Source organism: Vipera ursinii (genome assembly GCF_947247035.1).
Source record: "Vipera ursinii genome assembly, chromosome: 1".
Classification (NCBI taxonomy): domain Eukaryota; kingdom Metazoa; phylum Chordata; class Lepidosauria; order Squamata; family Viperidae; genus Vipera; species Vipera ursinii.
The window spans coordinates 78,937,670-79,081,848 of record NC_139512.1 but is presented as its reverse complement, the minus strand read 5'-3'; the positions used below and the strand labels follow the sequence as shown (position 1 = coordinate 79,081,848).

General features: G+C 38.3%; 2 protein-coding genes across 3 annotated transcripts; both read left to right on the top strand.

Annotated features, from left to right (window-relative positions):
* The first annotated feature begins 50,582 nt into the window (after positions 1 to 50,582).
* Positions 50,583 to 72,538, top strand: API5 (apoptosis inhibitor 5). Its single transcript, XM_083362603.1, has 14 exons — positions 50,583 to 50,729; positions 53,299 to 53,460; positions 53,854 to 53,947; positions 55,865 to 55,930; positions 56,515 to 56,666; positions 59,497 to 59,703; positions 61,612 to 61,716; positions 62,121 to 62,210; positions 65,742 to 65,923; positions 67,705 to 67,798; positions 68,640 to 68,696; positions 68,987 to 69,063; positions 69,907 to 70,043; positions 70,628 to 72,538. The coding sequence occupies exons 1-14, from the start codon at positions 50,661 to 50,663 to the stop codon at positions 70,705 to 70,707; spliced, it is 1,572 nt and encodes a 523-aa protein (XP_083218729.1). The 5' UTR covers positions 50,583 to 50,660; the 3' UTR covers positions 70,708 to 72,538.
* Positions 72,539 to 74,159: 1,621 nt separating this feature from the next.
* TTC17 (tetratricopeptide repeat domain 17) lies at positions 74,160 to 129,534 on the top strand. Of its 2 annotated transcripts, XM_083352315.1 has the most exons (25): positions 74,160 to 74,345; positions 82,605 to 82,694; positions 83,382 to 83,551; positions 83,831 to 83,942; positions 85,853 to 85,984; positions 86,527 to 86,636; positions 90,376 to 90,520; positions 90,795 to 90,934; positions 91,274 to 91,434; positions 91,983 to 92,095; positions 94,130 to 94,276; positions 94,674 to 94,789; positions 95,176 to 95,350; positions 96,324 to 96,401; positions 100,694 to 100,918; positions 101,601 to 101,787; positions 106,704 to 106,874; positions 109,368 to 109,630; positions 112,122 to 112,287; positions 114,248 to 114,368; positions 116,532 to 116,691; positions 117,113 to 117,196; positions 125,671 to 125,790; positions 126,508 to 126,651; positions 128,493 to 129,534. In XM_083352315.1, the coding sequence occupies exons 1-25, from the start codon at positions 74,184 to 74,186 to the stop codon at positions 128,622 to 128,624; spliced, it is 3,624 nt and encodes a 1,207-aa protein (XP_083208441.1). In that variant the 5' UTR covers positions 74,160 to 74,183; the 3' UTR covers positions 128,625 to 129,534. The 2 variants fall into 2 exon arrangements, with proteins under 2 accessions (XP_083208441.1, XP_083208442.1); XM_083352316.1 differs by lacking the exons at positions 125,671 to 125,790; positions 126,508 to 126,651; positions 128,493 to 129,534 and adding an exon at positions 117,734 to 118,872.
* Positions 129,535 to 144,179: the final 14,645 nt, after the last annotated feature.

The following is a 144,179-nucleotide window of genomic DNA, read 5'->3' as shown; positions in this document are numbered from 1 at the left end:
GTATGGAAACTTCCATCCCTGTTTCTTCAAAGTGGATGTAGAGGAAAATCCAGGAGACTCCAAGCCCGCTGTGAATCCTGTTTGTTCAGTAGAGGTAACTCATGTGATGTTTAATCCAGATTAGACAGTTAATTTTATAATACAGTTTGAAGGTCACGATTGTCAGATCAGATCACCTCATTATTTTAAATCTTAAGCTTAATCTTAAGTTTTTTATTAGGCCATATGAAGTTTGTCATTTGCTAGTCAGCTAAAGAAGGCTAAGCAGCAGAGATCAGCACAGTTTTTCAAGAAGAGGAATTAGTGCCTCCTATTTCTTGCTGCAATCACATCTTTGATTTGACATGTGGACTGGTTCCATGTGGAATTCTTTGGCATAGCTTTAGACTCTTCTGACATTCCTGTCCCTAAACTCTTTGAGACAGCAGCTTTCTTTCACTGGCATAATTTACAAGGCAAGCAACATCTCTTTGAACTCTCAAAGACTTTGTCTAAATTACCAGCTCTTAGCTATCTCTCAGCTACTGCTGGAAGATTTACAACATGTTAATAAATGATCTCCCATTTGTAATTGCCTTACCTTTTGTTTGCATCAATGTGAGGCTTGCATAGGAGACAAAGATTCAGGAATTAATCATAAGGGATTGAGATTGTCTTAGATGACAATTAAATTTAATTTTCTCATTTTATACGGATCAGTAGAGAGGGTTTGTGAAGGGGAGCTCACCTATGGGGTTGGGTATGATGCTTACAGCACTAACTTTCTCATGTTATAGTCCCTTACTGAATATCATTTTTTTAAAAGATGGCAGTGTCCCATATTGTCATAAACTTTCCATAGCTATAAATTCATGTATTTGTCTACAAGAGTTACACTGCCAAGCTAATTCCAATTTGGAAAAGGATCTGAAAATAGTGTGGACTAAGGAAATGGAAAAATCTATTTCATTTCCACTTAGTTTAGATGAAGCAATGCAGCTTTAGCATACTGTCTATACAAAAAAATGTTTTAGTTGAAATAGGCAGTTTTCAGCTTTCAGTTGGGTTTTCAGCTTTTAATCAGATCGCCCTAGTGGACGATCACTTGACTATAAGCCAGCAGTGTTCAGCAGCAACCAAAAAAGCTAATACAATCCTGGGTTGTATAAACAGAGGCATAGAATCAAGATCATGCAAAGTTCTAGTACCACTTTACAAAGCCCTAGTAGGACCACACCTGGAATGCTGCAGCCAATTTTGGTCACCGTATCACAAAAAAGATGTTGAGAGTTTGGAAAAATTCAGAGAAGAGCAACTAAGATGTTCAAAGGCCTGGAGGCTAAAACATACAAAGAACAGCTGCAGGACTTGGGTTTGGCTAGTCTAAAGAAAAGAAGAAATAGGGGAGATAGAAAAGCAGTGTTCCAGTATCTGAGGGGCTGTCACAAGGCAGAGGGGTTCAATTTGTTCACCAGAGCACCAGAGAGAAGGACAAGAAACAAAGGTTGAAAACTGGTCAAGGAGAGAAGCAACCTGGAATTAAGGGGAAACTTCCTGACAGTGAGGACAATCAACCAGTGGAACAGCTTGCCTCCAGAAATTGTGGACACTACATCACTGGAGTTTTTTAAGAAGAGACTAGACAATTGCCTGTCTGAGATGGTATGGGTTCTCCTGCTTGAGCAGGGGGCTGGAGTAGAAGACCTCCAAGGTCATTTACAGTTCTATTCTGTTCTGTTCTAATTTCTAGCATCTAAGAATCTCTAACTAAAGCTTCCAATGAAAAACCCAGCACTAAACATAATACTATGGTTATGTTTGATAGCAAATATTTTGAAACTAGGGCTAGCTCAACTGAAAAACTTTGTATCTTCAAAGACCTTTTTATCAGGATATTGTCTTAAGGAAATATATGTGTGTGTGTGTGTGTGTGTGTATACACACACACACACACACACACACACACATATATATATATATATATATATATATATATATATATATATATATATATATATATATATATATATATATATATATATATATATATATATATATACAGCCTTTTTAAACAGAAAAAAGATGGTCTAGACTAAAAAGTGGACAATGCTTATCCAAAAAGGAAAATGATTCCGTTTCTTTCTGGTACCTTGTAGTTTCTGTCTTTCCAAAAGCTCCTACTGAGTCACATTGTACTGCTTATCCTAGATTTTGACTGAATCTTTCAGCACTCTATTTAGTGATGCCATAGGAGTTGTGGCTTTACCAATCTTTGTTTCTGAAATTACTGCACACTTGCCCCTGTGTTTCCTTCTTGGGCCTCCAAACTTGTCTTACAGTTAAGGAATGGCAAAGCCACACAGAGTGACTTAATTTAACCTTAATTGCTAAAGGCAAGTGGTGATTGGCAAGAAACTCTAACAGCAATGTTGCTTACAGATATAGATTGCTCATTTCAGATCCCAGCAGACTGGAGCAGATTCATTACTATCACATTACGTAAAAACAGAGATAATGCTTCATCAAAGAGCCATCCAGTAAGCCTATGAGTATTGTAAATAAATACAAGATAGTATTTTTCACAGAAAAGCAAGCTGAATTCAAAGAAGGGTGATCAACATTTGATCAATGCCTGGTTCTCCATTATTCTCCATCATTCTGAGCATTTTTCTCTCTCCTCTTCAATTCCTACTCAAAAAGAGATAAAACGAAGATGCACATTGATACCTTGCCTTTTTCCATTTCTGCTACGTATCACATTATTTTTTATTTATTTTATTTATTTTAATCCCATTTATATCCCGCCCTTCTCCGAAGACTCAGGGCGGCTTACAATCTAAGCACAAATTAAATGTGCTTAGCAATAGCCTTCATTCTATGTATATGCCTGCTTATTAGGGCTTCGGGGGCCCCCCAAGCGGCATTATTACAAAGTCAGCTTAATTGCCCCCAACAATCTGGGTCCTCATTTTACCTACCTGGGAAGGATGGAAGTCTGAGTCAACCTTGAGCCTGGTGGGATGCGAACCTGCAATAATTGCAGGCAGCTGGTGTTACTTAGGGAGGCATTAGCCCGCTGCTCCACCAAGGCTCTTATCAGCTTTATCAAAACCACAATTTCACTTTGTATGTGGTCCAATACATCTCTTTCAGTTCTTTGGTATATTGATGAGAGCGCTGTCTTCTCTCAATCTCAGGTGACTACTAACATCTACTAAAAAGAGGAAAGCCTAGTCATCAAGCATAACAAAGCAAAAGGTGTTATATTCTGCAGAAGATCTGCTATCTGATTCCTGGAAAACTGGTGCTTGGACTGATACATTCAATATATTCAAACATCCAGATGTCTGCTTTTACATTTTAGCAGTTCAGAACAAACAGTTACGGAGTACTTGTGAATTAATAATACTTCACTGCTGTTCTACATTATACAAATCATAATAGTAATAAAAATATATTAATTAAAGTTTCTGAGCCTTTTGATTATTGCACCCAGAACTGATCTGCAATTACTATAATTTGATTTTTCCTGATTAGGTCCAATCCCAAAGTTTACAAATTCTACTGGGAATCCTCAGTGGGTTCCCAATGCCTTGGAACCCCATTTAATTTCCATAGAGCAAATATGTAGTTTTGCCACTGAAATTTGGGGTTAAATTAATTTCCATTCAGAACTTTCTTGCTTTCTTGACTTAACAGGATAATTTCATATTATCATGGATGACAGATGTTAATTTATACCAAACATTGTGCAGCATATCTGCTCATAATCTCACTTCAACTACTTTTAAGAGACCCTTGCTTAAGTTGGCAGCCCTTTGTAATAAGTCAAATCAGGAAACAGACTCGCAAAAATACTAGATGCTAATTTTCTAGTAATGCTACTAATATTTTATTTTATTGATATGTAACAAAATCTTTAATACCCAACAACATTTCCCATCCTCCCTTTTATACTAAGGAGACTTTAGGTAAAGGCTGTTTGTTTGTTTCTAATCTTTTCCTGACTTTAAATCATATTTTGGTAATGGTTATATTCCTTTTCTATATACATTGAAACATATTTATGCTTTTTAGGTCAGCTGCCATTTACTATGCTAATAATTTGTGCCCAATTCACAAGATAACCCTTCCTTTGGACAGATTTGTCATTTGGTCATCATCACAGATTTAATTACATTCCTTGGCAAGAGACCTTTGCCTGTGCCTAAAGTGAGAAGTTGAATGGATTATACACACACACACACACATACACACAAAAGTGTGACTTTTGAACACTGAAACTGAAAACTATGCTTGTTGAAAAAATATTATTCTTATTCTTTTCCAGCTAAGACATGACCAACTTTGTTGTGCAACTATCATAAATATTTCACTGAGAACATTTCCTACTAAGAAACAAAAAACTTTCACCCAGCAAATATACTGTATGCAACTATATACACAGCATAATGTTCATACTGCTTGTTAAATAATTATGTTTATTTTTTCATAATTATTTATGCTTTAAAATTTGCTATAATTGAAAATTGATACCCCAAGGCTTTCTTTCTGCCTCAGCATTGCCTAGCTTTTTGTAAAATGTGTACTCTGTCAAATATTAGTCTACTGACATTAATAAATATACAGAATAACAGAGTTGGAAGGGAGTATTCTAGTCCAACCCCCTGCTCAAGCAGGAAACCGTATACAATTTCAGAAAAAAATGGTACCTTTGCAGTTGCCCTCAGGGGGCTGGGTAGGTATGGCCTGGGTGGGCGTGGCCTACTGGGTGGGTGTGGCTAGAATGCATATGGCCTACTGGGTGGGGGTGGCCAGCTCTACATCATTCGCATCAAGGGTGCCTAGGGGGGCCTGGGCAGGAGTGGGACAGATCTGAGAGTCTCTGGCAGGAGGAGGGTCTCTGGGCCAGGGCCAAGGCAGAGGGGGCCGTTCCCTCACTGTTTCCAAGATGGCTTCGCAGGCCTCATGAAACCTCTTCGCGGGCCGGATCTGGCCCCCGGGCCTTGTGTTTGACATGTCTGCTCTATTGCAATGGTACAATTATTGTACTACTGCTTTCCAAAAGCAGAGTTAAACATGAGTATGGTCCTAAATTAAAAAAAAACTGCTTTTGTGGTTGTCCAAAATGTATCAATAGAATTATGACTGCAACTTTTGGGACCAGTAATAGCTCTTGGGACCATTTTTATTTTTTAAAAAAATAGTTTCTAGTAGAGGAAACACAATGCAAATTCAATTGGAATGAAAGAGAAACGTTTGTATTCATGGTTCAAGTAAGATAGTAGATCAACAATTAAAAATAAAGAATCTCCAATTATCGTTGATAGCCTTTAAAATATTGTTTGAATTAATGTTCTTAGTTTCCATTTCATGAAAGATGGAAACATTTTAAATGCTGAAGTCCCAAAGTGATAAAATCAAATCTTAAATAAATCTGTTGGAGGAATCATTAGTATTTGGTATCTACTGCACATATAAGAATGAGTCATTACTTTTAAGTTAATATTAAGTTGATTTTAAGTTAATATTAAGTTAATCAACAAGAAGTTGATTGAAAAAGTTGTAGCAGGCAAGCAAAAATCCTCAAAGGCAATAAAGAGAGTTTGCAGAGACTAAAGGAAAGGTAATGAGGTCAGTTTCATCATTATCAACAAGAAGTAATTCCACAGATAATGTGGCCCTTTTTACCCCTAAAGCTGCAGGTAGAATGTATCCAGTGCCTAACTGTTCTCTAGTGAATCTTTATAAAAGCCTGATAGCATATTAGAATATTTAAGCCCTATATTTACCAGCCTCTCTCACATAAATGAATCACAAAAGCCCAATTTTGCATTAGCAAATGGAGAGGAAAGCCCTTTTCTTTCTCCATATGATGAAGCCTGCATATTAGCTTTTTCTGTAGGAAAATAATTGCTATTTACATTTTCATCCAGACATTTTTAATTAGATTTTTTTTTAAAAAAATGTTGAACATACAGCTACTACATTTTTTATCCTTTTCTCAATTTCTCTTTGAATAATTGCTTGGAGATTACAAGTTAACAGAAAATATCATGCACTGATAGAATGCCAGGAGAAAATTATCTAGTTCTGACCATCTTCCTAGCACTGTGGTTTGAAAAGCTGTTTACTGAAGTTTGCCTTTCCATTCCATTATTGATTAGTGAGATAAGGACATTGGATATAAACAAATCCTCTCTTTTATTCTTACATATGGAATTGGAGAAGCCTTTTGACCTGTGAAGTCAAGAACTGTTCTGAATGGTTCACAGACTTTTATAACTCAGTGGTAAACTGTGAAGCTTTATGGATTTTTTTGTAAACACAAGTCATTTCTATTTGCTGTCAGATTAACCACATTTGAATTCAACTAAGTTTGAGGGTTTGTGGAAATTTTCAATCGGTATTTGGACAGTTACATGCAAGACAATAAGTCTGCATTGTCAAATGATAAAAATCCAAACATAAATGAAGTGCACACCAGTTATTACTAAGCAGTGCGGAAAAAGGTTCCTGATTGGGATACTTTAACCATCTTGTTTTGAGTATTAAGATCAGAAAACCTTTCTACTATTACACTTTAACTCTACTTAACCCTATCTAGGTATCTGAAACTATAGCCTTTGGAGATATTATGGAGCTGCACATACTACAGTAGATCTGCGTCTTCCAATTTCATGCTGAGGCTATGCTCATAATTTCTATTTATAACTGTAATGACACTCAGCAGAATGCAGAATACAACATCATCCTTCAGAATATCTTAATTCCCAGTCATTGCAGAAAGGCCCAGAGTAGATGGGTGGGACCAACAGGCCCAAATCTCCTCAATAAATGCAGTTTAAGAGCTTGTTAGGGCTGAAATGAAAAGATGTTCTTAAAATAGGACATATGTCTCTACTTCTGTGGGCATGAAAGAGATAGGTCCAGTTCTCTATTTACATAATCCTATAAGACCTAAAGAAACTGTGTTTGAATATCTCAGGGTCTGCCACAAAGAAGAGGGAGTCAAGCTATTTTCCAAAGCACCTGAAGGCAGGACAAGAAGCAATGGATGGAAACTAATCAAGGAGAGAAGCAACCTAGAACTAAGGAGAAACTTCCTGACAGTTAGAACAATGAACCGGAAACAACCTGCCTCCAGAAGTGGTGAATGCTCCAACACTGGAAGTTTTTAAGAAGAGACTGGACAGCCATTTGTCCGAAATAGTATAGGGTTCCCTGCCTGAGCAGGGAGTTGGACTAGATGACCTCCAAGATCCCTTCCAACTTTATTATTGTTGTTGTTGTTGTTGTTGTTACCTTTCCAACTAAACAAAGAAACAAAAAATCTTAACAATAGCAGAATGAAACTGACTCAAGGCTGTGGAAATCCAGCTTCAAGTAATTGTTTAATACCGATAATCTTCAATTTATGACCACAACAGAGCCTGAAATTTCAGTCATACATTGCTGGGGTCATAATTCGAGGGACCACATGACTAGACTCCATTTTACAACCATTTTTTCAATGTTCATAAAGTGAGTCACCATAGTCATTAAGTGAATCACATGGTTGTTAAATGAATCCAGTATATCTAATTGATGCGAAAATCATGGTCAAAACATCACAAATTGCAGTCATGTGACCACAGGGTGCTACACACAGTGATCAATGTGAGCTGGTTGCCAAGTTCTTGAAATGTAGTGATGTAACCACAGGAAGGTAGAGAAGCCATAACTTCAAGAATGCATCATAAGTAGCTTTTATAAAGTCTGACATAACAGTTGTTAAGAACTATCTTTTCACAAGTAAACCTATCCAGTTTTTTCCTTTGACAGTTTAGTCCCAAAATTCTGATACCATATTACAGCCCCCAGAATTTCTCATTCCACATTTTAAAAATCCTATAAAAGATCTTTCCTTTCCAGTGTTTTATTCCCCTTCTTTTGTAAGCTGAAGTTCATCAATTGTTGTTTCAATAAAGTGTGATCAGCCTCTTCAGAGTTGCATTTCTTTTTTTTTTCCAATCCACAGTGAAATTTTGCAAATGCCCAAAAAAGGCAACTGATCTGACAAACTTCCTATTATCATATGACAATCTTTCATGTGCAGTAGTTTATGAATCCAATGCCTTTCCCCCCCTTTACTTCTAAAAACTTTTGGAGAGGAAACCAATAAAATGAATGTGCGCTATGATGGTTTTTTACCAAAGCAATTTGCTGCATAGTTTTATATTGTGGTGCTTTTGTAGCCTTATATATCATATATTGCATTGAGAAGCCTAGTAAAAAATAAAAAAGATAATGACCAAATATTTACTGCCACCAAAAAAACTATCCAGACTTAAAGGAATCAAGCTTCACTTGAGGTAAGGGAGCCTTTTTCTTTTTATGTTGGCATATGAAGTCCAGATAAACAACACCTGAAAAAACAGCAATCTGACAACGCATCAATTCATTTTCTCACAAAATCATTTCCAATTTATATTTAATTCTGATGACATTACTGTAATGTATTGGGCTTGAGTGTAACACCAAGTGGTAAGCTGGAGCTAGCTAACGGCTCCCAGGGCCTCAGACACCCTGTCTCCAGTGCTGCTATTGGCCGTCCCTAGGTGGCAATAGGTTGCTTTAAACCTATTGGCCGCCGCCTAGGGGCCAAGCTATAAATTGCTGCAGCTGCAGCTCAGTTCTCCAGTTCAGATCCTGTAAGAAATAAACCATGCTCTTTGCTGAACTCACCCAGTACACAACAATTACCTAGACTATTAACTACACTGTTATTATCTACTCCAATGATATTACCTAATTGGATAATGAAACATCTTCAAGCAGCCAACCATGCTTGGAGAGTACTCAAAAAAAAACCACCCTGATTGATAAAGTGACCCAATTCCTATGTGACTGATATAGCTTAGGGACAAAAAGTGCAAAACAGAACAGTTCCTTCTATCCTTCTTTATCACAGAAAGCAGCATAGTTTGAAAATACTTTTTTTACATCTTTCAGTCTACTTGGACAGACCTCTGAAAAGACAGGCAGCTGTCTCTGATCAATTTTCAAGTAATAGTTCTCTACCTCCTAGGACCCACTCAGAAGCATTTACTAAAGCCAATAAATATATTCTGACACATTTGCAATGTTACAAAATGAGCAGGACTGGAACAGACCCAAACCCTATTTTCAGCTTTCTCAGAAACCTATTTTTAAAAGCTGTTTAGATTTGGTTGAAAAAACCCAGAAGAAACCAGAAAAACTTTTATTTTAGAGAATCTCAACTTCAGTATCGGAACTGCTTCCATCAAAATTGTTTTCTGACAGGGAATCAGTAGAGTGCATATAAATATAATTGTTATATTCTATAAAAAGAAAGTCAAATAATTGTCTGATGCTTTTGACATACCGGTATACAAAAAAAACCCCTGCTTTTTTTGGTTTGTAAAAATACTGATGAACAATAATAATGCTTGGTATTCTCAAGATGCATTTCAGATAAACTACAGCAGCAAAATGGATTAGCCTTATTATCCCATATCATGGAATGAGATCTGAAGAGAGAGGCTGTGTTTCAGATGTGGTTTTTATAACCTAATCACCTTGCCTTATTTCACTGAATTGTAAATAGAGTTCAGTTAATATTCTGCTTGTATTCCACAAAAGCTTCACATTTTCTTACCCTGAAAAATATCCATGAAAGAATAGACACACAATGTCTTTTGCACTATAGAACTAGCACTGTTCACCAGAAAGCACCTTGAAATATTTTAAGTCTACCTCAAATGATCCTTGCCTGCAGCCTCTCTCAAATTAAAGAGTTAAGTTTGAGCATGGAAGTCGGGACTGGACCTCACACCAGCAACTAGTGAGACTGCTGCTTTAATTTTGTCCAGATCTGTCCCCCAGGTCTTCAAAGCAGAAGCGTCCCTAGTTCAAGAGCCAAAGATCTGAGATGAGAAGAAAATAGGAGAATTTCTCAGAATTATTTTCAAGCAGATGAGTATCCTGGCCTGGCTTAGGAAAAGAGTGGTACGTCCTGCATTAAAAAAAAAATCTCTGGTTGAGATTGAGAAATATTAAAATAATTTCTGTATTATCCATGCCTTGTTAACCTTATTCTAGATTATGTTATTGATTTTCAGGATGAACATGTTCCCTACCTTTTCTGAACTTGCACTGTAAAACTCCAACTTCACTATTCAAATCTTGGATTGTGTTGGTAGCTGCTCTTACTTCCAGTATCCACACTGAATAAAAATCCTGATTATGACTTCAGACAATATGTAAACAATGGCTTCTACATGTGTAATAATGAGTAGCTTGTGACCAACACTTTAATTTAGCAGCTAAAGTGAGTTGACATAAAATCTGAAATTCTAAACCCTTATTAAGTTTCAGGGCTGTAGCAACAGAATTGTTCCCAACCCTTACCAATCATGTTGATTATTTCCAGAAAATTGCCCTTCATGACAAGCCCAGCACACTTGTATTTGGAGGTTGTTGAAAAAAAACATTAGAAATATGCAGAAGGAAACAGGGAAGTACAGGAAAAAAGAATTCATCAGACTCATTTGCTCTGGCATATTTTCCTTCAGAACTTCTAAATTAGGTTGATTATGTAACATTATAGGGATGGGAAAATATTAATTTGCTTGTACTTGTTGCAAGGAGGATCAGGAATCACTTCATTAAATATTCAGTTTTCTATCCTTTCTCTCTTTCCTTTCTATTTGTCATTTCTGACTATAGTTTGTATTATCTTTGGTAAGGTAAAATCGTTTAATTAAAAGTATTTTTAAAAGAAAGAAAAGTTGAACGATTCATGTTTCGCAGGGGTGTCAAACTGCCAGCCCGCGGGCCGGATGCGTTGCAATGAAACCGCACCCACCCCATTGCCGGCAATGGGGAAAAAGCTCCGATACGTCGCGCGACATCACGTGACGTTGCGAGTTTGACACGTCTTTTTCTGTGTGACATCTGAATTTGCCGTTATCACATGATTATTTAAAAGATAACATTTTCAAAACCAGGAAAACAACCATAGTTCTCTGGAAAGACCAAGGTATATTCCATTGTCATTGGAAATATTAAATCCCAGTTCAGGTCTCCAGCCTGCCTTAATCATTTATCCATATTGAAGACTGTTTCAAAACTCTTTTCTGCCCTTGGTTCTGTTACTTTTTACATCAAATCAAGTTAGGTTTCCTAGTTTCTGAACTCCCTGGATTCAATCTGATTATTTAGACATCCTAAATCAAATTAAAGCCTTTTGTATGGTCAATGTCCAGATGTGGGTACAATCTGGTAACAATATTATAAGGGGAAAGGGGAGTAGGATAAAGGAATTTTATCCTGAGCTGAACAATTTACAGAAAAGAAAGGAGATGAGAGAAAGAAAAGTAAAAATAGCTGGTAAGAACTAGAATACCAGGCCACATATAAAGTATGTAAAGCAGAAAAAAATTGTAACAAATGTTTGACTGTTATGTACATGCAATGCTATATTGCTGCACAACAGTCTGATATTATTAAAATATTTAGCAATTAAAAATGTGATGAAATATAGGCATTCACTAAAATAAGAAAGTTCTACCTGGAATATTTTGATGTGATTGTTTAATACAAATTTAGTTGTTTATTATAATTATAATTTAGGGATATATAAGAGGAAAGAAAGAGAAGGGAAACAAAAATAAAATAGTCCAAGGATATTGAGCTATCAGATTAAGTTGCTAAACTAGTACCTAGTTTTAACTGCTGCAGTGATAAATTTAGATAGCTAAATTAGATAACTAGTAGGTGATGTCCATAAGTTGCACATGAAAGGAAGTAGTGATGACCAGCTGGCCTATCAAATAGGACAAAATCTACCACAACCCTTACTCTTCATACTGGCATGATCCTGTTCCAACTCCTTGCAACTATTGCTGCAGCAGTTACAGGCCCCCAACACCAGAATACAATCTCTTTGGCTCACAAATATGGTGAAAATCCAAGCAAAAGTGGTCCCTCATTTAATGCGAATTATGCATCTTCAGACCAAATTACTCCTCCATTGACCAAGCCCATGTGGCCTTTAATTAGACCAAAGATGGAGGGAGTTAATTCAAAAAAACTCAAAGTTTGACATTTAAGCAAATAGTGTAGTGTGCCTGAGAGTTAGCTTTGAGCAGTTGGACAAGTAAGTGATTGCCAAATGTGAAATAAATCATCTACAATTGGATAATTTTTTGGTATAGGAATATGCTACTGGATTTTAGCTATTAGCTTGGGATTTGAGCTGGAATGATAACAATTTAATTGACCAGCACCCAGAGATTATGCCAGCATTAATTTAGCAGTGATGGAAGTATTGTAGAATTGCAAAAAAACATGGGCAGAAACGGAAGACTCCACTATTCTTGTTTCCATCCTCCTTCATCTGATGTTTCAGAGGTTCAATTTATGCAGCTGGGTGGGCTCCATTATCTGCTTGGGAAAAGGTATAGACGACATACTGACCTAAGACCTAACAGCTACAATTCAGCTGCCCATTCCTCTATTTAATTTTTAGATGTTCAGGTCTCTGAGACCTTGAGAACTTTCCCAACAAGCCACATTTGAAAAATTTAGCACAAAAGCCAGCTATGTACTTTTGAGCCAGTCAATCTTTCTCATCCCAACTGACTTCACAGAGTGGTTGTTACAATGTTGCAGGGGAAATGGAAGGAGGAAGAAGTATTAGGTATGTTTGCCACCTTGAGTTATTTGTAAAAATAATGAAGGTAGGATGAAAAAATATAAAAATCTAAAAAACCAAATGCAGCATTTAGTTGATGGTTGAGAAGGAGTGATGGTGGTTTTAACATGTTGGTGCATGCAAAATGGCCACATTCTTCTATGAAATAAATCACATGTAGGCCAAATCAACTTTTTCAATATTGTCAGTCACCAGAGACATTTTCAGTTTACTGAGTACATAAGTACCATTTTTCACAAGCTTCACATTAAACTGACATGTTTCTTCTTGCATACATCTTCTTATGGTCTTGCAAAGTTCAATGAACTTCAGTTTATTAGTGAAAATTCCTGTATTCTTCTTTGTCCATCATTTTGCTTTAAATCTATAGTTTCTTCAGAGATTTTTGACTGTACCAAGTTTTTTTTTTGACGATGCTATAGATGTAGCAGATTCAAGGATGTTTTTGACTATTTGTTAATTTTGGTCCATAATGTTCATCTTCCAAATCTTGCAATTGAGCAAAGATAATAATAATAATAATAATAATAATAATAATAATAATAATAATAATAATAATAATAATAATAATAATAATAATAATGTTGGAAGGGATCTTGGAGGTCATCTACTCCAACCCCCTGCTCAGGCAGGAAACCCTATACCATTTCAGACAAATGGTTGTCCAGTCTCTTCTTAAAAACTTCCAGTGTTGGAGCATTCACCGCTTCTGGAGGCAGGTTGTTCCACTGGTTAATTGTTCTAACTGTCAGGAAGTTTCTCCTTAGTTCTAGGCTGATTCTCTCCTTGACTAGTTTCCATCCGTTGCTTCTTGTCCTGCCTTCAGGTGCTTTGGAGAATAGCTTGACTCCCTTTTCTTTGTGGCAGCCCCTGAGATATTGGAACATTTGACAGAATAATCTCAAAATCACTGTTCTCTAACAATTTATCCCTCTTTTTTTATTTTTCATGTAGTCTTTATTATTTTCATATGTTCTTTTTAACAGTATCTTCACTTTAGCTCATACCATTCTAGGATCACTTCCAGCGTTAAAACGATTGATGACAGTACAATTGCAGAATATGGTTTTATCACTTGACGTGATGTACTCAATATCACTTTTGTACCCAGATGGAATCTTTCATGTCCATTTTCTGCTAGCTTTTTTCTTGTAAAATGAGTTCATGATGTAAAGTTCCTGTCTTTCCGCAAAATCTACTAGTCTGCTGCCTCTGTTATCTTGTTCACCATTTTCTTACAGGCCAGTTGTGGTTTTTTTCCAGGTATTATTCTTCCTATTCTTGCACTAAAGTCACCCATTAGTATTTTGTATTAGAATTTTTCTTTGTCTTTAAGGTGGGATACATCATTGTAAAATTCTTTGACCTCATCATTACTATAGTTTATTGTTGGCACTTAAGCTTGGATGATTTGAAGCTTGTATTGTTCAACACAGCCCCACTCCCCTCCATCGCACTCTGCAGCTGCGCTCTCTAGATGTTAGTAAAGTGTCTTTTCTAGCAGAAGCTCACACGAAGTGAGGAGGTGGCAGACTCTCGTCATCAAAGGAACAAAGATGACCATCCCTTAGCCCCAATAGTCATTGCGTGACAAGGTTTAACAGCCCCAGGCAGTCATAGCAGCAATAGTCAATGATTTCACAGCGACCGTTTGGAAGCAAGTAGGGTGAGGAAAAACCCCACTCCAGGCAGCGATAGGAACATGAACGAAGGTAGTCAGCATTCTGCAATAACAGCTCAGCCCTCAAAGGCAATTCCCCACAATGTCTATAACTTGCACAAGTAACAATAATCAAAGTTCAGATAGCCGCTAGTCTCCAAGGCAGTAACGACCAGCCTCTCCTTCTCTTCTGTCATCGCTCACAGTCTCAAATCTTGTCAATGTCAAAACCCCTCCCCTCTTTCCTTTATTGTTAAAATCTGAATTTAGCAACCCCGGCAACTTTCTCTCCCCTTACGCTCTCTCTTGCCTCCACTCAGGATATCCCCCCGCCCCGTGAAAGAAAGCAGTAAAATTCCACCTTCTCACTCTCACTCTCTCCTTCCCTCTCCTTCACAGAAAGGGATCAGCTAAAATCCCTGTTCGACTTCACCTGGTCTCTCTCCAACCAACAGCCAGAGCAACCAGCCCCACCCCCTTTCTTTCCTCCTTTTTCTTTCCTTCCACCTGATCCATGCCCACTGCACCGAAAGCCAGCAACAGCTGTCCAAGCTTCCCTCTCCCCGGGCAGGCTCCTGCAAAGCCTTTCAGCCAGCCCTGCTATACCTGTATAGATGCATAAATATAATTTTACATTTTTGAATTCAAGATCAGTGTATTACAATTGTGACATTTTGGATACCAGAGGTAAGCAAAATGCCATAGAACAGTTAGTTTTTAATTTAGAAGCAGACTGGGCATTTATGATCTCATTTTTCAGAGTTTCCCAAGTTTCTTTGGTTATTTTTTCCCTTGAGATTTCCATCCATGAAATCCTTCCCAAGCTCTAAGTCTGTTGAAATCAGCTCTCTTATAGTCCAAGACACTAATCTGACTTTGTTATATTGCTTGTTCTTTCATCATTTTAACATTTTGTCCAGAATGCTATTATTTCCACTACTGAAGTTAAAAGAAAACAAAAACAATCAGTATTGACTTTTTACCACCTTGGTTGTTCTCTAATTTACTATGTCTAACATTCAAGAACACGCTGTTCTTACAACTGTACATTTGCTATAAGAAAATCCCCAAAACCTATAGACAGTGGTAAAATACTTTATGTCACTAATCTAGAACGATCTGTAACAATTGCTTTGGCAGAGAGCGATAAGTGGCTTTACCAACACCCTTTTATTTTCATAGCATTTTTGTGGTAGAAGCAAATTCTATTAATTGAGAAATTTGATTCCAAAAAGACATTCCAGTTCACAATTTTTGCTGCCCAGAACTTCATCTGTTGTGCTTGCAAATTCATAGCCTAATAAGCTAGAGAGCATGAACAAACAATTTATTCTCTGAACCATGGCTTCTGAGGATTGATATCATTTTAAGCTGCCTGCCATTTTAAGCTTACGTCTCTTGAGTTCTCAACCTTAGTTGGCTGTGGATTCATACTTATATATGGTACTCTGGTGCCAAGGCTATTCCATGGTGTAATGAAAACTGAATAAAGCTCAATCCTGATCTGTATCTGATCAGCAGATTTCAGGGTTTCTCTTATATAATGTTTTTATCCCAGTATGAAATCTTACTTGCAGGCCTCTGCATAACTTCCAAATTATTTGCAAGCAATCTTTCCATGTTTTCTCTCAAAATATTCCGATTCAATTAAGTTGGTAATCAACTTATTCTGGCTGTAGGCCACAGGGCTAAAATTCAATACCCTTTCTGCAATTTGGTAAAAATAAACATTAATATTTAGATATTAAAAAGTAAAGGTAAAGGTTCCCCCGCACATGCGTGCTAGTCGTTTCCAACTCTAGGGGCCGGTGCTCATCTCTGTTTCAAAGCCAAAGAGCCAGCGCTTGTCCGAGGACGTCTCCGTGGTCATGTGGCCGGCATGACTAGACGCCAAAGGCGCACGGAACACTGTTACCTTCCCACTGTAGTGGTCCCTATTTTTCTACTTGCATTTTTACGTGCTTTCAAACTGCTAGGTTGGCAGAAGCTGGGACGAGTAACAGGCGCTTACTCTGTTACGCGGCACTCAGGATTCGACCTGCCAAACTGCCGACCTTCTGATTGACAAGCTCAGCGTCCTAACCCACTGAGCCACCGCGTCCCTATTTAGATATTAATATACTATAAATACATTCCTTCAGATGAAATGCCAATCTAATAAATGCTCTAGAAGTAACAGCAGTAAACTATAGTTTTCTTGCCTGGTTTTCTATGGAGAGTATTTATATACTATCTTATATGAAATGAGAATACTTTAATTTTCCAATCTATGTTACTTCATTGTTTTCTGATATGCACAGGTAGAGAGGTTTCACAATATCTTCAAAGGCTTTTTTGAAAGTCTTTGCAATCCTACTTTTTGTTTACCTGCCTAAAAATCTGAGCTTTGCAAATTCTCAGGGCTCTTTTCCTTGGTTTCTGTAAAGGTCTGTTGTTATTGTCCAGCAGGGAGCCTCAGGTGGGATCCAGGGCCGAGACATCGGCTGCTTAAACAAGTGGAACGGCTATCATTAATCTTTGCTTGTGAGGCTCATAACAAGAAAATGAAGCAAGTAGGGAATCTGCTCTCAATAAAAGAAGCGTCCTTCAGCCTTACAGAGTTTCATGTCCAGTCTTTAATCAATATATATTGTTCTCATAGATCAAAACAGTAGTGGTTGAAGAATTGCTCAGAGACCTGTGCAGACTGGACAAAGAAGCATTTCCCACTCATAGAGTGATCAAATCACTCACAAGGCTCTACAAACAAAAACAAAAAAGCAAAGATGGGCCAGGGGTGACATTTCATGCTAAAAATTGGGCTTGGGTGGTAAAAACATTGAAAGTAATAGTATAACCTCTGTGTGTAACTGTGAGTCTTCACATATGCCTCTAAATATATTTCTATACATATATAATAAATCAAACCAATATTGTAGTTGTTTACAATCCTTGGAAAATTCACATAGGGCAAAAATATGGATTCCCTAAATCCCACAGGTTTTTTTCACAGATTTACAGTAATACAAAAGAGATTATATATGGGAGAGAATAGTTTTTCTGATGCTCTGTTTTCCTGTAAAGGCATCAGTTGGAATGCCAAACGGAAAGCAAGATTATTTGGAGCCCTGCATGTTGTGGAAACTCCTCCCTAGAGATCTTATCTACGGTAATTTGAAGAAAACAGGAAACATGTAAGTGTTCCAGTAAAATCACATGATATCCATGATAAAAAAAATCAGTACTGGTTACTAATTGCTTTTCAAGAAATTAAGGACCTGATACTAGCTTTTAAAGCCCTAAATGGTTTAGGTCCAGATGCTAAGGTTTGCAGAAAAGGTTGTTCTGAAAGTGACTGTATTCAGAAACCCATTTATCAATGGAGATGGTTCTCCTATATCAGTCCCAAACTTTGAAATGCAAAGAATTGTGTTTTGTCTCCACTGCCTCTGCTTTTGCAGGAGCATCCAAAGTATACAGTACCTTCTTTTTATTTTGTTACCTCAATACTGTTAAATATTTTTAAAATATGCATATTGTATTTTTGAGTATGATTGGGTTTGGCCATCTTGGATGGTTGACTAAAAACCAGGACGATTTATTATTTCTGTGATTACATTTTTAGCCTTTGCTCTAGATCAGGGCTGTCAAACTCACAACATCACGTGACATGTCACGACGTATAGCGACTTTTTTGCCATTGCCAGCAGTGGGGTGGGCACAGTTTGTCTATGATGCATCTGGCCCATGGGTTGGCAGTTTGACACCACTGCTCTAGATTTATTTATTTATTTATTTATTTATTTTTGGGACTTATATGCCGCCCTATCTCCCGAAGGACTCAGGGCGGCTAACAACAATAAAAACAACAATACAAAAGTTAAAAGGAATTAAATAAACAGCCCCAATAAATAAGCTAAACTAAACAATTAAAAATTAAAAAACATTTTAAAAAACCCTGTCGTCAATCCAGGTCAGCCTGATGAAAAAGGAAAGTTTTAAGGCCGCAGCGAAAGGAACGGAGATCCGGGGCCATCCAGAGCTCAAGGGGGAGTTGGTTCCACAGGGCTGGCACTCCCACAGAGAAGGCCCTCCCCCTGGGGGTCACCAGCCGACATTGTCTAGCCGACGGCACCCTGAGGAGGCCCTCTCTGTGTGAGCGCACTGGGCGATGTGAAGTCGTTCCCGGCAGCAGACGGTCCTGCAAATATCCCGGGCCTAGGCCATGTAGGGCTTTAAAGGTAAGTACCAGCACCTTAAAGATACTCAAAGCAACATAGCATCTTCCCTAAGTTTACCTTCATTTCAATAACTGTGAGGGAGATTGGGTGCAGAGTAAGTAGCTCTGTACCCAATCACTGAATTCAATGGTTGAACTTCCCCAATTCAATTCCAACAGTTAAAGAATGTCACTATGCTGATGCTTTATTTAAAACAAAGAATGAATCTGGGACAAGACAACGAGATAAGAAGGATATAAATAAATAGTAAGCATAGCTACTGATATGTATGCTCATTAAAGGCTTTGGTTTATAGCTTGGTCTAAGCCTTGGCATATCTTGGCCTAAACTGAAAAGGTCTTTGGCTTATAATTGGCCTAACTCTTAGCTTATCTTGGCCTAAACTTGGTCTAGCTCTGACTTTAAACCCAGCAATTCTTAAATGTTATGCCTCCTATATATCCATAATTATAATACTGTGACTTTGTTCACAGAATATGTTGCCCTTAGGTTAAGCAAATATGCACGTTTTATTCATGATTTCTATTATTTCTATTAGTTTTTAGTGCATTAGCTTGGACTATGTTATGTCCCACCCAGAATCTATTAGGATTAAGGTGTGCTTTAAATATTATGAAATAAAATAAAAAAATAAATACCATATGCTTGAATTTAGATTAGCTATTTAAGTATGCATGGCAATGTAAGGGACCAGTTTAGGTAACTGTGGATAGAATAAAATAACTACAGTAGTCTTTTAAATGAATAGTATATCTAGAACTGAAAATATGGTATAATTAGATAATATATCTTCATTGGCCAATTATACATTACCTCATGTATTGCTAGACTGGGTGCTGAGTAGATTCCCAGGAAAGTCACAGCTTTTATCTAGAGTTCATACATATGTTAAAAGGCAATTCTAGCAAATTCCATTAAAACAGAGGATAAGGAATAATAAAATTTCAATATATTAGGTTCTTGTATTTCACACATTATCATTTGTATTCTTTTCCTCTTTGTTACCCTGCACAGTCTTCTGAACAAACTATTTTGATGGAGTCACTGTGGGGATCTGTAAGAAAGACAATGAGCATAATCGGAGAAACCTGAAACAGCAATTGTATCTTTTGTAATTGCCACAATCAGGTAGAAGATAAATCTCACTTCTTCTCCCTCTTTAAACCAAATCATAGAGGAGTTTTCTAAGGCTGGGAAATATTGACTTCCCCATCTGTCCCCTGCTGACTTCCTCTGAGGGAGTCTAATCTAGAATTACAGTATAGGGTAAATATATGCTTTTAGAGGGCACAGTCGAAAAGATCAGCTGGGTTTACAAGTATGCACAGGGAAGTATTAATAAAATCCTATGAATTCTGACCCTTTTGTGGGATTTAGAGAAAGTGGAATCTGTGTAAGTGCTTTTACACTCCTGTTTGTATATTGTGGTGCCAAATATGTGACCCTGGGAAATGTTGATGTAGTGGTGTCCCCAGTTACAGTACTGCTTCAGAAGTAGGCATTACACCAGGGGTCCCCAACTCCTGGGCCATGGACCAGTACCAGGCCGCAGCACGCCAGCAACCAATCAGCACAAACAAGCAAAGCCCCATCCATGGGATGCAGGCAACACACAAAACCATGCACCCTCCAGTCTGTGGAAAAACCTTTATCCACGGAATCGGTCCCTGGTGCCCAACAGGTTGAGGACCTCTGCATTACACCACCATACAAACATCAAGGATGAAAGAATGCTACTCCTATAAAATATATTTTATATTTTATTTTATACAGAAAGAGCTGTGGAGGCGCAGTGGTTAGAAAACAGTATTGCAGGCTAACTGAGCTCACTGCCAAGAGTTCAATCCTCAAGGTTGCCTCAGACTTCCATCCCTCCGAGGTTGGTAAAATGAGGAGCCAGATTGGTGGGAGAAATATGCTGACTTGGTAAATCGCTTAGAAAGTACTATAAAACACTATGAAGCAATATATAAGTCTAAGTGGTATTGCTATTGCTATTGTTCCATCTAGTTTACAAGTGCACTCAGTTAAGCTATACAGACTCTGTATCTTTCATTCCTGACAATATATTTGTCTACTTCAAAAGACTGTGATTTTATATATGGATCAATGCCTTTTGGTACCAAATGTAACAACTCTTCTAATATTCTGATTCATAACATTTCTCAATTTGGTCCAATGCCTTTGGGTTCCTCTTCCCTTTCACAAATCCAAATCTCCCTCATTTCTAATATAAAAAAAAACAGATCACAAGCTGGATCATCCATTACCATAATCCTTTAATTAAAATTTTAAAATGCAGTACAAAATCTCCTGTGAATATAGTGATGATGATGACCCAGTTCATTAATCAAAGAAAGTAAACCTTCCAGTCATAATAAGTTTTGCCTTCTATTGTCTTCGTTCACACATTTTGTTGGAAAGTATGACAGCTCCTTTCTCTTTTCAGGGTGAGGCTTCTTGTAGCCAGAGTAGCAATATTAACCAAGTCATTTTGGAACCAGCCTTCAGATATCAAAGTAGTGCGAGTTTCATGGTAACAGATTTCTCTGATAAGTAATGCAGATACCATTTTACTTCAAAAGAGGTTACAGCAACAGGCACTTGAATCCCCCAGAGGGCAAAAGTAATTCTGGTTGCATTACCAAGACAGATAATATAGTGAAATCAGTTCACACAGGAAAGAATGGGTCCCCAAAGGGTTGGCTAAACCAATTTTCAATCCAGTCCAATCTCTATGTTTCCCTAGTGTATTCTATTTTTTCCCGAAACAAAATAGTGTATGGCAAGCTCTTTGCTTCTTGACTGAATGGGCATCACTTGTCCTACCTCAACATCTTGTTCTTATGTCTTTGTGACCTGCAGACTTTGCAATTCAAGACCTTCTGGTTAACCAGCACTAAATTAAGTACAGCACTGTCTTCTGTATTTTCAGCTTGATAGCTGGAACACTGTGAAGATTACAACCCTGTTTTTTTTTCTCCAAAACTTACTTGCAGTTTATCCCTATGCAGGGCTTTTTTTCTCATAGAATGCTCAGAACGGTATTCCGGCACCTTTTTCTGATGGATTTTTTCAACTTTTGCACAAGCTGTGCTACTCCCTCTATTGGCTTTCAAAAGCCAATAGAAATTGCTGCTGAGCGGGCCAAAAGACCCGGCCAACAAACATTGCACATGCAAGTTGTTGTGTTCACGGCAGGTTCCCGGTAAGAAGGAGGACAGCAGGCTTCAACTCAAACAGCTGTTTATTTGCCTCACAGGAACGAACAAGCAAGTGACACTTCCCCCCTTATATAGGGACGCCAGCGGGTCTCTAGCCAATCCCCGTCCTAGGATACTTCCTGCCATTTCAGGTCCTTCCAATCTGCGCAGACCATGTGCGCAGCTGTCAAACTCAGCTGTCAACTGTAGCCGCATGTGGAGCTGTCATCGGAAACTGCGTGTGAGGCTGTCAGCTGTCAAAAGGGAGCTGTCACGCGTTTCTTATATAGAACAGTGTTAACATACACTACATCCCTTCCCCCCCAACAAGTAACAGTAACAGTTAACTATTTACATTGTTTGTGTTCAGACGGTCATTTGGCCTGTGATGAAGTCAGTTGCCGCTTCGTCAGAACTCTGGGTGCGCTGGGCGAATCGGAGCCACCAGTAGAGCTCCGATCAGGCAGGCACGAAATGCTTGTTTAGCTTGTCCATCAGCTCTGCATATGGAACGGCACTAACTGGGTCCGGATTGCAGAGGCCAGCCGCGACATCGTATACGGCCGTGCCGCTGAGGCAAAGTAGAGCCGCAACTTTCATGCGGTCATCAGTTATTCTGTTGAACAAGAGGTAGCCTTCTACTTGACCCAGTTGTGACTCCCATCGCTCTGGGTATTTCAGGTCGAACTCCTTGATTTGTCCAACCGCTGCCATGCTGTCTCGGTACTTACTGCTTCACGGTTAGTTCGGGGATTAGTTCCCCTTAGTGACTCTGCTTAGTGACTAGTCAGCTCGTGACTTCGCTCGTTTCCCGTGAAGCAGTACCACCTTCATCGCCAGTTGTTTTGTTTGTGGTGGGTTCCCGGTAAGAAGGAGGACAGCAGGCTTCAACGTTACCTGGGAAGAGTTTGACTCTGTGACCCCTGATGAAGTGGACAGGATTATGGGGAGGCTGAGCTCCTCCACATGTTTGTTGGACCCGTGCCCTTCCTGGCTGGTTTATGCAGCTAGGGAGAGGACACGAGGCTGGCTCCAGGCGGTTATATCTGCTTCCTTGAGTGAGGGCTATTTCCCCACCGTCTTGAAGGAGGCGGTGGTGAGACCTCTCCTCAAGAAGCCTGCCTTGGACCCAGCTGTTTTGAACAACTTTCGTCCAGTCTCCAACCTTCGCTTTCTTGCGAAGGTTGTTGAGAGTGTGGTGGCGCATCAGCTCCCTCTGGTCCTGGATGAAGCGGATTATCTGGACCCCTACCAATCGGGTTTCAGGCCCGGGTACAGCACGGAGACGGCATTGGTCGCTCTGGTGAATGATCTCTGGAGGGCTCGGGACAGGGGATATTCCTCTGTCCTAGTCCTATTAGACCTCTCGGCGGCTTTCGATACCATCGACCATGGTATCTTGCTGCGGTGTCTCAGGGGATTGGGAGTGGGAGGCACAGTTCTTCAGTGGTTCTCCTCCTATCTCCTGGGACGCTCGCAGTCGGTGTTGGCAGGGGGGCAGAGATCGGCCCCTAGGTCTCTCGTTTGTGGAGTTCCTCAGGGGTCGGTTCTCTCGCCTCTCCTGTTCAACATCTATATGAAACCGCTGGGTGAGATCATTCGTGGTTTTGGAGTTGGGTATCATCAATATGCCGATGATACCCAACTTTTCTTTTCAACCCAAAACCACCCCAGTGATGCCCTCGCTGTGATGTCCCGTTGCCTGGAGGTGGTTCGGGTCTGGATGGGGAGGAACAGACTTCAACTCAACCCTGACAAGACTGAGTGGCTGTGCATTCCGGAATCCCGGGACATTCAAAATGTTCCATCTCTTTCTATGGGGGGTGAGCTCTTACCCCCCTTGGATAGGGCTCGCAACTTGGGAGTCCTCCTAGATTCACGGCTTACCCTGGAAGATCATATAGTGGCCGTGACTAGGGGGGCTTTCGCCCAGGTTCGCCTGGTGCGCCAGTTGCGGCCCTATCTGGACCGGGATGCCCTGTGCACGGTCACTCATGCGCTCGTGACCTCTCGCCTTGACTACTGTAATGCTCTCTACATGGGGCTTCCCTTGAAGACCACTCGGAGGCTCCAACTGGTACAGAATGCGGCCGCGAGAGTTGTCTTGGGAGTTTCCCGGTACTCCCATGTTACACCTTTGCTCCGCGAGCTGCATTGGTTACCAGTTGTCTTCCGGGTGAGGTTCAAGGTCTTGGTTATGATCTTTAAGTCCTTACATGGCATGGGTCCAGGTTATCTCGGGGACCACCTGCTGCCGGCGTCAACTCCCCTCTGCCCTGTGCGTTCCCACAGAGAGGGCCTCCTCAGGGTGCCTCCAGTCAGGGAATGCCGACTGGCGGCCCCCAGGGGGAGAGCCTTCTCTGTGGGCGCTCCGGCATTATGGAACCAACTGCCGGTGGAGCTCCGGATGGCATCAGACCTCCGAACTTTCCGTCGTGGCCTGAAGACCCATTTATTTGAATTAGCTGGTCTGGCCTGACGGGAGATTTGGGTTTTAAATTGTTGTTTTAGAATTGTATTATTGTTTTTAACTGGGCATTGATTTAATCTTTTTTAACTTTTGTATTGTATTGTATTGCTATTTATATATGCCCTGTGAACCGCCCTGAGTCCCTAGGGAGAAGGGCGGTATACAAATTAAATAAAAACTAAAAAAACTAAAACTCAAACAGCTGTTTATTTGCCTCACAGGAACGAACAAGCAAGTGACACTTCCCCCCTTATATAGGGACGCCAGTGGGTCTCTAGCCAATCCCCGTCCTAGGATACTTCCCGCCATTTCGGGTCCTTCCAATCCGCGCGGACCATGTGCGCAGCTGTCAAACTCAGCTGTCAACTGTAGCCACGTGTGGAGCTGTCATCGGAAACTGTGTGTGCGGCTGTCAGCTGTCAAAAGGGAGCTGTCACGCATTTCTTATATAGAACAGTGTTAACATACACTACACAAGTTGTCTGCAACAAAGGCGAGTTGGCAGGAATTTTGCACCCCTCCCTGCTGTCCAAATACACCATCTCCTAGTTGTAAGTAAGAGTGGGCAGTGGGGAGCAGCACTTAATTCTGCCCTGCCGAAAGTTCTTCTCTCTGCTGCTGAATGAACTGGCATGAATAACAGTAGGTTTCCTTTCACTTTTTAAAAAATAAAGTATTTTCAAAAGGAAAGCCAATCCATAAGACAAGAGCATTTATAATTGCAGTTTGGTTGCCTTTGGGGGGCAGGATGGCACTTGCGCCTAATGCAGGGTTATCTTAAAACATATGCTTCAGTGTTGTGCTGCTTTTCCTCAGAAGTCCTAGCCTCTCCAAAGTGATGGATAACGTCTCAAATGGCTTCTAATGCCAAGTGTGCAGCTGGTTGATAAGCCTAGCCTTTCCTTCTTTCCTGTCAGGAAGACTACGGTTTGTAACATACATATCCATGTCTAACTTTGCTTTCTCTTTAAGGCAGTGAAGATAAAACAAAATGCAGGTATGCAGAAGGAGTGCAGCACTAATTTTTTTTCTGACAATTGCTTATCCAAAATGCCCCCCCATCAAAGAAGAGAAAAGAGCATAAAAAATATAGTGATAAGGCAGGGCACGCTGAAATCCAGAAAAAACTGGTTGGTTAAAAAAGCAGAAAGAGCAGTAACTATCTTGAAAGCTGGCTTTGAGAAAGGAGCAACAATCAGTATAGATGATATGAAGTGAAGTTTCCATTTCTTGCAAAGACTAAAAGTTTTATCTTTTACACGAATGGGCACGTTTCTGTCTTGCCTGGATCAACCTAAAAACTTTTATCAATCTCAGATCTCAATCTAGAACTTGAAGAGTTTCTTTGTGATAGAGAAGATTCTGTTAGCATAGACTTACAATAGTCGAATCCCGAGTGAGCGCCTGTTACTCGTCCCAGCTTCTGCCAACCTAGCAGTTCGAAAGCACGTAAAAATGCAAGTACAAAAATAGGGACCACTACGGTGGGAAGGTAACAGCGTTCCGTGCGCCTTTGGCGTCTAGTCATGCCGGCCACATGACCACGGAGACGTCCTCAGACAAGCGCTGGCTCTTCGGCTTTGAAACGGAGATGAGCACCGGCCCCTAGAGTCGGAAACGACTAGCACGCGTGTGCGGGGGAACCTTTACCTTTACCTTACAATAATATTAGAGCTAGTACTCTAAATGTGCTTCTTATCTGGACTACTTCACAAGATATCAGTGATGCAAGACTGAAAGGCCATCTCTGTCCCTTCACTTTTATATTCCAAGAAACTAGGGAGGCTCCTTCTGAGATGTTTGCCATTGTCCCGATTCTTTCTGTAGAGTCAGTACTTATCTGATTATCATCTAGTCTACAGCTCTTCTTTTTGTCTCCCAAGTTCATTCTCCTATACCACTACAGAGGTAGATTCAGAGTGAAATATTGTGAGGAACTGTAGCAGGGAAGATGGCTGCCAAAACAATCCTCGTCCCCATGACCTGCTCTGAAGATCCTCTCAAAATGAGTCATTTAGGCTTCAAAGTGCCAACATTCGCAAGGAGAGTCCCACAAGACAAGATAGCATCCCACAAGATGAGACAGCATTCACAACAGTGCAATCAAAGCTCCATTATTTTTGTACATGTGTTGAAAGACTGCTAAGAAGAGAGGCACCACAGTGACAATTAGCTTGTGGTTAAGCAGAGAATAAGCAGATGGATAAGGAAATGAGGAAGGCAGCTGTAGGGTGGGCAGATAAGCAAGAAACAATGGATTGGTGATGAAGTGAAGGCAGCAGAAGATGACAGTGAGTTATGTCCCAGTTAAAATCCTTTACATACTCTCCTTTGCCTTCAGCAACCATTACCTCTTAACACCAGATCAAATTCTTAAGTGAAATGCTCCAGTACTTTGCTCAAAAATAGAATATTAGGAACCAAATGGGAATTGTTCTTGGCCCTAAAGACAACAAAAACACAAAGCATCCATTAAATTTACATGTATTGTGTCTTTTATCAGAACTCCCAACATAAATATCTAAGCATATCCAAGATATTAAAAAATAGAACATCAGGCTCTATGCCTCAAATTTGATAAAAGTTACGCAGACACTTGACATGAAACAGTGAATAAAAAAAATTCTATGTCCTGGGATAAAGCCAGTTTAAGTGATTGATTGTTCTCTGCTAATTGCTTAGAAATAACCATATAAATACTCCAACATAAAAAGGAAGGAAGGAAGGAAGGAAGGAAGGAAGGAAGGAAGGAAGGAAGGAAGGAAGGAAGGAAGGAAGGAAGGAAGGAATCATTATTACCTCTGAAAAATGACAGTCACATTTTGTTGCAATGAAACATTTACCACTATTTTCACTCAGCTGGTTCACTCAACCATTTTTAAGCAGGGCAGGACAAGGCTCTGGAACAAACGTTATCAATTTAACTTCACTACGTCCCACTTGTACCCATAGGCTGGATCAGTTGGAAAGTCCAGTTATCCCTGGATAAGCAAAGGTCACTCAACCTGTAACAGCTGTGATAACAAAGACATCTTCCTCATAATTAAGGATGAAAATTCCAAAATGTATTTCAGTCAGAGAACATTGGTGAGAGCTGCCAAAATGGATTCCCACATGTGTTAGGCGAGCCTGAAAAAAAGAACTAGTTCTGACAGTTGCATATTGAGCAGGATAGTTAGAGAAGAAAAACAAAGATTTGAGGTTGAATAAATAAAAATCCTGCAATGGAGAAATTTATGTAACCAAGAAAATTCTCAAGAAAATTTGGCAGTTTTTTTTTACTAAGTCTCTCTGTGAATTTACATTTACAACACAAATCAAAGAGAATTGCTTATGAAAGTTCTATATGTGAAGAAAATTCATGAACAGAACCAAATGTTTAAACAAATATTTTAAAAAGAAAACCCACAGAAAACCTGATGGACTGAAATATAAAGCTAGACAATAAAAAGAAGTAGACACATATTCCTAACCACTACCATCATTTGGTTATTATTATTTATTTATTAAACAATATTACATGGCTACCCAACTGACACCAGTGACCCCAGGCAGCTTACAACATTAAAATTTACAACATAAAAGCCTATAACCTCCCTCAACCCCTCCATGGCAGCAGCAACAACACAATCAAATCAACTACTTGATCAGCTCCAACTCCAATCATAGTTCCCAGGTCTGCTGACAAAAAACACATCTTCAGGGCCTTTTGGAAAAGCAACAAGGTGGGGGCCAATCATACCTTGTGAATAATAATGTTCCACAGAGAAGAGCTCACCAGGCTCTTTTTCATGGTCTCCTCAGATTACAATCACTAATAGATGAGACCCAAGATGTACTCTGCTTTCCCTTTCCATGCTTTTCTACTGAAATGGGAAAAAAATTGTTTTTATCACATTTATATAGCTGTCCATTTCACATATGTAATACCTGGTAGTGTACAACAAAATACATCTTAGAATAACCATAAAAGCACAATAAACATGCATATAAGACAACAGGAACAAAACTCATACATAATAGAATCATTTCATTAGATTTATATCCCACCTTTATTCAGTGCAACTCAGTAGTGTAAATGTATGGTCCTACCTTTATTTATCAACAACCTAAGATATGCAGATGATACCACTCTAATGGCAGAAAGTGAAGAGGAACTAAAGAGCCTCTTGTTGCGAATAAAGAAGGAGAGTGCAAAAGTTGGGTTGAAACTAAACATTATGAAAACCAAGATCATGGCATCCGGCCCTCTCAATTCCTGGCAAATAGATGGGGAAGAAATGGAGGTAGTGACAGATTTTATTTTCCTGGGCTCCAAGATCACAGATGGAGACTGCAGCCAAGAAATTAAAAGACACTTGCTCCTGGGGAGGAAAGCCATGGCAAATCTAGACAGCACACTAAAAAGCAGAGACATCACCCTGTCAACAAAAGTGCGTATAGTCAAGGCTATGGTCTTCCCAGTTGCAATGTATGGCTGTGAAAGTTGGACCATAAGAAAGGCTGAGCACCAAAGAATTGAGACCTTTGAACTATGGTGCTGGAGAAGACGCCTGTGAGTCCCTTGGACTGCAAGGTAATCAAACTGCTCAGTCCTAGAGGAGATCAACCCTGACTGCTCTTTAGAAGGCCAGATCCTGAAGTTGAAACTCAAACACTTTGGCCACCTAATGGGAAGGAAGGACTCACTGGAGAAGAGCCTAATGCTGGGAAAGGTTGAGGGCAAGAGCTTGAGGGACGACAGAGAATGAGGTGGCTGGATGGAGTCACTGAAGCAGTAGGCATGAGCCTAAATGGACTCCAGAAGATGGTAGAGGACAGGAAGGCCTGGAAGAACGTTGTCCATGGGGTCATGATGTGTCAGACACGACTTCGCAAATAACAACAACCTTTATTTATTTTTCCCCCATTAACAACAATCCTGTGAGGTGGATTTAGCTGAGAAACAATGACTGGGCCAAAGTCACCCAGCTACCTTTCATGCCTACAGCAGGACTAGAGGTCAGTACCTTGGTTTCTAGCCAGGTGCCTCAAACCACCACAAAAGTTACCTTTTCTTTTTCCCTTGCAACACAAATATCATCTTACGGTAGTTGTATTTTTTTTAAATAGAGAATATATATGTAGGAGTACTGAAATATAAGCAATTAAGAGCAACTGTAAGATAAACCAGCAGAAGCAGTTAGGCCATCAGAGTTACAGAGACACTGATTGGCTTGAGGAAGTAATCAGACAGATTTTGTCAGGCGTGAACAAACAAATCTACATGTAAAGAGTACAATTAGCTACTTCATCACTAGATGTCTATGAAGATTCTCAGTCATCCAGGTCATAGATAGCCCAAAGTTGGTTTATCACAAGGTAACTGGTTTTCCTTGTTTTTCTTTGAAGATGTTTTGCTTGTCAACCAAGAAGCTTCTTCAGCTCTGACTGAATGGTAGGGAATGGAAAGATTTGTACTCCTTGCAGGCAATTGGTCATTTACATTCTTTTAGAGCAGAGGTGTCACACTGCTTGCCCATGGGCTGGATGCGTCACGTGGAAGCCATACTCACCCCTGCTCTGGCAAGGCACCAGAAAGTCACAATATGTTGAGACACTTCACATGATGCAGCGAATTTGACACCCCTGTTTTAGAGAGTCATTGAGGCCAACACTTCAGCCAACAAAACATACATGCACACTTCAAACCCACAAATACACTAAGGCACTTCATAAATCCATGGCACAGCATAGGAGAACATACTCATCAGGACAAGATTCAACAGTCCATTTGCATTTAAAACACAAAGGCCACTCTTTTGAAGACAGCAAAGTCCACATTTTGGACAGAGAAGACTGCTCGTTTGAAAGAGGGGTCAAAGAGGCCATCTGTGTCAAAATCGAATAGCCCTCTCTCAACAGAGGAGGAGGGATACAATATAATCTATCTCCAGTCTACAACACAATCTTTCAGCAGTTCCAAGAAGGTTCCACACCCATTTGCACTACTCAGGTGACCCTGACAACACAGATAAACCTCCAGGTGGCCTCAATGACTCTCTAAAAGAATGCAAATGACCAGCTGTCTACAAGGAGTATAAATCCTTCCATTACCCACCAGTCAATCAGAGCTGAAGAAGCTTCTTGGATGAGAAGTGAAATGTCTTCAAAGAAAAACAAGAAAGTCCAGTTGCCTCATGAAAAAGCACCTTTGGGACTACTTTATCACGCTTGCCTATTTCACAGGAATCTTCCCAGACTGGCAGTCTGCACCTGGGCCAGATTAGATAAAGTTCAACAGCATTCAATGGGATCAAAGCTTACCCTCTTGTGCCTACTTAAAGATTCCAGACTAATTCCCCACTTGACTTTTCCCCCTGGCTCTCTCCAACAGATTTATGATATCAGTGTTTCCGGGATGTTCCTATAAACCATATCTGTTTAAAAATCATTTTAGAATAATTATTGTCGTTATTGATGTATACTAGTCCTTGACTATTTCTCCAGAGAAGGACGAAAAAATTTCCTAGAACCAAAAAATGTTCTTCCTCAAATTCAAGAAAAATAAATAAATATATAATATGGAACTCTACCATTGGACCTTGTATAGTATTGTTAGTCTTATCATTGAAAAACAAACAATTCCCATGTCCCTTTCTCTTATTGGTCATCTTAATCTTCACAGAAGTTTGTTCTCTTTAATAATCTCTGGGTCTGCACACTTTTTTCTATCTCTAATTAACTAAAAATTGCCTTCATAACCAACTACCTAATCACACATCACAATGCACTTCTGAGCCGATGTGAAACTGACTACCTAGATTTAATTATATGGTAAAAAATGTCTCCTGCTGTACAATCTATTGAATTCAGCTTCATAAGGCATGCCCCTAGATTAAATGACACAATCAAAGTCATAGAACAAGGGCTTGGGTTTATAAATGCTAAGCTAGAATTGTATATTTTATAAGCTTCTTAATGGAGACCTCATCGTCCTCTGCTAGTTGTCATGTGAGGAACATCTGAAAATAGTATTTTCACCTTTGCTTTATTTTTTAGTTTAAAGGAGGGTGGGGAGAAGAGGGAGTGTGTGCATGTGTGACCTATCATTATCACACTCCATTCCTAAAGGAGTACCAAAGGCAATAATTGAAGCAAAGTACTAATGAGTGAATAGGAGGAAACAAAGACATAATGCTTTCACTGGCTTGCTAAACAAAATGTGAGGAATTGCTAATATATTTCAGACCTGCTGCCATGGAGAAAACCTTCAGTCACATTGCCAAAATCCATGTTTGAACAGAAAAGACTTGCTCAATCATTCTTATGTATTTGTTCATTTAATATCAACAAAGCTTCATTAAGGAAACAATGAATCATTGGCATTTGCTTCATCAAATGTTCTGTAAGAACATTCCCATTGCTTTTTAGAATGGAATTGTTATATGTTAAATCATACAACAAGGGCCAAAGCAGAATCAAGAATATGATGTCTACCCGATCTAACTTTCATCTGTATCCTAAATGCCATAGAAGACACATCAACCCAAAACAAACTAAAAAATAGAACAGTACTATTTTTAAAAAAATGCACATGAGGTCTTTTTGAACATTGGATCTTTTGCTCTTCTACTTGCCTTATATCTCTTTGTTCAATTTTGTTCTCCAAACTACCCTGTATGGGTTGTTTTTGCTTTAAAAAACATAACTGCTAGATTAAATGTGGGACAAAATAAGGTATATGTATTTCCCGTTTTTTTTATCAGAACATGCATTGCTTTTCTTATTTTGATTAGTTAAGGTAATTGCAAAATCTTTATGTACTTGTCACATTTACAAATAATCCTAAAATGGCATTTGTTTGTTGAACAATTCTGGCTTACACATAACACAAAGCCAAAACTTTAATAATAATAATAATAATAATAATAATAATAATAATAATAATAATAATAATAATAATAATAATAATAATAATGAGGAGGAGGAGGAGGAGGAGGAGGAGGAGGAGGAGGAGGAAGGGACCTTGGAGGTCATCTAGTCCAACCCCCTGCTCAGGCAGGAAACCCTATACCATTTCGGACAAATGGCTGTCCAGTCTCTTCTTAAAAACTTCCAGTGTTGGATGGAGCATTCACCACTTCTGGAGGCAGGTTGTTCCACCGGTTAGTTGTTCTAACTGTCAGGAAGTTTCTCCTTAGTTCTAGGTTGCTTCTCTCCTTGACTAGTTTCCATCCATTGCTTCTTGTCCTGCTCTCAGGTGCTCTGGAGAATAGCTTGGCTCCCTCTTCTTTGTGGCAGCCCCTGAGATATTGGAACACTGCTATCATGATATTGTGCATGATATTAAGCCAAAAACATCTGGCTTACAAAACAGTCTACGGTATTATGCTCAACCTGATTTGACTCTCCAGTAAATGAATTTAAGATTCTAGCCTAAACTCCAATCCACATGGTAAATTTAGAAATGCACATCAGCGTTCAGTTCAGTTTGTATCAATATAGGCAAAAAATCAAATTAATTAAGCATTTCATCCTCTCTATCAAACATGTCAAATCAAGAGAGGCTCATGAGTATACATGCACTGCTCTAGACAAATAGTAATGAAACAGTCTTGTCACTGCATCTGTATTCTATGTTGTTTTATGTACTTGAAAGTAAAAACTATTTAACATAAGTTACAATTGCCTGGATGGCATCAACTATAAATACATTAGGAGTAAGCATAACATATTGTGCTGCAGTGATAACATTGCATGTTGCTATATACTTTGGGGCTACTTTTCCCATGACAGCCTGAATCTGTTTTAGCATGGTAATTTTAATATACAGCATTTGTCTCAAAAACACCATGCAAACGTTTTTCCTCATTAGTCTTTTCAGTTCTAGTGATACACTCTTGCTAATTCCCAGCACCTACTGTTCAACCCAGCCAATCCAGTAATCATTTCCAGTGGCCACAGATTAATGATATTCAGTACATGAAAAGGAATCAGAGATAACCAAAAGATGGAACATTAAACAAGAATTGCCATAAGACTAGTTGAGAAAACCACGTGTTGCAAAGAAATGTATATCCTTCCAGTATACTTTATAATAAGGGTTTTATTTTCTCCAAAACTATTGGGAAGGATTGCCAAAGACAGTACTGTAAATGATGTAGTATAAAAAGTGTATTATCAGTTTTTCACATTTGCTACACAGCCCACCATGTGTTGTTGTAACACTGTCCTTAGGGCACCTGGTGGTTGAAGGAAAAGTCTTCATCATGGTTCAGTCCAAACCGGGGATAAACAACATGGCGACTAAAGTGTAGTGGGTTGTGGACCGCATGGCAATGAGGAGGCAAATGAGTACCGCATGTCAGCTCTTTATTTGTGGTAGGCGCGTACTGGACAAAGGGGGTTACCTGGACCCCTTATATGCTTAGCTAGATGATGCTCTGGCCAATCCGTCCATCCGTATCTCCCGCTGAAACCCTTTCAGCCAATCCAACCATAGCACAGCGCCCCCTGGTGGTACCTGCAGAGCTGCTGCTCACACCCCATATATAACAGTGACTACTTTAGAAAGAAGGTTGCAGTTTATTGAAGAGGAGAGCCAGAAATATGGCTCTAGAAGAAAGGAGGGGGGAAAGGGCTGAGCAAATTTAGGGAGTGGGTTTTTATATCCTCTTGAGCCTTTCGTTTGGAGTTGTTTCCTGTTCCTGTTTGAGGCTATTTTCTGTGTCATGTATTTTGACCTGTGTCCCTTTGGCATCTGTGAGCTAATCCTATTAAGTCCTGTCTTAGACTTTGGGTGGGGTATGTACTTAGATTTTAGGTGTCTTTGTCTTCTTAATCTTCTAGCTCAGGGCCTCCATCTGCATTTCTATAGAGTTGGTTTCTGCTTGGGGGAGGGAAACCTGGGGCTATTAAGAAAAACTGGGCATGCTTTTCTGCCTCTTTAAGATCCTTTGAGGAAATATATTTTTCTGCCCTTTTAATATTTCCTTCTCTGGGGGGCTGACTTCCCACACTTTATAATAAGGGTTTTATTTTCTCCAAAACTATTGGGAAAGATTGCCAAAGACAGTACTGTAAATGCTCTGGTATAAAAAGTGTATTATCAGTTTCTCACATTTACTACACAGCCCTTCATGTGTTGTTGTATGCTGTCCTTAGAGCATCTGGTGTCTGTACATATATATATATATATATATATATATATATATATATATATATATATATATATATATATATATATATATATATATATATATATATATATATACATTTACTACACAGCCCTTCATGTGTTGTTGTATGCTGTCTTTAGAGCATCTGGTATCTGTACATACATACATACATACATACATACATATATATATATATATATATATATATATATATATATATATATGTGTGTGTATGTACAGACACCAGATGCTCTAAGGACAGCATACAACAACACATGAAGGGCTGTGTAGTAAATGTATATATATGTGTGTGTGTGTGTGTGTGTGTGTGTGTGTGTGTGTGTGTGTGTGAAATGCTTAACTATTTAGATTACCTTGCTAGGCCCCAAACATGGGACAAATCTTTATTTCCTGTTTCAGCCTATCTTGAAGGCCATCGAACAGGCAGTAGTCACACTCCCTTGATTCCCCTTGAAAGACTTTATTATATACTGGTTGAGTCCCTACTGATAAACACAACTCCAGCAAAAAAAAATCTCTGAGCTCTGGCTGCATGTGGGTTGTGAGTGTAAAGATCCAGTGAGCAAAGAAACAGCCAAAGGCCAAAATGCTTGAGATATTTTTGCTACAGAAAAAACGCCATGCAAAAGTTTTTCTCATTAGTCTTTTCAGCTCTAGTGATGCACTCTTGCTAATCCCAGCACCTACTGTTCAACCCAGCCAATCCAGTAATCATTCCCAGTGGCCACAGATCAATGATATTCAGTACATGAAAGGGAATCAGAGATAACCAAAAGATGGAACACTAAACAAGAGTTGCCATAAAGCTTGTTAGGAAAAACACATACTGCAAGGAAATATATATCCTTCCAGTATACTGTATAATAAGGGCTTTATTTTCCCCAAAACTATTGGGAAAGACAGTACTGTAAGGGCTTAAGTTATATTTTAGCTGAAAGGAACAAATGGTTTGTGCATCATGGCTTCTACTGTTGTTATAAAAATGTTGTACCTTGTTTTCAATACATGAAGCCAAAGTCTAGTTGTTTTTAATATTTAGCTAACTAACATTCCCCACCATCTAGTCAGAGCTGAAGAAGCTTCTTAGGTGAGAAGCGAAACGTCTTCAAAGAAAAACAAGGAAGTCCAGTTGCCTCTTGGGGAAAAAAGCACCTTTGGGATTCAACTAACTACTGTCCCAAATGTAAACATCCTGCTTACAGGTATTCATATGTAGGGAGAATCCCCAAATCAGATTGTGAGGATAGTAGGGAAAAAGAGAAAAAGAAGTGGGTTTTATGTTACTAGTTACTGCCATCATTAGTGTTTCATTTTGGAACAAAACATAGTTGTATGCAAAAATCTAGGTACTCTGATCATTTTGTATTTTTACTGATCCCAGTAGAACAAAAACTTACTGCTACAATCTCTACACAGTACAGAGTTACACATATCTCACTACATGTTGTTTACAGCTTCAAAGTAAAAAGGAAGTAAGTGCAACAGATGCACATGTTAGAATAGCCTTGGGATCAATATTGTTATGCATCTTTTCCCCAACTATTTTTTACCAAAATCTTCCAGCTCAAAAATATTATTAAAGTTTCCTTTACCCCCCCCCCAAAAAAAATATTAGCCTAGTAATAATTGACACAAATATCTATTTCAAAAGATTATTTTTTTTGGGGGGGAATCATGAAATAATCATTCATGAGATTTTTTTTGGGGGGTGTAACAATATATTGAAGGATTCAGTTTTATCCAAAACTTTTGGCTTGCTACTTTTATATAACACATAACTGACCCATACATCAATATTCTGCATATATTCCATAAAGCTGAACACTACAGATATAGTACAGACATGCCTCCTTTTGCATTGAGATCTTGCTTAGCAGCAATTCTGAAACAAAACATATTGTGGCTGCAAAATCACTGCCAAATTACAGCAAGGTGATTTCTAACAAGGGAAAAAGCTTGTCGGTTGACAAGCAGCTACAAAGGATGCTGGGCTACCCAGTTCTTTCACATGCCGGTTCATTCCCACCCACTTTCCATTGAATTGGGCACTAATTGGACATTATCCTTTTAATTCCAAGATACTTTGTAATTCTGTATTGTTTCAAAGCACTTAGGAATCCTGTCTGTTACTGAATTTGCAACGTGCTTTGTATTCATTTTTAGGGACAGACAACAGAGAATCTGGTAAACATTCTATTGGCAGGGCTTTCACTCAGACTTGGCTGAAAAATTATAAGGGCTGCTCCATGCACTCAGAAGAATTATTACAAAACACACAGAATTTAGAATTTAGTGAGCCTACCTCCACTGTATATTAGAATTGAGTAGTATTTTGGATTCAATCAACCAAGAACCTACAGCACTGCAGCATTTTTCAGGCAAGCTTCCTGTACACCTGACTCTGGAAAAGGATGACTTAAGGTGTTGCAGAAAGATCCTAAGTTCATATTCCCTGAATCATACTCTCTGAAGCACCTTTTGAAGGCAACCTGAAGTGCTGTACAGCTGTAAAATAGTTTATTCCCCACTAAACTTACAGTGAATCAATTATCCAAATGCCAATCAGGTATGGCCAAAATGTTACCATCTATGTACAGGAATGAAAAATCAAACTCAGGAGGCCCTAAATTTAGCAGAAGTCCCCTCAAAAGGTCCATGAAGAAATCTATCGACAGCACACTCATTAAAAGCTATGCAGTGATAGCTCACCACATTCAGTGGCTATGAAATGCAAACTGGCATTAATTGGAGCATTTCACATTTCACAAAGCCAGAATTCAGAAGACATCAAATGCCACCTCTGGAAAGAAAATGAAGAAACAGAGGACCACCTAGTTAGCTGTTGCAAGAAGATGGTTGCATAGAGTGACTGCAAACAACAGCATGACAAAATAGCAACAGTGGTGCATTGGAGGTGTAAAGTCGCGTGCTTCACATAGAGACGGACACAGAGCTGGGGTAAAGATGAGTTTATTCTGAACAGAACGAACTGGGGAAACAGGGGAGCCTGGCATCTATTTGTACCTGCCCAGGTGGATGGCATCCAATCAGTTCAAACCTGGGCTTCCTGCCAGTGCAGGTGACAATGGGTGTAGATCCTGGCTTCCCACCAGGCTGACCATGCCTGGGGCTGTCAACAGCTTAACTCATTAGGCTTATCCTGAGTGAGCAGTTATTGCCCGGAGCTGTCCAACCCCTCTGCTGATCTGCACCATCAGCCTCCTGCTGTGCTGTCCTTTGTGTATGCTGGGAGGCATACACTGCAGGAGGAGCTGCAAGAAATACATTTGCCTGGAAGCAAAAACTGGTGGGACCACTAAATAGACAAAAAAATAAAAAGCGAAGAAGCTAAAGTGCTCTGGGACTTTAGAATTTAAACAGACAAGCACCTGCCACAAAATACCTCAGACTTAACAATTGTCAATAAGAAAAGCAAAAATGTCTGGATAGTGGACTTGGCAGTGCCTGGAGATAGCAAAAGAGAAGAGAAAGAACTGGGAGAAATTATAAAATACAGGGACCTGCAAATCAAAGTAGAATAACCATGGCAAAAGAAAGCTAATGTAGCACCTATCGTAATAGACAGCTGGGGTGCAATTTCGAAACAACTGGAGCATCATTTGAACACCATTGGCATTGATGAAATCACCATCAGTCCTTGCAAAAGGTAGCTTTACCTGGAACAGCTTACATCCTGCAATGATACCTTTAATCCTAACAAAGAACAACATCTGCCTAACCCAGGTCCTTGTAAAGGACTCAAGAGGTGGATAAAATTGCCAGTCTAAACATCTGGCTGACTCTGTAACCACCATAATAATAATAAAAAAAGAATGCTGTTCTTCCTCTATGATTGCTCTACTGAAGCTTAAAAGTCCCTCAGAGGAAACATTTCCTATCCCCAGTGCTTTTTTTGTAAAAGAAAAAGGTGCCGGAACTCACACGTCATACAACCCGCCTTGCCTACCCTACAAGGTTCCATCCAAAAAAGGTGCCGGAACTCCGTTCTGAACATTCTATGAGAAAAAAAAACCCTGCCTATCCCTATGTATACAGTACTGTGGCTAAGCCATACAGATGGCAGCCTTTCTTCGAGGCTTCCAAAAAGCCCTTAAAACCTGACTTTAAACCCAAATCTGTGAATAAAGTGTTGAGGTGTTTGGGGTTCTGCTTTATTTCAATGGATATTTTTAGTCCAGGCCATTTATTTTAATTTAGCATCATATTTTGAGTCTGTTGGAGTGGGCAGATATACTGCATGTAATTAAATAAATGTCCTGGACAGTCCAAGAGAGATTCAAAAGAGGCTTCTTATTTTGAAGCTAGTTAGATGTTAGGCCCAAATCAGAAAATTAAACTAAGAACATGCTTCTCGCAGCTGTAGTTTACACATCCAGAATGATGAGCAGAGGATAAGAAACAACATGACTCCCCGAGACCTCTTCTGCATTAACCACAACCAGTTAAAGCTGTTAAGTCCGAACTCGTTCCCAATCTTACCTGTTCCCCACACACACACACCTGATTTCTTATTTTTTCTGCTAATTGAACCTCTTCTGTTTTACTGCCCAGCTTTGCCAATTCCTCTTAAACAAGCAATGATGAGAGGAAGATAGAAGGGCATCAGAAAAACAAACCGTGAAGTAAAGATGATTCTGCAACTTTCCCCTTGCAATCCCTTCAGACCAAACACCAATTCGTAGAGGATCAGGATTATAAAATGCCAGGTTAGAACTGGTCTGATACCAACTCTGGTTTTAACTGCCCTGTAAACCGCCCTGAGTCCTACGGAAATAGGGCGGTATACAAATTCAATAAATAAATAAATAAATAAATAACATACACATATAGAACTGCAGACTCATCATTTAACTTAGTAAATTCATGTGAACCCAACTTGTGTAGTTTATGATATAGTGTGACATGCAGACTATAAAATTGTCTTGGAGTAACAACTGTATACAGTTTAAGATCACAATTAAGACCAGAATTTTTGGCGTTAAACAAGGCAATTATTAAGTTGAGTCAGGCTCAGTTTTATGGTCTTTTTTGCCATTGTTGTTAAGCAAATCACAGCAGTTGTTGACTGAATTGAGAAGTCCTAAAGGGAGTCCTTCTTTCTCCATTGATTTTGCTTGTCAGAGGAGAGCTGAGAAGGTCACAAAGGGCTTCATGTGACTCCAGACGCTGCAAACTTTATAAATATGTACTGATTATCAAGTGCCCAAAGTTTGAACATGTGACCATAGAGATGCTGTAATGGTTGTAAGTGTGAGGACTGGCAGGCCACTTTTTTCAATACCGTTGTAACTCTGAACAATCACTAAACATATGGTTGTAAGTCATGGATTATTTATTTATTTATTTATTTTATTGGATTTGTATACCACCCTATTCCCGTAGGACTCAGGGCGGTTTACAGGGCAGTTAAAACCATGAATACAAAAAATTAAAAACAAATAAAACAATTAAATTAAATTCAAGCCCCAAGAGTAAATCTAAAACCCAGTTAAATTAACAACCCCACAGTCTGGACCAAACAGATCGAAGAGCCAAGTTTTCAGGTCCCGGCGAAATGAGCGAAGGTCGGGGGCAGTCCTAAGTTCGGTGGGTAGTTGGTTCCATAGGGCAGGCGCACCCACAGAGAATGCCCTTCCCCTGGGAATAACCTGCCGGCATTCATTAACCGGCGGTACCCTGAGAAGGCCCTCCCTGTGGGGGCGCACAGGACGATGGGAAGATGATGCCGGCAGCAGGTGTTCCCTTAGATAGTCCGGACCCTGTAGTTATGAACAAATATAAATTAGAAAAAAGGCAATGATACTGTTGAGTACTGGGATTTTTGAGGCATTGACGAGGCGAAGGTGAAAGTAACAGAACATTTATTAGGTTAACACAGAAGCGGCTTTAACAGCCGCCTTGACATCTATTTATATGGACTGCCGATAGGCGGCAGCCAATGAAATTAAAGCAATTCTCCCACCCAAAAATACAAGCTTGCAAACTCGCAGACAGGTAATTAACTTTCAGACAACATAGCCATTATTCAATTATAATGGCCCATATAATTTACTTCAATACATAACGCATACTTTGTTGTTAAGGAAGAGTTGTAAATGCCACCAGGTACCACATTTAGGACTATGATGTCAATAAAAATTATTGTAAGTCTTATACTAAGGTGGCACATTATGCTTAACAAAATCAATCATACGAAAACAATAAGCTGCAATCATAGAATCAAAATTTAATCTAAGATTCTGTCTTTCCTTTCACACAGAATATTGTTGGGGAGCTGCCAGCAAGAGCAAAACAACAGATTGCCAAAACCTGCCCACTTAAAAAACATCACAGAGCTAATTGTTTTTGTAAAAACTGTCATATTATAATACAAAGAAAAGAAGAAGGAAAGATAACACATAGAAATACCCTCACATAACCTGTAGCAATTAGCTAATTGTTCTAAATTGTACAATCTAATGTTGTAAAGTTGTGTAAAACAACCATCATCAGTGCAGATCTGTTGATGTTCTGAATAGTTTCTTATGGTTCCCATTTGTTCCTCTTTCTGCCATAAGTCTATCTCCCCTGCCAAGGATCAATGATAATTATAATTATACTTTTTATAGGTTTTACATTTGCCATGCAGGTGTTATCCCCGGGAACCATCACCTCTCCTTTATATCCCCCTAGCAATTTGAATCAGATTTTTCATATTAAAGATATATTCCTTTCCCCAACTCATTCATCTCTGTAAATAAAGATCTGTTGGCTTCTTGATTGGGCACTTAATTAGAATTGCTAGAGGCGGTCACTACCTAGGAGATTAATTATCACAGAGGAAATTCAATCAATTGTTAGAGTGACAGAGGAGGAAAAATAAGTCAGAGTAGAGGAAGAGAACTGATATACCTTTAGTAACAGAAATATCAGGAAGACTCTTGAGCAGAAAAATTGCTGCATTATTTGCATGAAGAACAAAAGAGAGTCATAACATAAAACAGAAATAATTGTAAAGATTATTCAATGAGCACAACTACCAGCTTGTAAAAACCTTTCTCATTTTTTTGCTCTAGATATGTTGGACCATACAATTCCCAGACAGTATCATCATTTGTTCTGTTAATTGGGTATCATGAGACTTGAGGTTCATCAAATCTAGAAAGCATTAAGTTGGAAAGACAGCAGCATTTTAAATTGTGATTCTTTCTTCATTTCTTCGAAGGCCACCATACTATATTTATGCTAAATATTAAATGAATTATTGTTTCTAATAATGCTACTCATATTTAAGGATTATTGGTAGCCCATTACAAGATAGTCTTAGCTTCTTATTCATTCCAAGTTTGCATAATCTTTTTTCATGCTATAGATATGCATCAATTTCTGTTGAGAAAAAAACAGTGTTTTGTGAGTATGTGTATTGAATGTCATCTGCTGAGCAAAGAAGGAACAATGTATCAGTAAAGACTCCTATTTTAATCCAATACTTTTGTGAGCTCAATGCCCAAACTAGCTATTCTTGGAGAAAACTCAATGAACAGAAATCGGTTCAATGGATGAGCAAGCCAATAATTGATAGGTAAACATAAGCAAAATATTAAAAAGTTGACATATGAGTTTATGTTGTGCCTTCACACTGAATTTGGTCATATTCATACTATGAATAGCAAATCTACAGAAAAAGTTAACAGCAGTCATTGGAAGCACCAGAGAGAAAAGGAATAAAATTACAATGAGGCAAATTGGCATACCTAAAGCATATCTTAAGAGGGATGCGGTGGCTCAGTGGGTTAGGACACTGAGCTTGTCGATCAGATGGTTGGCAGTTTGGCGGGTCGAATCCCAAGTGCCGCGTAACAGAGTGGAGTGCCTGTTACTCGTCCCAGCTTCTGCCAACCTAGCAGTTAGAAAGCACGTAAAAATGCAAGTAGAAAAATAGGGACCACTACAGTGGGAAGGTAACAGCATTCCGTGCACCTCTGGTGTCTAGTCATGCTGGCCACATGACCACGGAGACATCCTTGGACAAGCGCTGGCTCTTCGGCTTTGAAACGGAGATGAGCACCGGCCCCTAGAGTTGGAAACGACTAGCACGCATGTGCGGGGGAACCTTTACCTTTACCTTTAAAGCAGATCATCAAGTTTTTGACACCTTGCTAGGTGACTGGTGGTACCCCAGATGTTGTCATATCCTAAAAGTGATACAATGGTTGAAAAGGTTAAAAAGCCTTGCTCTAGTGGTTGTTTGGATTTCTGCCCTACGTATCACAGTAATATTTCCTCAGTGCTGTTCCACAGCATTCAGCCAGAGAGAAATACAATATGAAGTTTTTAAAAGCAATACTGAGATGTGTACCCAGCTGGCATGCACCAAGTAGATGGGCTTCAGCTTCACAGAGCACTTTATCAGAATTTAAATTTCTAATTCAGTCTGTGTCTTGCTTACCAAAGTAAACAAATGCAATATTTAGGCAGTCGGATTTATGAAATTCCGCATTGGTGTACTGTACTGATGCTGGGATATAATTCTGGAACTAGGGAGAGTGTAGTATTAAACCAGATATATCCATACATTATTGGGTGACACCTGTGAAGCTATACCAATTCTTATGTATACTGCATGACAAACAAAATACCAAAGTGATATCAATATTAAAAAACTGAAAGTCTTTTAGAATGGTTTCAGATAGACAGATGTTCTCATGTGAGGCACTTACTCTACACTTTTGCCACCTTCAATCTTTAATCAATTTCAACCCTGTCCCGGACCGGCTTTGGAATCAATTTGATCAGCCTGGCTGATCACAGGATTGAATCCAGCAAAAGCTTTCCACAGAACCAGCCACCAGGGCTTTTAAAAGAAGGCTGGTACAAAAATCTTTGTTTGACTATTTATTCCATTCCCCATGCAAACATGCACTTTCTTCTTACTACCATTGTTTGTTGTTTCTCCACTGTGTTGTCCACCAACATCAACAGGCCAGGTAATCAGACAAATGTGAAATAACTTTTCACACTATGGGAATAACTTTTGCCATTATATATAAAAGATTTGTTTTGCTTTGAATGAAAAATATTGATCCATGATCCAATCATTTCAAATATTTTATTTTATTTTATTTTAATTCCATTTATATCCCGCCCTTCTCCGAAGACTCAGGGCGGCTTACAAACTTAGCAGTAGCCTTCATTCTATGTATATGCCTGCTTATTAGGGCTTTCACACACCTCCCAAGCGGCATTATTACAAAGTCAGCTTAATTGCCCCCAACAATCTGGGTCCTTATTTTACCTACCTCGGAAGGATGGAAGGCTGAGTCAACCTTGAGCCTGGTGGGATGCGAACCTGCACTAATTGCAGGCAGCTGGTGTTACTTAAGGAGGCATTAGCCCACTGCTCCACCAAGTCATATTTCAGATGCAGTCTCCTCCATGTGAGTGAGGTCTAGGCAATTTTCCTCATTATGCCCTCTTTAAAAGACAAAGACGTTTGTTAGCAGGACGCTTGGATCAAGTAATATTTTTCTTCTGTCTGAATAAAGGAAGGGGACCATCTCTGCCAGTTGCCCCTTTATTCAATGTGTCCTTAAATCTGCTTCAGAGAGTTGGAGAACATCTGAAATAGCAATGGAAGTGCTCCAGGGTGACAGAGATAGGTAGCTGAGTAATGAAACGTCTGCAAGAAAACAGCCAATCTCAGAGCACCAAGGACCCCTCATTTCAACCCTGAGCTAGAAACATCCTCCTTTGCCGGTAAGATCAATTTCTCTTCTGACAAAGATCTGATCCAAACAAGTTCATTGCACAAAATCCCAGGCTAATTAGTGTTTCTGTTTGTGCCGATGTTTCCTACACACCTTCTTTAGGCCACATAGCTGCTAATGCAAGCATCCTGGCATGGTTGCCCAAAAGACCAAGAAGCTAATGAAAATGGGAAAGAAAAAGCAGAGGTAGGAATAAAACTAAAAAGTGTCAGGTGGGAATAAAACTATTTATACAACCTCGATGTGTGTGTGCACATGTCTGCCTTCTGGTTTTGACTCCTGGAAACTGCCTGAACTAGTCCCTGCAGCTTTCTTGGCAAGGTTTTTGAAAGGGATTCCTAGGATTAAGAGAGAGTGACTGTCTTTGTGCCTATGGTGGCACTACATGTTCCTGATTTGTAGCTGGCACCTTAATCACTACATCAAACTGGCTCTCTTTATACAACCATTCTGAGAAATCTAAAACTAATAAACAGATATAAGAGAATCCAAACTTCTTTCCTCTGCCCTAGAATGTATTTAATGGAATGAACCAAAATGTTTAAAAATACTGAATCCATTTGAGAAATGTTGGATTTTTAAGCAACCAGGAGAGGAAACCTCTTATTGAATGAAAGGCAGTCACTCATACCAGAGAGGACATAGACGTTAAACTAACAATGTGGTTTCCTTGTTTGTGTGGTGTGTAAACTAATCCCCTGTGACTTATTCATTCAGTAGATCAAGAGAATTAAATCATGATTTCACCAGTTATAAAATGTCGGTCATACCAGAATTCCCACTGGTAATTTATTGTATCTAGAAGAGCCTCCCAACCACTATGCTGAAAAATGAGGGCAGGCTTTATACTGCTTCAACAATGGCTGGCTGATGCTAGAAGATCCTGTAAATCAGCAGTGAGGAAATGGCAGAGATCTTAACTAATGTGCTGGAAGAAATCATCAGACTTAATGGAGGTAGACTCGATTACACATTCATGGATTTCAGGCACAAAGAATCAGTCATGGCAGCCATTTTCGTCTTCCATTTTAGCCACGTAATGAAAAGCACAGTTCCTTTATGAAGCAGAGAAAAGAAGTAAAAGGAAACAAGGCAGTCATTTATAATAGGCAACAATAGAGAGTAATTTTTTGACAATGTGCAAAAAAAAAGAAATTACTAGAGAAGTGCCTGAGAGATCTATTTAAGTCACTAATTTTGATAAAACCCAGCATAAGAAGTAAGATAGTTCAATAAAGGACTTTTCTCTGATTAGAGAGAAACAGATGCAGCATATGTATCTGTACAACTTTGAAATTTCATTATGAATGCTTCAAGCCAAACAGTTCAAAAATACCCTGGGAATCCAGTATTATAAGCACTTTCACCGGCCATGAAATTGAAATGTTTTGCTCCTACTAGTGCCTTTTTCTTCTCCTATGACATAAATTGCAAGCTGCCATAGATTTCTACTGCCATCTTGTGGAAATTAAATATGGCTAGTAAATGTTTTGTTTATTAATGAGAAAACCCTTAAGTCAGCTTATGCTATTTAACTGACTCATTACAACTCTGAATTCATACCATAGATGCCTCATTTTGTTTCTCAGAGTCTTTAATATCATTGCTGCCAGGTCTGGTCTGGAGAAATCCAGATGATTACTAGGTGGAAATATTGTTTCTTTACCTCTTTGCTGCAATCAGGTGATTTCCACTAGCAGAATTTAAGCAGAGCTCCTAAACGTTTTGAATTTTGAAGTCATGGGCACTCTCACAAAATGACAGCCCCTGCAAGGCACGGCTGTCATAAAATATCATTTATTCCACAAGAAGGCAAATTGGTCCGGTTGCTTCCTCTTATTCCCTCTAAACCTTCAAGATCAGGGGTGTCAAACTCAATTTCATTGAGGGCTGCATCAGCTTTGTGGTTGCCCTCTGGGGGCCAGGTGGGTGTGGCTAGGATGGGTGTGGCTAGGATGGGCGTGGCCTACTGGGTGGGCACGGCCAGCTCGACATCACTTACTTCAGGGGTTCCTGGGTAGGACTGGGGCAGGGACCGGGGCGAATGCCGGGACATGGTCCCTCCCACCCTCCCTCCCTTCTATCCTCTGTTCCTTCCTTCTTCCCTCCCACTCTCCATTCCTTCCTCCCTGTTCCTTCCTTCCTCCCTCCCTTTTTCCCTCCAACCCTCCCTTCCTTCCTTCCTTTGCCTTCTGATTTCTTTCCTTCCCCCACACTCAGGAAGGGGTGATGGGAGGGGGAGGCATTGACAGCACTAATATGCTGCTGCTGGCCATTCCTATACTATGTGGGTGGGTGGGGCGGTCCCATTGAAAGGGTTGCCTCATGGCTACAAGGCTGGAGGTGCTGGTGGGGGGTGGGGGGTGCTGATCTGCAACCTAGTTGCGTCCATCAAAGCCGGAACACACTCAGCCTAAGATCCACTGGAACCAGCAAGGAGCTGCCCCGCCACCTCTGTCCTCCCCCCCCCCCGGGTGTGCGCACAGGAGACGGCCAGTGCCAGCATCCTGGCTGAAGTCAGCCTGCAGGGCAAGACAGCCAGCAGGGATGCCGGACTCTACTTGTGTGCACACCCAGGGGGTGGGGCGGGGCTGCCCCGTGGATTTAACGCTGAGCGCGTTCTGGCTTTGATGGATGCAACCAGGTTGTAGATCAGCACCCAGTCTGCCTGGGCCGGGCCGAGGTGCTCCAGGACAGTCCTTCGCTCTTTTCAGAGCAGGTCCCCGGGCCGGATGAAACCACATGTCGGGCCGTATCCGGCCCATGGGCCTTGTGTTTGACATCTCTGTTCAAGATCATTTAAGATAGCCATGCTGATGGGGGAATTTTGGAAACTGAAATCCACATTACCATAAAATTGCTAAGTTTGAGAAACATTGGTTTAAGGGGTTGGACTGGCACAAGGGAGATCCAAGTTCACGTTTATCTACACCTATGGAGTCCAATCATTCTTTCTGCCTAGTTTATTTCATAAGGCTGCTGTGAATGCTTTCTACCACTTGTTTTTTTCAGTGCTGCCATTGTTTTTATCATGTAAAAATGCCCCTGGATTCAGGAGCATTCCTGGAATTAATGATTGTGCTAGAGCAGGGGTGTCAAACTCAATTTCATTGAGGGCCGCATCAGCATTGTGGTTGCCCTCAGGGGGCCGAGTGGGTATGGCCAGGGTGGGCGTGGCCTACTGGGTAGGCGTGGCTAGAGTGCGTATGGCCTACTGGGTGGGTGTGGCCAGCTCTACATTGTTCACATCTAGGGTGCCTATGGGGGCCTGGGCAGGAGTGGGACAATATCTGAGGGTCTCTGGCAGAAGGAGGGTCTCCGGGCCAGGGCCAAAGCAGTGGGGACCATTCCCTCACTGTTTCCAGGATGGCTTCGTGGGCCACATGAAACTGGTTCAGATCCAGCCCCCGGGCCTTGCGTTTGACATGTCTGTGCTAGAGGTTGCTGTCTTGTTTAACTTCAGTCTCTTCATCTTTTTGTTTGAACTAAAAGAATCCAAAAAGAAATGGATTACTATTTCCAGGTGGAACACACATTTTGAGAGGCACCAAGGGAAGGATCACCTATATATTTGATGCCCCTAGATATCACACTGTAGTCTGTTCGGTGACAATGCCACATGCCCAATGAAACATAATTTTTCTTTATCTCATTTAGATTTTAGAAAATTGATTTAATTCATTTTCCCTGTTAATTGCTACTCAGTTGTGGCTTTGGAGAGAGCACCAGCTTCAAGATATATGTGTAACAGCATGCACACCCATGGGTTGTCATGTTGACCTCATTGTGATTTGCTACATGCAAATAACACATGGATGAAGCTGACAGGCAAATACTGTAAACTGCATATATCAATCAGAATAGAGCTGGAAAAGATCTTGGAGGTCTTCTAGTCCAGGACTCCCCAACCCCTGGGCCGTGGTCCACAACCAGGCCATGGCCTGTTTAAAACCAGGCCACAGGAGAGATGGGCAAGTGTGCCACATAAAGCTCCTCTCACGTGAGCAGCAGACAAGTATGCGCGCAAAACTCCATCTGTGTAAGCAGCTTCCGCTGTTGCGTGAAGCTCCATTTGTGCAAGTGGAAGACGCGCATTGTCACTTGCACAAATGGAGTGATGCACATGTGCCTGCCACTCACATGCACACACACCCACGCCAGGCCATTAAGCTGGAAAGGTTGAGGACCACTGTTCTAGTCCAGGGCTTTTCAACCAGTGGTACGGGTACCACCTATGGTACATTGGCACCTGGCAGGTGGTACGCAACCATCCTAGAAAAGTGGTAGCAGGGGAGGGGAATGAGCTGAACCAGTAGCAGCACCGCACAAGCCTGACTGAGAGATGGCTGGAGCTGCAGGGCTATCAGGGCTCAGCGGAAGCGCCAAGATCAGCACTTCTTTGGGGCTGTCAGGGCTCAGCAGAAGCCCCAGGATCAGCGCCAGGCTCCAGCTGGAGCTCAGCACTGATCCTGGCACTTCTTCTGAGCCCAAAAGAAGCGCCAATCAGCTGGAATGTTGCAGCATCTCCAGGGTCTTGTGATTTACATTCAGATGCTTGGCAACTTATTCATATTTATGACGGTCACAGTGTCCCAGGGTCAGGTGAAGTGACCAAAACCTGCTGCAACCACCCAGCAGACTGGGGGGGGAGAATAAAAACCAAACATCCCCACCCCACCCCCGCTGCCAATACTCAACAGAAATTATCACAATGAAAACCTCGTACAGGCTGTGGCTTGGGGGGCACTTTTTCCAGTGCCATTATAACTTTGAACAGTCACTAAGCAAACTGTTGTAAGTCGAGGACTACCTGTCCTTTATTTTTTTCCTTTTTTGTCAAGTTTTTGACACCTTGCTGGGAAACTGGTGGTACTCGGATGTTGCCATATCCTAAAAGTGGTAGAATGGGTGAAAAGGTTGAAAAGCCCTGTTCTAGTCCAACAACCAGCTCAAGCATACCATTTCAGACATGTGGCTGTCCAGTCTCAAAATCTCCAGTGATGAAGCACCTACAACTTCTGATGGCAAGCTGTTCCACTGACTAATTGTTCTCACTGTTAGGAAGTGTCTCCTTAATTCCCGGTTACTTCTCTCCTTGATTAGTTTCTAAACATTGTTTCTTGTCTTGCCTTCTGATGCTTTAGAAAATAAGTTGCTCCCCTTTTCTTTGTGGCAGCCCCTCAAATACTGGAATACTCCTATCATGTCATCCCTAGTCCTTGTATCATGTATCAGCTATCCTGAGGAAGTACATAGCACAGAACTTGTGCACACTGTCATCCCCCGGACACACTGTTTATTGCAAACACCACTGTGTGAACACTGTACATGTTTTCTGACCATCAACACAGCTAAGAAAGCACACAGACACAGGTAAATAATATAAACAATACATTTATTACAACTATACTACAATAAAAGTTATGCAAAGCGCTTAAAGTTTTTGCAGGAGAATACGAATACAACCCCAGCTACAGAAATTGTACTGAATTATGTACATTAAGATGATCCTATGATCGGGGTAACCAAAGCAAAAGAGATTTTATTTTCTTCTTCCTAGCGTTATTCCCGCGCTATGGCAGAGTCCCTTTAAAACAGAAGAACAAAAGACAATTCACCCAAAATGCAAACTGGGAATTTATCCCCCTTGAATAACAAACTCAATACCTTATAATATGTGAAATGTGTAGAAAGACACCATAACAATCCTACCAAACATCGAGAGGAGGGCGTGGGTTTTCTTGACTTCCCTTTTTAATCTTCTTGGCGGTCTTCCATCCAGAGATGGAAATAATGCAGTGTGATCTCTACGTGCATAAAAACTTAACGTGTAAATATATATATATATATATATATATATATATATATATATATATATATATATATATATATATATATATATATATATATATATATATATATATATATATATATATATATATATATATATATATATATATATATATGACGTGTATTAAATGAAAAGCGGCTTTTAACGTGAGTCGTTGACCCAACACAACCTATCAGGGCTCTTGTTGGAGCCGGCCAAAGTCCATCACGAATAACGCTACCGGAGGTCGTCTGCACCCCCATCCCAGCCATCCGCGATCACCCGCGTTACTACGAATCGATCGACCATGATCACGTGCCCCGCTTTCGGACGCTCTTTGGAGACGTCACTCGCGCAGCCCCCACCCCTCCACCACCACCACCAGCAGCAGCAGCGGTACGGCTGCATTGCCACCTCCTCAACGACAGGGGCCGCTGTCGGTCGGGATGCCCAAAGCCTTCGCCACCGGATGTTGCGTAGCTGTGCGCGGCCTGACTTGGCGGTATCGCTGGCTTGGGTTTTGCGGTGTGGAGGAGGAGGAGGAGGGAGGGAGGGTTGGTTGTGTTCGCCGCTTGCAGCAAGGGCGTCGGGGAGGAGGCGGCCAGAGGAGCAGACGCCGACGCGGCACGATGCCCACCGTGGAGGAGCTGTACCGTAATTACGGCATCCTAGCCGACGCTAAAGAGACCGCTCCCGAGGTGGGTTTCTCTCCCACCAGCCCCCCCTCCCCGCCAGTGGGCTTCGGGCTCTGGCCTAGCGGGGCAGAGAAGGGAAAGCGAAGCGAAGCGCTCGGCTCACCGTTTAGTTGTGGAGAGCGGTGGGGTTCGGCAGGGCCCAGGCGGTTTTTGGAAGCGTCCCCTCGGCCACAGAGACGCGAAAGAGACGAGCAGAGCGACCGAAGGCCGCGGGGAGTCGGTCCCTCTCCGGTCGTTTTGTTTTTTTCCCAATCCAGGTTTCATTGCCAGTTTATACGAAGGCCGGGCGCCTCGGGAGGCTTATTCCCAAGGGGAGCCCGGTGGAGGTTGCGGCTCTTGTTTTCTTCCCGCGCGCTCTCGCCAGTTGTGCCAGGTGGATAGGGTTCAACTTTTTTTAAAAAAAAAACAAAAAACAGCAGACGCTGCCAAATTTTGCATAAACGATGATTGGAGAGCCCTAAAAATCCTCTTTGCTTCTCCCGCCCCCCCCCCCCGTCCCCGTGCGAAATTTTGTGAGTGAGTGTATCCAGACGTAAAACAAAGCCTTGGGCTTCTGGGTTTGCCTTTAGTTCAGTCTGCAAACTGGAAGGTCACCTGTGCAATAGTAAAGTAGACCTCTATATTTCGGTCAGTTTCAACGTTTGCTTTTCTATATGTTAATTAAGACAGGTTAGGGAATGGAGTGCTTTTTCTGTCGTTGTGGATAATGTAAAATGCCTTGGTGGAGCAGTGGGCTAATGCCTCCTTAAGTAACACCAGCTGCCTGCAATTAGTGCAGGTTCGCATCCCACCAGGCTCAAGGTTGACTCAGCCTTCCATCCTTCCGAGGTAGGTAAAATGAGGACCCAGATTGTTGGGGGCAATTATTTATTTTATTTTATTTTTATTTTTTTATTACATTTATATCCCGCCCTTCTCCGAAGACTCAGGGCGGCTTACAAGCTTAGCTGACTTTGTAATAATGCCGCTTGCGGTGTGTGTGAAAGCCCTAATAAGCAGGCATATACATACAATGAAGGCTACTGCTAAGCTTGTAAGCCGCCCTGAGTCTTCGGAGAAGGGCGGGATATAAATGGAATTTAAAAAATGTAAAAAAATGTCAAATTTTAACACAAAGTGCTCGTGGTTTTGCTTTGAAACGTTTTATTTCTTAAAGTACATTGGGATATGACGGTAAGGTGACATTTTTTTAAAAAAAATCTGCCTCAAGAAATATTCAAGACTCCTTTTCTGTCTAGTACAAGCGGGCCAAACTGCTGGCCCGTGGGTTGGATGCGTCATGCCAAAACAGCGCCCACCCCATTGCCAGCAATGGGGGGGCGGAAAGTCACAACACATCAAGTGACATTGCGAGTTTGACACCCCTGGTCTAGCAGATTCTTGTGGCTTTAGGATTTCATTGTTGAATTAAATATCAAATCGATTTCCTTCAGCTTGCCATTACTTTTTTTGCACTGCAGTTGGGAGAAGCTGTTAATTTACAACTTCTGGAGAAGAGGACTAGTCAGTTGCAGCAAAAAATAGTGTCACTGAATCTAATATTGTCTTTAGGGAGTTACAGGCACACTGTTCTTACATGATTATGTGGTGTATATAACAAACATTTTCTATGTTAGATATACCTCGTAGGATACAACAGAAGTCCCATCTGTATTTCATTTCAGTCTTGTACTGAAATTTTCAGCATATTAGAAAGGAAAACTGCACTAGTGCATTTATATGGTAAGAAGACTAGATCCCCTCCCCACCCTGCACATTTAAAATGAATTGACCTCTTTAGATTTTCTAAATATATAGTAACTATGTGTTTTGTGTAATCTGCCCTTTTGGAAGAGAGAGATTCTCAAATTCAAGATCATTGGCTTTTGTGGTGAATAAAGTATAGTAGATTTTTTAAAAAACATAGAAACTATTAATTAGAGAAAATATGGTTAGGCACAAACACATCACAACTGTTGGTATGTCCTTAATTAAAGCAACAAGATCCAAGGAGAAATTTCAGAATTAATTTCCATGTTTATGCTGAATCACCTATGCATTTGGATTACTATACAGCCCTAGTGCTAAAATAGTTTCAGTCCTTTATGCTTGTGTTCAAAAACCAAAATGCATTAAGAATTGCAACAGTTATAAAAGATGCTTAGCCTTCTGAACTTCCAAAGAAAGGCCATTCTTAACTGTAAAAAAGCATTAGATATTTTCTGGTTGCTTGGTGCATATGGAAGATGATAAAAACCGTGCTTGTGAAAGATTGCAATAAATTGTTTCCATATGTATATTCATCATTTCATAGGCTAACACTTCAATGTGCTAGCTGAAGTGGGAGCTAGCATACTATACTTTTTGAGTACACTGTCAAAAACCATGTGTAGCAGTAGAGCACTCAGTCATTACAAAATGTGATACATTCAAAGTAATATGTCTTGAATGTTTAGTCAGAAATGGTGGGATAATGAATTGTTATAGATAATTTGCTTATGAGAAAATCATTTTCAGGCAAATGTAATTCTTTTAATTTTTCATTGCTTACTTTAAAAAGCTCTGCATTCCTAAATTCTCTCTTCTTTTCTAGCACAAAGATGCTTATCAAGTTATCTTGGATGGTGTCAAAGGGGGTCCTAAGGAGAAGAGATTAGCAGCACAGTTTATTCCAAAGTTCTTCAAACATTTCCCTGAGTTAGCAGATTCTGCTATAAATGCTCAGTTGGATCTTTGTGAGGATGAAGATGTTTCAGTAAGTGCCTTTTTCTTTACAAAAGGGAAAATGCTGTTGGAATGCGCATTGATACAGTACCTGAAAATTGCATTAATATTTTATGTGCCTATTTTGCCCATTCTCTACGTGTAGTTGCAAAATCTTTTTAGATTATGGTATAGCTGATTGTTAATAATAGTCCATTGTCTGTGCTATTATTTCTGCTGTTTTGCACAATTAAAATATGTACTACAATTGCTGAATTACATTGTAAACCTACTAATAGCATAATATGCTAGTTTTGATTCATTGAAATCCTAAATGCTCTTCATGCTGGATTTTATATTTTATATCGTAATGATCCTGACGTCAATCTTCTGTAATTGAAGATATATTGTCCAATTGTACCGTGTGTGTCTTTTTTGTTTATAGATCCGGCGCCAAGCAATCAAAGAATTACCTCAGTTTGCTATGGGTGATAACCTCCCTAGGGTAGCAGACATACTTACCCAGCTTCTGCAATCAGGTGAGAAAGATTATTGTATTAGTTTTAGTAGAAGGCACAGTTGAATATTCATTACTATAGCTTTCTTGCATCAGCTTTCTTACTGCTTACTGCTTTATTCTAATTATTTCACATTACTCCTGAGTATTATATTCTTACATTGAAAATATGGTATGAGTAATGATTGTTGTGATCTAAAAGATAGATGCTTATTTTGAGTCTTATTGCTAACACTACATAATGCAGAAGAAATGTTTGGGTAGAAGACACTTTGCTGCTTCAAATACTTTCTTAGGTATTACCTACACAATCTTATCTGGTCACTAAAAGTCAACACCAATTTAATAGCATATAATCAATGAAGGAGCATATTTGTACCTCAGGGTTGAAATGAGGGGTCCTTGGTGCTCTCTGAGCTTGCTTGTTTTTGCAAACGTTTCATTACCCTAACTAGGTAACATCATCAGTGCTAGTAAGGAGTGCTGTTTGCTGTCAGTTTATATTCTGATGTTCAGAATCTGATCAGCAGAGACCACAGTGGCAAAGTAGAAATGCAAGTCTACAGAAAAACCACCCATACCAACCAGGTGCTCAGCAACCCACAGACCCAGCAACCAAAGCAACAGCCCAGCCTCCCACAAGAGAAGCTGTGTAAGGACTTTATTTAAACGAGCCCAAACACACTGCGGCAGCCCAGAACAACAGAAAAGGGAAATGGAGCATCTATACAACACATTCCAACAAAATGGATACCCATGCAACTTCATCAAAAAGTCCCTGACCATTTAACCCAATACAGCACAATCAATACAAACTTACACTTCCATACATCAAGAATATCTCAGAAAACACATAGACTGCTACAACCACATGGAATCAGCATAGCACAAAAGCCCTTCAGAACATCCTAAGTAAACCCACAGACCCAGCAACCCCAGCAGAAAAAACGAGTCATCTACAACATACAATGTAAGAACTGCAATGACCACTATGTAGGACAAACAGGCAGAAGACTGGCAGAACGCATTCATGAACCCCAACTGGCTGTCAAAAGGCATGATGAAAATTCTTTAATTTTACAACATATAGACAGATTTAACCAAAGTTTTAATTGGGAAAATGTGACAATCCTAGATGAGGCCAAATCAAAAAATGCCAGGGAATTTCTAGAAGGCTGACACTCTTGACAAATCGGCCATCAACAGACACGTAGACATTAACAACATCTATACTATGAAAAAGAGACAATCAACTAGCCCAAAAGAAAAAAAGACTCCAGCACCTCTCCACCAGTAATCAGCACTCAGATCAGCATAGATTAATTCCAAGGTCAACTTCAAGTAAACAATTCCCCAATCAAGAAACTGCCAAAGAGCCATTAGTAAACAGCCCAACCAAAGAATCTTTAAGACCACACCCAGACAGGCAAGATATCAGAATATAAACTGACAGCAAACAGCACATCTTACTAGCACTGATGATGTTACCTAGTTAGGGTAATGAAATGTCTGCAAGAAAACAAGCAAGCTCAGAGAGTACCAAGCATATAAATAGTGCTGGAAAACAGTGCTTTAGATACTGCTTTGGAAGTGCACCACAAAAGCTAAAAATTGGCATTGATATCTGCCTATTTTTTAAATAATGATGCCTCCCAAGTTCAGTTGTATGTTTGTGTCTGGTGCAAAAATGAACCCATTTCTTTTGTTCTTATTGCTGTCATATAAGTATACTTGGTATTTATCTGTACATGCAAGTTTATTGTAAATATTTAGCCAGAGTCAGTTTTTACTGAATTTTGTATTTTTGCTGTCTTGGTTTCTTTATAAGGGTTTCGCCTGGAATAGTTTATTGTGTGAAATTCTGTATTTCCTGAATTTCCAGTATTTGGCACTATCTAGCTTAAAAGAAGTGCTGATCCTTTGTTTTCTTTATTTTTAGATGATTCTGCAGAATTCAACTTGGTTAACAATGCTTTACTTAGTATATTTAAGATGGATGCTAAAGGTAAAGGATGTATTTTATACTAAAATACTTAATGTTATCTTTTCAAATATTTTGAAATAAAGGATTGAGTGTATTTTGTCTTATTAAGTAGAATAATCAGAACAAGATTTTATGGCAATAACAATCACTTGCAACGATAAGAATTCAATGCTTGCACTTTGATAGTTATTTAGAAATATACAGATCAGTTAGAAAGTTATAAAATCGTTAAGCTATATTTTGTATATTATTTTAATGTACATTCTGGAAAATAATGGATTGCATTCATTTGGTATATCTCAGCAATATTTATTTATTTAAAATATTTGTATGGCTGCCCACTTCAACAAAGGTGACGGGTGTTTACAAGAAAATTTAACAAAATTATTCTATTTCTCCCTTATACCCTTTTTAGAATCTACTGGGCAGATTTAGGATAAAAGCAATGGGGCAGGAGAGCAGTTAAAAAAGGGAAGATTGCAAGGAAAAAAATAATATAAACAAGTGTCCTCTTAAATTGTTGGATGTAGCCTTAAATGTTTAACGAAAAGATCACTTCCTTTCAGTTATAAACAAACTAATAAATGTCTTTATCATTGTTTTAGGAACACTCGGTGGTTTGTTCAGTCAGATTCTTCAGGGAGAGGATATTGTGCGAGAAAGAGCCATTAAATTCCTCTCTACAAAACTCAAAACACTGCCTGAAGAGGTGCTAACAAAAGAAGTTGAGGAGCTAATACTAACAGAATCAAAGAAGGTGGATATATTGATCTAGTTAAATGATTACAAAAACTTTATAAACAGCATGAACTGTTGTACTGCATTTTGAGTAGAAAATAATTAAATTAACTATAGCCAGTCTCAAAAACCAGTTGGTGTTAATAATGATATTTTGGCATTTTCTTTACTGGATCATGACTCCCTGCCCTCAGTTACTCAAGGCCTGGTCATCTCTCATCTAGCTTGTTGCAGTGTGCTTTACATGGGGCTACCCTCGAAATCCATTCAGAAGCTTCAGCTGGTGCAAAGTGCTGCAGTGAGAGCAGTCTTTGGGGCCCTTAGGATGACCCACATTACATCTCTGTTCCATGAACTTCACTGGCTTTCATCTGCTTCTGAGTGCACTTCAGGTTATGTTGGTTATGACCTTTAAAGCCCTTAATGGCATAGGCCAGGGGTAAGCAACCTTGTCTCTTTTATGACTCGTGGACTTCAACTCCCAGAATTCCTGAGCCAGCCATGCTGAGGGGAAAGGGAGAGGTTTCCATGCTTAGCCATGCTGGCTCAGGAATTCTGGGAGTTGAAGTCCACGAGTCATAGAAGAGCCAAGGTTGCCTACCCCTGGCATAGGCCCAGGCTATATGATGAACCATCTCTTTCTGCTATGACAAGCCTGTCCTTGTGCTGACAGAAAGGGCCTACTTTGGATCCCGTCAGTCAAAGAACTCTGACTATCAGGATCCAGAAGTAGAGCCTTCTCTGCTGCAGCACCTGCCCTTTGGAATAGCTTATCCTCTAAGGCAGAAGTACTATGGCCCCTTTATGATTTGTGGACTTCAACTCACAGAATTCCTGAGCCAGCACTCTCCTTCTGCAAGAGCCTGAAGTCTGCCAGTTGGCCTGGGGATGAAATGGGGGACTTCCATACCAGAGGTATGGAGGTACTCCAACTCCCGCCGGCCCCTTGCTCTCTGCAGTCCACCATCCATCTTTTTGTTATCATATTCATACATACTAGTTGTGCTCTTTTTCACTGTTTATTTTATTCTATTTTACTTCTTTTTATGTTCTTTTCTTCTCTTTTATTGTTGTAAGCTGCCTAGAATAGCCCCATAGCAAGATAGATGGCAAATAAATTTAACAAATTTAGCATGAATAGTGTGATGTTTAAAAAATGTTGGGTACAGTGTAGGTGACAGATTTTTTCCCCAATGGAATAAATAAGCTTTCTCTTCTTTTGGTTTACCTTGCAGTTTCCATATGAAGTTGTTGCAAAATGGCATAATATAATTTAGTTAAGCTTATGTTGATTATTTTACCACATCAAAGATGTATAGTATGTTATCTAAAATTAATTTCCAACTGTATCAAAATAAGACCTGACAAGTTTTTATTACTGGTATTATAATTATACTTATAACTTGTTTCAAAGACAGAGTTGCAAGACTGCTCATTTCTATATATTTTTTTAAAAAAATACCCATTGTTTCTGATGTGCAAAATATTTCAATTTTATTATCTCCATTTTACTGTTGAATAACAGTCCAGACCTTGTTCTTATTGTAATGAGCATTCAGAGCCAAAACAAGAGGTCAGCACACTTCCAATAACGTGAAAATAACCTATTACAAGCTCTTAAAAGTTTACGATTCAAAACTGTTGGCACATTCTAGTTATTATAGTTTGTATAGTATTAGTTCTCATCTTAAAGGTATTACAGATTTCACATTGAGACATTGTGTCGATATTTTTTCTATTTTGCTTAACATCTATTCTGAAATAGAATTACTTGAATTTGTGTTACTTCTGTGAGAGGTTTAAGCTCTCACAGAATCATACATTCCTGTGCCCTAATTCATGTGAGATTAACAGAGTTCTTTGTAATACTAACATATTTTCCTCAGTTTGACTCCATGCAATTTTGAGTCTAGTTGATTCTCTCGATCACTAGCCTTTCATTGAAGGGCAAAATTGTTTTTATTCATCCTAATAAAAAATATTATTATTTTAATTTAATACAGTGTTTTCCCGAAAGTAAGATCTATCCCAAAAATAAGCCCTAGCTTGATTTTGGGGTGGGTGGGTGGGCTTAATATAAGCCCTATCCCAAAAACAAGCTCTAGTTTTGAGGCAAGGCACACACTTAAAAATCAAGCCAGGGCGAGGATAGGGGGTGTGGATCTGCCCCATGTGCCCCGCAGCCAGATCTGCATTTCTCAGTCACAGGCCTTTCCGGAATGCCTGTGCAGCCAAGAACCGAGCTATGGATTGAATCCACAGCTCGGTTCTTGGCTGCATAGGCCTTCCAAAAAGCCCTGACTACAAAATGCAGGCCGGAATGCAGCTGCAGAATAAAGCTGCTCTTTCGGCCCTAGAAGAAATGGACCTGCTGGACAGGGCTGTCAATACCAGAGGTAAGACATCCCCCCAAAATAAGACCTGGTGCCTTTTTTGGAGGCAAAACACAAACAAACACGTGTTATTTTCGGGGAAACACAGTAGTACTGTTAAACAGTATATCAGTAGAATTATCTGCCTAAAGGTAAGAACTTTGTTCACAGTATCTTTTGCAAATTGCTTTCTTGTGTTCAAATATACTGCTATTACCTGTAACCAGTGTAATCAGACATTCAGTATGATATAACAAATAGGAATATAATCAAAATTCAAATCTTTGCTTAGTTACTGAATGGATTTGGAAGAAATTAACATCATTATGCAAGAGCACTACTAGGCTAAATGAGCAGCTATTTAAATACTGTGTACATTGCAAGTAATTACAGAATCACTTATTGTGTAAAGGAATATGAAAACTTTTCCCTTCAATTGTAGTATCCTCTATTTCCTGTTTTCTTGCATTTCTTCAGGTGCTTGAGGATGTGACAGGTGAGGAGTTTGTCTTATTCATGAAAATACTATCTGGCTTAAAAAGCCTTCAAACAGTAAGTGGGAGACAACAACTAGTTGAACTAGTGGCTGAACAGGCTGACCTTGAACAAACCTTCAATCCATCGGACCCTGATTGTGTGGACAGACTATTGCAGTGCACTCGCCAAGCAGTTCCGCTGTTTTCTGTAAGTATTCATGTTAAGGAGTCTTGTGTCTTTCATGCCGAGTCAAAAAAATAAAAGTTTAACTGGCATGGTTAGAGTGAATGCAGGTAATCCTCACTTAACAATGACTTCTTCACTGGCTCTTCAAAGTTACTTATGACCATTCCTCAAAGTTGTGACTGTCACAGCATCCCAGGGATCACCATTTGGGTGCTGAGCAACTGGCTTGCAATTACAGCAGTCATAGTGTTCCACAGTCACAGTGATGGAATTTGCAACCTTCACTGCCAACTTCCAATAAGCAAAGTCAACTGGGAAAGCAGCAGGAGGTCACCAATGGCAGTCATGTAATGTGCATAATAACTGTGAGATTCATTTAACAACAGCAACTATAACTGTAAGTTGGTGTGGTCACATCATGTCATGCTTTGCAACCACATATCTTAGAGACAGAAAAACCTGTTGTTAAGTGAGGACTATCTGTATTCTATGATGCAGGCCATCATAGAAAATCATTTTTATCTCGATTTTGAACTCTCTTACTCCCCACCACTAAACCTGAGGCATTCAGAGGGGCTGACAGTAGAAAAACAATAAAAATTCAATCACAGTGCATTAAATAAGGATTTGTCACTGAAAGCTGTAAAAGGGTACCTGGGTCACAAAGTAGACCTTCTCTACTGAGTAAAAATAAATAAATACTGACTGAAAAGTAAAAAATATAATCAGAAAAAAAGATTCAAACTAGATTAAGATTGAAGAAGAACAAATAATAACTCCTGGGATGTCCATAACAGTAATTATCTTCTACTCTTGTGGCTACAGAACATTAATTCTGTAATATAGTAGCAATTCCTCCAGATGAATAATGCTGCTAGTCCTCAAATTATGACCCTAATGGAGCCTGCCATCATGGTGGTAACTCATAAAGTGGGTCATTCATGCCTGATTTTATTACCTTTTTGTTGCAGAGGTTAAATGGACACGACTGTTCTAAAGTAGCTGTTGCAGTCATTAAACACTCTGTTGGTTAAGTAAACCAAAGGTTCACTGAGCACAGTTTTGTCAAAAACAGGATGTAAATTCCAGTTTTCAGCAAAAAATGTCATAAAATGTGGTCATTTGACACTGCAGGTGGCCATAAATGCAACCTGGTTGGAAAGCGCTCAAAATTCAGTTTTGACCATGGAGGAGAATGGCCATCAGAATTTGGAATCTGGCTCATAAATATCCCCACAGTATGCGAGGATTACCAATAAATGCATTTCCATCAAAAATGCTAAATTGTGTAGTAATGTATCTATTCTTATAAATATTTTCCAGAGGGAAAAATCATTTTGAAGTGTTGCTGAAAAAAGTCTTAATATTGAATATTTCCATATTACCCATATTATTGTGCTTCCTCTTATTATTCATACAGTATTTAGATGCATTTTATTAATTGTACCTGAACTAAAAATGATTTATTCTACAGTATTTTTATTAAAAATAGTTTCAATTAAATTCCTTACTGTTTTATGGCATGTAGCTTACAACAGCTGAAAGAGAATTGATAATGTTCTTTTCTTTAAAGTTCAGCTTTCAACTTCAAATGGTGCTTTTCTCCTACTTTATCAAAGATTGAACTTTATTATAGATCTATTATTCAGTTTTATAGATGAGAATGAATTAAATGTCAGCCAACTCTACACCCTTCAAAATACTAACTTGCTTGATAAGTAGTTTTCTTGGTTGATTTTGGCCTAGAGGGCTGTTTAAGTGCAATAGTATTACAACTGTGCATAAACAGCACTGTGTAAAATGAGTTTCCAAAATTTTGAAGTGATTCATTCATCTGGAAAAATAAGACCAGGCTTACCTGGTAATAAAAAAATGTAACAACCATATTCATAATTTTGCAGTAATAATTGTTGTTCTGATTTGCCACAGAAAAATGTTCACTCTACAAGATTTGTGACTTACTTCTGTGAGCATGTGCTGCCAAATTTGAGTTCTCTGACCACTCCAGTTGAAGGCCTTGATATCCAATTAGAGGTAAGCTAATCTAAATATGGCTGACATGGCTAGAACTACAGTTATTCAGTATATAACAAATGAAGAAATGTATCATTATAGTAACAAATGCCTTTAAAGATTTATTATCTTCAAAATCTTTCCAATAATTACATTTAATTTTGCACATTGTAGTGCAAGATAATAAGCAAATTACTTCTTCCTAAAGTTTTCAGTCTAGAAAAATAATCTAAAGTATACTGCATTCAGTAAGCAGGCATAATTTTTTATCAATCAGTGTTTTTAACAGTTTCACTTATTTCATTTATGTCATAATCAAGTGAGCAAGATTTATTTTTCAGACCTACTTCTGTTTAACGTTGTCATCGTACTAAGTTTTAAATCTTCATTTTTACTTCATTTTCTAAACAGATTTTTTTTTTCAGGTACTAAAATTACTTGCTGAGATGAGTTCCTTTTGTGGGGACATGGAGAAGTTAGAATCAAATCTAAAGAAACTTTTTGATAAATTACTGGTAAGAGTATTCATAATCTTAGAGACATTGTAAATGTTCATAATTAAACTTAAATTTCTGATCATTATAGAAACTTCAGGAATTAAAACAGTTCTAAAGGTGCTAACTGGACGATCAATTTTAAACTGTGTGTCTTATACCTAATTATTTTAGTGGATTGGTTATATAATATATGATTTATGGGTGAGTGTATACAGGTAGTCCTCGACTTACAATAGTTCGCTTAGTGACCATTCAAAGTTACAACGGCACTGAAAAATGAGACTTATGACCATTTTTCATTTATGCAGCATCCCCATGATTATGTGATCAAAATTCAGATGCTTGGCAACTGGTTCATATTTATGACCATTACTATGTCCAAAAGTCATGTGATCCCCTTTTGACAAGCAAAGTCAGTGGGGAAGTCAGATGCACTTAACCAGGTTACCAACTTATCAACTGCAGTGATTCACTTAACAACTGTGGCAAGAAAGGTTGTAAAATGGGCAAAACTCACTTAACAGAAATTTTGGGCTCAATTGTGATCATAACTCAAGGACTACCTGTGTATATACATACACACACACATATTATGTAGAAATGCTAAACATTCTGAATTTCAGTTCTCTGTGATAGGGCAGCATCTAAAAAGTAAATGATTGGTGGTTTGGAGGGCTCACTTTTATACTACAGTAATGGGTAGCAGTCCATGTACTGTGGTGATACACGGTGGCCAAAGTAGACAAGTAGGGAAGACTTCTTAAACTGCTAGGGAAAATACTGCCAGTTATTATACAAGGATGGTGGAATGAAATTCTTTATTACCATAGTAATCTTACAGATTCTTGTTTAACAGAACATTCAAATAGATTGCAGAATGTTGTTGTTTTGACCAGTGGACGCGGTGGCTCAGTGGGTTAGGACGCTGAGCTTGTCGATCAGAAGGTCGGCAGTTTGGCGGGTCGAATGCCGAGTGCCGTGTAACAGAGTGAGCGCCTGTTATTCGTCCCAGCTTCTGCCAACCTAGCAGTTTAAAAGCACGTAAAAATGCAAGTAGAAAAATAGGGACCACTACGGTGGGAAGGTAACAGCGCTCCGTGCACCTTTGGCATCTAGTCATGCCGGCCACATGACCACGGAGACGTCCTTGGACAAGCGCTGGCTCTTCAGCTTTGAAACGGAGATGAGCACCGGCCCCTAGAGCTGGAAACGACTAGCACGCATGTGCAGGGGAACCTTTTTATTCTCCCTGTTAGGCATATGGTGATAGCCTACATAGTTGGGATGAAAATATATATACCGTATTTTTCGGACCATAAGACGCACCTGACCATAAGACGCACCCAGTTTTTAGAGCAGGAAAACAAGAAAAAAAATATTCTGAACCAAATAGTACCAGTATACTAAAACAGGGCTTTTCAACCTTTTCATCCATTGTACCACTTTTAGGACAAGGCAATGTCACCCAGCAACGTGTCAAAAACTTGACGCCCCCCCCTAAAAAAGGAAAAAATGATAAAGTACAGGTAGTCCTCGACTTATAATGATTCACTTAGTGACCGTTCAAAGTTACGACACTGAAAAAAGTGACTTATGACCATTTTTCACACTTATGACCGTTGCAGCATCCCCAGGATCATGTGATTTACATTCTGATGCTTGGCAATCGATTCATATTTATGATGGTCACATTGTTCCAGGGTCATGTGATTGCCTTTTGCAACCTTCTGACAAGCAAAGTTAGTGGGGAAACCAGATTCACTTAACAATCATGTTACTAATTTAATTTCTCTCTTTCCTTCTCTTTCTCTCCCTCTCTCCCCCTCCCTCTTTCTTTCTCCTCTCCTTTCTCTCTTTCCCTTTCCTTCTTTCCCTATTTTTCTCTTTCCCTCTATTTCTCCCTCTTTCTCTCTCTCCCTGTTTCCCTCCCTTTCTTTCTCCTTCTCCCTCTCTATTTTTCTCTTTCCCTCTATTTCTCCCTCTTCCTCTATTTCCCTCCCTCTTTCTTTCTCCTTGTCTCTCTCTCCCTTTCTTTCTCTCCCTCTTTCTCTCCCTCTATTTCCCTCCCTTTCTCCTTCTCTCTCTCCCTCTTTCTCCCTCTTTTTCTCTTTCCCTCTATTTCTCCCTCTTCCTCTATTTCCCTCCCTCTTTCTTTCTCCTTGTCTCTCTCTCCCTTTCTTTCTCTCCCTCTTTCTCTCCCTCTTTCCCTCCCTTTCTTTCTGCTTCTCTCTCTCCCTTTCTCTCCCTCTCTCTTTCCCTCTATTTCTCCCTCTTCCTCTGTTTCCCTCCCTCTTTCTCTCTCTATTTTTCTCTTTCTCCCTCCCTCTCTCTCTCCCTCCCTCTCCCATTGTCCCTTCCTTCTTTCCTTCCTTCCTTCTTTCTTCCTTCCCTCCCTCTTTGTCCTTCCCTCTCCGCGTTAGAGCAGTACCTACGGAGGCAGCCCTGCGGCCCGGCTTTCTCTTGCAGAAGGCAGGCTGAAACGGAGCAAGGAATGCGAATTGGCCAATCTCGCACTCCTGCATTCTCCTCCGCTCGGTTTCAGCTTCTCTTGCTACAAGAGAAAGCAGGCTGAAACAAAGCAAGGGAGATTCCCTCGTTCCGTTTCAGCCTGCTTTCTCTTGTAGCAAGAAAAGCTGAAACCGAGCGGAGGAGAATGCAGGAGCGCGAGATCGGCCGATTCGCATTCCTTGCTCCGTTTCAGCCTGCCTTCTGCAAGAGAAAGCCGGGCGGCAGGGAGATTGCAGGAGCCAATTGCAATCTCCCTTGCTTTCATTTGCGGAGGTTGTGGCTGGCCATACGGATCACCTTCGGACCATAAGACGCACCCTTGTTTCCCCCCACACACACTTTTGGGGGGGGGAAGTGCGTCTTATGGTCCGAAAAATACGGTAAACTATGATGTTGTGACTTTAAAATGTTAATTGACCAATGGGTGTGTAAGTGTTCTCATGGCCATAAGAGGGAGCTAGGAACGTAGCTTCTTTCTCTCTGAATTCACTGCTGTCTCTACTATTACTGTTTTGCTGTACTGTTGGTTTACTACTGTGATAAACCTGAACTGTGTATTTGACCTCTGTACCGGTAAGAAGACTTTGTACTCTATTTGGAATACTCCTTGGACTGTTACTATTTTGTATGACCTGGACTGTTTTCTTTTTGACCGTGCATTTTTGTTTTTACACCACCTCAAAAGTAAAGTACTTTTTGCTTTCACAACTCAGTGTACTCTTGTGGTTGCTGTGTGACTCTTACTGCTCTCAGTACCCTTCCTTGTCTGTGCAACTCCTTGGTAGCACAAGGAGACCTCTGCACAACAATTCCTAACACTCCCAGTAGGATAAACTCATGCATTTGTGTACTCCAAAATCTGTTTTTTGAAGTTAGATTTGTTTTGTGCTCTTTGGAAGAAAACAGCAGAAAGCTCAATTTAACAAATGAAACTGTCAGATAATGTTGGAGATAGCTCATTGTATATAATTCCTAGAAATTTGAAATACATGAGAACTATAACCTAAAAATAAATGCTATAACTATATTTCTTCTTGTCAGGAATACATGCCACTTCCTCCAGAAGAAGCAGAGAATGGGGAGAATGCAGGGAATGAAGAGCCTAAACTGCAATTTAGCTATGTGGAATGCTTATTATATAGCTTTCATCAACTAGGACGAAAACTTACAGATTTCCTAACAGCAAAGTTGAACACAGATAAAGTGAAAGACTTTAAAATCAGGTAGTACTGTGCATGTTTATTAGAATAAGAATAATATGTCCAGATTAGAAATACGGACTATTGTTTTTTTGTGCTGCAAACAAGTTATTCGTGTTCATAAAACAATGGTCAAAGTATTTGAAAGGGAAGGGTAGAAAGGTTTTCTCTGCTACAGTAAGTACAGTATTTATCTCAGAATTACAAGTTACACTTTTATATGTAATTGGTTTAATGGTGTCTTCTGAAGAAGCAGTGTTGTGATTTTACCTGTGAAGAAATGCTATTGAGTTCTAAGAAAAAATTCATGTGATTGTGGTTAAGATTATTCTAGTAGCTTTTTCATCACTAAGCTTGAGTATTGTTTTTATTTATCTTACAGTTATCATGCATTCTAGGTTTGGCTTTCTAATTAGCACAGCTGCTGCTAAATGTTTGGGTTCTAAACAATACAAATGAAATATAATTTCTTGTTGTGAAAAAAATACATTTGTTCTATTTAGCATCCATTAAATACTTAGCAAACCCAAAGGGATACCCAATAGATTTACTACAAAATATTATATGTTTATGTCCCACAACATTTTAAGTCAAAATTGTACTGCAGTTTAAGTGTTCTAGAATAATGCATGAGCAGTGTTCCTAAACCTAGTTCCTAAACATAATGCTGCTTTTATTAACAGCAGGCAAAATTAATGGACATATAGTGGACTTTTTGACATAAACTCTTGCCTTTTGTCTCCACATAAAGAAATTGTATACCCAGTAGATCAGGGGTGTCAAACTGCCGGCCCGCGGGCCAGAGCGTCACGGAGAAACCGCGCCCATCCCATTTTCAGCAATGGGAAAAAGTTCTGATATGTCGCGTGACGTCATGTGACATCACGGGTTTGACATGCCTGCAGTAGATGTCAAAGTTGCTGTTAAATAGCATTTTTGTAGGTTTCTCAATGACACAGTAATGTTTCTGCAATGCTGAGAATGCTATTATTGCCCCATTACCTTTAAAGTGCCATTACTGTCTTAGTGACTTTTTACATTTCAAGTTAAATAGTGTAAGTTGTGAATTTAATAATATGATAAATTTTGGGAAAAGCAGAAAGAAAAATCTATGGGTTTGCTTCATCAGGGATGTAAATGGCACTTGCACAGTCATATTGTTAGTACGTTAGTGGTCAACTGTTTCATTTCATTTATTCTTGTTTCCAATAAATATTCTGATTTAGCTGGGTCAGTGTCTGCAAATTAGCTGAGTAGATTGAGACTTTTGCCAGATGGTGAACTAAGAACATGTTTGATGTGGAGATTTGTGATTTACTGCCAAGTCCTAATCAAAGGATCCTAATGGATCCAGCTATTCCTTTCCAGTATTAATCCACAATTATATTAGACAAAGACAAATAAAAATACTTTATCCAAGTTCCCATGATGATTGCAGTCATCCTTGATTGTCTATCCAGTATGTACCAAAACTTTAGAATTTTAGAATTAATGCTAAGATACTTCTAGGGTAAAATAGTAAGTGGCTGCACTATTATTCATAACTTTCTACTTTTAATCAGCTAATTCTATTATTGAAAAGCATTGAATTATAATAAAACTTTATTGTTTAAAATGTTGCATGCATTTATACCTTTGTACATGTTCCTTACTACTACATAAATTGTTGGTGTTCAGAAGTTTTTCTGACAGGCAATACAGATTTTAGGTGGTCAAGTTTGTTATTTTTTCCTAAGATTAAGAAAGGCTGTTGGTTTCACCATATAGTCCTGCATAGTTTTATATTAAATGTTTCTCTCTTCTAGATTACAGTACTTTGCTAGAGGACTTCAGGTTTATATCCGACAACTTCGTTTGGCACTCCAAGGCAAAACAGGAGAAGCACTAAAGACAGAAGAGGTAAGTCTTTGAAAACTTTGACCTTAAATGAGTTTAGTTAATGGTTCAGTTTTCATGTCACTGTGCATTCTAAGACCTGACAAATACTTTCAAATTATTGAGTTCCTTGTTGTTTTATCTGGATCAGCAACTGCAGTTTGTAAGCTCATAACAGTATAAAAGATATGATGTGTACACATAATAACAGTGACTTGTTCTTAACATTAGTGTGTGGATTTTTCTGTTTGCAAAAGTATTCCAAAAGTCTCTACTTCTTACAGAATCTTCAGTGTAATAAGATATTTTGTAAAGTCTGGCCAAGAACATTGATGCAGATCAGAAGCCTGTCTTTCATTGATAAAAGAGTTACTCGGGGATAGCAAGATGGGTGGCATATAAATTAAATGAATAAATGCAGTTGAACTGTGAATTGAACAAAACAGGATTATCCAGGTTAGGATAATCTTGGAGGAGGGAAGGAGGCAATTTTGTTGATTTTACTGTCATAGCATCTGTGGAGGACCTTCCAGAGTACAGCAGTGTGTTGTTTATTTAGTTTTATCATTTCAAGAAATTGGAAAACAACTACTATAAAGGTTGTAAGTAGCATGTTTCTTAGTACAATAATTGTTGTAGATATTAGATAGCCATAACATAATTGTATATTAATTGCAGATTATTAACATGGTTTGTCAAGGTTTGTGTGAAGATGAAAGCTTCCAACTAGAATAAAGTATACTATTCCTATTGAGAAATAACTATCTTCAGTGCCAAAAGTTGGATTGGGGAAAATGGCAGAGGGTATTTTGATGTTTAAATCATATAGGTGCATCATTTAATAAATAGTCCAATTTTTTTGCAGAACAAAATTAAAGTGGTTGCACTAAAAATAACAAACAACATCAACATTTTAATTAAGGTAAGTGTTAAATTGTGGGATAAAAATATTGACGTCTACTTTGTTATTTTCTTCTATTTGAGCAATATGTAAAACCTGTGTCAAATGTAATGTTTGTGTCTTTAAAAACAACATAAGGAGAAAATGAGATTGTTACATTTTTTTGAGAGAGACATTTTCATCATTCTGAAATATATACCTTCAGAAATGAAATGTGCTTCTTTTTAAAATTAGACTTTTCTAGAAAAGTTTTTCATAGTCCAAGAAATGTGATTTCAGAAAATTCAGACTTCTTCCCATTTTCCCTCTAGGATCTCTTCCACATTCCTCCTTCATATAAGAGTACAGTTACACTCTCCTGGAAACCTGTACAGAAGTCTGAAGTTGGGTAAGATAACAGTGAATATTCCTATCTTTTCTTTACAATCTAGGGAATCTTACTCTCTTTTATTATGCTTTTGATGAGCAGAGATAAGGACTTAACAAAATTTGGTGAAATGAATTTTTGTGCAAGATTTAAAACTCCATGTTCAGCCCATGAGACTGTAAATGTGTTGGTGTAACATAAGTGTGGCAACTTGTAAATGCAACATTGCAACCTGATGGGAGGGCATCCTGTGTCTTTGTGATGTTGCTGGATAGGAACAAAAGTGTTCAACTCTTTTAGGAGATTGGGAATTATGGGATATGGAGATCTGTAGGAGTTAAGTTCCCTATTCCCATATTTAAAACTTAAAAAGATCCCGCAAATGTTCAAACCATGCTTTCAGATTTTGGTCCATTTTTCAAGGGTTTCTGTAGAAACAGTTTGTCTGCCAAAGACAATCTATTCTATTCCCAAGTTTATTTTTTAAAGGAAAATAATGCTATTAAAATTTAACTGTTTTGTATTATAGAAGAAACATTAATTACAGCAGATCTTCCTTTTATTTTAAGTAACCATGCTACTGTATTGATTTTGCATCTTCTAAAATAATTTTCTTTCCAAAAAAAATCTAATAATTTAGTCACTTTCTCTCAGCCCTAGGAAGGAAGCAATGGCAAATCACTTAATGGAACCACCTTGCCAAGAAAACTTTAGGGACTTGTCCAGGCAAACACAAAGAATCAAATATGATTGAACAGGGAAAATAATTTTTCACCATCATTGACATATTCCAAAATTGAATATTAAGAACCTTTGAAATTTTACTTGTCTTCTAATTATATTGGCACTGACTTTTTTTTTAAGGCAAAAACGAGCCAGTGAAGATACATCTTCAGACTTACCAGCAAAAAAGTCGCAAGCTGGCCCCAAAAGAGATGCTAGGCAGATTTACAATCCACCCAGTGGGAAATACAGTAGTAACCTGGGCAACTTTTCATACGGTGAGTATTATAAGATAGCACTATTATAATTCTGTCTTGTTTGAGAACAATCAGCCTTTTTTCCTTTATATTCTTTTCAAGATTAGGTTTGTGTCCTTAGCTTTTGAAGGCATTTTATATTTCATTTTAAATGTTAAAGGTGTCAGACAAGATATTATTACTATGTATATTACGTAATTTAGGAAATTATTGGTATAGTCCTCAACTTACAACCAGTTGCTTAATGACTTGGCACTGATGGACCTCTTTCAGGGCTACTTTGGATCTGGATTTGAAGTACTGATGGTCACCCCACCCCACCCCCTCATGTGGTCATGTGGCTGTAATTTATGTTTTTTTTGCCGGAAACCAGCTTTTACTTCAAATTTCCAGCAAAAAGACACTCATGTAAAAATAAGATGTGCATAGTGCTACTTGTTTTGGATTAAATTGGATATTATTTAAGTTGCTGTCTGAGGAAGATGGGTGGTTTCCAAATATGGTATATAAATTTTAAAAATTAAAAGAAAAAACAAGTAATAACTGCTATTCTGTGTCAAAGAGTTTAAATGCACTGGGGACATAACTTTTTATTTTGATTTCAGAGCATAGAGGTGGTTTCCGAGGTGGACGAGGAAGAGGATGGGGTGGACGTGGTAATCGCAGTCGTGGAAGAATCTACTGAAAGCATTTCCAAAGCCGTTACTGTATGGCTAAAGCATCTTTAAAGTTTGAAGGATTGTCTGTAGGGGGCTACGTTGTCTAAAAGACTGCCTTCTGCAAAAGACTGGTTTAAATGTTCTTACACCTTTGTATGTATGATATACTTTTCTAATGGACAATAGACTCTCAGTGAAACAACTGTATTTTTGGATGTTTAACAGCTGGTATTTTGAGTTTGTGTTTTGTTTTTAAAGCGTCTTCAAGATTTATTCAGGAAAAAGCATGGGTGTTCAAGCTGAAGCTGCTTCCGTACAGATGTTACATTCATCTATAAATGTGGCTTATAAATACAAAGTGGACTCTGTATAATAATAAAATACTAGATAATGGATGGAAATGTTATAATTGAAATCAATAAGAACTTCTCTTCAAACTGAATCATATTTCCACATCGGAAAGAATTATATTGCAAAAGAAAAGTACTATAAACCACCAATGGCATGGTTCATTGACTGAATTCTTTTATTTTTAAAGTGTGCAGCAAGATAATATGTGCTGTTATCTTAAACCAATCCAATCATTTCTGGAGAAACATGGTGTTAATTTTAACATTACTGTACATCTTGCTCTTCTCCATATATGATTATATAACGTATGTGTTGCAAATGGATTTTTAAAAGTTCTGTACAAATGTGTTCATGCAGACACAAGTATGTGTCATAAAATTCCAGTGAAAACTAAAATGCTAGAAATTCAGTCCAGGGAAGATTAATCCTGTAGCAGATATTAAGGTAACTAAGCAGTAACCTGGCTCCTTTAAATTAAGATATATTTTGGTGGGGGGCCTTGAGCAGCTATTTCTTTTGAAGACAGTTAAATGACTGTTTTAAAATAAAATTACAACAGCCTAGTTGTACTTTGGAAAAAAAAATCCTTACAATATCTTGGTCATTCTTACCAAAATAAAAAGCTCCTATGGTAGACATCTTCAAATCTTTTATTTAAAACATTGTACTGTATCAGATGCAATTTCTTCAGTGTTTAACATTTAACCTTTGAGATTTTTTCCCAGGTTTTTTTTTTTTGGACTGAACATTTTAAGATGCAGAGGTCGGTATAAATATTCAGAAAGGAGTAAAAACATTTAAATCAATCCAGCTACAACTGGATTTAAAGATTTCTTATCTTGACCCAAGCTCTTTTTACAGTTTTGGAAGGCATAACAAAGTCAAATATTTGTACATAGGCATTTCTGACAACTTGTAATGTGTATTAGCTAAAATTAGTTTATAAAATGGACAGAGATGCATTTCTTGGTAACTACAGATTTCTTTAGGTTCTGATGGCTCATTCATCCTTTTCTGATACAGAGGTGTTGAGCAAAAAGATTCCAGTTAAGGGACTGCTCTACATTTGTTGTACTCATGTTATAAAGAAAGTGATTTTAAAATTTCCAAGTTGGATTGAAAAAAAGATTCTAATTTGGAGGGGTAATTTGTGTCTCCCATTAAGCTATTACACTAAAAACTGATCAGTTCAAACTACAAATAATGGATTAGATTTTGAAACATTTTCTATTAATTCATTATATTGCTTATTTGGACTGTCAGTTGTTAGAAACCTAGCTTTTACAGAAGTTTAACCACTTTTGCTACATGTAGTTTTGGGAGGGGGATCTGTTGAGTAATAGGTTGACAATATAGTTCTCAGAAATAATGTGCAACTTGTCAATTAGAAATAGCTCTCATTTGTGTTAAAAATGCAGTGAATTATTTTGGAGACACCCTTTAACCACTTCTTTTTATTTGTAAAATTTTATTCTTTTGCAATAAATCCATTTTATAATTTTGTTAGTGATTTGTGGCTGTTTATTTTTTAATGATACTGATAAAAGGCAGAGAACAATTATGAAGCATTTGTTCTCTGCATTTTCAGAATACTATAAATGTCAGCAACTTTAGGGTTTCTTATGGATATCTGACCATGTAAAAATACAATTTATTGACAAACAAGCATGCCTGAATGTTTCTGCTTTTGTTATTAGGATAATACATTTCCCAGCTAAAGCTAGGAAAAACGGCACCTTAATACAAAGTTAATTCTTGGAAGATTCGTGGATTTCTAACTGACAAGCAGAAGCAACTAATTATTTCCTTCACACAATTTACAGTTGACGAGCTAGTTAATACGTGCTCATGTGTCACGGATGGACCAGTATCGCTTCAACTGTTTTTTACATTGGCTCCTGTGGTCAATCGCTAATATATAACCGGACATCAGAAACCAAAAAGAATATGCTGAAAAGTATTTCTATTTAAATCTGAACACAACCGATTAAAACAGGGGTCTTCAACCTTGGCCCTTTTATGACTTGTGGACTTCAACTCCCAGAATTCCTCAGCCAGCTTTGCTGGCTGAGGAATTCTGGGAGTTGAAGTCCACAAGTCATAAAAGGGCCAAGTTTGAAGACCCCTGGATTAAAACTTGCACAACCACCGGTCAGGATACAAAGCAGTAAGTTGAAAGGGGGGAAAAACATTCCTCCACAAAAATTGAAAACAGGAACTGAGCTTCCAAAACAATCCTTTAGCGCAGGGGTGTTCAAACTTGGTCCTTTTATGACTTGTGGACTTCAACTCCCAGAATTCCTCAGCCAGGCATGCTGGCTGAGGAATTCTGGGAGTTGAAGTCCACAAGTCATAAAAGGACCAAGTTTGAACACCCCTGCTTTAGCGTGTTTTTTTCCAGGCAGCTGTCCAAATAATCACTTGCAGTCCGAAACGAGGCCAACTTCCTGGCTGAGCCAGTAGTGACTGTGCATTTTCAAGCCCTGCAGGGCAGGTGCAACGCCGGAGTAACTTCCCCCGCGCTCCGCCAACAAAAGGGGCGTGTCCCTCGTTCGGCCGACGGCGCCACAGAGCTCGGGATTGGCTGCTGCCGCCAAGCTGCACGTGAAGCCGCAGGACGGGCGACGAAAACAAGCAACACGCCGCGCCTTCTCCCTGGAGGCAACGCCCTCTTTTGCCACATTCTTCTCCCCGCCTCCAATCACTCGCATAGAGATAAAAAATATTGAAGAGTCGCCTTCCTACCGCCACCCTACAAGCTACACAGAGCGCTCGCGCCGCACTTTTTCATTCCCACGTCAAAGATGGTGTACACCTATACACCCAGACAGGTCCACTTCCCCCAATTTCGCTTTGTTTCGAACTCTTCCCTTTTTAAAAAAAAACAAAAGGCTTCTTTTTCTTCTTATGATATAGAGCAGGGGGTCTTCAAACTTGGCCCTTTTATGACTTGTGGACTTCAACTCCCAGAATTCCTCAGCCAGGCATGCTGGCTGAGGAATTCTGGGAGTTGAAGTCCACAGGTCATAAAAGGGCCAAGTTTGAAGACCTCTGATTATAGAGCTATAGAGACAGACGCACTTTCGTCTCCAAAATGGCGAGTTGCGTGCTTCCGGTTCCGGGAAAGGCGGTCAAGCTAAGGTTGTGGAAGATGGCGGTGGCAGCAGGAGCGTCCGGATGGAGTGGCCGAAGGCTGGCGCGCGCCTCCGTGCGCTCGTTCTTCGGCCTCTGTTTGCTGCTGGGCTTGGCGCCTCGTCCAGGCGCCGCCACCACGCACTGGGTGGTCACCGAAGACGGCAAGATCCAACAGCAGGTGAGGGTGGGGTTTTCAGGTCGACAGGAAGAACGTCCCTGGGAAAATATTTCTCCCCTTCCTCAGTTTTTTCCCGGGCTGGTGAGAAGAGCTGAGGGCTTGCGCGGGCTTCTAGGTAGCCGCGTCAGCTTCCCTCGAGTGTTGCCGGGAGGTAAGTAGGTAGGTAGGTAGGTCTCGTCCTTTCAGAAGGACGGCTGAACCCGAGGAGAGAGTTCCGAGCCGAAACTTTTCTTCCCTTTGCGATTCGAAATAACGCTGGAGGGTATTTTCTCCCTTTCGGATTCTCGAAAAGAAAGGCTTAACAGTTTGGCTCGATCCACCACCAAGGCCGGCGTCCGGTCTTTCCCCACACGGGCCAGTGTGAATTCACAGGCGAGGGAAGGATGAAATCGACGCGCATCTCCTCTCCTGCATAGGGTTGTCCGAGATAGGCTGCCTCTACCCGTGAAGATCCTGTTGGGCCATTGAGATACGGAGGACCAGAGGGAGTGAAAACACGACATCATTTTACATGCACATTTCATGTGTTCCTGTTGAACTGCCTTTTTTTTTGCGTAGATGCAAAAATGTTGTAAGTTTGCCATATTAGAAAACTCCGAACCTTTTAATAATTTGCTTTTGTGTGTGGCTTGTCTCCTAATGATTTGATTTGTTTCAATTGTTTTCCATTATTCTATCTTGAGGTAATGCTTTCAAAGGAAGAAGTGCTAAAGCTAAGTATTTTTCCTTGGTACTCTTATGTGCTTGGTACCCACAACAGCCGTTTTATTGCCCATTCAAATAATTTAATAACATCTTTGCAGAGTTTTTCAGTCTTTTTTAGAATTTGTAAAAAAAAAACATGTAGGAAATTTTACTGCTTGCTGCTTATTCATTTTTATTGTTTGCTGTACTGTTTTATTATTTTTTATTATTTGAAAGCCTTAACCAAAACACTATTTTTACATGAAAAGACAACTTGATAGGGGAGGGTAAATTAAGCATTACTATATTCTCAGTGAATCTCAGCTGTCCTCCATTTTAATGATAAATTATCCCGGAGAAAAGCTACACTCTTCACAAAGTTTACACCTCTTATTTTCCTGCCCATATATGGCAATGAGAAGCTGTTGGTAGACAAAATTTCAAATGCTGCTTTCTGTTTTCATTGAAATGAATCAGGTGCCTGTTTAATACAAATGACATCTCTTTGCAAAAGCCATTCTAATTCATTATTTCCTAAAAATCTTGTAAGTTCAAGAATAATTTCTATCTGATACACTACAGTAATTAGGCTGAGCACTGTATTTTCTCAGTTCTTTAACTGTTTCATTCATATGATTCAGTCGGCAGAAGTGTCAGCCTTATGTTTGCTTTTTCATTCCATTTGCTGTTTAGTGCCTACCATTCAGTAAAAGATGGTGATACTTAGAGTTTCAAGAGTACAAAGTCCCATTTTGCTGTGCAGGGACAGTACAATATAGTTTGGTATTTACTGTTATAATTGCACCAAACTAGATTGCTTTGTCATTTTTAAAATAAATTCAATCAATAATTGTGCAGATATAACCATCAAATGTCATTTAATCCTTAACAGGGAATGATCTATAATATATATTTATTCCCTAGTGTCCTTGTTTGTTTTTGTCATGCTGCACATGTACTGCAGGGTTTTTTGTTTTTTTTTAAATGACAAAAATGTATTTAGTCTTGTAATGGGCCAATCCTATGATCAATAATTATGAAAAATTTCTTTTTCTCCCATGTTTCCATTTTCTCACCCTCTACTATCTTTTTTTTGCCTCTACTATCTTTTTTTGCCTAATACAAAAGAACAAACTAAAATTATTCCCATTCCTAAATTAGAATGTATAAATTAGTTATTGAGTTAATAGAGCTATAGCTGGTGGTCTAATTCATATTTCATATTAGGTAGCTCCCACCTTAAGAAAAAAATGTATTTAAAAAGTGTTGCCTTAATTAAATCAGTTTGTGCAAGAGAGAATATAAGGGACACAGTATTTAGTCCAGATCACTGAATATTTTCTTTTTACAGTGAAAAAGACTGATCATTCATTATGGAGAAATCTGCCTCTTATGAAATTTTTCAAATTGCATTTCAATAAGCAATTATTAGATTATATAAATGATGATACACATGGATAACTGTATTTCATTGATAGCAATAGCACTTAGATTTATATACCACTTTACAGCCCTCTCTAAGCGGTTTACAGAGCATATTGCCCCCAACAGTCTAGGTCCTCATTTTACCAACCTCAGAAGGATGGAAGGCTGAGTCAACCTTGAGAATTGAACTGCCAAAATGCAGGCAGTCAGCAGGCAGCAGAAATAGCCTGCAATACTGCATTCTAACCACTGCGCCACCACGGTTATCTGATGCAGATAACTAGATATATAATATAACAAGTAATGGCATTACAGCTTTTTCTCCATTCTTCACATGTTAAGTGTTTGCTAGCAGAGGCAATCATTATTACCCAATGAAGGAGTGCTCATACCTAGGTTTTTCATTGTGGTGTTTATGGGCATTAATAGGTTTATGGACATTTTGGGGGTTCATCACCTGTTCCCTATTCAGATGAATTTAATTTTAAATAAAATTTATAATTATACTGCAAAAATTCCCCCATATAATCTTATTTATTTCCAGCAATACTCCTATAGGCATTAGAAGGCTGTAATATTGATAGATAGTAGCATTTCATTGTTTTGTTTGGATAAGCTGGGAGCTAGAGAGTGTATACACTCTCTTAAGTTGAACTCAACTTCTAGTGACTGCACATATATTTTCTTTACAATGATATAATGCTATTATATTTTTATAGGATTTTTTTAATTCTTGAAATAGATCTAGTATTTTATTACAATATTCCATCCGAATAGTACAGGTCTGATCCTGTTTAATTTTATCAAAGCCAGAAAAGGTCACAGGGAACATTTTTGCCCATTGTTGCGTTTAGTTTGTGAATGGACAAGGTTTTCCATGGCAGTCATTTTCTTTCAGCACCCACAGCAAGCTATCAAAATATCTTATTGTATAAAATTATTAGAGATTTTTCATCTATTGGTTTTTCTTCTGTTCCTTTTATGTCTGAATTCATTGGTTTTCTTTTTCTTTTTTTAGACTTATAAATCTTTGGTGGGTTTTTTTTTAAAAAACTGCTTTTATATATATTACACTGCACCTTTTCTCAATTCAATCTTTCTGTTCATTAGTGGACTGTTTTCCAAAATTCTCAGCAAAAGCCATGACTGCTCAGTAATTCTGGAACTCAAAAACTGGGATAGATGAAATCTGTTTTATTATACATAATGAGTGAAATATTTAAACTTACAAAGTTTAGTTACTTTTAAAATTCATGGATCAATATAGAAAGCTAGAAGTTTAATTTATATTCTGGTCACAGCTTTCCTACTTGCTTATCAGTAACTCCAATCATTGTAGTTATGTTACCTTAATTTTAATTTAATTTTAATCCCATTTATATCCCGCCCTTCTCCGAAGACTCAGGGCGGCTTACAATTTAAGCACAAACCAATGTTCCAGTGAAAAGAATTTTTGCTGACATTTTAAAGCACATAGGATAAAAGTATTCAAGCATTTTTTTAGAGAATGGCAAATATACAACAAATGCTATTAATTTTAACTTGAAAATTAATTAACTCAAACTGCAATCCATTTTTTTAAAAAAGGCAGGGCCACTTCTTTCTTTATAATTGAAGTAAAAACTAGGGATGATCCAATTTGGAAACAGAATTTGAATTTGATACTCTATTGCACAAGTCAGAAGTCAATGCCTTTTTTTCCCCCTTACCTCACTTCTCTACTTCCCTTTCCCTTCCCATCTTTTCCGCTATTTGCTTTTGTATTTCCATTATATTTTATAAACTAATAAAACTTTAAAAGAAGAAACAGAATTTTATATGAAGATGGAAGAGAATATTCAAAAAGTTGTCCGTCAGCCTGGATCTAGGCCAAAGATAATAAAAAGGGCCCAAAGTGGATGCCCACAGCCTCATAGAACATAACTTTTCCTGACCTTTCTGGACTGGGACTACGACGCTGTATAGTAATTTTGAACTGTAGCTCTTGAGAAATTTCAGTTCTTTAAGAAGCCTGGTAAGGAAAAACATAATCATCAGTCTCTTCCACAATAAATGTAGTGTTGGCAGACTCTGTTGACCTTAAGGCCAGACCAAAGGGGTGGAGCTTTATTTTGTATCTGACTAGGAAGTATAAGGATCAAAGGCTTGCTAGAGTTGAGGAAAAAGTTTCTGAAACCTTTCTTCAGAGTTTTTCTGGCTTATTGCAAATTTCAAAGGAACCTATGTTGATGAAATAAGGTTGGCTTCCCTCAGGAGATGTTTGCAAGCAGCATTTGCTGATCAGATTGTATGCTGTCCTCTGAAGCAGTACAAGTCCTGTTTCCTGCATAGTGTTTTGTTGGGTTTTTTTTAAGGATTACTTTTGATTTAGGGAGAACTAAGACTTCATGAAGGTTTACCTGAGTTTACCTGAAACTCTGTCTTGACGAAAATAAAAACATATTTCAACCTACCTCTTTTTTAAAAAAAATTCTCTTCTGAAATCTTTATCCTACAACAGAAGCAGCTACATGGCACACACTCATACCACATTTATTTCTCCAGACGAGGCAGGAAACAGCTGTGAAAAGGAAGGTTTCTCTTCAATTTGCAAGACATTTATCCTGCTTGGGCTTCTACAAGCCCAAGGGTCTTAGGTTTTATCTTTCTAAATTACAGTCTCTCTGGGTTTCTCTGGAAATAATGGGAGACAACATGAGATACAGGAAATGTATTCTTACCTACTTGTCCATGAATATGGGATTGGTCAAGTAGATCAGGTAATAGATGCCAGTTTTCTGATCGTAGAAGACCCTAATTAGACAATTCAAAAATATGAGTAGACCCTACATATTTTTAAGATTAATTTTATCCTGCCTTTATTTTATATGAATAACTTAAAGCAACAACATACATAGTGGTGCTTCCTTCTGTTATATTCCCACAAGAACAGACCTGTGAGGCAGAGGGTGGACTGAGAGAAAGTGACCAGCCCAAGTTTACCCAGTCTTAGGCTTCCATGCCTAAGGTGGAAAAAGAATTAACATTTTCCTGATTTTCAGGAACGTAAAAGCATGCTGAAAGCAGGATGATACTGTCAGGAAAGAAAAAAACCTACTATTTAACTATAATTTGAGTGATATGTTGAGAAAGCAACACTTGACTAGATTAATATATCTCTTAGAATATTGATAAAGTTAATAAGATAAGGATTACCCTTAAAGTGTGTTCTTAGAGATATGCTAGGCATTCAGTAATTTATATTTTAATTAAGATTAGATCTTTTCAAAAAACATATTAAAATTTCTTTAAACGTAAAATCAACAGAATGATGCTCTTCAAAAAGACCCAAATTCTCTCTTACTATTTAGATTTATATTTGCATCTTCTGATGGCCTTTTCCAGAATTGGGATGGGAAAAATTACCTGTTAATAATTCGAATTTATACTGATGTCCAGGGTTTTTTTTTAACATGTACACAACATAGTCTTAAAAAGAGGGTACTTTGCAATAGTTATCACTATAATAATCCTATTCCTTTAAACTGTTTTATTAGGGGAGTAAAGGGTTTTGTGCTCCATTTAGTATGGTACAGTTAAATTTTTTATTTGCTCTTACATTACCTTGTCCTCATATTCAGTTAGAAATATGGCTGAATTGGACTTCTGGTATTTTGAAAATACAAGTTAAATGTATTAAATTATACACACCCTGACTTAGATTTTTGTTCTAATTAAGCATGGAATAGATCATAAGGTTAATATGGCATAGAAATAGCTACAGTACTAGCAATGGACTTCAATTAAAGTAGTAAGAAAATGAGCAGCCTTAAAGCTTTGCAACTACTAGTTTCTTCATCATATATAAAAGTGAAAGTTACCTAAGAAGAAAATACTAATGTCACTGCTATAGTTTCAATAGCTAACGATTCTGTTTTTATCTGGATTCTAAATGCCTTAAAAGTAATATTGCAATATATAGCTCTTGAAAAATAGGTATTGCACAAGTTTTTGAATTTTGGTGAATACAATATCCAACATAAATTGAAAGGTATCAACTGTGGTTTAAGGCTAAGTTACTGCTATTTAATACAACATTTTCTCTTTGGAAAAGAAATCATATTTTCTTACATGATTTATAGTATGTAAACGGAATTGAGAGTAAGGATGATACGCATAAAATTCTGAAGACAATAAAATACGGATTTATTTAATACAAAAGAAAGTCTAGGAAAAAAGTTACATGAAATGTATACTTCTTTAATGCTACAAATATATGGTTTTGAGAGTGACTGTTGGGATAGCTCAGGGGTGTCAAAGTGCCAGCCCGCGGACTTGATGCATCATAGCAAAACTGCGCCCACCACATTGCTGGCAATAGCAAAAAAGTCGCAACACATCATGTGATGTTGTGAGTTTGACACCCCTGGTTAGCTGAAAGTGTGCTAATAAAGTATGCTGATAACTACCTGAAGCACAGACTAGTTTCCCTCCCTAGATCTCTGTGGAAATCTACTCCAATTCTTGTTCCATAGCTGGATTTTCTTTTCTCATACTTTTCTCCCTCAGCTATACTACCTATCATGTTAAAGTAGTTGAGTCTCTTCGTGTGAACAGTTTATACTCATGAAATGCTTCCCCCTTCTAAATATGCATCACCAAAAGACCTTTATGCTGTTTCTTCAGGACCTTGGTCAGCTCACTTGTTAAGAAAAGCAGTAGGAAGGCGCTGAAGTTGTATTCCCTTTACTTAAATTTAACCCATGTGTTGTTTGTTCCCAAACCATGTTCTCATTTGGGGATGAAAACTTTTTTCTTCCGTTTTTAATCTTGTTGGGTAAAAAATATTGTTCTGTCCCTGAAGTGTTAATCACTTGGAAAAAACAATGTGCCATAATTTTAAATGCAGAACTTGCAGAATTTTTAGTGACATTTTAAAAAAATCAGAAATTAGATGCTTCTGAAACTAAACTTTTTTTCCTGTCTATCAAGTGTACCCATTAATTAATTTTTCCTGAACAATTAATTTCTCACACATTTAAAGCTTTTGAATCCATTGTAGTGTTTCTTTTTTATTTTTAATGGAACTTACCTTTGAGTATTTGTAATAAAGGTGCACAATCTGCAGCCAAAGAACTGCATGCAGCTCCATTTTTCCAGCTCTCTGAGCACCTCTGGACTGGGTAGAGCCAAAGTTCTGGCTTTGGGGAGGATATTAACCAGGAGCCAGAAGCTCTGCAGAATTTTAAGGCACCATGTTTCATCTCTTAAAATTAAAAAAATATCTGGCTTTTTTTCTATCTGCAGAAACAGGATGTTTCTAACACTAAATATTTTAATTTGAAACATTTTGCATGGCACTTTTGTTCCAGTCAGTGATCAGATAGATTCCATTTGATTATTGATTATAAGTGCTGCATGTGGCGCTAAAGTATCACTGCAAAAGGGGGGAAGAATAGGGAGGAGGAAAAACTAGTATAATCTAGTTTTAAGTGTTTTAAAACTCTGTTTTAGATGAGCCTCACATGTTTGTATTTTTTTTATTATTATCAATGTCCATTAGTAGAATTTTCTTTGTTTTTGAATAACAGGTCAGTTAGGGAAAATTTGATCATACCATAGTTTACCTGAAATTCTTTTTCCTCTTTCCAGAATATTCTCTAAAGATCTGTGAATATGCATTCTACTTTCTTTTCTCTTGTCTAGACAACAGCACAGGCCAGTCACCATTTTGCATTTTATTTGTTCAGTTACTATTTTTTCTAGTTTATAACAATGACAAAAAGATACAAGAAGAAGGAATGTGTGTTTGCTAGTTTCAGAACCTCAATGCTATATAAACTGCAATTCTTTGTTAAGTCCAGAACTGTGCTTAATACCAATTTTCTAACTAGGAATGTAAAATGTGTGAAAATTGAACCCACCATATTTTTTCAGCCAAATAGGAACCATCCTTAAGCTTAAAAGTAAGCTTAAATAACTAAGTTCTGAAGTCCAAGCGTATAAAACCAATGCAGCATATAAGTAGTCTTTGATACAGGTCTATGTGTTCATCATTCTTAAGATGCTACAGTGTGATTTAGTAGGTTAGGGTAGTTTATTCAGAAGAATGCAAGAAAGACAGTTTGAAGGAAGAAATCATAACAATGGTTATTTTGGACTGTATTGCAGGTTGACTCACCAATGAATCTGAAACATCCTCATGATTTAGTAATATTAATGAGACAAGAAACAACTGTTAACTACCTCAAAGAGCTGGAGGTGAGATTAGTAAAATGATTTTATTTTCAAAATTGTCTTCTTGGCAAACAAAAGTAGGAAACAATAATTTTCTTTGTCAATATGAATTTGTAGTCTTAAAAATATTCAGTCCGGATGTTTTAGCCTCAGTTCTACATTTTTAGTAGTGTACGTTTACTACTATGTTACTTTGGTCATCCAAGCTAATTCATGTCCTTTTTGAGAGTTTAACTGAACTCTTTGAACTGCAGTTGTATAATTACAGGTGGGTGGGTATTGACTTTTACCCTTAATGTTCTTGTGCACATGTATCAGATAAGCAGAAAATTACTTTTAAAAAATAATAAGCCAATTCAATTGCTGGTTTTTTGATGGTATGGTTAGGTGCAAAATATCTTAATTTTCAGCAGAATTATCTTTGGCATTTTTTTTCTTCAAAATTAAAAATTAAAGTGAACCTAAGACTTAATACTTCTGTTTTAACTCTTACAATCCTAACCGTTCCCAACCTCATAAAATAGGCAGATAAGTTTCAGATCACTAACTCCTAGTAATATCACTGTGCACAATCCCTATATAACTTGATATTAAAGAACAAGAGACAATTGCCGTGTCATTTTCATAAAAAATGAGTATGTATTTTTGGTGATATTTGTATTTTGAACAATGCATTTTATTTTATTTTGAGGTTTTGTTTTGTTTTTGCAGAAACAATTAGTAGCTCAGAAGATCCATATAGAGGAGAATGAAGACAGAGATACAGGATTGGAACAAAGGCATAATAAAGAAGATCCTGATTGTATTAAAGCAAAGGTGCCCTTGGGGGATTTGGATCTCTATGATGGCACATATATCACCTTAGAGAGCAAAGACATCAGGTACTAAGAAAGCTAATTGTGCACACACACAAAATAGAAAAACTGTAATTTAGAAGGAATCTAAATCCATCCCTAGCTAGTAACAAGCTGCTTGGATAATTGGTTTTCATGTTAATTACAGCTGTTTTGGGAGATGGAAGAATGAACAGTGATGTGCTATAGAAAAATACGTTTTAGTAGAGTTATTTTTTCCCACATTCCTTTTCCTAATTAGTATTTTGTATTTTTTTTTGTTGCACCAAAACTCTTGTTATTTATTTATTTGTTCTTATGCTTTAGTCCTGAAGATTATGTAGACACAAAGTCTCCTTTACCTCTAGACCTAGAAGAACCAGAATGTACTAAAATTTTAGATCTACCATACAGCATTCATGCATTTCAGCATTTACGAGTAAGTAATTGGTTATATTAGTATTTTAAATACGGCAGATTGAGAAGTTTACAGTTGTGTTATTAGCCCAGTAAAAGACAATTCAGAAATCACAACTGTTTTGATGCTGCAGATCTTTAATTCTCTTTAATTGTTTAAACAACTATAGTATCCTACCTATTTTTTGTATTGTGTTGTATTTTCAATCTTATCTTGGTTTTTGTCTGCTTATAAAAACTCCTGTGCATAAACACAGTTAACTTTATATCCTCCTGAATTATTAAATTATTATTCATGTAGAATAATAAGCCTAAATTTTAAGAGTTTTCAGAGTTGAAACATGATTTCCTTGGAATCATGGTTCCATGTGAATGAAATCAGTTACCTAATATCATTAGGTATTTAGCACATCAAGCCAGAGCTATTATTTCCCATGTCTTTTCTATGCCTTGTATTTCATTTCTGCTATGAATATTTCAGTTCAGTAACTGAACTGCAGCAAGGTGCATGCAAAAGTTTGTCTCTATGAGAGTATGAATATTTTAAGATCTGTATATTTTAAGATCTTTGCCACTTTGGCAAAGAAATCATAATTTGATGTGGACAACTAGATTTTCTAGTTGTCATTGTGTTTGTCATATTATGTCCACTTAAACTAGTTAAAGTCAGTGCACCTTACTTCTGAGTAGACATGCACTGCATCTATCATTTGAAAGATTTCTAAATTATGTTTCAGACCAGTTCACCCCTACCAAGGCAACTAATGTGTTAAACCAATGCAGACTGTAATGTAAATATATTTAACATGCTTCTAAAGTTATTTGATAAAACCATGTATTGTTGATCAAGATGTAGCATTAATGGTTGTTGCATCTGGGTACTTTTCATGATTTTGAGAAGTGTTGCAAATGATCATTTAAAGTAGCTATAGATAGGCCTCGAACCATGAACATTCATTCAGCAACTGAAGTTCTGACAACTTTAAACAAACAATGGTTACAACTGCTCCTCAGAGTACCAACCATTGCAGCATCCCCACAATCACATGATTGCAATCTGGGCTCTTGGCAACTGGTTCACCCTTGAAGCACCCCCCGTGATCACATGATCACCCTTTGTGACATTCCCTGCCAGCTTCTCACATGTATTTCCCAATAGGGAAGATGGCAAGTTGGCTGGGTAAGTTTCTCTCTCCCACCTGAATACCCTCTGCACTCATACTATGCTGGCTAGTCGTGCACCCCTGCATACTCTTTCTGACTTGCACTCTGTCTCTTGTACACTCCGTTGCACACCCTAACCCCCATCACACAGCCTTCCATGCAGTGCCTCTTTCAAACCTCCTTGTGCACTCTCCTCTGCACCTCCTCACTCCCATCCCAACCCAGCAGCAGCAATTTATCGACTTGAAAGTTGCCTAACTTAATGACTTAATTGTATTTGCTTAACAGTATTTTTTTAAGTGGTTTGCTACTGCCTTCTTAGGGGCTGAGAGAGAGCAATTGGTCTAAGGTCACCTAGCTGGCTTTCAGGACTAAGGCAGTACTAGAACTCAGATTTCCCCGCTAGTCCAGAACTTTAACCACTAGAATAAATTTGCTGTCCAAATTATAATAGTTACCTTTTCAAAGCTATTATATCTTTTGTTAAGAGTACAGGCAGGGAAGCTAAATATGGTGAAGCAATAACCAAATTCTATTGAATGGTATTGCCTGGTTTATTGGGTTTTCTATAAAGAATATGACTTTATTCATAAGAATTGCACAGCTAGAAATGAAACCTATTACACCTTGAGAAATATTATATACGCACAGTTATGACATAAAGTCTAATTAGGTTTAAGGGAACATACAATTTGGGGGATTGTTTTTTTCAAAAAGGCAAACCATCTTAAGAATTGAAATGCTAATATTTTTCCTCTTTTCGTCTAGGGTATTCAAGAAAGAATTAATCTTTCTGCGCCCTTGTTACCTAAAGAAGATCCTGTATTGAATTACCTATCAAGACGATTAGGAAGAAGTATAGAAGAGATAGGACATCGCATATACGAAGGTCTCTTGAAGGTATTAGTACAGTCACTACTTTTGCTGTCCTGTCTAAATCAGCATCATCTAGAACAAAGTCAAGCAGTTTTGCAGGCCAGGGCAGCCGGAGGCCTGATTCATCTTTCTGAAACCTTATTTGCCCCTTCTAACAATGACTGCTGAAAATTGACAGTAGTTTCCCATCATTTTGACATGGGAAATTTATGAAGAGAATGGAATAACACTTAAAGAAGGCATATCCCAGTTATAAAAATAAGTCCTCCCCCAAAGCCTAACGTGTATTTGTGTGTATGATGTAGCTCCCTCCAGTTTGCAGTTGTCAGTCTCCTCACAAAGTGGAGCTTCCAAAAATTTCCTCACTCTGTTTAAAAGGACTGATGCAGAACAAACATGCAACAGTCTAATACCTGAAAAGTATTTGGAGGAAGAACATAATTCGCAACAAAGTTATGGTCATATACATAAAGATTATAAACATAAAGTTATGTTTTAAATCTGTTTGGGGCCGTATTTATTTAAAATAACTTCATTTCTTTTCACATGTATTATTCCTTTTACAGAATTCATCTTCTTGGGTTTTATACAATATGGCTTCCTTCTATTGGAGAATAAAGAATGACCCATATCAAGTAGTAGAATGTGCAATGCGAGCTCTACATTTTTCTACAAGGTAAGATACATATGACGAAGATAGATTAAGATAGATAGGTTTACTAGCAACATAATATAATAAACATAATATGCAAATTAAGTTAAATGGCTGTGCTTTTCATATCACTTAGGGTTGATTAGAAAATGCAGTTATATCACAGGATATGGGCTTTCATGCACTAACTTATCATTATGAGGCCTTGGTGTAATTTAATTTCTGAAATACAGTATGAATGGCTAATCTGAGAATTTCAGGGCTGATGGCTAATTAGAATAGAATAGAGCTGGAAGGGACCTTAGAGGTCTTCTAGTCTAGCCCCTTGCTCAAGCAGGAGAGCCTATATCATCTCAGACAACTGACTGTCTAGCCTCTTCTTAAAAATCTACAGTGATGGAGCACCCATGATTTCTGGAAGCAAGCTGTTCCACTGGTTAATTGTCCTCACTGTCAGGAAGTTTCTCCTTAATTCTAGGTAGCTTCTCTCTTTGATCACTTTCCAGCCATTGTTTCTTGTTCTTCCCTCAGATGCTTTGGTGAATAACGTGAGCCCCTCTTCTTTGTGGCAGCCCCTCAAATACTGGAATACTGCTATCATGTCTTCCCCTATTTATTCTTTTCTTTAGACTAGCCAAACCCAAGTCCTGCAGCTGTTCTTTGTATGTTTTAGTCTCCAGGTCTTTGCTCATCTTAGTTGCTCTTTGAATTTTTTCCAAACTCTCAACATCTTTTTTGTGACATGATGATCAAAATTGGCTCAGTGTTCCAAGTGTGGCCTTACTAGGGTTTTATAAAGCGGTACTAATACCTCACGTGATCTTGATTCTGTGCCTCTGTTTATACAACCCAGGATTGTATTGGCTTTTTTGCCTGGTCTGCACATTGCTGGCTCATGGTTAAGTGATCGCCCACTAGGACTCCAAGGTCCCTCTCACAGTTACTGTTTTTAAGCCATGTCTTGCCCAGTCTGTACTTGTACCTTTGATTTTTCCTGCCTAAATTTAAAACTGCTTTTCTCCACATTGAAACTCATTTTGTTGGATAGGGCCCATTGTTCAAGTTTTTCAAGATCTTTTTGGATCCTCAGTTTGTCTTCTGGGATGTTGGCTACTCCTGCCAGTTTGGTGTCATCTGCAAATTCAATGAGTTTCCCTTCAATTCTCTCATCTAACTTATTGATGAAGATATTGAAGACTGGGCCTAAGACGGAACCTTGTGGTACCCCACTGCTTACTTCTCTCCATGTGGATGTAGTGCTGTTGAGGACTACTCTTTGAGTATGTTTTGCCAGGCAGCTACAGATCTATCTGGTGATGATGTTGTCTATTCCACCTTTTTCTAGCTTACCAAGGAGTAGGTTGTGGTCTACTTTATCAAATGCGTTACTGAAGTCTTAAGCTGACTACATCCACACTATTTCGCTGGTCTATTTTAGTCACTTTGTCGAAGAATGAAGTAAGATTGGTTTGGCATGATCTGTTTTTAACTGTTGTGATTCAGCGTCAGCCTGTGGTTCCAGCAGCTGAGTCGGACGATTCTGAAGAGGAGGAGGAGGGGTTTGGAGAGCCTTTGGTGTCAGAGGAAGGGTCTGATGCACAGCAGGACTCTCAGCCTGGCCCCTCCCATCTTGTTCAGACTCAACCGTGTGAGCATGAAGGATTGGAAGAAGACGATCCACAGCTGGCTCTGTTCAGGGACGCTAGGAGCAGGAGGCAATCTAGCAGAGCAGAAGGCAATGAGGCAACTCGGGAGAAGGCAATGAGAAGCCATGCCTTGGGACTGCTGATAAAAGGGGAAAGTGTGGGAGGTGCTGGTTGCTGAAGGCAACCTTTGAAGATCTTCTGCCAGAGTCCTGGTCTGTTATTCTTGTTTAACTCTTGTTTAACCTTTTGGTTTAAGTCTTGTTTGAACTTTTAGTTTCACTTTTGTTTGAACTCTTTGGAAATAAATTTGGTTGGGTTGTTTCCAGCTTGTTGATTATAAAGGGTTGTCCCTGACATTCAAACAGGGCCAGTCATAGGCTGGAACAGAACATTAACAAACCTCTGCTGGCTACTAGTTATAACTTTGTTTGCTTCTAGTTGTTCGTAGATATGTTTTTTGATTATCTTTTCTAGGATCTTCCCAGGTATTGATGTTAAATTGATTGGTCTGTAGTTTCCTGGGTCCGTTTTTTTTTCCTTCCTTTAAGATGGGAACCACATCAGCCCTTTTCCAATCCTTCAGAACTCTGGGATGTAATCTGTCAGGCCCCAGTGATTTATATTTATCAAGGTCGGATAGGTGTTCTCTTACCATTTTCTTGCTTATTTTAATTTTTGTTTCTAATTTGTCTTTTGCAGTGGGTTTGTTTTTGTTTTGGTTTTTTTTTGGTATGTTGGGCTATAGTTTCTTTTTGTGTGAAGACTGATGCAAAGTATGAGTTAAGCAGATTTGCTTTCTCCCTGTTGCCTGTTATTTCCTTGCCATCTTTAGTGGACCTACAGTTTCCTTGACTTTTTTTCTTGTTGTTAATATGTTGAAATAAGCTTTTTTTATTATCCTTGATTTCTGTTGCAAGTCTTTGTTCATTCTGAGCCTTTGCTTTCCTGACTTCATCTTTGCATGTTCTGGCTGTCTGCTAATAATCGGCCTTAGGTTATGTGCCCCTCTTTCCATTTTTTGTATTTGTCCTTTTTGTCTTTCAGTTTGTCAGAGAGATCTTTGTGCAGCCATGCTGGTTTCTTCTTTTTCTTTTTCAGTGGTATTGTGCTGGTCTGGGGTTTTATGATCGCATTTTTCTGAGTTTTTCACGCTTCTTGGGTTTTCCCCTTTAGGATTTTCATCCATGGGATCTTTCTTAGGTTCTCTCTGAGTTTCTTAAAGTCAGCTCTTTTGAAGTTCCAGACACTGGTTGTATTGTTTTCTGTTGTTAGTGTTTCCATTATATTAAATTCCAGTATGACGTGGTCACTTTCACCCAAGGTTCCAGCCATTATGTATACTATTACTGTTTGCCCTTGTTCAGTTTCAGTTGGAGGAAACAAATATTAAGATCCTGGAGGAAAAGTGTAATGTAAATTTATAAAAGAATACATACACATTTAAATAGTAGTAGTACTTCATCTATGTTTGGCTCAATTGTTTCTTTATTAGCTACTTCTGATGTACAGTAACACTGCCAGCTATTTTGAACCAAATTATTGAATATAAATTTTATGCCATGATATTTACACAAGATGCTATCTACTCAAAGTGCTGTCTTTCAATGCAGCTGAAACTGCAGTCCTACTAACTTCAAAATGTTTCTTTCCTAGGCTAGAATGTAAATGATATAACTTACTTTACTCTGCCAGTAGGGTAATTTTTTTATTAAAATGATTATTATAATTCAGATAGATGTAGCTATGCAAACATACCACAGATTCATTCATACTTAATTTTTCATTCTGCTGTTAATTGGAAGTGTTGGCTAAATGGTTGACCTTTTAGCATTAGGTTAAACTAGTAGCCCCATCTACAATATATCTGCTTTTCAAACCATGTGCTCAAAGGTACTCTTTAGATACAATTTGCAGTTTGAAGTAATCCTTCATAATGGATTGGATCAGCAGCTTATCAAGCCATGTGTATAGTTAACATTATAAATTTGAGTGAAATGCATTTTTCCATAGTCTCAGACTATTTCTTTCTTCTGTTGTATAAATTAGAAATCTGTCAGCTATTTAGAAAAAAAAGAAAACATAAACAATCATTATTATTTGTGTCTTTTCTCTTTCAGGCATAATAAAGATGTTGCACTGATAAATCTGGCAAACGTGTTACACAGAGCACATTTCTCTGCTGATGCAGCTATTGTAGTCCATGCTGCTCTGGATTACAGTGATGTCTTCACCAGCTATTATACTTTAGGAAACATATATGCAGTAAATAAGACTTTATTTTTTAGTTCTCTTGAATAACCATATTGCATTGTTTTACTCATACCAATTATTCCGTCTTAAGTTGGATCATTTATATCCAATTAGGGAAGAGGAATAGAAAACTTACTGAACTAATAATGTAACCATAATTTTATCTCCAATATAAGTCACATGGTGAAATTAGTAATCAAGATGATAGATGAAATTTCAGAACTGATTTGTTTATTATAACTTTATTTCAGCTGACAAACCTTTTTCCTTCTCAATCTTTTTTCAGATGCTTGGGGAATACAACCACTCAGTTTTATGTTATGATCATGCTTTACAGGCCAAGCCAGGGTTTGAGCAAGCAATTAAAAGGAAGCATGCTGTCCTATGCCAGCAAAAGCTTGAGCAGAAACTTGAAGCTCAACATAGGTAGGTCTTTCTTGATTCTATAGTCATCCGAGGAAAACTAGTGGCTTTCTGCACTTACATCATGTTTAACTATTCTTGTATCAGTTGTATTTTTATTGTGATTTAAAATAACATATAACCTTATTTTTTTAAAAAAATCATTTGAAATTCATTCTTGTTTTTTTCTTACGGTAGTTTACTTTTCAGTTTAACATTGTTATTTTTGAGGCAAAATAAAATTAAAAAGTAATATACAATTGGGTGTAGTAACAACAATGTAAAACAATACATCAAAATTAATACCAGAGTTAATTTAAATTTAAAGCAAGTTGAATGGAATTTTCTCTGTTGTTTTTCAAGATCACTTCAGCGAACATTAAATGAATTGAAAGAATATCAGAAGCAACATGACCATTATTTGAGGCAGCAGGAAATCTTAGAAAAGCACAAACTGATTCAGGAAGAGCAGATCCTGAGGAATATTATCCATGAAACACAGATGGCAAAAGAGGCACAATTAGGTATCTGTTTATATAATAAATGCTCATAAAAAAACATGCACACACATCACTGTATAAACAATTCTTTCCTGTTTCAGGAAAACCAAGGTTTCTGTATTCAAATACACATTGAGCAGAATACTTCATAGATAATTGTTAGCATGATTTTTTAAAATGCATATTGTTAAGTTCAGTTTTATTTAAGCAACGTCAGCATTACTTTTCAGATAAACATTTATAGAAACGTGAAGGCTTTCAGAATCTCATTTCAAGCATTAAGTCCTTGTATTCTCAGAAAGCCACTTTGCAAAGTCATGGGGACTATTTGTAGCAACATCTTCTAAGTTGTGACTTCCTTCTGAAGTTGATAATTACATTGTATAGAAGGCATCTCTCTAAAGTCATATCTATAAACTTTCAAAATGGGAACGCTCTGAAATATTTAGAATTCCAGAGAAATCTAAACTATGCTGAAGATTTTTGTCCTGTAGCTCATTATAGCCGTTGCCAAACAGATATTTCTAAATATTCTTTATCCATCCATCCATCTACGTTTTTATATCTTGCAGGAAACCATCAGATTTGTCGTTTGGGCAATCAGCAGCACAGCTTGCATTGCCAGTGGGACCAACCAGTCCGTTATCACCGTGCTGACATGTTTGAAAATGTTGAATATGTTGAGGTTTGTCTACACTGAATTTGAATTTGTGATCCATGATTTGTAAAGGTGAACAAAAGTCATCATGAGATGCCTAAAAGTGGGGGGAGGGCGGTTAATCTGTTTCCATGAAGTTACCAGTAGTAAGGCTTTTAAACAAAATTTAGAAATGCCAGTGTCTAACCTGCTCCCCAAAACTCTATTTGGACTCTTAAGTTCCATCCTCTACATCAGTGGTGGCGAACCTATGGCACGCGTGCCAGAGGTGGCACTCAGAGCCCTCTCTGTTGGCGCCACTGCCACCAGCAGCAAGTCCATCAGGCCAGCCCAGCACAAAGGATGCAAAGCAGCCAACTTGCAAGCTCGAGCAGAGATGATAGAGCAGAGGTCACCAACCATTGTCGATTGATGGGCTGGAAGAAAAGGGAGGGGGAAGCATTTTATATGCATGCATGCACGCACGGGGCTGCGAGCACGCACACGCTGCAAATGGGCTGAGTTTAGTGCCTGCGTGATACTCACTAGCCCTGCCCCATTCTTCCATGGTGCAGCATCTTGTATCTGCACCCTGCAGTGCTGCGGTGGCCATTTTTGCCCCTTGCAGCACAGTGGGCCATTTTTGTGCCCCCGGATTTTGCATGCCAGAGGCGGCACTCAGAGGCGCCTCCCTGCCCCCCCCCCTGAGGGCACCACAATGCTGATGCGGCCCTGGCACTTTGCGATAAATGGGTTTTGGGTTGTGGTTTGGGCACTCTAAAAGGTTCGCCATCACTGCTCTACATGATACCTGAGCACTACAAACATATACGGTACCTGAATCTGATGGAATTATTCCATGGTATCCTTTAATGTGAGCTTAATCTCTGTTAGAGAAAATAATCTTTTCTAGCTCTCAATGCCCAAATGAAACTAGTGGCTTTTTCAGAGAGTCTTCTGACATAAACGTCCACTTTCTATAAAAATATATTGCCACATGCCTTTAACTCATGAAAAAAATGGAGATTCTACAGTTCCATGACAAGTGAAGATAGGCATTTTTCTTTCTAAGACTGTATCTTTCTTGAAGCTTAAGTAAAGAACAGATTCCAAGCTGAAATCACTTTGCCTATTTTATTTTATTATTAGATTTTTATTCCCCCCCCCCCACACACACACTTTATTACTATAGAAGTAACCCAAGGTAGCAAACATACATAATCTTCCTTCCTTCTCTTTTTTCCCACAATATTTTTAGTTCTGGAAAAGTAAAATACTAGCACATTCCTTGTGTCTTCGCTTTATAGAGATAATACTCAATCTGAAGCCTTCATAAATTTCCATCTATCCACCACTTCTTCCTAGCAATCCATTTTTGAAATACAGAAATTGAATATTAATATTCATTGAATATTGCTTTGAAACAAAGAGAAAAATCACTTTTAATAAAGCAGTTCTGTCTTACAATTGCACATCATCATTATTTCAACCCCAAATTATGGATTGGAAAGTTGTACATCACTCAGATTTTATTGTGATGCCCTATAATTAGTTTAAGTAAGTAAGAAATAAATAAATTCCCCATTCTTTAATGCTATCAATTGCCTAGAAAAGTGAGCATTTCTTTTTTAGCACTTATCTTCCTCTTGTTCTTGGGGCTTCAGAAGCAAATTCTTTGCCTGACTGAAGTAAAGCAGTGTTGGAGAAGATTATCTGCTCCTAGATCCGCAACCCTCTACTAGACATATGTTCCCTTGTTTGCTTGAATATGTGTCGTAATAAAAAAAATAAAGTATTGCTTTCAGTTTCTGTTACATTCAACAAGTGTTTTCAGGAAATGTAAAAATCAAGTGATATATATGAAGGAATTTCTTTGCATCTTAAGCTAATACAAGAACAAGCCCAAAAATCATGTGTATTATTTGTTAGTTTAGAAGATGTTTTGTGAATTTTCCAGAATTTTTGAGCAAAATTGGATCTAGTTAAATTATTTTTGTAAGAATGTTTTGTTTTGTTTTAAAAAAAATGTCCTTGAGGTATCAGTTCTATCCTTCATTCTCATTCCTATATTACTGTTTGCAGTTTGGTGGTGATTCTTCGATTGCTACAATGGCATCTGTGAATTCTGATCTTCAAGTCAACAGTAGTGACTTCAGCCATTCCTCGGAGTCCTCCCCTTGGGTCCATTCTGTATTCTCATTATGGGGTTTGGAGGCTGATGATTATAGGGTAAATGATACAACAAGCAATGTTATTTTTCTTCTGGTCTGGACATCGTGAAAGCTTTTTATAATACGCACAGTATTTTGAGCATAAACTACGTAATACAATAATTAGACTTCAGTTAGTCTGGGTTTCCTCTCCAGTTCAGATATTTTAAATTTGCTGTAATGTGTAATATAAATAAGAATAAAATTATAGCCACAATGGTGCTCAGAGCTTTGTAAATTGCCGCTTGATCTTTGAAAAGCATTAGCCTGCTAAGAACATGGATTGATCTAAATAAATTGGAATTAAGGGGAAAATTTTGCTCCCTGTTGTATTACTATCATATTTTAAAAGGTTTACCTAACACCAAATGTGATGATTAACAAAATCACTTTCTGATTTTTTTTTCTTTGATCAGGATAAGCAGAATATTATGTGGCCTCAAAGATCAGATTGTGTAAAAACTTATCCAGCTATCCCTTCCCCAGAGGAATTGCCAACTTATATCCTGCACCCAGAAAACAGGGGTCAAAGGTAAAAATAATGCATTTTTATCTGCTTTTCTGTTGTACTTGAAGCAGTTTATATTGCATAGTTTAAAGTATCTTAATGTAATCATAAAATATAAAAGCTCCACATTGCTACAAAGCCCAAACTGCACCATGAAATAAACAGTTGTGAAATTATGAATCTTCATCAATTATGAAACTGCTGTCTTAATAATTACACAGATTTTATGATCTTTTTTAATTTGCCATTAATAATGTGACCTCATGGGAGAGGTCAAACTGCTCTCTTGACTATTTGTAATTAAAAGTTCTGCCTCTGCTAGTTTCCCCACATGGATTAAGCTATGCTGTCTGGGATTATTACTTTGCAGTCTGAATCATGTGGTTATTCTACTGTGTTTTGATCATTAGAATTCATTCATTACTTGGCAGTCCAGGAGAAGATCTCACACAGACAGAATTTAATGAGCCAGATTGTTCTTCCATTACTGATATCCCTAACAGCGACTCTGTGTATTTCTTGATCAAACAACTAAACAGTCATCTAGATCTAACGGAAAAAATTCCAGATGATTATGCAAAGCAAGTAAGTTTATTGATTGTGAAGATGTGTTAGTTTGTTGGCATGCACATTGTTCATGTTTTATAACTAGATACTTCCAAACTTGACAAATTGTTTAAAATAAGTAAATCTCCCCACATAAAAATCAAATTTAGAAATAGATGAACTATTAAAGAAAGGAAATCATTGCAAGATTTGTCTTTTAGTTGATGATAAGGAATAATCTGCATTGCAATGATCTGTTGTTTTCAAGGTGATTTTGTAGGCTTGGCATTTTTCAATTGTTGCATGATACAGGCAACTATTGAGACATGTCCCATATATAAAAAGATTGTAATAAACTGGGAGCCAGTGGTGATTTACACTTTCTATTACTATAAAGTATAATGTTTTAAACTTTGCTGATGGTTAAGGGATTGGATCTATGAACAATGAAACCCTTGATTTGAAACACCTTTACTCAACCTTAATGCTGTGCTGCCATCACCCACCAATCAGTTATGGTAGTCTCTTAATATTAATATACTTTACATTGTATAATAATTATCATTTCATCTTCTGCCCATCTATTCACCATGAGAAACAGATGTAACTAAAGTTTTGGGGGAGGATAAGGCATGGAATTGGGCATCGGAGAAAATGACAGATATGTTGTGCAATATTAGATTTGTATCCCATTTTAATTGACCTTTTTATAACCATATGTAATATATAGCTAAGGCAAAAAACAACAACAAAAGAGAGATCCATATACCATTGCACAGTCTCTGCCATACTGCCAGATCTCAGGACCAGTGACAAAACTATTTAAGTTCTTGTGAAAGACTAACAGAGTCAGGGACAATATAGTACCTGGAGGAATAATATTCCAAAGGGCCGGCACCACAGCATTTAAGATTTTCAATCAGTGTTAGTCCTGTAATTTATACAAAAGCTTATTTTTTTTCTTCAATAGAAGCTTTTTATATTTTCTGATTTAAAACAATTTTTCATGCAGATCTTATATTCTCGTGTCAACAATCACTCACTTACACAACAGCAAATAGGATCGTTCATCTATCATGCCATTTTAAAGGTGAGCTCTATTATAAGAAAGTATTTGGGGTTTTTCTTAATTAATGGTGTGATTTATTGATATGTAAACTTCCTTGTAAATGCAGTACAGAATGTTGATTACTGACTTAGTAGCAATTGCAAGAATGTTTATGCAAAACAATTTATACTACTTTGCTGTTCTGAACTTCATGCCAACAAAGTGTACTTGTGTTTAATAATAATAATAATTTAATTTCTATACCGCCCTTCTCCCAAAGGACTCAGGGCGGTGTACAGGGCAATACAATAAAAAATACAATGTACAAAATTTAAGAAAGAATTAAATAGTGTAGCCCAAATTACAATAAAAATTAATAAAATTAATATTAAAATACCCCACACCCATCAGACCAGGCCGGCTTGTTCAAATAAGTAAGTTTTTAGGTCACGGCGGAAGGAGCGAAGGTCAGGAGCCATCCGGAGCTCAACCGGTAAATGGTTCCAATGGTCTGGCGCGCCCACAGAGAACGCCCTCCCCCTGGGGGCCGCCAGTCGACACTCTGACCAACGGCACCCTGAGGAGGCCCTCTGGACGAAGGGAAGTTGATGCCGGCAGCAGGTGCTCCCGTAAGTAATCCGGACCCATGCCATTTAGGGCTTTATAGGTCATTACCAGCACCTTGAATCTCACCCGGAGGGCAACCGGAAGCCAATGCTTAATATACTTCAGTGTTAGGAATTTCCTTGTCCTCTTTTTTGCCCCTTTTTACATCTGTTTCAAGTAAGGACCATAATGTACACAATGTTCCAGGTTCTGATGTATGATAGAATTATGTAAGAAAATGTTGGCAGTTTTATTTTAATATATTTCCATCCCCTGCATGAAATTTACAGCCACTGCATACTGAACTGTTGTCTTCATTGATGTATTTATTACATTTTTTTTTGTCCTAGTTAGGTACAAACAAAGGTACAAGCTCAAATCCCCTCTGTATGTACGGTATATATGTGAGATTAAAGAATGTTGTCCATCAGAGCAAATTTTGGACTAATATGCATATGTTTACATTTATTTAAATTGAACCTTATTTGTTGTTTGATTAATCATCCAATTTAAAGAGGGATTCTGGATCACAATCACTTCAGGTTTTTGTACTCTGAATATTCTGCTATCATTTCCAAACTTATTTATTTATTGGTGATTTCTACACTGCCATAACTTATGAACAAGTTAAAAAGCATAAGTCAAGCATAGATCCTAAAGAACACTATTCTTGACTTCCACATTTAACCAGTTAATAATCCATTAAATAAAAGTCCTGTTATTCCATAACTGTCAAATTTGCTGAAAGGCCTTTGATGAAAAACTTTATCGGATATGTTTTGAAAATGCAGCTGTATTGTGTCAGCTTTATAATAGAACATTTTTTTTATTCATATAAGTCAGCCAAATCTGAGGGAGGTTGCCATTGTACTTTCTAAACCAGAAGTCAGGGATGATGTACTAGTGGATTCCTGCACTGAGCAGGAAGTTGGAGTAAATAATCTGCAAAGTCACTGCCATCATTACTTCTGGGTTTTTAAAGTATACGAAGATTTTGGGTTATGATCATTTAGCTTTTCATTAGCATGATGGAGATCTTTGCTTCAAAAACAATGGGCTAGCAAAGGCAAAATTTAAATGTTATTTTACTTACGGTAATTTACCATTAAAATAATTACAATTAAGTGTAGCTAATATGATTACTTTCCAAGATGTAATTCATCTCTACCATATTAAAGTGACAATTTAATAACAACCTTAGGACAATTGTAGAAGCTGGAATCAAGTCATTCAGGAGCTACATGTATCTCTGAAGTCCCATCACTACCTTTATAGGTGATAGGAGAAAAAGTTATTTTTCCTTTCTCACCTCATTAAGAGCTTTTCAAGATTACAAAGAAAAGAAACTGAATGGGTGAAAAGGGTTACTCTCATCTGAGAATATGCAGGTCATACTGTTCCATTCAATTCTAGATTTGACCTGTTTTACAAATAAGTGATGTGTGGGTTTTTTGTTCACATATTGTAGAGTTAAATGTATCTGCCTTCCTAGTGTTTACACTAGGTTTTGGCATTTTTCAGGTTATATTAATAAATAGAGCTTTTAATGTGAGGAAAATCCCAAAACATTGCTATAGCTTCACTCTGAAAAGCAATTTTAGTGCAAGGAAAAGCCCCATTCCTTCCAATAAAGCAGAAATGTCAAACTCGCGAGGTCATGTGACATCGCACAATGTATAGGGATGATTTTGCCATTGCCAGCAATGGGGTGCGCGCGGCTTCTGGATGAAGGAATTTTGGGTCTAAGGAAATATAATCCAGTACAGTGCCCAAAATGACACCTCCTTTTGTTCTGATTCTTAGAGCTACTAAATAGTAGATCCTTGGATTCCTCAATGGGAAAGTAAAACTGTGTTTTTTCTCCTGAGCATGTTAACCATGTTTCTTTTTTTTTTCTTTTTATAATATTTCCATTAATAAGGAGATTCACTTTAAAATCACTTTATTCCAATCATAAAACAGTTGACCTTTGGTCAGGAAAAATAAGAAATAATTTTGGAAATGTATTAGAATGTATTAGAAGTACTAAAAAGAAATGACATTGTTTTGAAAAAGGATGCACATTTTAAGCATTTGTAAAAAAATACTTCTAGATTTATATGGCAGTAAAAAATACATCTAGGAAAAGAAATGAAGGGGTAAATATAATTTTTTAAGATGCATAGGAAAGAGCAGGAGGGTTGCTGTATTTCAGATTGTGTTTTGTAGCCTGTTATTTAATTTATATGAAAGAATAGGTGTTGCTGAGAAATAAAAGAAGGTTAGAATTAGAACATAACCTGAGATTTGGTTGGCGTGGCTTTTTATGGTACAATAAAGTCAATATAGATTTTAAAAATGAAATAGTAATTTGTGGATTTAATGATTGAAAAAGGACCTGAATATGTAATTTAAATGAGGGAGGAGATGTAATAACTTTACAGCATTTGTAATTGCTGCAAGGATCGGAAATCACTACTTTAATTATCTTTTTCTTGTTTCCTTTCTTTAGCTGTATTGCTGCTTTCACCTTTTCTTTCATCTTTTTTCCTCTAACCTCTTCATGTTTACTTTTTACCTATTTAAACATTTTCAATAATTATTTAAACACTTTATTAAAAAATAAAGCCTATTATGATTGTTAAGGGTAAGAATTATCTAAGTTTGAGCAACTCATACTGGCTAGGTAAATGAGAAGACAACTGATTTATTTTTGTTATTATTCCCTCATTTGGTCAGCTCCTTCCTTCTTCATCTTCTTTGGTTCAACCAAAATAGTGCATGAAATTGGTGTCGAATATAAAATTAATAATTTACTTAGGTTTGCATATTTGAAGTTGTAATCACAGCCTTTTTTCAGTAAATGATTCACAGGGCAATCAAGGATGGGTTGATTGAAGCCAAGTTCCATTCTAGATAAAGTATGCTTTTTCAGAAGTACAACTTATAATCATTATATCCATTCCATCCATAACAAAATCTCATCCAAGATGTTTTTTTGTTACTCTCACATTTTTCGGCTGTGGTCACAAAAAAAGAACAAAGCCTTGATCCTATGGCCTAGCTGTTATTTTACATGGGGAAAAGGAAATGTTGATCTATAGTTACTTTTTGGCACGCTTCAAGAGTATAAGTCAGATGGTGTGCTACTTCTGCAGAAATTATCACTTCAGTGTCAGAATATTCTAATAGGGTTTACCTCCATTGCAGTGGTATTTCTCAAATACAGTGCTTTATTTTTTCCTAAAATCTAGATAGGTTATTCAAGAATACTGGTTCTTTTGTAAATAAAATGCACAGTACTTAAACAAAATGGTTCGGTTGAGATCTGCATATGTGGGACTGATTGGGGTAGATTGCAAGGCGACTCCAAAATATAATTTTATCATATTTTATCTATATCTTAAATTATTGTACACTATTACAATTTCATTTTAGATTGTATTTTATTCCCATTTCATTTTAAATCGTATTTTATTATAATTCCATTTTAAATTGTTTTTATCAAATTTTAGTAACAATGTGTTGCTGGAACTTTGCACTTTGATATGGCCCAAGAGCTAATCAATAAAGAATTATTAAATAAAATGCTTTATATGCAACTTTTCTTTGTAAGCATGTCATTTTGGTAATTAATGGAAATGCTTTAGACCTGTATTTGCAGCTAGATTGATAAAGGGTAAACACTGCAACTAATAGAGTGTAATTAATAACGGGGGTATTTCCTCTTTTTTTTAACTGACTTTTAGGCAAGGGAACCCTTGTGGCTGGTACTCAATGAGGCTAGCCTTTATTGGCGTGCACTTGGAAACGGCACCTTTGCCTTCACCTGTTTACGAAAAGCATTTAACTTGACCCCTCATGAATTTCAAGATATCCCTTTAGTCAACCTAGCAAACCTTCTCATTCATTATGGCCTTCACCTAGATGCCAGCAAGCTTCTCCACAAAGCTTTAGCCATCAATGATTCTGAGGTGAGTGATTTTTTCCAGAGAAGAAAAGCAAGATTTGTTGTCTCCCCTTTAGTTCTTTCGTAAGAGTTGCCAGTGAAAGTACTCCTTTTATTCAAACTTTGAAAAGCAGGTTTTTGTACTATTTTGTACTAGGCTGTTACTTCTTGTATAAGCCAGGAAAACTATGAAAAATAAATTTTAAATACATAAGATGAAAGTAGCTATTTTCCAATTTTGACTTGTTTCCTTGTTGTCCAGAAGGTCTCAGATTCCCTGGAAGGATTAGAATTAAAGATGGTTTATGAACTGTACTTAGGATCCAAGAAATATATTCAATAACAACTAGATGGATTGTATAATCTCACTGTAGTACAGAGAATCTGTTTCCTTCTCATCTTATTAATTTGCCACTCCATATTTTTGGTCTTCATTTGAAATTAAAGTTGTGTTCATATAAGAATGTATATAGCCTATAATACTTTGTTTAAAAAAGAATGCCCAGGAAAGTAAGTACTGTAAAAAATTCCACTTCTTTTTACCACTTAGCAGTAGAAAAGTTTTTAAAAGATTTTTTTTTTGGGGGGGGGGAGCTTGTTCCTGAATCTCTTTTGAAAAAGTTAAAACTACATAATTAGTATATGCAAGTGAAATTCTGCCCTTCCCATGTTTCTATACTGAGAAAAGTTTGTTTTTCTCCTTTTAGCCTCTGACTTTTTTGAGCTTAGGAAATGCCTATTTGGCTTTGAAGAATGTCAGTGGGGCTTTACAGGTTTTCAGAAATGCTCTAGATATTGCCACCAAATGTCTGGAATGTGAGAGGAACCTGAAGCTGATCCGTTGTTTGCAGTTCTATCCATTTCTGTACAACATCACGTCTTCCACCTGCAGTGGTAAGCTACTATTGAAAATATTCCCAAATTAATGTCCTAACAATGTAATTCTACCTATAGAAATTAGACATTTTCGATCAGTAACTTTTTTCCCATAGTTTCTATAGTTCTTTTGGTCACTGTGTTTGCTTAGTGTTTCTCAACCTTAGCAACTTTAAAATGTGTGGACTTCAGCTCCCAGAATTCTCCAGATAGAATGACTGGAAGGAGAAATTCTGGAAGTTGAAATCCACTCGTCATAAAATTGCTAAGGTTTGAGAAATACTGGATTAGGCATAACAATAGTTCCTGAGGGTTTTGTGTTTTTCATTTAAGTCTCATTAAGAATAATTGACTTTTTTTCCACCTTGGCTACTTCCAATTTCAATATCTGCACATTTTCTGCTTAGATCATGCTAGATATTAAATACTCTCTTCAGAACATTGCCTCTATTTAGGACTGTTATAATATTTTCATATTTATTTAACAGATGTTAGAATTCATGTAGCATCATGCAGCATTCAGACAGAGGGACAAAGAGAAAAGTCCAGTCTTTTTCTTGTTGATTAGAAAATGTTATTATATTAAATATAGGTGATATAGTAAACCATGTTCTTCGGCATCTGCAATACATTTTGAAGTTTTAGCTTCCAAACCAAATGGTAAAAAACCTAAAATAAATGTGTCTTCATGCGTTTCTTAATATATTGGTTTATAATTGTTATGTCATGCCCTAATCCCCAAAATGCACGCGCACACACACATTTAATAAAAACAGCCATTCATTCAATTTTGAGTGAAAGGCATGGTGGAAAGCATATTATTATTAATTCCTCTTAAATAATATACTTGAGCCCAGTTTATTATAAAATTACATTTTTCAAGGACTAAAGACAGATTGCAACGTAGTTGGGAGTTGATTGTCTTAATGATAATAGTAATCCAGATTTATTTCTTTATTCTTGATAAATACTGAATTTAAAATCTGACTACCTAAGAATCTGGTTTTAAAACTGAAAAGTTTCAGGATTGAAGGAGCAGGACAAGAACTTCTTTGCACATACAGTTGCCTATTCTTCTCTAGTTGTATAATACTTCCATTCTCCATTAAGTATCTATTTCTATTCTTCTCTTTTTTTTCTTATTACTTTAAATGTTATCAAAATATTTCCAGCTCTTGGGCTAAAAACAGAAAATACACATAACACTACAGTATATCGTATGGGTATTTACCGCTTACGGTTCTTAATTATGGTCCTAATATTTCAGGTTGCTAAATGCAGATACCACTATTTAAAAACTGCCGAAAAACTCTGCATAACTATTGGGATATGTGCCTTTTTTGTGCTATATTTCTTGTCTATTTTGGAATTTGTTATATTTTAAACACATACCAAAATAAAACCTAGGGTGTTAAGAACTGTATCATTCTTTGTTTTTTTAAGCTGTTTTTGTTTGTATTTTTTAACAGCAGGTACAGGTATTAAGATAATGCTTCTAATAGGAGCATTGCCAATTTGGTACTGATTTGTTTTCATGTGAATTGTGCTTCTGGTTTTTATTAATAATTTTGGTCCTCATAAATATTCAAGACCTAACTGTAGATTTATAACTTTAGCAAATGTAATTTATAATTTATCTATAACTGTATCAAATAGGTTTTAAATTTAGAAGCTTCGGTAATATATGTTGTTCCCCCATATTGCTTTTCATATGTTCTGTGACCGCAGAGGCACTGCAGTGGCAGTAACTTTTTGCCGGGGTCATACATGCCCTCAGTGCCGTCATAATTTTGAACAGTCACTGAACAAAGGTTTATAAGTCAAGGACTACCAATATTCAAAAATTATCTCACACTGCAGGATAAATATTATGATACTTTAAAGCAAATAATTCTTAAAATCTACACAGTGAATACAGAATATTCTGTATTTTTCATAAGTTACTGAATAATAACTAAAAGTATGAAATATTAATATTACTGTTGAAGAAGTATATTTTTCCCTCATTATTTCATTGTGAGAGCAATATATACCCTAGGGACCATAGCTGAACCTAATAATGTTTTCTAGTTTCCATTTTCAGTATTTAAAATAGCATATATAATTTATTAGTATACTAGATTGCTACATTCCAGATAAAATTCTATTATACTGAAATGAACAGAACAAATTAATAATTACTATCTTATGTCACACTGGTTTTAGTTGAATAAAGCATGACTTAAAAATTCTAACCCTTTATAAAAAAATGTTTCATGAAAAAATAAAATAATTCATATTTAAAAACTTTATTTTTATTATAAATTAGTAAAGTAATAAATTGGCTTCTGCTTTTGTTGCTTATGTTAATGACCACAGTCAGAATTCATTTGTATAAAGAATTTACTACCTATATTTATTTAGGAAGTCAGAAGTGAAAATTTATTCCTACAGCTGATGTTTGCAGAAAAATAAATTATGGTGAGAAAAAAATAATACTTGAAATAAGATTTTAAAACTATAGTTTAGATTGCAAAACTTTAAGCTGTCACCATTCGGTATTTATTCTGTCTTTTAAAGGACATTGGATGATTTTTGAAGCATTAATTAAAATTCAGGCCACAACACTGCTTATTATTCTGTTCTATATATAGCTTCAACATAACCTGAGAAGCCTTGCAAATAGCATTTTGTAGCCTTTCTTATCTGCTGATGATGTTCATAATTTAAATTTAGAAAACCATCTTCCACATTGGGCCTCATTTTCAGGTAATGTTGAGAACATACTATGATCTCTGTCCACGTTACAAAAAGAAAAATCCTGCTATATCCAATGATGCAGGAAGAAAGGTGTAATCAATAAGGTTGCCAACTTAGCCATTACTAATGGTCCAAAGGGTGTTTTAAAGAGATTATGATATTGTTATCCATCCCAATAGATTCTTAAGAGGAGCAGAGAAAAGGTTTGTGGTCATATGTCCCATTTATGCTATATTGGGTCTAATTTTCTTTTCATGGTTTATTTATGATGCAGCTTAAATTACATTTATGAAATATAAAGTATGACATCTGCCCTTATGCAAAGCTTAGATGTTGGGTTTTTGTGTATATTGCTGCTATTGCTTTGATATATTTCAAAAGAAATGTTTCGTAACTAAAAAAATAAAAAGTATCAGGAAGCATGTATTTGCTCTACTAAAATTGTGGATAAAGCTGAATTGGAGAGGGATGGAAGAATAAAGGAGAGGAAGGAGAGATCCCACCATGCAAGCAGAAGACCAGGCATGTAAAGTTGTGGGATACACTTTAAATCTCTGCTGAAAACATTGTGAATCGGTGTTGATTAGCGTGCCTGCTTACTAGCATAAATGTGGCAATTTCTGTGGAATAGAGAAAAGCTGAGCTTGGCTATAAAACAAATTGAAGTGAGAGATTTATCTATTGCACTATCAAATACTGTAAGCCCAAATTCTAAGACTTATAATATAACAAAATCCATGTAAGGAAGGGGAGTATTTGTGGCATAAAGCAGTGTATTATGTAGCTTCCTTTGGACTACCTTTGATTTCCTAATTAGCCTGAATCAACTGTTGGCTGTTTAAACAAGTACACTTATTACGTGAAGACTGAACTATCAGAAATTTATTACAGTTTCCAAAATGATAGTTTTGTACTGCTTGTCAGCCAGTACATCTCAAATGCATTCTTTTTACTGGTGTCATTCATTCATTCTTACTGTAAACTATCAAGTGCCTATTAACAAAACTGAATTAACCTAGATTCAGTTCATATCTGCTAAATTTTTACATTCTTGCTTTACGTGAAAAGCACTTGTACACTTTTGCAGTGATGTTGATATATGCCGCTCATCTAATTTGTTTCCTACAAGATGCATGCAGATGCTTTCCTATCTCTACATTTTATTCCTGGTGCTACATTTTTACAAAAGTTCTATGATTTGCTAAGCATTCTACAAAGCTAAAATAATTCCCATAGTTTCTTTACAATGTAATGGACATTCTACACAAGAAGAAGAAAGAATGGATTATTCCCTGGACTTACTGCTTCATAGGAAGAGCCTGCTTGTTTAATGTGTCTGTGAGATGCTGTAAATGCATACCTCGGTTACAAAAGTTATTTTTCCACCACTGCTATAACTTTGAGCAGTTGTTGTATGAGGCAGTCAGTAGGCAACCATTTTAGCAAGCAGAGATGGAATTTGGGGGAGGGGAGGCATTTGTTATTAATTTAATTTGCTGTGATGTGTAAAACAAGACATATAGCAATAACACTTAGACTTATATACCACTTCACAGTGCTTTACAGCTCTCTCTAAGAGGTTTACAGAGTCAGCGTATTGAGCCCAAATCTGGCTCTTCATTTTTACTTACCTCGGAAGGATGGAATGCGGAATCAACCTTGAGTCGGTGAGACTTAAACTGACATACTGCTGGCAGCCGAGAGGCAGCAGAAGTAGCCTGCAGTACTGCATTCTAACCACTGTGCCACCAGGCCTCTCAGAGCCTGTTTTTAATTTAGCTTTTCGTAATGTATTATCTAATTTATATGGTATCTCAAGTTTTCCACACTTTCAGTTTTTCCAGAGATGGGTATGCAGTCTTCCCGAAATGCTGTTTGACCAATCGTGAATATTAAGGAGGAAGGGAGAAATATTTGCCTTTTCCCTTTAAGATTTCCTGGGTACTCTGTGGTATCATGTCAATACCATGGGAAGCTGCCATTGTGTTCTTAGCATGATAAAGATGTTAAACCACCAAGGAATCTATCCAAACAGTATTGCAGGTTGACATTCATTAATCTCACAGCATTGTATATAGTTATTCTTCCCTTTAGGCCTTTTACGTCTGTATATCAATAATTCAAGAGATGTAGCAAGTGGTTTACCCTGAGGGAATCGTGTCTACAATCTCTCTCTTTCTCTACATTTTTCACAGGTTACTGTCATGAGAAGAGTCAAGATGACAACCATGCTAAGCAGAAGTACTTTAACTCACAGGATTCTGATATCATATTATTAGAAGAAACTCTTAAAACGGCTGCTGAAGATGATTTGACAGATCAGGTTCATGATTCAGCAAGTGATTCATCTTCTTTGACTTTAGAAAGTGAGTGAATACTCAGAATAAATATAACCCACTAGGCAAAAGGCAACTGCCTGGCAGTGGATTTTTAGTGACTTGAAAATACAGCAAATACATTTAATATTTGTACATTAGTGCTGTAAGAAATCCTGCTAAACTTTCTACTTCTGATGTAAAATAACTTGACCAGGTGATACAGGTCCTTAAAGGTTCATTTAAGTTCAAATTTACAGAGACCTAGACCCCTGACTATTTGTCAGAGTAACTCTGGAACACCTATACATAGAAAATTAGATCGCATACTAGGATGAATAGGAACAGTAGAAATATTTTTCAAATTGTACTGAATTATTTACATTTTTTATCATTAACACATTTGCATATTGTAGGTCAAACCACTAAGCTAGTGTCTGTCTAAAGCAGAGACATGCAAGGGGATTATGTGATGGTAGAGCAGTAGGATGCATGTTATTCTGAAGTTTAAAAATAGTTTATGTACAGGACAAACTTGAGTTTTGCAACATTTCATTAATAGATTATAAAATGCATTGGAGCACAGATATAAGATCATAAAACAGCATGTTCTGAAGCATCGTTTGGAGACTAAATTTAAAGCACTGCAAAGCCATGCCAATCAGTAAAATACTTACTGATTTGGAATATATTTTACATTAGCTGGTTTTAACTAAAGCCAAAGAGTTAAATAGGCAACTGAGTAAAATTTAGTTTTATTATGAAATCAAAAAGATATTTCTGAATTAATGTTTTTAATTGAAAAGCAAGGATAGTAGAGGAACTGATGGGTGAGCAGGGCACATTAATTTTAGCACAATCATTTCTTGACTGCATAAGCCAAAAACTGCCTACACCATTCCCTTGCCCGTTAGCCAACCAAGACAAATGAGCAAGATGCACTTTTTGCAATTGCCAGCTCACATTGAGCCGCTCACACTGCCCTTAATGTTCTCTTTGGCCTCAGTGAAAATGGCAGGTCCATACAAATCCTTTCCTTTTTATGCCAGTAGGAAATCTACTGTGAACAATTCTGGTGTGTAATCCCCTTCACTTTTATATCTTACTGAAATGTTCCAGTTTCTGGAATCACTGTTCTCTTCAAATAATGGAAACATATTTCATTAAATTTTAAAAGAGAAGCGTATATATATAGCTGCTTCAGATACATTTTTGCCTTTTGGATGATTTCAGTGTGGATATATTTTAGGAAATAAAATGGAAACCCCTGCACAAGAGAGCAAGAGCTTGAAAAGCAACTGAATACATTTTAATAAACTTTACATTCTGATCTGTTCAGATGTTAATAAAACCTCTGTTAATCTCCCTTTCATACACACATGCATACACACTGATACTTGTATTCCAGGTTAGCAACCAATAACTTGGTAACAATATATCAGATATATGATGAATATAAAAATATACTCAGGAGAATTATGCAAAGTATTATGCAAAGTGCTTCAAAACAGGTTTTGAGAATTGGAAGGAAATTGTTCTTAACGGTCCAGGAAAACAGATGATTTTCACCTATGGGAATTTTATATCTTTCTTATGTCAGTGTTTTCTAGGCATGGCCACAGGTAATATTTGTTTAAATTGTCTCTGTATTTTTTTAAAATAATGTAGTAAGGATTCTGAACTGACTAGAATATATGTTGGCATATTCTCTGTGAGGATGCAATTGGTTCTAAACAAAAGCAGGGAGAAATAGCTTGATATTTCTCTAGAGCAGGGGTGTCAAACTTGCAACGTCACATATCACGACTTTTTTTTTCCATTGCTGGCAATAGGGTAGGCGCGGTTTCGGCATGACGCATCTGGCCCATGAGCCGGCAGTTTGACACCCCTGCTCTGGAGCATTTATTGAGTGATTGATTGAGTGATAACAAATCAGTGTCAGCTCCTAGTGATCACATAGATTTTCTCCATGATTATCTGTCACTAACCTGGTCCTTCAGTTCTTCCAAAAGTATACCTATCACACTGTAATTGATTCCATCCACTTTGCTATTTGGTATCATCCTCTTCTTTCCCTTCCCCCTTTCCCAGCAGAGAGTTAGAACTTTTCCAGAGAGTTAGAACTTCTCATAATGTGTTCTAAGTATGATAATTTGATCCCAGTCATTTTTGTTTGAGCGAGAACTCTGGGTTGATCTGTTTGTTTTCTTGACAGTCCATAGCATTTTCAGTCTTATCCAATACCAAAATTCAAAAGCATCAATATTCTTTCTATCAAAGTCCACTGCAACCTTCAGTACTTATATGTTCAACACTATAAAATGAACTATTTTGTATTTTGCCTTTTTTATTGAAATAATATTTATTTAGTAGACTAATACTGAGCTTTTCAGGATAAGAAAAACCCTCTACAATGTAAATATTGCCTCACTTAAAAATAAGCATTGATGCTTTGGTTATGAGTAGGACATGTTTTTCTACTGATCATTTGGTTTTGGAATGGCAGAATTGTCGCAACATATTTTGTTGATTCTCCTATCGTAGGTACAATTATTGCAGAAAACAACGATTCAGAAGAAATCGAAAACTTGGGAGATGCTCAGATGTCTGAGGAGATGCTGGCATTAGTGGATGAATTTGAAAACTCTTGGCCCCTTGAAGCTTTTGAAGGGGCACTGGAAGTAAAAGGCCATCGGATGGACTTGCAAGGGATCCGTGTACTCAAGAAAGGTTCTCAAGATGGACTTGCCAGCTCGTGTTTGGGAGATTGTGGAGAGGATGATGGTGATGATGGTGAAACTGAATGGGTAAGGACTCTTAATATGTGGCTAAAGGACTGAAATTTACACTATTATAATCTTTAAAAGAATCTTTATAAAATGATGTACCATTGGTATATGTTACCAGAAAAATTCTCTAGAATGTATAAAGGCACTTCAAATTTATTCTGAAAATGTGAACAAGAAGGTACATTTTATCAAGTTTGGTGGATGTGTAAAAATGCTAGAAAAGTCTGGATTCAAATACACTGATTCATAGGATTTTAAAAATTAATATACAATTGTGACCTGGGGGTGGGGGGGAATCAGCGAATAAACAATTGGACAAAAAGTCATGGAACTTTTTTTGTACGTGATAACTGCAGCAAGATTATTGTATATACAAATATGGAAATGTTTGGCACTACCCACAGTGGAAGAAACATTGGCTAATGTAATAAAACTTGCTGAGATTAACCTCTTTGCTCAGAGAAAAGACAACATCTACATTTATTGCTGACTGGAAACCCCTTTTGGACTTTCTGCATAAAACAGAAAAGATGAACTTATGATTTATGGTTTTGAAAATTAAGACAGATTATAGAAATTATAATTGTACTTATATCTGCTGTAAAGAATATTAGAAGTTACTTTATCTTTTTTCTTTTCTATTTTTCTTTCTCCCTTGCACTTTCATTTTTTTATTTTTTTCTTATATAAGTGTGTATTAGGGTTTTATCTTTTGTCTTTTTTAAAAAAATATTTAATAATAATTATAGATCGTTTTTTATTTACAACCATAATTTGGACTGGAATTTCAGTTACTAGCTGATGCAGACATTAAACAAGTTGTCACATGATTGGACCAGATTTTACAACAATTTTTAGCGCCATCATTAAGTGAATCACATGGTTATTAACTGAATCCAGTTTCCCCAATTGACTTTGCTTGTCAGAAGACAGGTGGGAAAGTTGCAAATCATAGACACTGCAAATGTTGTAAATGTGAGTCAGTTGTTTGGACCTAAATTGGGATCACATAACAGTGAGAATGGGCAAAGGTCATAACTTTGAGGGTGGGTTGTAAATAATTTTTTCTGAGACTGTTTTAACTTTAAAGGGTGTTTGTGTGTGTGTGTGTGTGTGTGTGTGTGTGTGTGTGTATGAAAATAGAGGTGGACAACTCAAAACATTTTCCAGAGTGTTGCATTTTTTTAGAACGTATACGAAAGATAGATTTGGAATATTTTACTTTAATTTTGTTTCCCCTCTTTTAGCCACCACCGTTCACAAATCTCTGTTCGAACTCTTTCCAATTTTTTCTCTTTCTCTACTTTGTGTCTCCATCTACTTAGAGAAACCCTTTTGTATTTGCCTGTAGCTCTTTTTGCTCTCAGTACTTTTAGTTTTCCTGCTTTTCTGGGTTTTTTCATCCCATCAATCTTTCTGTAACTCTATTTGTCTACTTTAACTTCCCCATTTACTTTGCTACTCTCTACTTTCCACTTACATTTCTTCTCAGTAATTTAGTTTATCAGTGCCAATTTATTTGAAATATTATCATAACTCTTGGCACCGGATGACTTGGAGAAAATGTGAATATACTTTAAATCGTTATCATCACCATCATACAATACACATTCCTTTTCTTTGGAAGAAATATTGCTATTTTTCAGTTTTAAGAAGCTATTATAATGCAAATGTCAAATTGAAATTTCTTCTTTTGGCCAGACCATAAATACAGACTATTAAAGACAAAATGACTATAAGGAACAGGGTGGTTTTTTGTTTTGTTTCTTTGATCATCATAGAATAACCTTAAATTTTAAACTCTGTAAATTTAATGTTTTAATATTTTAGTTGTTTTTATATTTATTTTATAACCTGTAAGCTGCCCAAAGTCACCTTACAGGGGAGATAGAAGGCACAAAAATTTAATAATCACAGAAAGCGCCCTTCTCCCAAAAAAAAATATTTAAAAAAAATTAGCTTCTTGTATGGGACTAAACTGGACCATGTTTCATCTCTTCCCTGATGTGCTCCTTCCCATATTTCCATGCATAGACATGTGCTTACTCCTTCAAAGTGTGCTTTTTGCAAATGCCTGTTGCCAGCATAGAAGTAGTAGGGCATACAAAAGCAAAACCAGGAAATTTCTCCTTTTACATTAGTTGTTAGTTGTGATAAGACTTTGGGTTTAAAGGTATGGAATTTTAGCAACTTCTAGTAGTCTAATCTATTTATTTTAATACTACAGAATCATTGCCTATAGACTTTTATACTATTAATTTTCTGAGGAGCCTTCAGTGCTGAACATGTTACTCAGTTCTGAGCTAAGCAAATTATTGTTATATGCTTCTGTTTGTACATTGGATGTATTAAGATGTGAGCAGAATTAGAGTGACTAGAATTGTCAAGAAAAAGGAAACTGGAAATTGCCCTTGAAAATCAACTTAGTCTGAAAGGAATCAGCTTCATTCTTATCAGCAGAGCAATATATTTAGTTCTGTTACCTTCACCATTTCTTTTAATTTGACAGATCACCTTTCAAGTGAAACGTGTAAAGAAACACAAACCAGAAAATATAGACCCACAAGAACCTGATGGAAGAATTGGAGAGGAAGGAGTAGCTGGAGAAAATGAAAACCTTTACCAAATGGCATTGGAAATCAGTGGGCCAAAAATACCTTCCCCCGGGCCACCTGGTAATACGTTTTCTTTTTTTAAGAACAAGACCAATATTTTTTCAGAATACTAGGATATGCTTGATATACACAGTGAATAAGTTGTGATAAAAGCTTACTGTACACATTTGGGAGAAGGGCGGTATAAAATATAATTAATAATAATAATTGTGCAGTAAAATTCTGTGCATATTCATTCATAGATACGTCCCAGAACATGCAAAGCGCTCACCAAGTATATGTGTCTAGCTTTGTAACCTTGCAACCAAAGAAAAAAAAGCAAAATTCTCTCCTGGGAGGAAACACTGTAGCATAGTGTTTATTTTTGTGTGATGTAGTGCAGCTTTTTGCAATAGCCAAAATAATGTCCACAGAATAAACCAAAACGAAAGTGTAATTGAAGTTCTTCAGGTTTAACAGATAATTGTGCAATTAACTGAAAAAAAAAGACAGCTTCAGAGCTTTGATATAACGGATGTACAACTGATCTTCAAAGTTCTGGCCGTCGTAGCATCCAATAGTCTCACAATTACAGTTTACAATTATGAAGATTCAGGAAGCCACAGTCACCTGATTGCATTTGTGACCTTTCCTGCCAACTTTCCACAAGCAAAGTCAGCAGGAAGAGTCTTAAGTCGCTCCACCCCAAGTTGTGCTGGCCCTTCTGGGACATTCCCTCCCACCCCCCATGGCACCTCCCTGCTCCATACCTGGAACTTCCTCCTCTTCCTGCCTAATTATCCATGCATGTTGGTGTTATGATGACAACCAGGACTGCTGGGATTGTTAAATGATGCAGTCACGTGTGGTCATGTTTTATGAACAGTGATAGCAATCCCAGTCATAATTGCTGTCAAAAACCAAGTATGTCCTACATCGGGACTTTTCAACCTTTTCACCCATTGTACCACTTTTAGGATATGGCAACATCCGAGTATCACCAGTCGTCTAGCAAGGTGTCAAAACTTGATGACCAAAAAAAAAAAAGGAAAAAAGTGATGAAGTACAGATAATCCTCGACTTACAACAGTTCGCTTAGTGACTGTTCAAAGTTACAATGGCACTGAAAAAAGTGCCCCCCAAGCCACAGCTGATCCTGGCGCTTCCACTGAGCCCTGACAGCCCCGAAGAAGCGCTGATCCTGGCGCTTCCGCTGAGCCCTGACAGCCCTGCAGCTCCAGCCATCTCTCGCTCAGGCTTGTGCGGTGCTGCCACTGGTTCAGCTCATTCCCCTCCTCTGCTACCACTTTTCTAGGATGGTTGTGTACCACCTGCCAGGTGCCAATGTACCACAGGTGGTACCCGTACCACTGGTTGAAAAGCTTTGTCCTACATGGCATGAAGCTGTAGGGAAACAGGGCAAGTATGCCAGATAACTGCAGAAAGAGAGGACAGGCCCATTGGGGCAGCAGCATAGACACAGCAATAAGACGAAGAAAACATGAGAGATTGGCAAGTAAAGTATACTTTACATGTTAGTTAATTTTAATCGTAATTGTTCATATTTTTATAATGGCTGTTTTTATATTATTGTTTTATGCCACCCAAAGTCACTTCTGGTGAGATGGGCAGCTACATAAATTAAATGTGGAAGCTGCTGCATAGACCTTACTGAGAAAGGCCTCTTAATACTAGCACAGATTTGTTTTAACTGAAACTTAGATTGATCTCAATTATTTTGGTGCCATTTTGGCAGGACCAAGTCCCTCCCAGGATGGTCCAAAGACATTTTGAGGCACAAGATGTTTGTTTTTGGTTATACAGCAAAGTACATGTTTGTTTCTTGCACATCCATAAAATACAGCCTTTTAAAATGCTTTTTTATTTCTTTGGTTCCAAGTCAAAACCTATTATTTTGCTCCTGATATACTATCAGATAGCTTATACTATTCCGATAATTGAAATTCACATTATAGAAAAAGAATGTTAAAAATTGAAATGATTCTTCTTGTTTTCAAAATATTTGCTTGCTTCTTTGTAGGAAGAAAGAAAGACTATCGCAGCTTGGGTTGGCCAAGTCCTGATGAGTGTATTAAGTTCCGCAGGATGGATCTTACTACTGTAGCCAGCACATGGCTAGCTGTTTCTGCTAAAAATATTGAGTGAGTATTTTTTTTCTATGAACAAAATTAGGTCAGTACGTAAGTGGGACAGATATGTATAGCTTAAAAGATTCATCTTAATGGGCTGATACACCAAGTTGTGACTGTATTGTATTCTTGCACTTACTTTGACAATGCTATTATTGGAGCTAATAATCCACAGGGGTCTGAGCTTCTGTGAGTGTCTTTGTTCTAATATCAGACGTGTCATCTCCAGCATTATGTACTTACTTGCAAAATATCATGACTTATTTCTCAATGGCTTCAGAAATGAGTGGAAGTTAAGAGTGAGCAATAATTTAATCAAGTTATGTCCAAAGCAGTTACAGGAATATCTCTCCAATTGAGACAAAAAATATCAAGTGAGATTATAACATTTGCAAGGTGACGTACATTAAATGCAAGAGAAATTTTAATTTCACATCTATTTTGAAATGGTCATGACAATCCAAGAAAATATAGTTTAGGTTTAGGTTTGATGCTGCTTTAAACCTCACTCTGAGGTATCACTCTCTCAGCCCACAATAGGCTCAGACAACAAGCCAATTAGTCTATTCCTGTCACAACTAATGGATCAACACTTGGTTGATATGAAAAAACAAAACAAATCCCTGTCCCTGCTTTTCCAGGGGAAAAAAGTATTAGGAAGGGAAAGAACTGGCTGTAATAAACCATTATTTCTGTGTCAGGCTGTGATTGGTTTATAACTTTGGCCTAAAATCAACATATTACCATTATTGTCCAGTGCCTCAGGGTTGGCATAGTCCTATTTTAACATGAAGTCACTGAGACATCAATCAGCATGGAACCAAGTATTATCAGTATGCTGATGTCACTCAGTTATACATTTCAGCTCTAGGGGAAACAGGACGTGTGTTGAGATTCTGAGTCCCAGTAGGCTAAATCTCAAACCTAACAATACAGAAGTTCTTGGGTATGAAGGCCGCTAACTTCAGCGATTTATCATCTTTGATTCTGCACTGGCTTGTGTTTCCCTATGCAGAGTTTGTCCATAATTTAGCAGTCATGGGGAAGAGGGCCTTTGTACAGCATTATTCACTTTTTGGAATGCTGCCCTGAATCCAAAAAATGTGTGCCTTCCTCTCTTAACTTACATTAACTTACATGAACAACCTGTCTCCAGAAGCTGTGAATACTCCAACACTGGAAGTTTTTAAGAGACTGGACAGGCATTTGTCTGAAATGGTATAGGGTTTCCTGCCTGAGCAGGGGTTGGACTAGATGACCTCCAAGGTCGCTATCATCATCATCATCATCATCATCATCTATTGGGAGGAGATAATGTCCTTCTCAGCTAGCATTTATTGTTTGCTTTCTTAATTTGTTTAATCTGTAGGTAAGCATTTGTGTATATTATCATTAAATTTGGTAGGTAAATACAAAAATGACATTCCCCAGATGGCATCTGTAGAACTATTTTATGAAGCTGCCTCTGGTAGAATACAGTTTTTAAATCAGGTATGTCTGTCTACTAAAATATACTATATATTTGTGGAGTAAGCATCAACGCCTAATAAATATAATGCAATAATAAGTGAGCAGCAAGGAGGTCGTACTCCAGCAGACTGTATTGTCTGGAACTTCTTGCTCACCCACTTGGAATCCATCCTACTTTACAAAGCAGAGCATTATGCTAAAAAGTACAGTGTTCTTGGATTCAGATATTGTTCTTAATCCATCCAGTTTTTTAGCAACACTTAGCTGACCATAACTAAACAGCATTCAATGTACTTGGTATTTAAAGGGGAAATTCGATTACCAGAAAAACCCAAGGCTAGCTTAGGAAGTAGAAACCATACAGAATCAAACTCATGTACTGGAGAGTCTTTCCCTTCCCCTTAACAGTTCACATATAGGAAAACATTTTATTGCTTTCTCCCTCTAGTATAATTTCAGAATGATGTAAGAAAAAAACAGTACTGGAGTTAATTACCTGCTGTTCACATAAACCCTTTTGTGTAAGGGAATGTTCCAATATGATAGAAACATTAGAAAATCTTTTTCAAAATGTGAGTCAGGGGTACGGCTTCTGAAATAAATCTCAGGTTAGAATTGGTTTCAATTTTGCTTAATATATTGATCTAGATATATATAGATGTATATGTTTCCTTTAATATCTTAACAATCCTTTGTCTCTTGTAGCATCACAGAGCACATTGATTTTGCCACTCCCCTGCAAGAGCCCGCCATGGAGCCTCTCTGCAATGCCAACCTGCCTGCTAGCATGCATACATTGGATCATCTCCATGGTGTTGCCAATCGAGCCAGTCTTCATTACGTGGGAGAGAGTCAACTGAAAGAGGTAGGGTTGTTGCTCTCACGTGGGCCTGGGACTGATCTAAAAATAGCATGCTTGGAACAGACTCACTTGAAATCAGTATTACCTGATTTATTCATGAGTTGCTGGTTTCAGTACATCCATAGGAAGCTCAACTGATGGCAAGCTATAAGTCTTTTTCTGGAGAAATGTTCACTGTAGTTAACAATTTCTCAATCCTCAGTTGAGGATTCCAGATTTGTAAATCTTAATCATTGAACTAAAACATTCTTAAAGCTTTTTATATGCACAGATTTGGAAATAGTAATTTTTTAACCGTGTGTATTAATTGCAGAATAGAAATCTGCAAGAATACTGAATTCAGCCTTTCAGAAGGAAATAAATCGTATCTCTTTCTGTCAGGCCAATTTGATAGAAATTAGAATGTTTGTTTCTTGATTCACAGGTACTGCAGAATCTTGGAAAAGACCGATATCCGCCACAGTCTTTAGAACAAGTTGGTACTCGAATAGCCAAAGTACTTGAAAAGGTAGCTGCAAGTTTATGTTTTCCTAGTTTTAGTTGAATAATAGATGTGGTTGTGATACGTAGGATTCTCTAAACACCAGCCATCCCTCAAAAGCAGTAAATTCCAAGTGTGTTCCAATTACACTTCCCAAAATTGCCAAAATAAGAGTCGAATTGCAAACCCACATGTGTAAGGAGAACAAGGTTGGAAAGGGCTGATTTCTACAGATTAAATTAGAATTGATCCACCTTTCTGCTTATTTGCTAATTAGAAAAAGAATAGGTATCTGCGAAGCAAGATCAACATCATCCAGAGTGCAGTATCATCTCTGAGGCCTCTCACTCTAAGAAAATGACTTGTCTGTAATATAGTCATAGCAAAGATGGGTTTCTCTTCATAATACCTGATAGAGACACTCTAGCACCAGCCTCCTTACTGGAATGTTTATGCTGGAGTAGATAGTGTCCAAATAATAAGGAAAATGTCAGGCTCCAAAAACCAAGGAAGATACACTGAGTTCCTGCAAAGTACTTTTCCTTTATTTTTCTTCACCTGTAGATGGAATCTTGCCAAACTAAAACAAACTAAAGACATACTCTGAGAACTCTTAGAGAAGAGCTGGATTGATCATCTTACCTCCCAACCAAATTATCTAAAGTTCGCTGTCTCTTGGTCCTCTGGAATGCAGCTTCTCCCTCCTGGGAACCCAGGCTACATTCTCCCACAGAAATAAAGATCAGTAATGCCAGCATGGAGTAACTTAGCATTTAATAGAGCTTGGTGTTTTTTTTCCCGTTTCCCATTTTAATATAATGTAAATCCATTTTTGATATTCAGTAAATCGTAAAATCTCACAAAAACTGAAACTAACAAAAATATATTTTACTTAATTGGTATGCTATCCCTGAAGACTCAGGCTATATAAACTTATAAAAATACGTCAAAACATCCACCTACACGTAAACGTCTAAAATTGCATGTACCTGCAATTCTACCTTTTAAGTTACAGAATGTCCGTCTCCTGTGCAAGATCCATTAATTAAGTCTTCAAAGTTTTTCTGAAGCTTAGGAAAACCATTGGTAAAACTGGAAACTGAAAATCTTCAATGAAAACTTTAGTTTCTGCTATCAAAATGCCTTCTTGACACTAGGTTTTACAATCCAACTTAAGGTCTCAAAGCAACTTGCTACCACAATATGTTCTGGCAGCAAATAGTTATCTCATTAGTAGCCAAGGATGCCCTAAAATGGAATGTGAAATGAAAATGGTTAGCTAGCGCACAGACAGAGTGGATACTTTTAAAACTTTAAAGAACTGTAAGAACACACCTTCAGCTGTGTTCAAAAGAGCATTTCCTTACACTTAGAAAGATGGACTATAATATTCTTTATCTGGTGAAGTTTCTGAGATATGTTCAAGGACTTAACAGTTATTGGAGAAGTCCATCCGAATTGTACAAGTAGATAAAAATAGTTCCATCTCTGTTTTCTTAAGGAGCATAGTCTCCGTATTACATTTCACCTATAAAAGATCTTTCTGACCACTACTCTAGTTTGTGTCTTTATATACAATGCTGGAACCATAAGTGTGCATAAGGCTGCAAAATGTTTTGAAAAATCAATCACTTTGTCACTGACAGATGGAGTTCTTCCCATAAATGCCAACTTTGCCAATAACATAGCTCTGTTTTATCTACATTTGGGCTGATTTTGTTCAGCTCTTGATTGCATAATTAATTAAGTATATAGTTACGTATCATCGGAATTGAGGGCAATATAAGAAGGAGACGACAGAATGAGGTGGCTGGATGGAGTTACTGAAGCAGTAGGCGTGAGCTTAAATGGACTCCAGAAGATGGTAGAGGACAGGAAAGCCTGGAGGAACGTTGTCCATAGGGTCGCGATGGGTTGGACACGACTTCGCAACTAACAACAACAACAATCATCGGAATATCTTTTATTCTTTGCTTCTGATCCAAGAGCATTATATAGATATTTAATCAATATTTTCTTCATGTCTCCACCAAATAAGAATAGAATCTATGATGTGTCTACACACTTCTAGCCAAATAAAAAGTGATTAATGGAGTAAATCTTTTTATTGTGACAACCGGGGTTGATTATTAGCTTATAGAATATTAGGGAGCAAGTAGGAGCAAGCCAGGTCTAGTGGGAGAAGGCTCTGAGTTACACTTGTTTTCATCAGCCATTCCTTTTATTTTTACAAAAGAACTTCTATCAAATAATACATTACTATGAATTATGATAACTTCAATCCCAGCATTTTTTCCTAAAATGGTGATGTTCTTCAATTGCTAAGTCGTATCTGACTCTTCGTGACCCCATGGACCATAGCATGCCAGGGCGCCCTCTTCTCCACTGTCTCCCATTGTTTGTCCAAATTCATGTTCATTGCATCAATGACACTATCTAATCATCTCATCCTCTGCCCTCCCCTTCTCCTTTTGCCTTTTTCCCAACATCAGGGTCTTTTCCAATGAGTCCTCTCTTCTCACTAGGTGGTTACGTATTTGAGCTTCAGTTTCAGTTCTAAATATTGAGACTGTGCAGGTTCTAGGCTTGAAATGCCTAAAACTGCACAAAACGCTTTGGATTCTAATGTTTGGTCTCAAAATCAGGAGTAGCTGAAAAATTTGTTCTGTGTAAATTTTGAGTGTTCTAGCGTCCTGCAGTTGTAGCTATTGGTTAGAGAGAGTCAAAAGTAGATAGAAGTATGAGCAAATCAGTTAAGTATATACTGTGTGCTTGGATAAGTTCATTATTATTATTTTTTAAATTCTTTGCTATTGGGAACTTACAGTCCATGTGCTGTAATGTAATGCTGTTTTCCTTATATGTTCTCTATGTATTGTATTTCTTTTTCAGGCAGGTTGCCAAATGCAAACATGTGCACTGCATGTGCATTACAGATAGTGTTGCTACACTTTTGAGCCTTCAGGTTGTCAAATGCAAAAACTGTATTATTGTGTTAGTTGAGGTTTGAAGGCAGATTGCCAAATGCAAACAAAAAACAAAAAACCCGTACACAGTGCATGTACATTTAAAAAAGCCTTCAAGCCCAATGTTTGAAGCATCATTTTGTTGCTGTTACATTGTTCATCGTGTGCTGAAGTGAATTCATTATTGTTATTTGTGGGCTTGGTGCTGTGGATATGCAGGCAAATTGCATGCAGCGTGTTTTAACTGTTGATTCCATTGTAATTTGAGGGCATTATATTTTTAAATATAGAAAATGTACCAAAAGCCAGGCTCCATAGACTATTCACAGTATGTTTGATTAATAGGCTTTCAGGAAAAAAATATTACTGTACTTTCTGTACTTACTGAACATTCAAACAAGCATCAAACAAATAAGGAAGTGTTCAGAAGAAAATGAGACCCTATTCAAACATTTAATTACATTACATGGTATATATTATACCAAAGGAGCTGCCAGCTGCATATATATAGCCAGCTTCTGATAACAAACTGAAGATATTTTTGCAGTCATAAATCTTTCCCCAAAATAATACAAAGCTCACATAAACTCAAAGCTTTCTAGGCAGAAAACAGGTCCATCTTACTTTACCAAAGATTTTGGAGTGACCAGTCTTGAGTTCAAGAAGATCAGGGTTTCATTTCAAAGTGCAAAAAAAACTTTATCTTGCTTTCTCAGAATCATACCAGTTATAGGTTCCTCTTTTGAGTTTTTTGAAAATTTGGGGATTTCTTAGATCATGCCTATATAAAACTTATGAAAGACTACATTGGTAATTTGACAATAATTGTGGGCTGCCAAGGAACATCTGGTGATGAACTGTTCAGTGGTGAGCAAACCAGTGGGAGTGCTGGAGCTAATGGCGTTGGTGAGAACAGGAGGCATTGGAGGGACTTACCAACCTGTCTTTCAAGGCATTGCAAAGGTGAATTTATTGAATTTTTAAAAGCACCAGCAGGCCACACAAGGCTGCTTGGCAGGCTGGCTCAGAAGCCCAATGAACCCTGAGAGGTAGAGGGTACCAATTCAAATAGTGAACTAGCTGAGAGCACTGTAGTCATTGCAGAACCTCAATTCTGATTTTATACAGGAGTGGCTGCGAGTGAAGTGAAAGGATGAATGAACTCCCATCTGGAATATTTTTTGTGGGTGTGCAAAATTTTGCAGAGTTATAGCTTCGGATTCTGAAAGAGAGTATATCTAAGTCACTGAAATCTTGACCTCAGGAGCCAGATGATAAGATAAGATAATCTTTATTGCAATTTTTCACTATGAGCACACTGGTCCACATTAAGAATGAAATTCTGTGGCCTGCTCTCGAAAGAATGTATCTATCCATACACACATATACCACACATATACACATGCTATATACATAGCGGAAAGAGGAAACTTGAGAGGGTCTAGGAATAGGACAGTTACAGGGATGATGTGGTAGCTGATCAACTTCCTGATATCAGTCTGAAAACATCACTGAAGTTTGTATTTTTAACTGGAAGTCTGGTCATATTTTCATTTCTATTTTGGTTGCTAGAACCACTGGAGAATTAAATAGAAATTGATTCTCAATGTTGTGTGAACTGAAGCATGCCATTCATTTTGACTAAATGATTTGAAGTTCATGTTTAGGGAGCTATGCAATATCATCCAGACTGCTAGTCCTAGTGTTAGGCATTGACCATCAATTGTTTTCATAAATAGAAGGCACAGTGGAGTGCCTTCCAGAATCCCATGGGCCTCCACAAATGCCCATGAAAGTGTTGGTGGTTTCAGAATCAAGTCGTACTATAGAGCTGGGGAATCAGGCATATGGATCCTTACAAGTAATATCAAGTGCTGGCTAAATATTGTACCTGGGATTGGGTCTAGCTGAGCAGTTGTGGTTCCCCAGTCTTGAAGCACCTCTAAACCAGATGCAGCCTATTTCTTGGCATATGGTATGTGTTGTGACCCAATGCCCTTGGCCCCTCTTTTTTTTCTGGAGATAAATGAGATCTTGTTGCATTGGTTCTAAGAGAGATGGTTGGAGATCCCTGCATTTGAGAGGAAGATTGCATCCAAATGAGATCTGGACAACATTAATTTTAACATATCCATCAATACAGTATGTTGGTATCAGTAGCTCAGGTCTTACAAGGAGGAAAGGCATTCCACTCAGGTCAATTCACCCAGGATCTCATCTGCAAGTCCTTTCTGGGAATAATCCATCAGAACCTCCTCATTCCACTCCAGGTCTTGTACTAAGAGCCTGATGTTATTTACATAATTCAGCTATTGACCAGCTTCCCTTATGTAACTCTCTAATGCTCCGTTTGCTGTAACTGATTTTGTTGAGTCTTCGTACTTCAAATTGAAACGCTTGACAAATTGAACAGTAATTATGGGAGTTCAAGATCAGTAGTTCATTTTGCAGCTCAGCCAGGGAATAAAGGTCATAACAACACCAGCTTTAACCTGGTCTGTGAGAAACTCTTCAGGACATTATAGCATAGTGCTGGAGGCACTCGTACATTCTGTTACTTGGTCAGAGAAGCTGCACATTCAGTTCAACTTGTAATTTCCTCAGTTTAAGTGATTGAAGTTAAAGGAGTCAACTCCTCTGATGTGGGGGTAACAAGCAAGTCTGTTCTGTGCTGTCAATTACACACACATAACTAGCTTCTATTACAATTATAAATCTTTCACCAAAGTAACATAAAGCTTTCAGCATAGAAAACAAGCATAAGAGCTTGCTTTAGAAAAAATGAACATAAAGACAAATGTCAAATTCAGGGAGATTCAAAGATAAGTCTTTTTTTTTTCAATCCAGGGTTCTAAAATAATCCAGCAACAATATACCAACAGGGTCACGGGTTAAGAAATTTGAATGTGGTTTGCCAGTAAGAGCCAGTCTAATCCTAGGTAGCAGCAAATGTTTCTCTCCTAGGATGCAAAGGAAAAATACCTGCTGCGAACTCCACGTGGTGTGCAGAAGGACCTCTGGCAAGTTCAGCTCCATCCCAACTCTACCCCGAATTCAGGGATTACAGGGTCATAAAAAGGGAGGGTCCTAGGTAATCCAGCAACAATATACAGACAGAATCAAGGGTAAGAAATTTGAACATAGTTTGCCAGTTAGAGCCAGTCATGAAATCAGTCTCTCATATAAAACCCTTACCACCATCTTAACTGATTGAGTCACACTTTCTTGTAAGTAGATGGGTTGAGTTCCTTAGATATTCTGTTCATAATTTGCAATGTGCTGCTGGACTCCGGGCTTTGCCTAGCTCAGGGGTAGGCAACCTTGGCTCTTTTATGACTCGTGGACGTCAACTCCCAGAATTCCTGAGCCAGCCATGCTGGCTCAGGAATTCTGGGAGTTGACGTCCACGAGTCATAAAAGAGCCAAGGTTGCCTACCCCTGGCCTAGCTCTAGCTGTGAGTCCAGTGACTTATTCTGTACCTGTAGCAGGGTGGATAATGATCAATGATTTTTAATATTTATATATAAATAATCAGATTTTTTTAATTGGATTTTTTTATTTTTATCAAATTTATTTTAATAAAATGCTTGAAATGGAGCTTAGTTATGTAGCATGAGGCTGTATATTCTGCAATATTTACATTTTTGGTAAACTCAATGAATCCAAGCTCTGCAAGCTGAGATAACATGCACTGCATTGATGCATTCACACAATTTCACAGTAACTACCGTATGAGATAAATCATAAAACAAAGTTCAGGAATATTCCTTTATCCCATTGTTTTGCAAATTTATGTACATTACAATAGTATGATTGTTTGAAGAGAAATGCATCTGTACCAGGCAGATGCATTTTAGTTAAATAAAAGAATTTGAGTAGTTTTCCAACTATGTGATTAACCTATTAATCTAAAATCAGTTCTGATATCACTGTTTTACTAACCTGACAGCTTACTATTCTAAATAGGAAACTTTCATTTTGTTTGCAAATAATATTAAAGATTCTAACTACCAGCAAGAATGAGTCCTTACATTTAAAGAGCACCTGTCATTTCAGATCCATCACGGCAGCACCTGTTAGTGGGCACGTCCCTCACCTTGTTGTGTCACCAGCCATCCCATTAAAGTGAATGGGACTGCCGGTGAGTCAACAGCAGGTCAGAGGAGGAGCCACTGCAGGACAGAGATGACGGTTGCTCTTTAAAAATTACGATTTAAAGGCTTTTTTACTAGTGATTTAAATCGACTTGATTTAAATCAAATCCATCTTGACCTGTAGCTCCTCACCTGACGTTGGCTGATACTTAGTCCGATCAAGTTCTTCATCTTCTGTATCTAATGATTCAGACCAATCAGACATCTTTTTATTTCCTTTTTTGGAGTATGTCAAAGTCTCAAAGCAGTTCAAACAACCATGCAGTTTTTTAGGGAGACCACCAGTTCTTTTGTCCTGAAAAGACCACTAAGAATATACTTAGTGTCCATCCCGAGCTCCCTATCTGCCTCCCCACCCCATCACCACCTTACTACTTCGGGACATTCCATTGGAGAAAGGCTCTCTGAACACTTGGATTCTTAACCTCCTCCCTTAGAATCTTCAGGGATTCCTGCTTTTATTTATCAGTCTGCATATTATGTAATTATTATTCCTCAAAGCAAAGCATCTCTCTCCAAAACCACACTATTTTTCCCAAGAAAATCTATTAGACATTAAATGTTGCAGATGATTTTTTTTGTTGTGAAATGTGTAAAAAATACATCAGTAAGGTACAAGTACAGAGCATCCTGTAGACGGCCACGTCTTTCCACTGATCTCTGTTTGTGGAATAAGTGCTGATTTATTGATCTTAGTCTGTTAGTCGGTTTTGTGCTTGTGATTTTTCTGTGAGCAGGATGCATGTCTCACCTCCCCCTTGTGGAAATGTGTAGCTGGATGTTTTGCCTATATAGATTTATAGATATATAGATACAGATATTCTCTGCTTGCCTTTTGTGGAACAGTGTTTTGTTGTGTTTTGTGCAGTAAATATATGTCTTGGCTATTTGGGCTCAGACTCCACCTTTGCTTTGTATTGAAGTTCTTGGAGAAGTTATTTTATACTTTAGTATGGCAGTGTTTTTGATTTCCACTTCAGTAGCTATCTATTGAACGGACAAGCTCTAGCCCTTCAAGAACCATTCTGTGAGAGTGGCACCACTGTAGTTTGCATTCCAAATGCACCCACTAGTTCAAAAGCAGATTCTTAAGGCATTGGTTTTTAGTCACCACAAGGTGGCAGTATTTCGCTGCTAAGCAAAAATCAAAGTTTTTATCTTGAAATAAAAATTAAATTACTTGTAACCATAATAAAGTTTGACATACATGCTCTGACAGTATGGCTCCCTGTACAAAGTGGACCTTACTAACCAAGAGGTGTTCTGAGTTGCTAGCTATTTGAATAAGACTGGAGTGGTAGTGAAAAATAATAAAAACATGAAATAAATGTAGTCAAAACATCTGGTGACCTTTTCCTTCTTTCTTGTGTTTTGTGTCAGAATCAAACTTCTTGGATCCTTTCTAGCATGGCAGCCCTTTACTGGCGAGTAAAAGGTCAAGGGAAGAAAGCAATTGATTGCCTGCGGCAAGCCTTACATCACACACCGTATTACATGAAGGTGGGTGTAATAAATAATACTGGCGACAATGTGTCTGTGATTACAGCTTTCATTTTATATTTCGCAATATATACGCTTTCACTGATTTTAAGGATTTTATAATGATGTTCATATAAAATAATTATGGAATAGTCAACTTTATATTATCTGTCATCAACACTTTGATAAAGTATATAAATGGGAAACTACCTTCACAAAAGCAGGATACTTTTCTGGCTGTTCTGTTACTGCACCAAATAAAAAGTAGCCACAGGAATTCAGAGAACAAATTGGAGCTAAATGTGGGGGGGGGGGTGGCCAGGGGGCAGACCCCTGCAAGTGAATGTCCAGTCTAATTAGTTTTACAATAGACAGAAGAACAAATTTTGAATGAGCTATAATCTCACTTCCCTAACAAGCAGAACAAGTTTAAGATCCATCTATTATGTAGAAATGGATTGATTTTTTTTAAGTGTCCCTTTAAAAAGAAGTGTCCTCTTATCTTCACTGATTTAATTGATTGATGTTAATTGCAGACATTTTTCCGTAGACACTTTGTTGGTTAAATGAGGCAGAACTTTTGCATGGAACGCTGACTTTTCTCCCTTACTAAATCTGTATTATCAGGAACAAAATATACTGGGCTGATTTTTTAAATACCTGTTGTTTTAAATAGCTTGATTTTTTTTTTAAAAAAATTACCTCTTATTGGGTTTGTTCCACTTTTCTTCTTTTCAGGATGTGCCTCTCATAAGTTTAGCAAATATCTTCCACAACGCAAAGCTTTGGAATGATGCTATCATTGTGGCTACAATGGCAGTAGAAATTGCCCCACACTTCGTCGTCAATCATTTCACTTTGGCTAATGTTTATGTAGCAATGGTGAGTAAATAATTGCTAAATTCTGATTCATTTCTTTTTATAGCATCTTGAGTCTGAGTGATAGAGAAGTTTAAAAACAGGAGACAGCAGCCGATGACAGCATATAATAGCAGTTTGTAAAATAAAAGAAGTTTTTCAATAAATTTAACTGCACCCCATCTCTCAATGTAATATTTGAATATGCAGAACTTTTTGAACTCTCTCACCCATACTTTTAATTTGGGGAGAGAATAAGTTGATCTCAGCATCTATGTGAGATCTTTTATCTTGGAATTAAATTTTGAATCTTCACCTGTCCCCTAGCCCAGCGGTCCCCAACCTTTCTGGCTCTGCGAACTGGCAGTGGCAAGGAAGGAAGAAGGGACGGTTTCATGCACACACGCAGTCTTTGCACAAATGCAACTTTACACACTCTATGCTACTTGTGTGGCCTAGTTCCCAATGTGCCGGGTCGCGGACCCCTGCCCTAGCCTCTTCTTTTTAAGACCAAAACCTTTAAATCCTTCATAAGTTACAGAAACTCTCAACTTGCAGGGAATCCCCATATCATATGCAGTCTCTTAGAATAAGGAATCATATTGCTGGCATTTTTAATCATGCTCTTCTTAATGTGTTTTATATGGTTGAGCCACAATCCTGGCAACACTAACTCTTCTATAATCCCTGGAGCCATGATACACATAATCTTCTGCCTTCATCACTCAGCGCTGATCCTAAAGGATATATGCCTCTTTCTTTACCATAGGGAATATGGGAAAAGAATGCCAGTTGAACCAGGCTCATCCCAGTTTCAGCCCATCAGACTGTGATACAAATTGGCTCAGATGCATGACCAAGGAGTATTGAAAGCTATTCATTTCTATTGTGCCCCCTCTGTATCCTGAGGCTGCCTTAGTGGACACAGCCTTTTCTCCATTCATAAAGCCCTAGATATTGGTTCTCGGGGCAGGCAGCAGAATAGTCTTGGCATCATTGGCTTCAATCCTAGAGAATATAATGAAGAAGAATTAGCTACCTATTTGTAACTGAGGTTCTTTTAGTAGTCATCCATGAATTCATATAACCTCACAGTCTTAGATATGTGATTGCTTTTCACTCTCTTGGTTTTGTCATTGCTATTTCAAAATGGAGGGGAAGAAGGATCCACATCTGGCTGTATAAATATGTGACAATAGGACTCCCACCAAAAGCACTTTAACTATGGGATATTCCAGTAACATTAATGTGCAGGTGCAGAACCTCTTACGTGCACATTAACAGATACCTACTAAAACTAGGTATGGGTCAGTAGCTATTTCTTCCCAGGTTGAGCATAATAATAAATAGCGTTTAATTTAACCGAGGAAATAGAAATTTAATTGAGGAAGTGGAAATATATACACTTTGGATTTTGACCAAGGAAAGGGAGAAGAAATAAAGAAGAATTAAACAAGTTTGTTCACTAGTACATAACGTACTGGCTAATTAGCCACATTGGGCAGCTGGAAGAAAAACAGAATATATTTCTAATAAAGTAATGAGTATTAATACTTGCACAGTTGTGACCTAAAACTAACAATATTGTATTTGCAGTTGAACCTTTGTAGTATTCTACACTGAAGTATTACACATCATTCTACTACAAAAAAATCCTGTAATCTACCATGATGGGAAAAATATTTTATTTTATTTTTTTTAAAGAAAATCTTGTTTGTTATGTTCATTTGCCCGGGTTTAATATTCTAATACTTGAAGATACTTTGAAATTTAGCACTCTATCCCTGATACAAAGTATGGTATATACTATTATAAGATATAACTTACTTTGAATGCTGATCATTGTGGATCTTGGATTCCTACAGGAGGAGTTTGAGAAGGCAATGCGGTGGTATGAATCTACACTGAAGCTTCAACCTGAATTTGCACCAGCAAAGAATCGAATTCGTGCCATTCAGTGTCATTTACTCATGAAAAACGAAAGACATTCTCCTTAAATATTACAATCTTCTTCCTTTTTTTCCAAGAAAGCAAAATAATTGTTCATTAATAGACTTGAAATGAGGTGAGCTAATAGAAATTGGAAAATACTATTTCTCGTAAGCATCGGAGGTCAGTTATATTATTCAGAAACAAGAGTATATTTGGAGAAACTATAGTGAATATTATACCAGACAATTGTATAAATAAATATGGAGCCCAGAAAATTTCCATGTGCCTGTGACCCAAACATCATTAGATTTTCCACAATACTTGATTGGATTCCAGCATAAAATTTAACCTGCTTCTTGTCTTAGTACATCTATGAAAATGCAAAGCACTTCATTGCACCAGACACTATATGTAAGAGGAAGGCATAATTAACTTTTCATCCCTCAGGAGTTCATATTCTACTTCTTCACCCAGTCCATTCTTTAGCATTACCAGGTCAGAGAAAGATATTGAGATAAAGCAGGAGATTGCAAATCATTTTAGTATTTTAAGAACAAGCAGCCTTCTATCTATTGTTGCTTTTATTGGGGGGTGGGGGGAACAGTGAAAACAACATTGTGTGAAATCATTTATATTATGGTTTACAAGAAGAAAGAAAAATAAGAAAGGAATGTAACTTCAAAGGTTTTTTTAATCCATTATATATTAGAAGCCCTTTGCAGCCTTTAGCCTGTCTTTACTAATTCTTTTACCCAATTGACTGTAAACTGCAAGTGTTAAAGGCATACGCACACATGTTCTTTCTCTGTATGTCTAAACGCTTAAGCGAGACAGAGCATGTTAGTAAACCGGACAAGTGGTCTGTTTCTTAATCAGCATCCAGTTTGGTCAACAAGACCAAATTGCAGATGTCATTGTTGATTCAACAAGGGCACAAAACGTGAAGCAGAAATAAACAATTATTAATAAACAGAATTTTGATTCTTCTCTTTTATGGTAAAATGTGTGCTACATGATACGCTAGTACCTTAGCCCAAAATTCCACATTCCATGATCTTTATTAATACACACATTTCATCAGGTAAGATTTTTGCTTATATATGTAGAAACGTCACTTGATTTTAACTCCATATTTTGTACATGATAAAATATCTAAAATTTTATTCAAAGGAAGGAAGCAGTTGCAGAGTTATTTCAAGGATAAAAATAGTTGGTAGAGTTTCAGCTTTGCTATTACACTTGACTTGCTCTACAAAAGAGAGCCATGGGGCTGGTTACTAAACACATGAAGATGGTTTGTTTAGTTCTAGCTGAACACAAGGCATGGCTCTGGCCAGTTGTGATTTATGGGTAAGTCACAGTTCAGCACAATATGTGGATCCAGGCAGATATTCTGTTAACCCAGCATCAGCAGTTCCACTGCTTTTCCATTTCTAGACTAGTAACACACAACTTGACTAAAATCACTTACCGTAATTCAAATTCATAGAAAAGTTTCCTGTATTATCTAAAACTCAGTTATAAGGAAAAGCTGTGTATTTCTCTTACAAACAGATTGGTAAAATTTGAAAGCTAAATTTGGTACACTTTTCATTTGAGTTGAATTAATTTGGATTAATTTGAATCCAGTGTTTGTTTTTTACTCAGTCCCAGATTTTTCAAAGAGAGTGATTCAAATACAGTTTGATGAGAACCTGTTAAAATTTTTAAATGAGATAGGTCAATATCTGGCATACTGTGGTTTTTTTAGCAGTTGTTGCAATCAAGTTTAAAATGCTGACGTTCTTTACTGCCAATTATACACTTCAGAGGTCTTTTAAAACGTGAGAAATCTGAAAATATGGTGGTATTGCCTAATCCAGTATATAGATATTCATGTTTCATCTTTGGTGTCTAGAGCAGGAAAATTAACTCTCGGTTTTAAATAAAATGTGAAAAGAACTGTAAATAAAATGTGGGGTAAGTACTGGGCTTAATGCAAGATATAACAAAAAATGAAGTGGGTGGGGTGAGTTACAGGTTTATTCCCATACATGAGTGGAGTATGCACATGTACTGCATTTTGCAGAGGAGAAATCAATGTTATTACAGTTATGTGTGTTTGTATAAATATACATACACTACATTAATACATTAGTATTACTGAATACCTATCTTTATGGAAAAAAAAATATTGCAAATCTGTAGCCATTCCTTGAAGTCTTCCTAACCAACATGCCTCCTTTAAAACATGCACTCTCATTCTCCTAACTACTCTCCCTCCATCAGTTAAGCTGTTGAACAATAGATTGTGATGAAAATAGCTGCCAACACATCTGGAATCCTCCAGGTGGCAGCTTGAACCCATATTTAGCATCACTTTAAGACCCTAAAAATAGATACTCCTGCATAAAACAGGATGGGCAGTTCCCTTACCTCCAATAGCTAAATATAGGAGAATGCGTCTACTTCTTGCTTGAATGAAAACCATAAAAAGGTATCTATTTCATTTTCATACATATGGGTGCGCCATTTTGTGATTGTTTCTTTGTTTTGATTTTTAAGCAGGGGTGAGCCTAGTTTCTCAGGGCTGAAGTAGATGAAGAAAGCCGAATACCTTGTTTTCTCTTTGTCTTTTTGACACTCTGTGCAGCAGGCAAGGGAAATGGGACAGGTATCTCATATTAAAAATCTAAACTTAACCCTCAGAGGATTTTGAAAGTAGGCCATGGACTGCCTGCAGCCTTAGAATCACAGGTGGTCCATTCCACATCTCTCTTTCACTAATGCATTCTGAATTTACAAACACAAGTGCAAACAGAATATCTTACACAAGTTTTTGGCAATAATAAATTTGTGATATGCATGGAATCTTCCTTAGGTACACAAGATGTACCTACTGTGGTCCCAAGTAAGTCACGATTCACTTGAAGCTGGCCAGTGATCATTAATTTGACTGATTGTTCCTTTTGTTCCCCTTGATGTGAGTTTCCTTACTATACTATTCAGCTGTAGGTAAGTTTAATTTTTAACTATACATAAAGGATATGCCAATGTGCCCACCTCCTCTGGTATCCTATTTCATGAATCCTTTCCTTGATAAATTTAAATAAACATTTCGGAGAGCTGTTTCAAGAGTTTTAGTGCAATTAGCTGATCCACAAATTAAATCAACTAGCTTTAAGAATAAAATATGTCAGCCTTTTTTAAAGGATTGATCTGTTCCTATTTGAAAAGACACTAATAAGTTGGAGAAAAAAACAGTCCAGTGAATATTAAGTTCATTATTTCTTATGCACCTACAATAAAATAGATGATTGCAAAGAAGTCTGAGATACCCAAAATTAGAAATTATTTTTAAAATCTGCCACAGAAGAAGCTCCAATATTAATAAATGACAGGTAGAAAGAACTGTAAATCCGCTGAATCATTCCATTTCACAGTGGAAACATTAACTGAAAAGAATTGCCCTATACCAGGGGTCGGCAACCTAAGCTATGCTGGCTCAGGAATTCTGGGAGTTGAAGTCCACGAGTCATAAAAGAGCCGAGGTTGCCGACCCCTGCCCTATACATATCTTTCTGAGCTTTGTCCAATGTTGAACAGATTTCATCCATCTATGTTCATGGCTAATAACAAAGAACTAAGGGAACTGGAATCCAAAGTGTCAGGTTATTTATTCCCAAATACTGTCATGCAGATATATTATTAGAGGCACATTAAATGTTTAGATCTGTTCCTTAAGGACATCTTGAGTCTTTTACCGCTTTACAACTCCTCAATTAAATTGAGTAAAATTGATATTTGGCATCCTAAAATATCACAGAAAACTAGACATTTATATCATGTCTTCATTAAAAGCATATTTATTTTTTTCCTTTGAATTAAAAATTGTAATTCTCTCCCCCCCCACCTCCCAGAGTGATATTTTTCAAGCTTTTATAAAAACTTGATAAACGTAGACACTGGAAAATAAAGATGATTGTTGCCCTAGTGTATTTTCTCGGAGGTAGGGTGGAGGTAATATAAAAAAAGAGAGAACTGCCAACCACAAAGAAATCTTTAACGACAATAAAAAAAAGGAACAAGAATTTTCAATCCAAGCTAAGTGCTGCACAGGCAGAAACCTTTCTCTGACGTACATGAAAACCCTGCCAGGATTAACTCCTTCATGCTCATGAAAGCCACACTCCTCACGGTATTTGTCTTGCCATGGGTGTCATACTCTTTCTGTTTGAACTCATTGCAGTTTTATTTAATCTTGCTGTCACATTGCATGTAGATATTGAAGACAACCATTTCTACACAGCATTAATGAATGGGTTAGAAAATCTCTGCCCACCCATTGATTCTTTTTGCAGGTGGTACACAAAAGTCCATTAATCACAAAACAGGACAGAGATTTCCTTTCTGAAATTGATATCCTCCATAGCAATTATTTTTCTTACCTCCTTTTCTGGCAACTGGAACAAGCATAGGTATCTTTCATTCAAAATTTCAAAGCGACTGATATAAATGCTGTTAAGGGAGACTTATATTCTCAAAAAATTTTATTCTCCAAATAAGACAGTAGGATGAAAAACTTTGCAGATGGGACATGCCATGAACTGAATACAGAGTCCAGGTCTCTATGAGATCTCTGTCTCTTATCTACTAGTTGCTCCTCCTATAAAATTACAGTAAAGATTTCTGGAATTAGAATAGAACAGAATAACAGAGTTGGAAGGGACCTTGGAGTTAATAATAGCAACAACAATAATAATAGTGGTGATGAAGATGATGATGTTGGAAGGGACCTTGGAGGTCATCTAGTCCATCACCCTGCTCAGGCAGGAAACCCTATACCATTTCAGACAAATGGCTGTCCAGTCTCTTCTTAAAAACTTCCAGTGTTTGAGCATTCACAACTTCTGGAGGCAGGTTGTTCCACTGATTAATTGTTCTAACTGTCAGGAAATTTCTCCTTAGTTCAAGGTTGCTTCTCTCTTTGGCTAGTTTCCATCCGTTGCTTCTTGTCCTGCTTTCAGGTGCTTTGGAGAATAGCTTGACTCCTTGTTCTTTGCGGCAACCCCTGAGATATTGGAACACTGCTATCATGTCACCCCTACACCTTTTCTTCTTAAAAACTTCCAGTGTTGGAGCATTCACAATTTTTAGAGGCAGGTTGTTCCACTGGTTGTTTTGTCATGGAAAAAAAAAGGACAGGAATAGAAAAAACATGAACAATACTTAAGCTGCCTTCTGTACATAGCTCTTTGGGATAATTTCAAGTATCTTTGGGCTTCGAAAAATAAACATCCATTTGACTAAAGATGACCTGTCTCCTGCAGTCAATTTTCCAATGTAGTGACATCCAGATGAATTTGAATTATATCACCTAGTACTCCAGGCAGGATGCTAGCTAAGAATTCCAGTTGCAATCCCAGCAAATCCAGAAAACACCAGTTGAGGATGACAATTTTCTTTAAATGAAAAGCACAGACAATAATTTTTCAATGATTATTTTCTGACTAGAGGACTTCACAGCATTACCTATAGGCAAGCATAAATAACTTCATTTCCTACACCACCCGTTCGGTGTACCTGACATTACAAAAGCAAAAACAGAGGGATGACATATTGAATTGTATGCATAAGGTATGACCGTATTTTTCCATAACTGCAATTGTTGGAACTTTATGTGAATAAAGTCACTGGAGTTTAGTCATGATTTTCAACAAAAAAAAAAAACCTGTTGCTTACGACAATGTGTGAAGCCAGACTGTATCATAGCTTCATACATTAGCCAGGCTAACTGTGCCACTCACAAAGATTTCCTCTTCCAACCTCAAAAGATTGATACCTTCTTCCCATTCTACGGGGGTTTTTAAGATTGTAATTATCATTATTGACTTACACTAGTACAGACTTATTCAAATGTAATATGGACTGTGGACTTAAAACATTCACAACTCAAAATTGTAGTTTTTAAAAATCATCATACTGCACCAAGTTATTGAATGACATATTACAGCATATTTATCAGACGTCCCTCAGCAATATAATATATAATACCTAAGCCAAGAACCTTCAAAGTCCATTTTCCTAGACTGTAACCCTGATACTGCTACCATACCACAGTATCAGAGATTCTCCTTAACAGATTACTTCCACCAACACTAATCATCTTCCTGCCTTCATTTGTTCATTGTGAATATGAAAAATTTGATACCTGGTAACCTAATGCTAAAACGTTGCAACTCTAGTTTACAATAAGCCCAGAGTACACTCAGCAGCCTAATTAAATTGTAGCCAATGATGTTTACCAATGCTACCAACACCTGCAAACTAATCCTGTGTGTCCAGTAACATGACTCATTTCGTATCTTTGTGAAAATAATACAACAGGAATAGAAATTCAATTTAATTCTACTGGATAGAAAAACAATTTATGGTCAAAACTAAGGGCCTCTCACGAACATGTGTAGAAATCATCAATGTCTGCTCTTGGCCTTAAGGAGAAATAAAATATCTCAATTATCAGGAATTGCATCCTCATATTTTGCCAGTTCTGCCCAGTATTGCATGTTTACTTCATCTGTGTTTTACCTGTTTAGAAATTATTTGAATTGGCAGTGATTACTTTGTGACCAGGCATCAGATTGCTTTGGTATGTATGGATATTCTCAATCACCCAAGTCATGGTTGTCCCAAAGGTGCTTTTCCAAAAGGCAACTGGACTTTCTTGGGTTTTTTTCCTTGGAAATATTTTGCTTCTCATCCAAGAAGCTTCTTCAGTTCTCTTCAAGGAAACAAAAAAACGAGAAAGTCTAGTTGCATTTGAAAAAGCCCCTTTGGGACAATTGTGGTGGTGGTTAAATCAAAGACAGCAGCAAAGAGCACAGGGCCAACAAAAATGGTAGGCCAGCAGGTCTGGCAAGATGACAGGGTGAGTAGAGCGTAAGACGGCGAGATAGCTGGGACTTTGCACTGGGGTGCTGGGGTGGCTGATCACGGTGCAGAGCTTGAGGGACAGTATTCCTCAGCAACAGCGGCAGTGCTGGGGCAGATGTGGAAGAGATGGTGGCAGCTGGTTGAGACTGCTGAAGGCCCCAGGCTTTTACTTCAGCCCCGGCATTATTACCGCTGCCACTGGAGAATGTTAATATGTCAAAAAGACAGGGATAGGGGGAGAGAGACAGGTAGATGGAGGGAGCTGAAACACCACTCAAAATAAGTGCAGCCAGACTGTCAAATGCCCACATTTGGCCACATGACTGCAGGGCCATAACTCAAGGACTACCTGTAAAAAGTACTCACTGATAAACTGGAAAACAAAATGAAGTTTAAGAAATGGAAGAAGGATATATACCAAAAACAGAATATTAGGGACTAGCCCAAATCTATCATGATGTGACTCAAGATGGCTAAAATTAAGAAGGAAAAGAGATTTGCAATGAATTTCAAAACGTAACCCCAAAAAAAAGTTTCTTTGGGTATTTATAGAAGAAAAGGAAATTCAAGGAAGTGGTCACTTGCACAAGAGGGCAAGATAGTGATGGGAAACGGGGACAAGGCTGAATGCTTCAATTCTTGCTTTGTACCTGTCCTTTCACAAAAAGCCCAACTTATCAGAAGACACATCATGGGGAACAGAAAAGAAATCCAGGTCAAAATAGGTTTTAAAAAAAAGTGGGAACATAACATCTAGCTGTTTTGAATTAATTCAAGTTTCCAGGGCAAGGTAGATTCCATTCCAGGGTATTAAAGGAAGTGGCAGATGTGATCTTTAAAATACAGGGAAAGATTGGTGAACAACTAATGTTGTTTCAATATTTTTAAAAGCTGGAGGAGGGGCAGGAAACCTAGGATGACTCAGGAAGACACAGGATAAAAGAGACTTACTAGCTTGACATTGGTACCTGGAAAACCCCAGAAAAGGTCATCAAGCATCAGAAAGGAACAATAAATCAATTTTTATTACAGTCACAGATCAGCAAAACAAAGAAAAGCACTGAAATCAACAATAGTAAAAAATAAAAATAAAAGACAAACAGAAAAACATATTACGATTGATGGTAGATTTAGAAATGAACCAGGTGATTACTAGCAACTGGCACGGGTCTGTTAAAAATGGTTGTGCCCGACAAATTTTGCAATTTTTTTTTTCGGTGACCAGTTTACTAATTCAAAGGAATGCTATGAGAGGAGTCAGACTTAGTAATTTGATAAAGTTGACCATAGCCTCCTTCTTAATGGAATGGAACAAGGTGGGATGGATGGTCCCACTACTAGATGAATGTTGGTTCTTGTTTAAGAACCACACCCCACACCTCAGTCCTTAATGAATCTATTGGGGGGGAGGTTTGCAGTGGGGTACTGAGAGTCCTATGCTGCGCTTAATAATATTCAAAATGTTCATAAATGCCTCAATTGAAACTGAAAGGATGCTCATCATATTTGCAGGAAACACTGCTGACAGCAGCTGTTCCAGGCCTTTGAAATGTCCCCTCAAGAAAAGTCAGGCTTTACTCCTTTCTGGTATCCTTCTGCTACTAGATTAACTTTTTTTAAAAGTAATGTAGCAGGTGTAACCATCACAGCCCAGAACACAAAACTGCCAGATTTGTTTCTGAATTTGGGGTTATCTCGATGTAATAATTTGCCAGGATGAAAGGAATTTATATAGGATAGTAAATTAGCTACCACCAGGGCACCTACTGGAGGAACAAAAAAATCAAGATGGCTATTGTGACCACACAATCAAAGCCTCCCCCCACCTTTTTTTTAACGGGAATGCAATATATGAAAAAAAAATGCAAGCTTTGACTGCATGTTACAATTGTAATCTTGATATATATATTTTTTTGACAAGAGATTCCCACAGGACACCTGTGTCTGGCTGCCCCCACCTGTTCATGAATGGGGAGATGTTTCTCTGATACCTGGATGGAGCAAAATAAAAGACTGTCCCTTCCATAATTACATTTTGAAATAAATGATTTCAGTTAACCAAGGTGGTCAGTCTAGAGATGTTGGAATACAGTGCACTATTACAAATACGAAACTGGTCTAATCACAAGTAAAGGATGTTTATTTTAAGAAACAAAATAAGAGTATTTGAAAGTAGTATATATAAGCCAAGATATAGAGGCATGGATCTACGTGTAAGAGTTATGTATCATTAAGAACACGCAAACTTAAGAAACAGAGGAACAGAAAATGTAAACAAGGGTAAAACTACCCAATTGAGCAAAGCAACACTGAAAAGAAATAATATGCTCCCGAGACATCTGTCTCTAGTTTCCTGCCAATGTTCCCCTATCAGTTCCAGTGTTCCCCATCAGTTAGGAAATCCTTGTTATTCTTAGAAATTGCAATCAACTGACAGAGAAAAGAGTCCTTTCATTGGAAAAAGATATTTTCTAAGAGCTATAGGATCCCAGTCATCAACCAGCACGCAAGCTTCTTTATCCACTACACACTATGGCATGTAAATGGATTTGGGTTGTGACTTGGAAGAGGGCACGCTGTGTGTTTTTCTTGTGTATTCCTAATGAGAAAACTTTGTTCAGAGGTCCAACTGCATTAGTAGAATTCAATTATCCATTTGTATTGTTACCGCCTTTAATATCATTTCACAAAATGATAAATGTGTCCGAAGTATGATAATTCGAGCCTGGTCATTTGTGCTTCAAGTGAGATCTCTAGGTTGATTTGTTCAATGAATCATTGGTTTCCTTGGCTATCCAATCCTATTTTCAGCAATCAGAGGAGGGTTATCAACCTAGTGCTGGCTACTGTGGGTTCTTTCTCCAATTTTAAAATCACACTCAACTTGCTTTAGAGAAGAGAGCAGGCGAGACAGCAAAGTTAAGTAACTTAACTTTTATTAAGAACCAGGCAAGGAACAGGAGAACAGCGCTCTTATTTATACTCGCAGCTGTCAACATATCGACCAATCAGGGCTGAGCCGGTTTCCCGCGCCGTCTGCTTCGCCAATCCGAGCCGGCTGGGTTTTGACAGCTCGGAGCTGTCATCGGTAGCACGTGCGGTTGCCAGGTGATTCTGACAGCCGAGAGCTGTCAGACGGCGGGCGCCTGCGTGGTTCTGTCCGGCAGCTTTTGACAGCTGTCAAAAGCTGCCGCGGCTTTTACCTCAGCCCTGTATTCAATTATAATTATGTTAACATTAATAACATGTAAATACACAACACCCCTTACCCCTCCCTCTGATTGAGTTGCCGTTTCCCCGATTGTTTCTTTTTGGGGTTGCCCCATTCAAAGTCTTCTAAATAAGTGGGGGGTCTTTTTATTCTTTCGGACCGTCGGGGAATGGGTTCTTCCGTATGTTCTTCTTCTTGGTATGTGTTGGAATCTGGCTCGGGGGGTGGGGGGCTTGACTCTCTTGTTTCGGGGTTTCCTTGATGGAAGAAGTCCCGTTGTGCGGGGTTTTTTAGTGGTGTCGATTGTTCAGGGGTGTCTTGATGTGCAGTTGCCAGCGGCGGTGGTTCAGATTGCATTTCCAGGTTCCCCCTTTCCCCCATATTTTGTGGGCTGCGACGCCGTAGTTGGTCTATGTGTCTGCGGATGTGGGAATTATTCCCTGTGTCAATGACGTATGATAGGGGACCTGTTCATTCTAATACGACCCCCTGTGTCCATTTATTGCCCCCTCCGTAGTCCCTGGCCCAGACAGCTTGCCCTGTGCTGAGAGTTCCGTACTGGAGGGGAAGCTCTGGGTCTGGTGGGGATCTGTCAGGATGTAAACGGTCCAATCTGGTAGTTAGTCTCTTGCCCCAGCGAAGTTCTGCTGGAGACTTCCCTGTAGTTGTGCAGGGGGTGGTGTGTTGCGATAAAAGGAATTGAGCAAGTCTGCAGTGCCAGTTGCCGGTGATGATTTTCCGCAGTGCCTCTTTGGTCAACTTTACCATCACCTCAGCCAAGCTGTTAGTGGATGGGTGAAACAGAGCTGTGGTGGTGTGCCTAATAGAGTTCGCCGTTGTGAAACTCTGGAATTCGTAGGAAGTAAATTGGGGGCCGTTATCGGAGACTAATACATCCGGAAGCCCATGTGTGGCAAACAACCCCCTTAAAACCTGTATTGTGGCTGCAGAAGTTGTGCTTGTAACTGGGACCACCTCTAGCCATCTGAAATAGCTATCCACGACTATTAGGAATGTTTGTCCTTGGAATGGACCTGCAAAGTCTATGTGGATGTCCGTGACCATGGTGTCTTGGTTGTTTCCCATCTGTGTATGGGAGCTTGGGGCTGGGCTGCTCTGACAAGTTGTCAGGGATAACACCCAGCTACATGTGCTTCTATTTGCTTGTCTAATCCTGGCCACCAGACGTAGCTTCTGGCCAGAGCCTTCATTTTGACGGTGCCCCGGTGACCTTCGTGGAGGCTTTCTAACACCTTTAATCTGTGCTTTTTGGGTATTACTACCCTGCTGCCCCATAATAAACATCCTTGATGGGTGGATAATTCTTTTTGTTTCAAAATATAAGGTTGGAATTCTGGGTCTGGGGGTGTGGATTGCCAGCCTGACGTGACATAGCCTAAGACTCTGCCCAGTGTTTTGTCTGCAGCTGTGGCTGCAGAAATGTCCTTGACGGATAATGGGCATTCAGGCAGTTCAGAGATAGCCAGTATCTTTCCAGCTGGTGCAGGGTCTGGGTCGATTATTGGTTGGGGCAGTCTGCTAAGCCCGTCAGCATGGCCCATGCTTTTCCCTGGTCTGTATTCTAAGGTGAATGAATAGGCTGACAAAAAGATAGACCATCTCAGGATGCGGGGAGATAATATTTGGGGTGTCAGTTTGTTTACTGTAAAGATTCCTAATAGAGGCTTATGGTCCGTAAAAATGGTAAATTGACGACCATATAGGTAGTCATGAAACTTTTTTACGCTAGCAACTATAGCTAAAGCCTCTTTATCAATTTGAGCGTAATTGCGCTCAGGTTTTGACAGCGTTCTGGAATAGAACGCTACAGGGGTTTGCGTTCCTTCCTTAGTTAAGTGGCTTAGGACTGCTCCAATGCCGTAGGGAGAGGCATCGCAAGCCAGACATAAAGGTAGCTGTTCGTTGAACAGTGCCACCGTAGCGTTGCTAGTCAGTAAGTTTTTTAGAAGTTTAAAACTTTTGTAGTGCTGAGGTGACCAAATCCAGGGTTTGCCCTTATCTAATAGCCTGTGGAGGGGTTCAGCGATGGAGGTTTTGTGAGGCAGGAAGGTATGGTAAAAATTAACTAACCCTAGGAAGGCTTGCAGTTCCTGCTTATTTTTGGGGGTTGGTGCTGTTTTAATGGCTTTTATTTTTGATTCAGTGGGGTGAATTCCTTTTGCGTCAATTTTAAACCCTAAAAACTCCGTTGAGGGCACCCCTATGGAGCATTTGTCTCGTCTTAATTTAAGGCCAGCCTCCCTGAATCTAAGGAGCACCTTTGTTAATTTGTCCACTAAGTCGTTTTCTGATTCCCCTGCAATTAGGATGTCATCGAAAAATGGGCAGACCCCAGGGATCCCTTTAAGTGTTTTTTCCATGATTTCTTGGAAGATCCCTGGGGCTGCAGACATGCCGAACTGAAGGCGGTTAATTTTAAACGCTCCTTTGTGCGTGACAATTGTCTGTGCTAAGGCGGTGTCAGGGGTGACAGGCAGCTGTAAATACGCCTGCGCCAAGTCTAACTTAGCGAAAATGGCGCCTGACTTAATGGCCGCGAGGATGTCTTTGACAGCCGGGACCGGGTAGGCATGGGCGTTTAAAGCACGGTTTAGGGTCGCTTTATAGTCAGCACATAATCTGATTTGGCCATTGGGCTTAATTGGGGTCACTATGGGTGTCTCCCATTCAGCCCCTTCTACTGGTTCTAGGACCCCTAAGTTAATTAACCGATCTAGTTCAATTTCTATTTTTTCTCTCAAGGCGAAGGGAACTCTTCTCGCCTTGATTCTGACAGGCATTACATTCGGATTTAGTTTTAATGATACTGGCGGTCCTATGTATTTTCCTAGTGAGCTGTCAAAAACGTCCGCGAATTGAAGGCAGACGGATTCTAAGTTTGACAGCTGAGTGGCGTTGACACCTGTCAACGCTATCCCTAGCGCCTCAAACCAGTCCAGCCCTAGCAGGCTGGTCCTGTTTTCTTGGGTCACTAGTATGGTAAGGGGTCCTTTAAATTGCTTAAACTTCGTTGGGACGGAAGCCTTTCCCCGGAGTTTAATGGGCGTTTTTTGAAAATCCGCTAGGCGGAGTTTAGTGGGGCATAGGGCAGGCCGTTTTCTGCTGCGGTTACAAATGTCCCTGTAAGTTTGCCAAGAAATGAGTGAGACGGAGGACCCAGAGTCCACTTCCATCTCACAGGGAATTCCGTGAATTAGGACGTCCACCTTGACTTTGGGCTTAAGGGTGCTGTGGACTGTGTGCTCCCTCACTTTTCCCTTCACATTTTGCACTAGGGTTTTGGATTTGTGCCTGACCCTGGGTGTGGGCTGGTTCATACCTGCAGACGTCACCTCCAATTCATGCAGATTTTCTCGGCTCCGGCTGCGGCACACGGCTTTGAGGTGACCTGTTTTCCCGCATCCATGGCACTTGGCACTGCGGAATCGGCACGCCGCTCTCGGGTGGCTTCCGCCACAGCTGGCACATTTAGCCCTGTTCGGCTGGTAGCTGGCGCTCTTTTGGTTGTTGGCAGGGCCCCCTCGGTTGTTGCGTTGCAGCCTGAGCCTTTTGAATCGCCGCTGCACAGCATCGATGTCCATGGAGACGTCGTCATCCTCTGGACCGCTGAAACCGCCGTCCTCCTGGTGCACGGACCCACTGGGCCCGCTATCAGGGGAACGTTGGTTGTCACCGTGGCTGTCCTCGTAGGCGATGACTTCCATTGCCACTTCAGCCAGTGTCAGTGCGGGCTTGGTGATCAGCTTCCTCCACAGCCGCTCATCTTTAAGCCCAATGACAATTTGGTCCCGGATTCGGTCCTCTAAATCAGGGAACCGACATCGCCGTGCGGCGTGTCTGACCCGGGTTATAAAGTCATTGGCGGGCTCGTCGGGAAGCTGTACTCGTCGGGCGAAATTTACTCTCCAGAAGAGCTCTGACTTTGTGGGCATAAAGTGTTTGCTCAGCCCCTCAGTTAGTTCAGCGTAGGAGATCGTTGCGATTGGTTCTGGACTGAAGAGTCCCACAGCGGCATCGTAGACGGCGGGCCCGCTGAGCCAGAGGAGGGCGGCTGCCTTCGCCCAGTCCTCCGTAATCTTCTTCACCACCAGGTACCCTTCTACCTGGCCTAGGTGAGATTCCCAGCATTCTGGGTGGCGAGTGTTGAACTCGCGAATGTGGCCGTGGTTCGTCATGCTGTCTGTCTAGTCGTGGGTGCTGCTGCTTGCGTTGTGTGGAAGCTAGGCTTCCAAGTGACTTCAGCGAGTGACTAGCTCAGGCTAAGGGGAAAAATCTCTTCTCCCCTTAGGCGGTGACTTCAGCTATGCAAGCAGGCATCCCACCCTCGTCACCAGTGCTTTAGAGAAGAGAGCAGGCGAGACAGCAAAGTTAAGTAACTTAACTTTTATTAAGAACCAGGCAAGGAACAGGAGAACAGCGCTCTTATTTATACTCGCAGCTGTCAACATATCGACCAATCAGGGCTGAGCCGGTTTCCCGCGCCGTCTGCTTCGCCAATCCGAGCCGGCTGGGTTTTGACAGCTCGGAGCTGTCATCGGTAGCACGTGCGGTTGCCAGGTGATTCTGACAGCCGAGAGCTGTCAGACGGCGGGCGCCTGCGTGGTTCTGTCCGACAGCTTTTGACAGCTGTCAAAAGCTACCGCGGCTTTTACCTCAGCCCTGTATTCAATTATAATTATGTTAACATTAATAACATGTAAATACACAACACAACTTTTCCTAATACAGCTTCCCTCAATTTATACACAAAAAATTTATCTCATTTTAGAATCGCAGAATCATATGGCTGGAAGGGATCTTGGAAATCTTCTAGTCGTTTTCAAAATTATAGTGTCTATGCATAATTCGTTGCCGTAATTTTGAACTTTTGTAAGGGGTGCGAGAATACATCAGAAGCGTTCTAGGGGTGTGGGGTACTACAGAAAAGGTTGGGAGCCACTGGGCTAGACATAACTAGTTCTCTTAACTGTTCATCATACCGTTTAGCCTCCAGACCCCTTATCTTTGTAGCTCTTCTCTGTATTCGTCAATGTCTATTTTGGATTGTGGCAACCAAAACTGGATGCAGCATTTCAAATTTGGTCTCACTAGTGCTTTAATTTAACTTAGTTGAGATCAAGGATTTTGGAACGAAACGGCTCAAGAGAAGCAGAAGACAAACATCTAAAATCCATACGTTCCTCAGAAAAATGTCTTGCTCATTATACATCTGAATGGATCTCTCTTAATTTTTAAGGAACAGGAGACATGGCTTGTATTATGAAGCAAAGTAATTAAGCTGCTAGTGGCTATTAGATAGCACTCATATTTCCAAGTTTTGTCTTGATGGCTAAAATAACTATTGAGGCCAGCATGTTTTGAAAATACACTTTTTTCTGCTTTTTATGATTATTTCAGATATAAGAACCTGTGGTTAAGTTCATGCTTCCAAGTGAGGATCAAAACTGTACTCATAAGCCTATGCAAGATCACTTTA

What these genes read in the sequence shown, in the direction of transcription:
- TTC17 (XM_083352315.1), top strand. Translation starts at nt 74,184, where the DNA reads ATGGCGGTGGCAGCAGGAGCGTCCGGATGGAGTGGCCGAAGGCTGGCG. An exon ending in ATGCATTTCAGCATTTACGA is followed by an intron (nt 83,943 to 85,852) that starts GTAAGTAATTGG and finishes CTTTTCGTCTAG; the next exon opens with GGTATTCAAGAAAGAATTAA. An exon ending in GTTTCTGCTAAAAATATTGA is followed by an intron (nt 114,369 to 116,531) that starts GTGAGTATTTTT and finishes TGTCTCTTGTAG; the next exon opens with CATCACAGAGCACATTGATT.
- API5 (XM_083362603.1), top strand. Translation starts at nt 50,661, where the DNA reads ATGCCCACCGTGGAGGAGCTGTACCGTAATTACGGCATCCTAGCCGAC. An exon ending in GTGAGGATGAAGATGTTTCA is followed by an intron (nt 53,461 to 53,853) that starts GTAAGTGCCTTT and finishes TTTTGTTTATAG; the next exon opens with ATCCGGCGCCAAGCAATCAA. An exon ending in AACTTTTTGATAAATTACTG is followed by an intron (nt 62,211 to 65,741) that starts GTAAGAGTATTC and finishes TCTTCTTGTCAG; the next exon opens with GAATACATGCCACTTCCTCC.